General features: G+C 40.9%; 1 protein-coding gene across 1 annotated transcript; it reads left to right on the top strand.

Moving 5' to 3' along the window:
- The first annotated feature begins 30,635 nt into the window (after nt 1-30,635).
- Nucleotides 30,636-121,428, top strand: ths (thisbe). The gene is made up of 6 exons (XM_072301529.1): nt 30,636-30,993; nt 40,013-40,472; nt 96,516-96,561; nt 100,243-100,384; nt 114,654-114,825; nt 118,038-121,428. Exons 2-6 carry the CDS (start codon nt 40,453-40,455, stop codon nt 118,381-118,383), a joined length of 726 nt encoding a protein of 241 aa, XP_072157630.1. The 5' UTR covers nt 30,636-30,993; nt 40,013-40,452; the 3' UTR covers nt 118,384-121,428.
- Nucleotides 121,429-144,179: the final 22,751 nt, after the last annotated feature.

Here is a 144,179-nt window from a genome sequence, read left to right as displayed (position 1 = left end):
CTTACGGCGTTCCTCCTTAACGCTGTCCGAACTCAACGCCGCGTCGCCGTACTGTCATGCTAAGGAAGAACGCCGTATGAACCTTCAGACGTTGCCAAGTTTCCTCCGATAAAAATCGAATCTACACAGAAAGTTGCGAATATTATTTTCCAAAATTTTCAGACAATTTTGTACGCAATTTAATCTAAAATATCTGAAAATTCCAAGGAAAAATATGCATAAATCTTGTCAAAAATACGCCTTTTAACAAGGGAAATTTGGCAACTCTCGAATGTTCATACGGCGTTCTTCCTTAGCACGGCAGCGTAGCGCGCGCCACCCACACGCAGTCGGTCGCCGAGCCACGTGAGGACGTAAGCCCACTTCGAGACCGGTCTCACCGCGCGTGAAACTCTACGCTTTCCACGGGTCATCCAAAGATGTAGATACGCTGTTTTGCCGTAGGAGCGTTGACGTATCCGCGGTGACCTTAATTTCGTCGGCGATTATTCATAGGCTGCCTCGGAAGTGGCCGGCGAGCGCGGAAACCGAACACCGGGAGATCCGTCGACCGTCGAGGGTCGAGGATGAGTTTTCAGTGAATCACGCTGATATCCTTATCTCTTGGCATTCGACCAATTTTAGGGGCAGATCCGACGATGCCGTTCGCTCCGACATGTTGACACGAGTTACATATGGGAAATGTAGAGGTTTGGCACGGTTTGGTAACTCGGGAAACTTGTCACTTCTTCTCAGAAACTGCCCGCAATCAGGAGCTCGCCCACTGGTCTTCGGTCCGGTGACAGTGACACCGAACGGCTTCGGTGCGCTGATTCCTGGTGCTTCTGAAGGGCGCGCCCGAGGATCGCAATTCCGCGATGATTCACTTAGGGACCCCGCACTGCTAAAAGCTCTTCACATATTGTAAAAGCTACTTTTGGAAGTCAACGTTCAGCTTCGCTCCACATGCCACGCCACTGGTTCTAACCTTATAGACCATCTGGTCAATTTTACTTGATTTTTCGCTCCGCATGTTGCTCAAACAAGTTTTGGATTGGGTCCCGACCAACCACCTGGGAAGAGGCGACGGGTACGTCCCGTAAAGAAGTGGCGGCAGGGCGTTGACGAAGAGATGTTGAGGTGTCAGTTACTCGATGACCTCTGAGAGGATAGGCATATGTGGCGTTCGGGTGTCGCAGAACGCCAGAGTGCGTTGTAGGAGCGACTTTACATATATATTGCTCGTTAAGTATCATTCGGTAAAAAATAGCATTAACCACTGGATTTAACTTTTACGTCACTTGATTACACACTGATGAAAATCTAAGAATGCAATTTGGTGCCTGAGTTCATATAGCATCCAAAAACCGCGAGTAATACGGATGCAAAGTGCGAAATCAGCACCATACAAGCGTAAATCGTATGACACTCCGCAAAAGAGTAGATTCTGCTCTGTGCAAGTGTAAGTCACTCCGCAAAAAGCTGTTTTTCGCTCCGCATTCATATGACTCGGGATTTTTTTAGCGCTGTATTGACTTTGGCACAGAATTTCACTTCAAAAGTTTTAACGGTGCACTTCTTACAGATTGTTAATGCAGACTAGGTATGGAGTTAAAAAGAAAAAAAAACAATAGGGAGCATAAAATTTTGCAAATGAGTCATCTGTTTTTGCAGTTTCGCCGTCAAAATGTGCTTTTTCAAAGCACCCAATGTCAGTATGATTTGATTGCTTGATTCTATTCAATTATACAAAGCCTCGGGTCCAAAACGCGACGGTGAGGCGAGGGTGAAGCGACACGCGCGATGGCTCACTCTTACGGCTTACATTTAAATTCGTCGGACAAAATCATCAGCAGCTGATTCATGGCCGTTGTCGGAGCTTAATAAGCCCTGTATAGTAACCACTCGGTGAGGTAATCCTCTCTGGTGTCAAAATAAACAATTAAACAGTGGATTTAGCCCGGTTATTCTGTGCTGGCTCCCGGAGTCGTGGGGCGGGGGGCGAAAAGTAGACGGAATCCCGAGGAGATTAAGTGAGATTTGTTCGGGAGCCGGAATAATCGGTATCATCGAAATAATCGGGGCTGTCATAGGAGAGGCGAAATCTCACCGAGGTGGTGACAACCACCGCCGTGGACGCTGCGTGCGGTCAACACTCATCATCCACGAGTCGCACCGGTGTTGCCGTCGGAGACATTATGTGTATATCGTCACCTTAAGCGAATTTTATTTAAAGTTCTGAACCTCTGGCCAAATCTCTGTCCCGATTTGTCTCTTCAGTCACCAACACCAGTGGACACCGTTGTTACCAGATTCGACCAATCAGATCCGTTGGTTTTCGATAGGTCGAACCTTTTTTAGAACCACCTCGCGAGGTGGTACCAAAATCACGTACCAACGTTGCGATTCGTTAGTCATCGATTCGGAAGTTCCGAACTCGAATAGAATGGCAGCTCGGAGGTTCGGGCAAAAAAGTAGTACCGAACCTCTAAATAAAATTCGCTTCTTCCGGCCAAAGTATCACAAGCGCCATGCGACGTTCCAATATTTCCGGTAGATGCCCCCTTGACGCTACTTCTTTCAGACAACGTTTTTTGGGATCAGAAGTTATTATTGTATCGGAGCAATTCTCTCGCACTGCGTTGTTGTAATTTTCATGAAAGTATAGAAAAATTTACACATATTGCGGTCTAAATTGTGGCAAGGGTAAAAATGTCGAACAAATTTAGATACGTGATTTAAAGATAGCTCAATTTTTCCAGTCATTCTACTTTCTACCTTTTTTCATGATTTTCTGTTCAAATCCACCGCGAAAATAATTTGCTGACACCCCGAGAAACTTACGAGAGCAAGAATGTGCCATGTAAGAGTGTGGGAGTTCATTTCTTGGAACCAGGTACGCTTTCAAGACGGCTTTAATTTGACGAACGTTTGATTAATAGACGATGAATTGATTGTGGATGTTCTTTCCGTGTTGAATATTGCGTAGGTTATAGAGACCATTACGTATTTTCACAACGAAGTTTTTATTCTATCGAGCTTTATTTTTGACACCTGTTTGTAACTCCGAATATTGAACTCTCTGAAACGAAATTCTGAGAACTTAACACGTATGATCATTATTCCTGTCTCTAAACGGCTCGAAAAGATAAGAGATGACAGGCTATCAAAATGATTGAAGCCAAGTCCTCTCATCGTAATGTTTTTACTTCTTAGTTTTGTATTTTAAATTCAGAACTTTCTGCTTTTTCTGTTGTTTAATTTAGTAGGTGGGTGAATACATAGCCTGAATGGATGGTAATACCCTTAGGGAAGCTTTCACCCAAAAAAATTCGTTCTACAATCGCAATTTTTTTCATTCGCTAAAATCACGACGCTCCTGGCCTCAATTCTGTTTCAAATGACCCAAGAATGAGAAATCTATTCCGCATTTCTCTTCAAAATCTTTTGCATTACATGGTCAGGTCAAAATTTGGAGATCGTTATTCACGCACCTTCTGACCAGATGATTGGACACGTCTCCGGATCGGATTGCTCATATTGGCTACATTATTTAAAAAACTCACTTTAATTAAATTGTTTTCTTTCAATACTATGTCATTCTTAAAATTCAAATCGCCAAAACTCCAGATAGGTTTGAAATTTTGAATAATATTTTACGAGGCAAAGCTGCACAATTAAAGTAGTAAAGTAATAAACTTACTTTTCTTATTACAAGAGGAAGATACTTCCAAAAGCCTTGCTCCTCTAGATAATCTTCATTATCATCATCACCATATGAGCTTCCAATTCTGACCCCCTAAATTTTCACTTTTCGTCACAGTTCGTTCTACCGTTCTATACCGGGCCAATCTTCATGATTTTTGCGGCTATCTACAAGTGACAGTCCCTATCATTTAGGGACTGTCACTTGTAGGACACTCATTTCCTTCTATTCAGTTTTTGGAACTAGGACCCAGGTTTTTCTATTGTATTTCACGTAATGAAGTCTTTGATTCTCGCGTAGCGGCCAGATGACATAGCCTAATTTTACTTTAACTCATGTTTAATTGGTGTCGATGGATGGAGATGCATATTCTGCCGTACTAAGGAAGAACGCCGTATGAACATTCGAGAGTTGCCAAATTTCCCTCGATGAAACGATTAATTTTGAGAAAAGCTGTTAAAGCTTCCCCGTAATTTTCAGGAAATTTAGGTGAAATTACGAGCAAAATGTACCAAAAAACTGGAACAGAAATATTCATAAGTTCACCGAGAAATACGTATTTTATCAAAATAAACTAGGCAACACCTGAAAGCTTATACGGCGTTTTTTCTTAGCACGGCAGTATTCTTGTAGGTGCTACAACGTTTTAAATCCATTTTTTTCCCGGAAAATAGAGATAGACAAATGCGGCAACGTCTGGCGACTGCGGTAGATTGGATTAGCCGGGAATCATGACAGGTTGTCTGTTTAAGAAAAACATAGGAAACCCTTTTCTACCTTCCGCACTGACACCCAGGATCCCATCAGAGAGTAGCCCCTCCACCGACCCGACAATCCGACATCGGGAGCGATTGAAATATTTTTCGCTAATCGCAGCCGCGTTGACACTGCCCGTGGCTTTCGGTCCAACTGACCGGAGCACGTTCACGCATCTGGCCCCGGCTGGATTGGCATCTGGTCGGCGCGAGCATCGACCATCGATATTTCCCTATTTGAAACTATGGTAAAGAATCGACTATCGAGATATTCCTAGATAATCGATCTTTTTCCACAGTCTTAAAGGGCAGAATAATCGATTCATCGCGAAAGACGACGCATCAAAAATCCGCTTCAGTCCTCCTGTCCTACACCAGGTGGGAACAAATTAATGTGGCTAATTCTACGCAAATTAGGATGCGTCACGGTCGCCGATGGCATTTTTCACGCTTTTCGCATTCCTGACTCTTCTTTTTCACCTGTGTCGCAGCGATTCGCGCTCTTCCCGTCTTTGCGAGAATTGTTAACGCACACCATGAGGCGGGGGAGCGGAGGGGCTCTCATTCACGGGAAGTGAAGGTGGTTCCATTCATAGGAAACGGAGACAAAACACTGCGCCGTAACTTACCTACGCGAAATTTTAATTTTGCATTTTTCGATTCATTTTTCCGAAAATCTTCCTCTTTTACAGAAGCGGATGCACTTAAATGCCGATTTCCGGTTTAGTGTATTTATTTGCCCCTGAATTTTGCAGGTGATGACTTCTTTCTTCTTCTTCTTCTTCCTTCTTCTTCTTCTTTCCTTTCCTTTTCTTCTCCTTTTCTTCTTCTTCTTCTTCTTCTTCTTCTTCTTCTTTCCTTTTCTTCTTCTTCTTCTTTCCTTTTCTTCTTCTTCTTTCCTTTTCTTCTTCTTCTTCTTTCCTTTTCTTCTTCTTCTTCTTCTTCTTCTTTTCTTCTTCTTCTTCTTCTTCTTTCCTTTTCTTCATCTTCTTCTTCTTCATCTTCTTTCCTTTTCCTCTTCTTCTTCTCCTTCTTCTTCTTTCCTTTTCCTCGTCTTCCTCTCCTTCTTCTCCTTCTTCCTTTCTCACAGGATTTTAATTTTTGAAGTGATGAGATTAAAGAATACAAATTAAATTTCCGACATTGGCCAAAAACCATATTGTCTTTGTCGAAATTCACCCCTGCTTGTTCACATTTGATTTTTATTTTAATTTTTTCCACAATTCTAATCGAATCTCTCTGTTCGAAAATGGCCCACCTAGGAAAAACGACATTTTTCAGGAGACGATAAAAACTGCGTAACATCCAGGAAAGGAGTGTTTCGAGCAAAAAAATGAACATCGTGAAAATCCGAGTTGGGTCGTTTTCGAACAGAGATTCAATTTAACTCACGCACTTCTAAATCGGTGAGTATGCAAAGATATTGAAAGTGTTTTGCGTCACAGTAAATTTGACGCGTTGAAATGAAAGATAAAGTCTCGCTATTCTTTCGCCTTAACACTTTCACACAATTCTTGTATTTTTCTAAGGGCTCCCTGTATTAGATTCAAACCGATCTTTCATATATTGCTGAAAACATACCGTAAAGAGGAACGATGTTCTGTTTCGGTGGTGCGATACGTGCTAAGGGGGAAACAATTTATGAATGGACTTTCGCTATTATTGCGCACATTCGTCGTAAAGATATCAAGAGTATAAGTGCATGCAAAAATAAAATGTCAGAGTCGTGCGGTTTTCTTTATATCGAGTGAATGACACTAGTAATATCTTATACAAAACGGCCACAAACTTTATTCTCGTGCAAACATATAAAACTGAAAGTTACACGCTATTCCGTAAATAAAAAAGCTTGATCCTAACGTATTCGGAAATTTTGCAGCCGAGAAACTGACAGAACATTTTACTTGTTTACTGTCTCAAGGGCTTAAGAAACGTAAAGTTCAAGCTTTGCCCTTTTAACATGCAATGCAACGGTGGACGGCAAATGGAATGGTATCGATTGGATACACCGTAGAATGAAATTTGATCAACTCCAAAGACCCCAAAATTGCGTATCTGCAATTTGAAGGCACTCTGTGTAACTGGCCATGATACGAGTTTAATTTTGCTGTGACTCTCTTCAAGAGCCCGAAAGTATCAAACATAAGCGATGAATATTTGATTTGCAATAAATGTGATTTTTCCAAACTGAAGATTTTACCTTGATCACGAGGAGTGGCTTAGGCCCCCATTTTTCCCAAAAGGAGAGGTCCAGGTCTCTCCAGTTTAAAGGGCAGCTAATAACAGGGCGCCTCTACCGTAAAATTTTGGGAAAATTGACCGCCTCATACATTTAGGCTATTCTCGCGAAATGTTGACTGCATGGAAAATTAAGATTCAACTTCAACAATAATCCTACTTCCATATTTTCAATTGTGCAGATTTTTTTCGGGGAAAGGAGGGGGCAGATTGGACTATTTTCAAATTTAGGAGGTGGTAAGCAAAGAGGAGCTACACTCGAGACCCGCTCTCAGCCTTCACACTGAAAAAAATTTACGGGCTATATAGACAAGCCGTCCGTTCCGGGCTCAGAACCGAAACTTCCGGGTGCTGGAGCCGTACACGGAGAAAAAAACTTCGTGTATCGGACCCGAAGTTGAGGTCATATGGATCTCTGAAGTTTTCGGATCCCACATCCGAGAACTTGAGGTCCAACTACCAAAGTTCTGGTCAGACATCTGAAGTACTTAGTATGTACTGGAGCACTCCAGCTGTGCCACCCGAACTCTCCGAGTACTTCAGATGTCTGACCCGAACTTCGGCAGCTGGACCTCAAGTTTTCAGATGCGTGATCCGAAAACTTCAGAGATCCATATGACCTCAACTTCGCAGGTTCCGTGCATGAAGTTTTTTTCTTCGTGAACCTTCGATTGCTCCGGGTGCCACGCCCGGAACTTTCAGCCTCTGAGCCCGGAACGCGGAAAATTTGTGTATGTAGCCCGTAAGTACGGCTTCCATGGCCGGAGTTTTTTTTTTTTTTTTTTTTTTTCAGTGCAGGAACTTCAAGCTAGAAAATGCCAGCAAATCGGCAACAATGCCCGAAAAGTACCGTAGTACCGTAGTCGACACGGAGTTGATACATCTCCATCGAGTGCATTACCGACAAGCGTTGCAGTCATTATCCCCCAGGTCGGTGAAAAGTCCGGACAGGGACCCATCTCGCATTGAGTCATTGCTCGGGGCCGGGGCGGCGCTATTACATTCCACCCGTGTTTTGTTTTACTGTCAAAGTTTCCACACTATCTTTGGTCAGCCATGAATGGGCCCGGCTAAACGTTTTGTTTCTCGCGCTTTGTTTCACGCAACTTACTGAGTCATCGCTCAGCGCTCACCCTCTCAGAATTAGATGCACCCGACGTCAACCTAAGAGCGTTACTCAATACTTGAACTTGATTCCGGGGCCGCGCCGGATCGGACGAGATCTCGGCCGCGTGCATCGCGCGAGGAAAACGCCGTATCAACGTTCCCACGTTGTCAGTTTAGGGGCTCGGAGAAAAGTGGGACAAGTGCACACAGTAAAAAACAAGTCTCTTGGGTCCAGAGTCCAGACTCTTAAAAAACTTGACAGGAAAAAGATACTCTTGATTCAATCGGATTTTTGCTTAAATCTAGAGTCAAGCCTCTTAATTGGACGCATTTCTGCCAAACGGAACTTTGTGCATTATGACGTATATTCTTGTAAGTTTCAGGGCTCATGTCTTAATGCACATAATTCCGTTTGGCAGAAATACGTCCACTTAAAGCGGCTTTCTTTTAATTCAAGCAAAAATCTGATTGAAATCCGGATTTTTTTCTTGTCAAATATTTTAAGAGTCTGGAGTCAATTTTCTTTCTTAAAATTGAAAAATTGAGTTTACACCATTTCTAAGCGTTCCATTGGCACTTGAGTCCATTGAAAAATATTAAAAAAATCCACTAAATTTTCATTCAGTTGCATTTTACACATGAACTGTATAATGGTATTTTTCAGTTTTAAGTGTGTTTTAAGCCGGACTTATGAGCGGTTGAGACTCGCCCTCGGTATATTCCAGTTCGTTGGAAAGGACCGACATAATTCAGCCTCTGAAAAATTTTGAGACAAAATTTTCACAAGATTTTTCAAAATTAAATATTTCTCCGGGGAAATTCGGCAAGATGTGAATGTTCATAGGATGTTTTTCCCCACTAATGTAGATCTGGCTGGAGTTGCGGCTCCTCCCAGCGACTTTCAGCCGACACAGACTGGGACTGTGACGTATGAGTGACACCCGATACTTTACCACGTCGTGCTACGCTTCAGAGCTTTTGGATAGCGCTTGAGATGTCCCACCGCAAGTGTGCTGCAATTTAGGCCCGTAACCCGTGTCTCTGGCAAATCCGTTTTCCAGGCGGCTCTAGGGCTCTAACGTGCAGGAATGCATTCGAATCTCTGGTATACTTGAGGTGATGAATTCAATGGACCACTGGACAAGGTAATTTTTCAGCATTTTCATATAAATTTCCTCTTCAAAATTGCAGGCAGAGCACGATTTGAAATAATAGATATTAACTCCAAACCAAGATAAAAACGGCTTTATTTAGCATGGGCAGGGCCGGATTTACTTACTTGCCGCCCATGGGCCGCCTGTATTTTGCCGCCCCCTTCTCATTCGTTTTGAAACATCAATAAAAACCATCAAGTGAACGTGTCGCGGGGGAAGAGGCATATAAGACGAGTTCACTCGTGTTGGACACATTTTTTGCGAAAGCCCTGTCAACACTGCTAGCAAAAGTTCACGGAACTTGGCGCGAAAGTTAAGTTCCGTAAACCTATCTCTGTATGGACAAGGCCCTCCATTTATAAGAAATGAACCAAAAAATTATGAAAGAACAAACATAAATGTGGTTTAATAATTTTAACTTCCGCCGCCGCGCCGCGCTGACCGCACTGTGTTTGGCGAATGCGTGAAGTATTCCTACAGTCTTATATGCGCTATGCGTTTCGGGCCGACCGCTGCTGCACGCACTGTGTTTGACGCAATGCGTGAAGTATTCATGCAGTCTTGTAGGCGCTATGCGTTTCACCCTGCCCGCAGGACCACACTGTCTTTGGCGCAATGCGTGAAGTATTCATGCAGTCTTGTAGGCGCTTATATGTGTTACATGCCGACCGCCGCGCCAAGGGTTTCTCCTTTTCATCTCACGTTCTCGTCATCATTGCTCTCTGCGCCGCGCCGTTCCAGGCCAAATTCCGTGTTCGGTTTCTCTCTTAGTCTTAACTCGACTAATTAAAGGTGCTGCCTGTTGTATCACAGAAAGACGACAAAATTAGAGATATACGCTCAGGAAATGAGAGATTTGTCACCTTTTCTCGTTCGTAATTTTTTTTTCTGAATCCGATTTTTCTTTGTAGCTACATTTAAAAAAATTGCCAAATTTGCCGCCCCTAAATTTGCCGCCATGGGCCGCGGCCCATGTGGCCATCCCCTTAATCCGGCCCTGAGCATGGGTTATGAAGAATTTGCATTTCCAGCTCACAAGAAAAATAAGAGAGTCCAATTGCGCACTACAGCAGTTTTGACAATCTTCTCATTTGAGCTGTGTTCCTTCCCCAAACTGTGTTGTTCAAAGTGTAAATCACGTGCAATCGCTGTGTCAAAGCACCGATATTAAGGCTGTCAATTTTCCTACAGCAAAGACAGTCACGGTATAGCTGTTTAGTGTGCGATTTGAATAATGCGAGTAGAATAATGTTTTCTCTGTAGCGAGAAGTTCAAATTCGGGCGTCGAATTGCGTTATCTTTGTAAGGGAGTTCCTTCCAGTAATTTTGGTCGTTCAAATCTCAGACAACCCCATAAGCGTGGGATAATTTATCCACGACTCCTTTCATACGGTAATGGGAGACATTACGTCATCCATCAGCTTTCAAAAAAAAATAAAAAATCTTGACGCAAAAAATGGTGATTTGCGTGTGCCAGGGATTTGTGATTTAAGTACTTGTTATACAGTAAAATTTCGCGAAAAATACGATGTGCCACTGGATTTTTTTCTGAAATCAACTCCTAAGCTCAAAAAAAAAAAGCTCTTAAAGTCGAGGCCGTAATTAGGGGATATCCCACACTCCATTGAGACTCACCTGTATGTCCACTCAGACTCCCCGTGCACAGATAAGGAGCAAATACACCACCAGGGTTGCCATTTTGTTTGAGGACTCCAAAGTTAGAACAACGGCTAAATGCATATAAGCATTTAGCCGTCCTGCTAAATGTATTCATGCAATACATATGAATTGCCTATCTGTGAATAGAGTTTGACTGGACTTAAGGCCTAGATATACACTCTTTCCATCAATTTCCGATCAAACGGTGACTGGTGCGCATCATATACCATCAAATTTTTGCGGCCTGCAAAACTTTGTCCGCCATTTTTGTCATCATTTTCATCGGAAATTGACGGAATATTGAGCGTGTATCCAAGTCTATACAGGTACAGACGGACTCTCAACGTAGCGTAGCGTACCCCTACATTACAGCCACAACTTTGAGAGCTTTTTTTGAGCTCAGGAGTTGATTTCCGAAAAAACCAGTAGCACCATCAGTGTTTTTCGCGAAATTTTACGTAAGAGCTGGCACTAAATCTCAAATCCCTAACACATGCAAGAACTCCATTCTCCATTAATTTCTTACCAATCTAATAGATTCGCTCATAAAACACAATCTCTAAACACGCATGTCAGACCCGCTGGTGTTCCTGTCACCTCTTGGCCCTATTTTTATTCTAGTTGCATACAAGTGCGCCCACGACCCTGGAATTCGTGGAAGTTCAACTTACTCGGGCGATAAACAGTCTCATTCTTGCACCTGAGCCTCGGCGCCTCAGTCTCGTTTATCCTGGATCAGCTCAGTTCATGCCGATGTTTATCTGTTTCGACCAGTGGCGTGGCGTGAATGATCGATTATCGATATTTCCCCATCTGAATCCATGGTAAAGAATCGATTACTAAGGTGTTCGTTGCGAACAACCCGTTTATCGATCCTTTTCCATAGGTTTAAATGACAGATCAATCGATATATCGCAAAGAATGCCGATGTTTATCTGTTTCGACGAGGAGGCTCTTTGGATGGTCGCCACCATTTTTCCGTGAAAGTGGATCAGCTTCGATAAGCGGAGGGCAGAAAAAATGAGGAATGTACTCGGATGACAGGCGCTAGACAGTGACATGAAGGTGGGTGGCTGTCGGCTGATAAGACCATGTCTGTTGAGTTCGGTTTCGCCTCGGTGTTCGCTTCTCGATGCAATGCTTTTTTTTCTCGGTAAGTTCGTCGTTGTAAGTTCGCATTTCATTAATTGAGGCGTCATGGTTGATAATGGATGATTAAATACAAGAGGAGTATACCTGTATTTGGATCAAAAGTACAGAACAATACTTTTTTTACACCCATTGCCCCAATTAAGGCATCCCTAAAAGTTGACCTATCAGAGGTGACAGCGACCACTGATTAGCGGTAACAGTAAGCCGTGCTGCGGTCATGAGATAATTTTTTCAAACTTTCTGAAAACATTTTCTCGCCTACTTCATCGATGAAGAGAAAATATGAGTCCGTTGGGCGTTTCCAATAATCAGGTCTTCTTTAGAGCTTTCAGAGGTTCTTAATAAGCTCTGCTCTGCACGGAAACGGTTTAATGAGACAAATTGCATCGCCCAGATTTTGGATAGGTAAGCTACCACTAGCCCTACCCGCGCATGAACAGACACATATTCTACCAGTGCTCTAATATCTACCCAAAGTCTAGATGGTGTCATTCGACCTACCTCCTTAGGCATGAGCCTAAGCCATTTCTCTCCTGCGCTAATTCATCCTTTTCATAGTATCAAGAACTAACTTTCAAACTCAAAACTCTCCAAAAATTGTACGTCTTAATATGCACTAGATGAGGCTTGTGTAAGTTGATGCTGATATCAAAACTTAAAAACTTATACTCGTTTGAGACGCTGCAAAACTCTACCTTAATGTATTTAATAAATGTGTAGAAACTGTAACTCTAAAAATCTTCAGATACCATCTTCGCGTAAATAATATTCCGCACAAAGTCCAACCAATTAGATTGGTTCTTCTATACTAGCAGAATGTAAATAGGGGCGGGAACTTTGAAATATCGCATAAAGGAACGTGTTCCTCCCATTTCATCATAAGTATGCGATCCGCCATTTAAATTACTTTCGGCGGCATTTGTGTGATGGACGTGAAGGGGGCTCCTCTAAAATTCCCTAAAACGGAGAGAAGGAAGGATTCCGTCAAAGCTAATTGGTCGCCGCGGAAGTTGTTGATGAGAGCGTGTGACCGCGTGCCAGAATAGTGTCAAAATTTCTCGACAAACAGTCAAACAGATTTGAAGAGGAACGCCATTGTGTGGATAGTTGGCGAGGAGACCGAACCGAACCACGAGGAAGAGGAACTTATGAATATGCAGCAGTAGTGTTCTCTCCGTCTGCGCGGAGCTTTGTCTCTCTCGAGCGCGTTTTGAGTGGCCAGAGAACGGGTAAGATCTCATTAACACCAAGGACCGAGTTAAAGAGTTATGCTCTGTGGCCGCACAGTGGATCGAGTCAATCACAGAGTTCGGACATCAAACTATTTACTAAAACTGCGAATTTTGATGTTTCCCTCGTCATATTTTAAGTTTTGAGGGGTGATACGGAAAGAAAATTTCACGAGGAAATCGATAAAACCACTTTTAGAACCTCAAAATTTTGTATAAACGGAGTTCATAGCTTTAAAAGTTGCCAAAGTTTGTCCGACCTCTCGCATCGACTCGATCCACTGTGGGGCGGGGCAGGGGGCAGACACACCGCACACCACACACTGTTGAGGCTGCGCACGGTGGAAGGTGGAAACTGGAAGGTGCTTGATTACAAGGCAATAACATTGCATTTTCTCAACACCAGCGCGCACACACGCGCGCGGCGACTCACACACACGCTCGCTCGGCTAGTTAATAGGAGCATAGCTCTATTAACCACTAATTATCCGGTGTCTTAAGTTCTCCAAAGAGCGAGCGACCAGTAAATCAAAGTCACTGCAAATTGTTAATTTGCCGATCAACTTTTCGATTGCCAACAATCAACTTTAGGGCGCTGCACTCGTTTCGCGACCGAGCTTCTTTAAATAATAATTAATCGCGGAATGGATTCGTTCCTCCTGCCCCGACGACTTCCTCTTGAGCCAATCTTTATTATTTGTAATATTTTTCTCGTGACGATACTTCGGAAGACCCTCCCGCCTTCTGCCGCACAATGGATCGAGTCAATTGGAGAGGTCGGACACGAAAGTTTTGACTAAAACTGCAAATGTTGATGTTTATTTCGTCACATTTTAAATTTCAGGGGGTGCTTTAAGAAGAAAACTGCACGAGGAAACCCATGGAACCACTTTTAGAGTTTCAAAGTTTTGTATCAACGGAGTTATAAGCGTTTAAAGTTTCCAAATTTTGTCCGACCTCTCCCATTGACTCGATCGACTGTGTGCCGGTGCCCCCTTCGTGTCCTGCGCGCTGTCTTATCACCGTTCGCCATCTGTGAGCGCCGATATTACGTGCATACAGGGGTTTTGTTTTCATTGTGTTTCTTGCACCTCCCATGTGCATTGACGCCTCTCGTGGTCGCCACTCAGCGTCGATCGAGATCGGAGCCCACAGGAAGTGATGTGAAGAAAGGGCGTTCCCGATAGCCAATTTAGTTGGGGCCTAAATTGCCGCGATGGAAACCGCTAGCTCGCATGTTCCGCGAGGGCAATTGACTTTTTGATCGCTGTGAAAACGCGTTTCGATGCTGAGGCTATGAAAGCGCTTCGTTCAGTCGGTGACGTCGCATTCCTGCCACAGTAAATTCTTCATTTCTTGTGCGAAAGAACGTAACAACGTCTTGACAGTGGGAAACGAACCACAAATTTGCGCTTTTACCTAGGATTTGTTGTACTTTCGAACTAAAAATTGCACTGATTATTGTTGCAACCTGTACGTAAAACCCAGCAAAATTTTGGATAGAAATAGTTAAGTCATATTCCTGAAGAAAATCTAATTGTTTGAGTCAATTTTGCAACGTTGGAATAGAGTTTCATTCTTTAGTCTGGAAAATATCAAAACCTTTTCACAGGATAACTAATCTATTAACTATAGACAAAGTTATGACGATCACTACATTTTATGTGCCATTTAACTACGTCCACCAATGCGTAATAACCATTAATGTAACCCGTTAACCACCAATGAAACCACGTTCATTGAACATTGCATTATTGGACTACAATAAGCAGTGCACCGAATGCGCACTCATTCTAACCAGTTCGCCTTCAATACTAAGGCACGCAATGTCAGCGGCTCGGGAGCAGAAATAGTTGCTAGCAGTTATATGGCCACGTTGATTCATATCGAACCTTATAATTGGCGAAACTAATGTTTACTAACAGTCCTTGTTTCGCACTCATCCAGACCAGTTCAGACCCTTCAATACGCAGGTAGGCAATGTGAGCGGCTGTATACGTACCGATGGATGACCGCATCATTAATCTACTTTTAGTGGCATTACTTTAAGTTTAAACTATCATGTAGTAGGTATAAAATTGTGAATGTACAACTCTTCAAATTTTTAGGAAGATATTCTGATCGATCCTCGATAGTGAAACTGCTGAAATGTGTATTTCGGTTTGCGGCGTTGCAGACTTCCTGTCATACTTCATTTTCTATATGGACTACTACTGAACGTCATTCTTCAGAGAATGTAGGTGAGGTCCTCTCATAAAATAAAATAGGAGTGGAGAGTTCGAAATATCAAAACCAAGATGCAAGATATGCATTTTTGTAGTTTCATCAAAGACATAAAGACGGAGCACTAAAAGCAAAAAATGAAGCTTCTAAGCTTCTTTTCAATCACCTCTACTATTGGCCAGAGGATTGGCGGCGAAATCGGGACAAGTTTGAATTCAAATGTAGGGCGGGAACTAATAAATAAAATTGCGGAAACAAAGTATTTTAGGTTGATTTTTGCCCAAATTCAGGTACACACTCATTTTTTTAACTTTAGGTTAGTTTCAGTCCGTCGTCGACCGATTAATTTCATTTGGGAGTAACGTTGATCTAGAACTGTAACGGCCTGTTTGAACCTGCAGAACCACCATGAGCAGAAGAAAAACTAACTTTATCTAAGATTACTGCCTGTTACCGAGCAAAAGTAGGTGTATTATATTAGGACGCAGACCGAACTTTCTTAGTATATTCGTTTTAGGAATTTAAAATACGTTTCAAAGAAGAAATGTGCAAAAATCAAGAGGACAAGTTCAAATCAAATTTCCGTTTGCCGCCATGGATTCCCGCGCTCATTTACACACTCACACAAGCGCGCAGCGCCGAACCTAGCTTCACTTTTTCCCCGTGCTTTCAGATACGAGCGCTCCGTCTTTATGTCTTTGAGTTTCATCGTCGATATGCTACCGAAGAATGACGTTTTATTTGACGGTTAGGTATCGATGAATAACGTTTCACTTGTCGTTGAAATTTTGAAACGAAAAATTTTCTTCGTTGGAATTATAAGGTAAATCCTACAATAAGTGGCCCGGTTTAAAATATAAAAAAAAACTCGGTTCCTCACTGTTCAACCCGATCCAATTTGAACCCTGTTGGCGCTTATGAGTAACATTGAATTCCAAACGCTCCAGTTTGGTGTTATTATTACTCAATTTAAATTCACTCGAGCGGCGCTACGGGATTAATTTAGTCGCATTAATTGATCAGCGAGTAAGAGCACGATCTCTTTTCGAAAATGATTGATACCCTTATTGGGTGGTCCAAATTAGACCCTCACTCAACACAGCAACGCATCACATCACTCTTGTTCGTATCAAAACTGACCCATCGTCACACAGTGGAACGAATCAATTAGAGAGGCAGGATGTGAAATTTTTTATTAAAACTGCAAATGTTGGTGTTTATTTTGTCACATTTTACATTCCGAACGGTGCTCTCTGAGAAAGTTTCACAAGGAAACCAATGGAGTTGCTTTCAGAACCTAAAAGTTTTCTATAAACGGAGTTATGAGCTTTGAAGTTTCCAAATTTTGTCCGGCATCCCCCATTGACTCGATCCACTGTGTGTTGGCCGGCAACTGGACGTGCGTTGCACTATTTTAATCCTGATTAAGCTTTCATCAGGCTCTTGTTTAAATATATGCTATTAAAAACGATAACTTCATTTTTTGGGCATTTTTTGATTGTTTTCGTTTAATAACAATGCTCAGCAGGCTGAAGCAGAGGATGGCCTTCCTGAATTATACCAAGGTCTTTCTTGACTGTTCAATATTTAAAATTCGGATAGAGCACCAGGGGCATTGTCAACTTGACAAGCTATATAAATGCATCATATTGAGGGTATTTTTTATTGGATTTTTGTGTGGAAAGTGCGAACTGAAAAGAGATGCATGATGCTGATTGTCAATTAAACGAAAATTTGATTGAATAAAAGCATGATAATATTTGCCCGAATTTCGTTGACAGGTTGTTAACATACAGATGGATGCATATGATTTTTTGAAGAAATCAAAGCTAACAAGATACGAAACTTAAGTTGAAGGTTGAAACCAACACAAATAAAGCATTATAAAAAGTAGATAGGTAAACTATTTAAATTTGTACGAATTTCAAGTAGGAAGACCAATTCCTTGAAGGAAGATCACAAAACCACATTGAATAAGAATTGGGATTATATTTTGTAACAAGGAACCCTACCTAGGACCCTCCCATAAAATTACGTATCTGCCTGCACAAGTAAGCCAATGAAATGCATGTTGTTTCTGAAATGAGCCAGAAATAGTTAAAAACAGTAAAATAGTTAGGAATAGTTTAGGAAAACTTAATTTCTCGAACATTTTCTTGATTTTCCTTTTCTATCGGCAGAATATTCCGTATGAATTTCAAGCTCTACAGTCGGCTTGTTTCTCTTCGGAAAATGAAATAGGAGCAGAGATTTTGAGATGCTGCATTGGAGATGCGTAGTTTCGCACCCTAGCGATGGAATAATAAGTGAGATGTTGCATGTGTGAGGAATTTGCGATTAGACTGATGATTCTTGTGTAAAAGTTCGCGAGAAACACGACGGTGCCACTGGTTTTCTCTGAAATCAACTTCCAAGCTCAAAAAAAGCTCTCAAGTTGAGGCCAAAATGGAGGAGATATCCCACACTATCCTGAGAGTCCACTTCTACATCAAGACAAACTCTCCATGCAAAGATAGGGAGTAAATACATTAGCAGGGTTGCCGTGTTTTCAATTTTAGAGTCCCCAAATAAAGTGGCAGCCCTGCCAATGTATTTGCTCCCTATCTTTGCATGGAGAGTTTGTCTTGATGTAGAGGTGGACTCTCAGGATAACTTGGGGTGTCTCCTCCATTTTGGCCTCAACTTGAGAGCTTTTTTTGAGCTTGGGAGTTAATTTCAGAGAAAACCAGTGGCACCATCATGTTTCTCAAGAACTTTTACAAAAAAATTAACAGTCAAATCGCAAATTCCTCACACACGCAACATCTCCATTGGATTACATATCGCAATATAGAACCGCTACCTTTAGCTCTCCCATAAAAGCACGTGTCTGCACAGGGAAATCAACGGCATGTACGTTGTTTCTAAAATGAGCTAAAAATAGTGGTTCCATACCTCAAAATGTAATCCAATTGTTCTCGGTGGTTAGATGTCAGAGAGAGGGAAAAAATCCGGGGACTCGGAAGTAAACGGCGGTGCCGGAAACTGGGAGGAGCTCGAGAAGTGGCGCTTGGCGTCGGCGTCTTACCTTCGCGAGACGCGGGCGCGCCACCGTCCTCCGGGAGACAGCCGTAAGTGCAATGCTACGTGCGCCGCCGTCAGCGCGCATCCTTACGCACTCGGAAGCCCGACCCGGAATGCACTTACTGCTGTTTCCCGTAGGACGCGGCGCACCCGTTCGTCCCGTCGAGAGGAGCCCGAGCCGGCGAACTACGCATTGGCTCGAGCGAGCAGAACGATTGACATTAACAGACAAATAGAGGCATGGCTTTTATGTAAAATTACCAGCGAACGCCGCACAGTGGTTCGAGTCAATTAAAGAGGTTGGACCAAATTTGAAAACTTTAAAAGCTTATAACTCCGTTTATACTAAACTTTCAGCTTCTAAAAGTGGTTCCATTGGCTTCCTCGTAAAATTTTCTTCTGAAAGCACCCCTTATAACTTGAAATGTGACGAAATGAACATAAAAATTTGCAGTTTTAGTCGAAAATTCCATGTCCGACCTCTCTAATTGACTCGATCCACTGTGTGCTGGGTCGGGATACATTCCTCTCGCGGCCGGGCACCCGCTTGCGTACCTCTTCGCTGCCAAATCGTCATCCCGTGTGTTTCTTCCTCGTTTATGGTGCCGTTTTATCGAAGGGAGCAGCGGGCTGATTCTTGAAAGTGATAGACAAAGCAATAGACAAATAAGACAAAAGGGATATGGAGGAATCTTATTGGTGGGAGCAGGTGGTTGCAATGAACGAAGATGGTAAAAAATAGACTAACTATAACGGCTACCCACGAGAGACCCCATAGTTGGATTGCATTTTGCAAAAAAGAAACAAGAGCATTCCAATGTTGGATTGGGCAACTCACATTTTTAGCAAAAAATTACTGAAACCATGAAAACAGTTAAATTTACAAAGGTAATTTTTGTTTGGAATTACTTTTTTATTGGGAGTTAAGATGAAATTTGTTCAGATGATCCGTCTATATTTGCAAGGTGGAAAAAGTTGAACAATCTTCGCGACATTGAAATGCTCCTGGTTCTTTTTTGCCAAATGAAATCCAGTTAGTCCCATCATTTTCTTCCTTAGTCTATAGGATCCACCCATTTCAACCAATAGGATCGCTCCATACTCTTTGTGTCTTCTTTGTCTAGCGTTATGTCTATCAATTTCAACAATAAGCCGCCGTGGCTTTTTTTTTTTTTCCTTCTTCAGGGACATTCCCCATCTGACTTTATTCAGTTTTAATGTGATACAAAATAAATGAGTGTGCATATAATAATTGTTTACATGGTGTTGATAAAATTATTTACATTTGAATAGGACGGAAATTATCGGTAGATATCTCTATCGCCCTTGTTAGATTTATATATGATAATTATAGTCTCTAAGAATAAGGAGTACATGAGAAATAATATCTTAAGTCTATATTATGAGGGACCAGGGGAAGATGCCCCGGGACCATCTGTAGTTATTACATCGGGGGAATGTGGATTATTTACATGTAAGTTATTTTCTATTTCCTTAAAGTATTTAATTTTAAGTTCTAAGATTGTTTTAATATATATATATATATAGCCTTTGTGCCAGTTGTCCTTATTACTAATCATAGTTTCTAATAAATTATTTTTATTTACAATAATTCTTAGTTCTTTACTTAAATTAGTTATTTATCCTTAATCAAAGTACAGCTAAAAAAAGTGTGTTCTGGCGCCGTGGCTTTGGAACTGAGGTTTTCAGAAAATGGACGGATTATTGAAATTAATACATAGATATAGCGACACAGTGTTAAAAATCGAGGAGTGAAATTCAGTGCATGGAGTCTATATGTATAGCACCCAAAAGTCCCGAAGGGTATGAATGCGAAGTGAAATTTATTAGCACCATAAAAGCGTATGACACTCCGCAAAAAGAGTAGATTTTGCTCCATAATAGTTTAAGTCATTCCGTAAGGAGAATAATTCGGAATTTTAGGGTGTTTTATAGACTCCGGCACAGAACTTCACTCCAGCATTTTTAACAGTGTTGACAAAAAAGACAAAGAGAAAATGGAACAATTTCCTTGGTCGAAACAGGGAGTTGTTACAGATTGAGGCGGAAAAATGATTGACAAACTGTCGGAGTGTAGGGTCCCTCGTGAGTTGTTGTCAGCGAGTCCATTACTTGCCTTCTTATCCATTGCAGTCACCTGTAGGAAATTTCCTCTCCAAGAAAGAATATTCTCGTCTATGAATGAATAGTATTTACACTATCAACGTCTCTTTACTATACGCACGATGAACCCACGAATTGACAATGATTAGTCATGTGAACAAGGCAATGAGCGTTAATGATTATTGATGAGCACCCTCGCGACGAAGTGTGACAAACTTGTTGGACAAACAGCTCAATATAATAATCTTCATCAATCATTTCTAGTAGGCACCTGGGTGCCGAGATGATGTCGATTCCCAGAATAGTTGTATGCGATTGGCACGCTTCTTTGGATTCGTCGCCCTCCTGACAAAAGGACGTAACTACTTTTGGCGATGAGCTCCTTAGTCCATATAACTCAATGTTATCCGTGGCTCATCTCAAAGTGTTAGTTACGCCTTTATGTCATGCCAAGCGACGGATTTGGTTTGCTCGTGATGAGAGTTCAAAGCCTCTTTGACGAAATCCCTACAGATCAAATTCATATCAATCGGTTATCCACTACTGTCGTGTTAAGGAAGAACGCCGTATAAACCTTTAGGCGTTGCCAAATATTCTTTGGTAAAATAACGAATTTTCGAGAAAATTTGTAAATATATTTTCTTCCAATTTTTCAGATAATTTATTTTGCAATTTTACCTAAATTTCTTGAAAATTTATCGAAAAAATATTCATAACTTTCCTCAAAAATAAACATTTTATCGAAGAAAATTTGGCAACTCTCGAATGTTCATACTTTAGCACGGCAGACTACCTGTTCCGACTTCCACATTTTATTCCGCGGGAAATTTTTAAAAACGCAATAATTCGCCTCTTCTGAAATGGTGAGGTTGATGCTTATGACCAGGGTGTCGGCAAACTTAAATTTTCGATCATGGTGACTCTAAATTTGTTTGCACCATTCACCGTCACCAAAATTCAGAATATAGCGCACGGCTACCTTGCTTACCACGAAAAATAGGCCTATTTTATAGTTGAGGTGATTCTAAGTAATCCAGGGAAAAGATCCGGCGATACGTTATGCTGCCACACAGTATGTGTCTTTGAGAGGCTATAATTATCGTAATCTGATACGACGGCATTAATACAGAGTCAGAAACCTACAGAATATCAACAACTTAGGCGCAAAGATTGTTTGAAATGAATAAATTGATTCGCAAACAAATCATTCGACCAAAAACATAATCGTAGAAATTGATTCTATCGTGGGAAAATCAACATCCCTCATGCGAGCGGTAGGGCCGCGGCCGACTCTGTGGGCTTGCTGTCGGCACCTCCGATGAGAACTTGGATAGCTTCGCGATCTGTACTGTAAAAGGAACATATCTTCTTTTTCCAGGCAAAGGAACATGTCTCCGTTGCGAGATTGCTAAACCAACCCAAGCACTCCATTTTTCTACAAGAATAAAACCGCACAAAATGGGTGCAAAATTTTACTGATTTTTGCTCGTAATAAAAGGAAAATCAGTGTAACTTACCGCTAAAAATGCCCAACTGTTTGCTGGGGGAGAAAGAAATTGCGAGTGGGAATATAACAATGCTGAAATGTAGTTAGTCTCTTTTGTCTGGGAAAAGACGGTATCTGCTCTCTGGTGTTTGTTTGAGGATCAAAACATTGCGTCTTACTGGTTATGATTACCTACCTGTTTTGCCGGGTCGTAAACGCAAAGTTCCGACGCCGCGCCGCGTGCATCTTCATAACCGCGAGAAAAATAACGAATCCGCATACGGGCTTCAGATGGCACCGGGAGGTAGTGTTGAAAGGTTCGCGACGTCCACGTCTGTCCGACCGACGCCGCAACGGGTCGTCTTCACCTCGGACCGTGAACTACGGTGCCAGACTGTATGATCCAGAATTTTGGTAACGTGTACAGAGAAACAAAGTTCGGATGAACCGTAGTACAATGCTCTAGACACCTGTAAAAAGGGAGAAATCGAAATTTCGAGCATTCGTACAAAAAAAAGTCGAGTCAAAAACAAAAAATTCAAGGGGAAACGTGAGCTACGGTGCCAGACTGTATTATCCAAAATGTTGGTAACGTGCACATCAGAGAAACTAAGTTCGGATGAACCTTAGCACGGTGCTTTAGATACCTGAAACAATGAAGATATCGAAATTTCCAGCATTCCTACGAAAAAAAGTCGAGTCAAAAACAAAAAATTCAAGGGGAGCCGTGAGCTACGGTGCCAGACTGTATAATCCAGAATTTTGGTAACGTGTACAGAGAAACGAAGTTCGGATGAACCGTAGTACAATGCTCTGGACACCTGAAAAAAGGAAGAAATCGAAATTTCCAGCATTCCTACAATAATGGTCGAGTCAAAAACAAAACATTTATGGGAGGCCTCGTATGATCCGGACGCAATGAAGTTGAACGTAATGCCAGATGCAACTATTCGCGCTTGAGGGATGTCCGCGTTGCCTGCGTAAAATTTGAAGGCGCACTGGGTTTATCAATGTCAAAGCTTCTATTCTGAACGACAAATATCCGTGATAAATGTGCAAATGATGAGGGTGGTTCAGTTTTCTTGGGAGAAATATTCCACCTCGATGGTTGCTTGTGTTAAAAATGTAAGGAAATGAAAACACTCACACTGGGAAAAAAAAAACATTGGATCTAGAGTCCAGATTCTTGAAGACATTGACAAGAAAAAATACTCTTGTTCAATCAGATTTTTGCTTAAATCAAAAGGAAATGTGCTCAAATTAAGAGGCTTGGTTCTTGATTTAAGCAAAAATCCGATTGAAGCAAGAGTATTTTTTCTTGTCGATGATTTTAAGAGTCTGGACTCTAGATCCAATGTGTTTTTTTTTTCCCAGTGCATTCTTCCTGAGAGGCCCCCCTGGTAGCTACGCATCCTGATCGCGGCGAGCGCTCCGCAATGAGTATTACTTCGTAATTGGACGATGGTGAGGTAATCCAGAAGTATTATCTGCGCATTACCGGAAAGTCACAAGAACCGGCCGGTAGATGTGAAAATGTAACGAAGAATTAAAATAAAAGATTCAACAGCTTTTTAAAGGAATGTATTCGGATGGCGCAGATGGCACAGAGCTATCTTCCTAATTTCGCGATTTGATTAAAAAAAAAATTAATGCCCTAACCTAACTCTTCATTATTAATCAGCTCAAATTGAAGTAGTAAAATCTGGCAACGTCGCTTAAAACGCGCGCTAAAAAGTTGGAGCAGTAAAACACACAACGCAACGCAAAACACAAAGGAACTCCCTTCATCGGTAATCACTTGATACCTGCCTCTCCCCCCTCATCCCCCACCGGCCACCCCGATGAGCCGAAGCGTTGGATTGCCGGTGACCCTTAAAAACAGTTAAATAGCGACGCCCTCCGACGCGCGCGACGCGCTGCCGCACAGTGGGATGCACTTTTCGAAAAGGTCGCACGTGGAATTTTTGATTAAAATTGAAAATTTTAATCTTGATTCCGCCACATTATAAAGCTAAGAGGGATTATTGATGAAATTTTACGAGAAAATCAATGAAACCAGTTTTAAACCGCAACGTTTTATATATTAACGAAAATATAAGTAAGGAAAAACAGACGCTAAAAATGCAACCCCAATAGTGTTACAGGATGGTAGAATAGTCCCACGTCCCCTAAGTGTTGCACTGAAACACATTAGAATTTATTTTCGTGACTCTAATTCTAATATTTGTATTATCTGGCCTTATCAGAATAGTGGACCCAGTACTTTCCTTTACAATCATGTTACTCGATGATACTATGACGGTGAAACTGCAAAAATGTGGTGTTTCAAACTTTCTGGCGCGAAAGTCAAGTTCCGTAAACCTATCTCTGTGTGGACAAGGCCTTCCATTTATAAGAAACGAACGAAAAAATTATGAAAGAACAAACATAAATGTGGTTTAATAATTTTAACTTCCACCGCCGCGCCGCGATGATCGCGCTATGTTTGACGCAATGCGTGAAGTATTCCTTCAGTCTTGTAGGCGATATGCGTTACTTGCTGACCGCACTGTGTTTGACGCTATGCGTGAAGTATGCATGCAGTCTTATAGGCGCTAATATGTGTTGCATGCCGACCGCCGCGCCGCGCCGAGGGCTTCCCGTTTTCATCTCAAGTCTTCGTCCTCTTTGCTCTTTCCAGGTCAAATTGCTTGTTTGGTTTCTCTCATAACTCAACTAATTAAAAGTGCTGTCTCTTGTATCACCGCAAGACGACAAAATTAGAAATTAGTATACTCTCAGGAAATGAAAGATTTTGTCGCCTTTCCTCGTTTGTAATTTTTTTTCTTTAAACCTACATTTAAGCAAAATTGGAAAATTTACCGCTCCCTCAATTTGCCGCCATGGACCGCGGCCCATGTGGCCACCCCCTTAATCCGGCCCTGTGCATCACCATGAATGGATTGTTTTACTTACCTTTAAATAGAGGAAAGAAAGTGTCGCCAACTTTGAAGATTGGCCACTGATTATGTCCGACATCCCCCGATGGCTCGTTCACTGTGCGACGCGCTGCCGTTAACATGCGACTGTCGGGACGGAGTCATCCGATAACATCCTTTCGGGCAATTGGAAATCATGAAAAATGAAACGCTTTGCGGACGATCCGGAAATGCATATTTTTATGGTTTCCCCAGACCGCGACCCTTCTTTTTAATCGCCCGCTCCGGTTCCGCACCGAAATTGCGACCCCCGAAGCTAACTTCACGTCCGATTACACTTTCCGTTTTCGCTTTTTGCGGATGCGCATGGTCACTGTGTCGCTGCCAAAATCGTGTTCTGCGAGCTGATTATTGAAATTGATCGACAAAGCAATAGACAAAGCCGACAAACTGAAAATAAAGTGATCCTAGTGGTGGAAGCCGGTGGTTGCAATGGACAAAAGAGGTTAGTAATAGACTGACTAATGGCAACCCGCGAGCGACCCTATAGTTAGTCCATCATTTTCCCCTTTAATCTATGTCAATTACTCTTTCCAACCAATATGATTGCTCCATGTTCCCTATATCTTCTTCTTCTATAGCTTCATCTATCAATTTCAATAAACAGCTTTTATGTTTAATACAGAAAGGTTCAGGGGTAATTTTGGCCATCCTCAATGTCCGTCGAAATAAAATTACACCAACGGGGGCTGACACTTAATTTTAGCTGCAATTCATACGCCAATCGACAAAAATGTCGCTGTCGTCATCTAACAGGAGCAGTAGCAATTTTGCAAGTTGGCAACACATTTTTACTCCATTTAATTGTATTAAAAAAATCGATTCATGGTGAGGCAGCTTGTCTCACCTAAAATCGATATTTTTAGTGCATTTAAATGGAGAAAAAACAGTGTTGGCAACTTGCAAAATCGCCACTGCTCCTGTTAGGAGCCGACGACAGCAAGTGAAATGCCGAGGCCGGCTCTCGGTGTAGCCTCGCCCCGGACTTGTTCAAATAAGCGCTGTCCACCGCACTGAAGCTTCTTCCTCCCTCTTGAACGTAATTTTATTCCTTCGGGAGGGTTTTTTCCGGGAGACCGCGGAGTAAAGCCGTCTTCCCTGACCCCGTTCCTGTGTCGCGCCGTCACGGCTCCTAAGTGGCGAGCCATGTCCATTTCCTGCATGGACGAAATTCGCCGAGCCAAAGTCCCGATCGTAATGTAATTCGAATTTCCTTTGCATGAAATTTCCCAGGCTACTTTTCCAGACGCTGTCTCCTATTTTTCCTCCCACTGTCAAGCCCGTTTCGTGGGATGGGTCATTAGAGTTCTCTCAACCGTACCGTGCTAAGGAAAAACGCCGTATGCAAGTTCGAATGTCACCAAATTTCTCCCCGTAATATGTTTATTTTGAAATGTTGTGTCCTTGAAATATTCGAATACCTTAGATGATAATCGTGCATCAATCTCTCCGAATATTGGGAGAATAATTCCCCAAAAGTTTTCCAAAAGTTGGTGGTTTATCGAAATAAATGTGCTATGTCCGGCGACTTATACAGCGTTTTGCCTTGAAGGCATTACCTAGGGATCGATGTCATACGAGCTTTTGGACGTTGCCTTCTTTGATACACGAGTGTTCTCGGAAACTCGCGAATATTTCTCTTTCAACCTTGAGGAAAATTTTACCAGCGATTTGATTTAGGAAGTCTAATTATTTTTTGAAAAAGTATTCATATCTTTTCGAAAGAAATAATTTTCAACGGATGGGAGTTTTTCAAAATTTAAATATTCTAAGTGTAACGACTTCTAAATGTTTGTCACAGCTGCGGTGTGGTTGACTTACCTTGTCATACCCATTTATCGGTGCGTATTTTCCTTCTTTTTTATCTATAAATTCAAAAGTATTCTGTGAAAAAGATCTATTTTGTTCATGAAAACACGACCGCAACTGACCCTTTCGAAAAATCAGCACATACGCCGTCCGAAAAGAGAAGGTGAACGAACGAAGCTCCGAGCTAATGAGGCGGAAAGGGGCTCCCGGCGCGAGGAACCCTGGGCCGAATGTGGCCTCCGACCAGGCCCGCCACATCCCATCTCGGGCCCTGGTACCAATTTTCTGGCCCGGGCCCCTAGCACAGGGGGGGGGGGGGGGGGGTCCGGGGGGCCTCCCCCGGGAAATTTTTGAAATTTTAAATCTATTTGGACGCATTATGAAGCTCTTATGATGGAGATTTTCCATCAATTTCTGCAGAATAATTACGCCTTTTTGTTTACTTTCAGCACCAAAAACTTTCGAATTGTTGCATTCAAAACATCTATAAATTTTTTTTTGAGGGGGCAGATGATAATTTTCAATTCTATGGGGAGCCGGGCCCCCCTGGACTCCCCTTTCGTACGTCTATGGCAAGGGAGTTAAGCCATTGAAGTCGAGGATGCCCAGAAAGGAGCCTCTTAGCATCCGACAACGGAAGAAAATGAAACACAGTTACTAAAAATATCATTCTACATATACTCAAAATCTTGAAAATCTCTAAAAAAGTAAGAAAAATTTTATAGTGCCACTAGCGTGTTTTTGAAACTTTATTCACCTTTTGCGGAATTTTTAGGGTAATTTTTTCACTTTTCCCTACGAGACAAGGGTTACACATGAATTCGTAGTGGTTTGTCACCTGCGTCACGGGCCCCTCCAGGGCCCGGGCCCCGGTACCAAGGACCCAGTATCCCCCCCCCCCCTTGTGGCGGGCCTGCCTCCGACACTTTGGGAAGGGACAGGACAGGGCCCAGGGCCGCCGTTTTTGTTCCCCGCGGACTCAATTACCTGTCGTAATTAAAAGTCTGCAGACGGCAGAGCCGCAGACAGCAGACGCCGATGCGGTCGTCCGGGGAGGAATATGACGCAATCCGAGGGCACTCGAAGGGGGAGCCGCGTAAGCCACGGCTCACAGTGGAAAGACCCTTTGGTAGAAATCGAACATCCTGCAAGTGCGGATGTTTATTTCGTCACATATAAAGTATGAAAGTTTTGCGCCCCTGATCGCTACACAGCTCAGCGTGCTGATTATTGAATTAATAGACGAAGCGATAGACATCGGAGACAAAGGAAAAATGAAGCTATCCTATTAGTTAAAATGTGGATGGATTAGACAAAGGAGTTAAGTAATAGACTAACTAACGGCAACCCACGAGAGACCCGACAGCTAGTCCGTCATTTCCCTCCTAAGTCTACGAGAAGCACCCGTCTCAACCAATAGGGTCGCTCCATATCTCTATGCTTCTTTGTATATCGTTTTGTCTATCAATTTCAATAATCAGCCCGCAGGCCCGCTGTGCAGACCCCCGTGGATTAATCTATAAATAGAGTGGGCTCATCCAGAGAATATCTCTTATCGATGGCCGCAAAATTATGAAAAACGGTTCGATAGATGTATAGATGGAACTATGATGAAAAATAAAAATAAAACTGTAATGCAGTTAATTTATTAAAGCCAGGTACTTAGTATTACATTAGTTTACTTATTTAGTTTCCTTTAGTTTATACTTTAATTTAGTTCACTATGAGGATTGTAATTCGATGACTCTTTTCACTGCGTGTTTCTTATTCTGTCGAGTTCGCCTTCAACTAGCGAGATGGCAATTTGTGTGACTTTGGAGCACGAATAGTCGCATGCAGTAGGTTCGCTACCTTTCCTCATTCCTGGCGAGGAACATACGTCGATTACTCTTTTTACTGCGTGCCTCTCATTCTGTCGAGTCTCGCCCTCAAGAGGCGAGGTGGCAATTTGTGCGGCTTTGGAGCACAACTTGTCGCATGCAGTCGGTTTACTACTTTTGCTTGGTTCCGGCGAGGAACACATGTCGGAAACTCTTTTTTAATGCGTGTTTCTCATGCTGTCAAGTTCGCCTTTAATAAATCTAGTAAACTAATAATTTTTTAAATTCTTGTTTAAATAGAAAAATTACAACTTTATCACGTAATGTACATGAGCCTGGAAATAAGACGAAAATTTGAATAAAACAGGCTCATTCGGGGACCATCACCAGTCGATAGGTGCAAATATCATGGAAATCGGTCCAGTAGAGCGGTAGAATAAACTGTGACAAAAAATAAGAATCCATGGGCGCAGAAAGCTGTAGAACTTTACGGGGGAGTTCTCTAAAAGAAATCTACCGAGAGAAGGGATTAAGACTTTTTTAAATCTCTACGTTTCATATTAAAAAGTACATATTTAAGTTTGTAAAGTGTCTACATCATGTCCGACCCATCTCGTCATCACTAGCCCCACTGTGCGGCTCCGAGATCAGGGGATGAAACGCCGATTGCTCAACTTCCATTGAATAAATCAGACGAGGTCAACCGCGACCCCTGTTGCGAAATTTTCGCCTAAAATCTTGTTTCGTACTTTCTACTTATTTGTTTGATATCGTGAAGTTTTGAGATTGAAAGTCTCCAGAGAGATCTGTCACCGAGGTTTGAGTTTTACTTCATGAGAGGTTTCAGTGATTGTTGTGCTTCACCATAATACACGGTCGGATTTCAAGATCGAAGCATGTCGCGGCAAGGAGGGACGTGCATTGTATCCTACGTCCATAAGTACAAATTTCTAGGAGCTTCCTTGCTAAAAATGACCACGACGGCGAGAAAAATATGGCGGTGCGGCAATGCGTTAGTGACGTTGATGTTAACACCGCGCCAGCATGTCATCAATGAGGTACCGTACCATTCTTACATCAGTATGAGACCACAATGTGACCAACACGGTAGTATTGGTTTCTTAGTGGTATTTTTGACCGAATTAATAACATGTTGCTACCATGACTTCGACTTATTGTTACCAATATGGTCGGTTTAAGTAGGGTTACCATACAACTTCACTGAAGAAATCTGATTTAATACTTGTAAAAGACAATTATTGTTTCCTTGAGTTTCTCGTTGCGACAGGAAAACGACTTTCAGTACATCAAGTAGCCATTTATCATGAGTTTTGTCCGGTGACCGTCTCCGATTTTCAGAAAAAAACTATTCCCAAACATCGGGGGCTGTGGTCCCAACTGGGGGCTATTTTGAAAAAAAAAAAAAAAAAAAAAAAAAAATGTGTAAAGGAAAAAAAAACATCATTTTGATTCGCAGTCTTGCCGTTTAACCCTGGGAAACCCTGTATTATTGTCCACTAAAGGATGGACCATACGTAGAGCTGAAAACGTCATAAGAGAGTATCTAAGTTTTGGTACCTGTGTCCAGAGGGGTGTTTTACAAACATTTTGACGAAAAAAAGGTCTCTTTGGTTAAGGCGGATTAAAGTTAGCAGTTCAAAGAAAAAGTTTTCCGATAGACCTTTCCTTGAGAAGATTTTTTCATAGTTACGGCTTGAACATTTCTAATTACAATGCATCTTTAAGCCTTGTTTTGACTTGAGACAGAACTTGACTGCTCGCAATATGAATACTGATGAACGTGTTTGCCGTCACAAGTTCCACTTCCAATTTTTCTGTATTATGATTTCCTAAAAATCGCTCTCTTCGAGAATGTCACTTGAGGCTGCTTTGCACAGACTGCCACATAATCCGTCGAAAATCTCTTGAAAATCAGGAACTTGATCAGCTTGTCGAGCCCGGGACACCCTGTGCACCCAGGAAACCGTGAAGTGTGGAGCATTTTGGAAAATATGAGAGACGGAGGGCATCCACATGGAGAAGCGGGTTGCTGTCCCCAGCAAGAACATCGTATCTGCATGTGGTTTCCAATTGGAGATAGGCGGTTTTTGCCGCGCAGGGCAGCGTAGTACGAGAGTCTACCCTCTCGTTTGCAGGAAGCTCTGCAGGTATCGGTGGTCGAGCGCGGGCCGCGCTTCGGCGGGTCGAGTAGTCAGTCTCAGTAGTCGCCCAACTCCCAGCCCGTGCAGAGCGCCCAGTGTCCCGGTGCAGTGTTCGTGCTCTTGCAGCTTCTTCTCGCAGAATCGCTCCCTGTGTTTACGTTCGAGTGTGTTTCTTGTGCGTCTTGCTCGCGCTTTTAAAATTTTCGGGTCCTCGTGCACCCTGGATTATGTTGTGATTGTGAAAGACCGGTTTTTTTGGATTTTTTGGATTTTGGATTTTGGACCCGAGCGGGTTTCGGACGTTTGTTGAAAGCCGCTGAAGGATATTTTGCCGAACGAGCGAGTTAAGGTAATTGGAGCTGTCTCGTGTTTTTATCTGTCGGTGTTGGGTTTTTTGAAATTTTGAGTTCGGGTCCTTGTTTAATCTGGATTATGTTGTGATTTTGAAAGACGGATTTTTTGGATTTTTGGATTTTCGACCCGAGCGGGTTTTGGACGTTTGTTGAAAGCCGCTGAGGGATATTTTGCCGCGCGAGCGAGTTAAGGTAATAGGAGCTGTCTAATGGTTTTTATTTGTCAGTGTTTTTTGAGATTTTGAGTTTCGGTACTTTACCTACAATATCTAGGGGTTTTTTTTCGTGATTGGAAGGGAGTTATGATTAAATTTTTTTACTTCCTGAAACGAAACGGTGCGAAATATTTCGATGAATTTTCATCAAATTTCTTTGGAGAAACCCTCTAGAAAAGGTTTTCTTGAGTTGTAAGACTGCAGGTTTTTTTACGGTTTTTTTTTTGGTATTTTACATTTTTTTCGAAACTCCCTTCTTCAAAGAAGTAAAATTTCGAAGCGATAGCAGCTAACCATGGTTCAAAGTAGAATTACGAAGATATCGTAAATACGTGAATTGGAGGCAAACAGACAGAAACACGAAGGATAATTTGTCAATTCAAAACGTTTACCATCTAGAGGAGAAGAATAATATTGAAGTTATGACACGTTCAAGCCGGCGTTTCTCGTTTTCTTGCATGTGCACAATTAACACACACACACAAAAAAAAAAAAAAAAAAAAAAAAAAAAAAAATGCCACAGGAATAAACTTAAAAAAAAAAAAAACTTCAGCAAGTTGAATTAAACCGAAAGTTTGTATCTATCTAATTGTGATGGCATATTTTGATTGATGTGCTTCAGTTGGATCGTACAATTGAAAGTACTTGATCAGTCGTTAGCGTGACACGAAACACTTAACGCATGACCAGAATAAAATGATTCAGCCTTAAAAACGTGATTCGCTTCAGCCTCTTTATCGAACGATTGCAAAACATTTTCAAGATGAACATAATTATTTTAGACTTCATCAGAATTTACTTTCCTCTAAAATCAAGTACAAAATTTTGTCGTTCAGATTAACTAAAAACAGTTCCGCCTTCGTACTATCATACGTTGCTAGTTCTCTTCACAAGAGGTGAATATTTTGTAACATTGAGCTATGATGCACATTTAGCTCAATATGTACCTATTGGATAATTTTCTGACCGCCGCGTTTCAAGAGTGTCGAATCCCCTTCATAACTTCGTGATGCAACCAGTGCTAAATCCCTCTAACGTATTCTGGCTTCGCAGAAAGGGCCGCTTCTAGCATGTCTCGAATGCGTAATCTCGTGAGGTCGTGGTTTTCGAACCCTCAACTCATATTTCTCCAATTTTAATTTTAAAAAATCATAACGTATTGTTTTTTAGGAAGTCGATTTTAGCTTAAATATATGTATTAAGATTCGAGTTGAATGTGCAAGATAACCTCCGTATAATCCATGATTATTCACTGATCAGTGGGCACACGCAAGTATTGCTATGTATAAACATTGAACATTCCTTCTGATGGTTTTTGAAGACGAGTTCTGGATGAGCAATAGTCTCCCCTCCCCAGAAAAAAAAATGTTTGTTACATTTTCTGTTCACTTTTTCTTTAATTATTTGCTTTTTTTCTACCATATTTGTCGCGTAGTTTTTACCTTTTTGGAGATCAGTAACGTTGATGAGGGAGCTCTGTAAAGAAGTGAGATCCGAAGATAAGTTTTTCTTAGCTCTCTCTTTCCAACACATATATCATATTTTTTTCAAAATAGTGATGATGAAGTTACGTTACGTTATATTTAAAGCGTTTAATTGTTACTTTACCCAAATAAATTAAGCGACTTTGATTTTCTTTAAAATTGGTGATTTATATTGAATTTTTTTATTTTTATTTTAAAAAAGTAGATCAGGATGCTGAAAGACATTTTTTTAATTTGAGGGATTTGAAATGATTTATTTCGGTGTGTCTAGTTTACCCTATAAGAACCTTTCATTTATTGGTGCCTATAGCTCTGTCATTTGCTTTACAAGTTGACGTTTTGAAGAGGAGCTACGTCAGCAAGATTAGTTCGAAATCTAAGAGGATTAAAGACTTTTTATTATAATAGAAATTATTGAAAATGGAAAACAATTCTCCGAACAAGTTTACGGAGCAAAACAGATAACTATACATCCGCAAATATGCAATCAAACTATTGAAATCGTAGCGTTGCACCTTTCGGTTTCATATAATAGGTCTGGCGCTACATTTTATTTGCTTCCTGCTCGCTCTAAAAAAAATATATTCACGTCCTAGATGTATCACACTAAATAATGCACTGATGATGCACTAAATTGTACCATCGCGGCATCTCACTTGTGATGAAGAAAAAACTTGAAATTTATTGAACAACATGAAGAAATATATTGATGAATGAAAGCAGTAAACTCCTTGGAATTTTCTCAACGAATGTAATTTTAAACTTCTCATCTTAAGTTTAGTATTTAGATTTTATATCAGGAGTATAGAAATCGCCACTTCATTCAAAATTTGTCCGCAAAATATGTGAGGATCATGTTACAATGGAATATCTTTTAGTCGGCTTCATAGAAATAATCGTAAAATAATATGCACTACTTGAATTCTTCGTCGGAGAAAAAGTGTGAATGTCACACAGATCATCCAGAATGTTTGACAATGTTGAAGACGACTCTCCAAAATCGACAGAATCAACGAACTAGAAGTCCCTGATGTACCATTCAACAGCATACCACTTAATTAACTCCGGTGTCGTGAATTGGTATAATCGAATAATTGAAGGCGCGCCACTCGGAAAAAGTCCGAGGCTGCTCCTCGATCTGCCGCGCTCAGATTCCCACGTTCCACGTCCAGCTCATTTTTTTGGCTTCAGTTAACATCATTTTCTACTTCTCCTCGATAATTGACGATCAATTTTGCTGTGTTTTTCCTGTTATATCGTTTGCAAGTGGGAGTGACAAATACATACACTGAATTTAGGAGGAAAGAGCTAAGTTTCCGCGTATCATCCGGAACCACTTATCACATTCAAAACGGTCCATTGCCGACTAGTAGTTTTAAAATGTTCCGAAAAACTTCATTCCTTTTTATGTTGACGGGGAATTTCAACGCGTGTAATAGTCGCATATTGTTTCCCAAGAAGTATGCTTTTCTAGGATCCGAAATCATTAATTTACCTCGTCGCTATTGAAGAGAAAAATGTTACTCTCGACAAGACAATTATTATTTCCGTATTTTCCGGAGAGAATAGACTATTGTATTTTTTTGATATTGAGTTTTAACCATCAATATATCACAGGATTTTTAAACTGAGAAAAGGAAAAAGATTAATGCGGTTGCTGTGGGGTGGGTGTGGGTTTGTGTTGAAAATAAATAAACTGACAAAATGAGCATGATCACTTGCGATAATTTGAACGATTCTCGTAATATCGACGAGTTACCTTTTTTCAAGAGTCACAAATTCAGTCACAAATCCAAAAAACATTATTAGAGCGCAATTTTCCTGGTCGCTTAGTTTTCAGCGTTCAATTGGAATTTTCACCTCTTTGCAGCATGCATAAGTTTTCTCTTTCAAGTTCCCTTCGTAGCACGGCCTTCAGCGCTAAACTATATGTTCTACAATGAATCAAACAATAAAAGGAGGAAGTCGAGAGATTAGCGTAAATAGTGGCTGAAGGTTAGCATGATATGTGTTAGAATCCTTGCATGCTTCAACCTATCCGATTATTAATAATATTTTTCTGATCGATTGATCTTTTATACGACCGTATTGCACCTCCGTGTCCATGTTTTATTCAATCGTTGAGCTCCAGAAGTGAGAACGTCTGATTGTGTCTGTAATCGTATTAATTTGCAGGATGACAGTTAAATTTTTTAAATGAGTATACTGCGGTCTGTTAGTTTTATGATAACACAATTCCATTGCATAAATTTTACTTTTAACACTTAATTTAGTATAATTAAGTCAACGGATACTGTTATTTTTGCATTGGTGTGAAAAATTTCACAGTTCATTTTAAAATGTTCTATTGCTTTCTTCTCCAGCGCGTTGTCATGATGAAAGTTTAGCATCTACATCCCATAATCTGAATTTAAATTCTTTGAAGGTATTCATTCATCACTAATTACTGTTTCTAAATGTTTGAAATATTTTAATAAAAGATAAAGAGATAAAAAATTCAGGTTGAAGTCGATTCAGCCAACACTGATTCCACACGCAGATTTGGTCAATGTAGCCAAGAAAAAAATCAACCGTTAAATGGGCTGCATTTTGCAATGAGGACCTATAATGTCTGGCTCATGTATAAAAAACACCTATCTTCGCAAGGAAACCAATGGCACGTGTGTTGTTTCTAAAATGAGCCAGAAATTGTAGTTCCTAATTGCAATATGTAGTCCAAAAATGTTTGGGGCCCAATGTTGTTTTGTAACCGCACGTTTGGGTTACTATGCGTCCTATTCCCCCCATTAACGCAAAACGTAGGTTGGTTTTTCGAACTACGTAGTTCCTATTAGCATAAATAAGTCAGTCTCAATTGAAAAGGGGGAGAAATTTGCACAGTCTGAGCAACAGAGCAATGCACTAATTGTGTTTTTCCTCCACGACCGAGGGTCCCGCATGTTCCGAAAACCGGTCAGCGATGCTTGTTTGAATGAGCGCGGATTTACCTAACTGCAGAGTTAATAACCTGCAGGCCGAGGCTCCTAAAAGCAACGCACCGGCTCCCATCCGCACCGCAATCCTCCACTCGGTGAAAAACGCACCAGGAAGAATCTCCTTACTCCAATAAAAATCTCCGCGGAGATCTGTTATTTTTCCTCACTCGGGAGCACCGCGATCGGCGGAGGACGTGGATTTCCCGCCACAGTTTATTAGTGATCGTAAAGTTGCCGATACTGATACACCTCTCGTCAACGTCATAATCCGCCGTGCCGAGGAAAAACGTCGCACGTACCTCCCCACGTTGCCAAATTTACCCCAATTAAATACGAATTTTGAGGGAAACTCTTGAATATTCGTCTCCAAATTTTCCAGGGACTTCTATCCTCCATTTTACCTAAAAAATCCACCAATTTCAAGAGAGGATATTCGTGACTTCTCTAAAAAATGAACGATTTAGTGGAGGAAATTTGGCAACGTTCGAGAGTTCTTGCGTCGTTTTCCCCTAGCGCGGCAGTAATGTTGTCGATTTCACATCGAGCGCGCCTCAACTCACGATTATATTTTTTCTTCTCCGCGACCTCTCGAGCGCAATATTATTAAATGGATTTACTCTCTAATTAATTCCTCTCTTGTTTTCTTTTCCAATGGGGCTCGTATAAATTTAATGTCCCAGTTATGGCGCGCTCCGGCAGGGAAATCGCCTAAGAGTGACAGCCATGAACCGACCACAATAGCCGTCTTTCCGATACGAATGATTGGTTTTGAATAAATTCTGATAACTCGGAGTTAGGAGGGACAATCTCAACCGGAGGTTTGAGGTCAATCGAGTGCGCGGAGCCAATTAAGTCGTAGCTTAAGTCGCCGAGAGAGGGGGGTGAGGAGGGAAAATTTCAGCTCATAACTGGAATAGCTGCAATCATAATTTGAGGAAGGAGATAAGGACGAAGGCACTAAACTTTACGGGCGAAGCATACTTACCGCATAATTTTTCAGTGCCCTCTTATTCGGAACGCTTTTAGCAGAAAGAACCTCATTAGCTATTGCTAAATTTAAAAGGGCGATTTAGTTTTTTTTGGAAATTGTTGTGCGTATTTTTGTGCAAATTTTAGTGAATTTTCAGCATAGTGCGAAGCGAATTCCTTCAGATTTTCAAAGAAATCTTCCCATATGTTCTCTTGTATAAAATTAAATTGCCCAGTCAAATTTGGAAATTTCGGATGTGGCTTGGTTCCTTTCTGCAGGACGAGGTCCATTTTTAGTTGTTTCTTGTATTTACCATTGGTAATGCGAGAGAAGAGGTAAAGGAACATTGACGTTAGTCCATGATATTTCACACCTTCCACATCCAGAGAAGTTAAATTACGGTAATTTCAGGGGTTTTTGAGCCCTCTTCACCAAGATGCGCAACGAATTGTCCCCATAAATTGCGTAACTCTTGTTAGAACTTAGTTACACAATTTTCTCTAGTTTTTTTGACAAATTCTTTGTCCAAAAAATGCAGTTTGTTCATTTGAACATTACGTAACGCTGAAATTAGCTCTCGCGTCACGTCATAATTGAACAGTCCGTCATTAAAATAATAAGCGGAACTGAGTGTCATGGCACTGATTTGATTCCCTAAACAAAGATTAGTTGCGCTTGCGATCAGTTATGGTATGTCTACCTGGTTGTTAGTTAAGGTTCTTTGCATTACGTTGTTGTTCAGTGAAGGTTTGACGATTTGATTGAACTCGAAGCCAAAATCTCATAAAAGAAACCCAAATCTCCGTTCTTTAAACTTATACTTCACGTTTTAATTTTGACGACTGATATTAATTTGAACGGGCTAAAACCTCTAAGAGAATTATTTTCAATTAGTCACATTACTAGTCGAATTTAAGCGACACAGACTTTTCTAAATTGAATTTTTTTGGCAGAAAAGTCTTAGTTGCTGAGCTTGTTCAATGTTACTATTAATTAATGAATATCGAGGCTCGTATGCTTTATTTCAACCTCAGTATTGTAGACTCGTACCGTACTAGAACGGCCTCAAGGTTGTCTAGTTGTGTTTGTTTGGTAGGAAAATATTTTTGATTGTGGAAACTAGTGGTACATACGTCGTTTCAAAACTGAGCCAGAAATTGTAGTTCCTAATTGCAATATTAAACCCAATTGATTGATCGACCATAGAATCTATCTCCAAAGTGGTGAAGAACCATTTTAAAAATAAACGACGGATTAATATATTTTGCTAATCTTCAAATCTCAAGGATCCAAACGCGAGCTCACGAATATTCCTGACCCATTAATTCTTCTCTATAGAAGAGCATCGCGGTTTTTGATTACATTCCAACCGCATTTGACCAAAATAAACGTTCACGTGAGTCCGGCCCGTGATTCTAATACAACGTTTATTGCGACAATGCGGCCTATACGCGTTCGCATTGTTCCGTGACCACACTCAATAGTGATGTCAGGGAGGCAGGAGGTATATGGTACGGGCACACGACTGTTTTTGGTTCGTGAGACCGCGGCTCGACCCGAGTGACAGATGACAGAATGAAGAATGACGTAGACGGCAATAAAAAGCAACGACAGGAGACATGCATGAGATTATTTAAAATATGCACCGAACATAAAAACCACACAATAATCGAATCGGAATGCTCAGTGCACGCCTGCAACTGTTACTGCCTCCTGATAACTCTTTTTCGACTATAAATCCTCCTCTATCGTTCCTGGTTCCCTCCTCGGTCGAAACCCAACGAGAGCGTTTTGGGATGAGCCCCGAAACGCGTGTCATCTCACGTGTTCCAGGGTTCATCCTGAAACTGGTGCCGGCGCTGACACGCTCCAAGTTCAAGTGTCTGAACCCGATTGTAAAACAAGGTGTGGAAACCCGTACACACGCACTTGGTGCCTCTCGGACTCCGCACAACAACCGATTCGACACAATTGAATTATCCAAATCGTGCAGCGAGCACCAACAGCCGATATTTATTTGGTCAACCTCGTGTAACATCGGTCGAGGAAAAAAAGAAGACCCCTTCAAACTCAATCAAGCTCAGTGAAGTTTGCTTGTTGGATGTTCGGCGATTCCTAATCGGAACATTTATAGCATGGCTCATTTGGACGTGTTTTTGCTAAAAGGAACTATATCACACGCAAACCCTATGCACATAGCTCCTTTTAGCGTGAATACGTCCATTGACTCTGATTCCGAACGATTATATCTCAAGACAATCGAACGATAATTAATTGCACGTGTCGCAGTAAAAAGGGTGCGATGTTTTTGTGTTCGGGGACTGGTCCGTAACTCGGAGAATCAATCCTAAAAAGTTGGTGTCGCGCCATTAATTCGTTCCTCAAAACCAAGGCGAAATACGTACACGCCTCTCCTGCCGTGCTAAGGGAAAACGCCGTATGAACTTCCAGATGTTGCCAAATTTATCTTGACAAATCAAGAAATTTCTGGAGAATTTGTAAATATTTATCTTCCGATTTTTCAGACAAATTTCTTCGTAATTTGATATAAAGTGTCTGAAAATTTCAAGGGAAAATATTCATAACTTTCTTCAAAAATACGTATTTTCTGAGAGGAAATTTTGCAAAGTTTGAATACTCGTATGACATTTTTCCTTAGCACGGCAGTTTTTCCGACCGCATTTTATTCCTTCGAGGAGATGAACAAGGTTTTCAATGCTAGCGACAAATTCCTTCCCCACTACTCTGACCAACACTGTCCAAAGGTGATTTTTCAGGCACTGATCTAAGTCAGAACTTGTTCAAACAGTGGGGTTTGAATGATTTTCTACAGAATTCATAGGAACCTAAACTTTTGAGTAGTAACGTGGTGGTAAAATATTGCTGGGTCCACACTTTTTTGCGGAGAAAACAAGACCAAAAAGTTCACAAATTCCAATCGGATCCATCAATTTTGAACTTTTTGGCCTGTTTTTCCTCGCCAAATAGTGTGGGCCTAGTTCTATTTTACCACCCTGTTACTCATGTACCGGTACGCATTAGAGCTCAACATTTTTTTACTCAAATTGAAATTTTTTGCCTTGTTTCCCCCGCAAAATAGTGTGAACCCAGCACCATTTTACCACCTTGTTACTCTCGTACTTGTACTCATTAGAGCTCAAAATGTTTGACTCAAATTGAATTTTTTAAAACTTTTTAGCCTTATTTTCCCCGCCAAATGGTGTGGACCCAGCACAGTTTTACCACCTTATTACATACAGTTCGGACCATGTTTCTTAGTGTTTTTTTCTCGTTTTGAATATTCACATAAGATTTTAATCATCAGGATCGCCAGACTGATCTAAATGTGTTTCTTTGTTTTTATTTTTCAGACTGGGCTGGACCCATCCAAAGGCTCTCAACGAAAGCTCAACTGGACCTGTACGACGGGCGTACAGTTTGGATCCACCGGTAAATGCCTCGCACACTCAAGTTGAACTGCTGTCTGTGGAATGTGATTTGCTTGTTCTTCTCCGGGGACTGAGTAACCGTAGTGGCGGATACCGTGAGATGTGCGCGAATTGAAGGAACCCTTCGGAGTCGAGTCGCCGCGGTGGTGTTGTGTTGGGGTAGGTGAACTTTTTTCGCGATTCATTGCCCGGAAGCGAGGAAGATAAATGCGGACAAATCCTCGGGTTCCCGCTTGGAGTGCGAGTGTTCGGGGGTGTCGGGTTGGCAGCGGTCGGCTGCGCGGTAGGATTGATGTGGCCGGGTGAAGTGTGCTGTGGTCGGATGGGCCCTCTGTGCCTGTCTCGCACCTAAGCCCCCCTGGATGCGGCTAATTTTGAACACGTAAGTTTCCTCACACTATGTTTTTGTAACCTACACTGAAAAAAAAAGCTTTTAAATTTGCCACCAAGAAATATTTTTTCTTGAATTAGGGATGATAATTCGATGGCTAAGGGACAGCAACGCCGATCTGCAAACTGACAATTTTGCAGGTCAAAGCAGAAACCTTGCCATTTTTGTAATTTTGAGACTTGATTTGCAATTTTTTGAACATCGAAGCGTCTTTACAGCGCTCCCATGCGGAATTGGAATAAACTCTACACTGAAAAAAAAAGTAGCTTGGATCAAGCATGATAATTCTTGAATTTGCCGCCAAGAATTTTCTTTATCTTGCTTTAAGCTAACTTTTTTCTTGATTCAAGAAAAATAATGCTTGGGTTAAGCAAAAAAGTAGCTTATATTAACCAGCAAAATTCTTGATTTAAGAAGAAATACTTCTTGGCGGCAAATTTAAGATTGAGTTTTTAATTCCGAAGAATGCGGCATAGTTACTAACTCATTTTCGCCATAATTGTCAGGTAGGCGTTACTGTTCCTTAGTCCTCATAGTAAAGCTACTATTTTGCTTAATCCCAGTGGCTTAGCTATAATACCTGCCCCCCCCCTTCCTGGTGTGAGGGGGGCATGAGGGGTGCAAAAATTGAAGGGAGAAAAGACGAAAGGCGCCGGGCCTCAAATAGGGGTGAAGGGAGCAAAGAGCCCTAGTTACGCCACTGCTTAACCCAAGCATTTTTTTTCTTGTTCCTGGACAAATGAGATCGAATTAAGTTTTAAAAAAACTCTTGGTGGTCAATTTTAAATATTTTGCATGCGCGCACTGTAATCTTCGTACGGTTTTACCAGTTAAAACTCTCCTCAGTCAGTCGAGCTTTTGTGCAACAGACCCATTCCCTCCGATAAAAATGAAACTGCATTTATTTTGAGCTTCACCATAAAACACTTTTAAATTTTCCCTCTGGTGCTTCAACTCCAGGGCTACACGCTCTAAAACGTTTTGTCACCGAGGGGCAATTGAAATGAGCGGAAGGGTGGCGGGAGGGTCAAGCTAAATTTTGTTAGCGAGGTTAAGTCGGGCACAGAACTCCATCGACACGGATTTATCAAAGAGCACACCTGGTGCAGAGTGAGAACCCGAGCCGTCAAACGCAGATTCGCCGACCGTATTGTCTCGTTACAGAAAAACCGCGTAAGAACCTTCGCACGTTGCCAGATCCTCTCGATAAAAAATCCTGTTTCCGAGGAGGGTTATGATTGTTTTCCTTTGAAATTTTCAGATACTTCGGATTTAATTGAAAATAAAATTCTCCGAAAAATCGGAAGGGAAAGATGAAAAAACTAACCAGGAAATCCGTGTTTTACCGAAGGAAATTCGGCAACGTTTGAGGGTTTATAAGTTGTTTTTTCTTAGCGAGGTAGCGTAGGGGTCGCAGCGGTGAGAGGCGTGAAAAAACAAAACCGAGAGGCGCTTGAAAAACACGCTGGGTGGCTAAGAGTGGCCTCTGGAGGTGCAGAACCGCACTCGCCCAAACGGAAGTTTCGTTAATTAACGGTGCCAATCGAATAATATAAATATTTGACGAGGAAGAGGAAGAATAGGCTCGGCCGCCGAGGGAGGGGGAGGGGCAGAAGGCAGCTGGTACTGCACTTGAGTCGCGGGTGGCGGGAGGGCAAATGAACTCGTGTTTTTACAAAAGGGAACATGTCATTCATTCGTTGAGCCGCGGAGTTCATAAGGACACATGTATTTCAGGGCTCGACAGAAAGAAGGCGTGTTTTGTTTGTGAAAATATGGGCTCGAATGCGGATTAACGAGCGGTGATTGTGTGACCCGCGATCGCATCTGTCGAGAGTGTTATCAATACGAAAACACCTTGCAGAGTGCACAGAGCGCTGCACAGTGCGTAGCTCCCGTCTCATTGGTTGACTCATGGCTCTGCCACCAGACTCCCCGCAGCGTTGAAAAACTCGCCTACTCCACTACATGCCCTACGGGTAAACTAGGCGAATTTTCTGCAAAAAACGGCAGGGCTGTTGGATGTTGTCCCGGCGGCGCTGTAAAAATTCGCCTTCCGTATGGGGGTTTTTTATGGGGGATTCGGCAGATCGGCGGCACCGCGAAACGCACCCACTTTGCACTGGTTCCGATCCTAATCGTCTGAAATCACGACATTCCTCGCCCTGACTGCCGATTTATCGTCGCTTGTGAATGGCGAAATTCCGTCGGCATTTATCACGGGCCTAAGTGGTCGAGGAAAGCGAGCGTGGGACATGCCTGATATCGGGGGATCCATCAATATCGATCGGTATCGAGGCGGGTCCCGAGACTTGGCCGATCGATCGTCCGTCGTCAAGTCGTTCGGATGTCCACCAAGTCGGCCGGGTATCGGACATCTAGTTCGCAGGGGACGATACATCGCAGAGATTCAAAGTCGAATTACCACGTGACAGGATTGCAATCAGAGACGATTTCAGGATTGCCGGCGGTCTGGAAACCTGGGAAGTAAAGGAATTGGAAGATAAAGAAATTATGGCAACCCTGCAATTTAGAGACTTTCACAAAATAAAGCTTAATTAACCTGATTAATTGCAAATTTGGAATTACTGCATTCCGAGCGATTCGTGCAAGAGGAAACATCGCACCTTCATTTAAATCTATACAAAAAAAAAATCGATTTTAGATGAGGCAATCTGCAGCAGCTTCATTTAAAGTCGATTCTTCTATACACATTTAAAGGCGGAAAAACAAAGTACCCATCTTACAAGACTCGCTTTGACTGCAGTCATTTTTTGCGATAAATTGGATAAAATCGGCCAATTAGGCTGTTTTTGATACCTAACAGTCCGTCCTCGCCACCTAGTCAAAAATTTCATTTTGGTTTTCAAGGATTAAAACATGACAGGAGGTTTTCTTTTCTTGAGCAACGATTATGCACTCTGCAAGCAATACGTATCATGGAACTCGTGGAGCGATTCAACTTTAAAATCCGAGAACTGTCAAAGGCTTTTATTCAGCGTGAGATCAATGATTTAAGTTGAACTTTTTCTCACACTTTGAATGACGGTTGGAGTTACCAGTCGTGTTTATAATTCCCGGAGCCATGCCGTCTGCCGCACGCATACGCATACACGGTGCATTCCGTGCATTGCACTCGGATCACCTTCACTCGGACGTGCTCATGCTAAAAGGAACTATATGCATAGGACTTGCATGGAACATAGGTGCTTTTAGCATAAATACGTCTACTTATGAAAATTTAGAGTGGAAACGCGCGTAAAAGTTGCACGAGGAAACCCGCGACCAAGTCCACTCTTGAGCGATATCTATTTCATTTACCCACAGTTTCGGTTTTCATGTCAAATTGTGTGAAATATTCGCGCAGACTTTTTTAAGTTGATCTCAGCTAATTTCGAAAATGATGTTGGCATAGCTTACGCGGCACTTCACCGTCAGCAGTATTTTTTGCAGGCCCCCCTGATTCCCCTCTGAAATTGCCATTGTTTCAGCTGATGGAACGGTTCACACACACATGCATTTTCGTGGTCAAATTTTGTCTGGGCTACCGGGTTTCAATTTTATTTCTCGAGGTGGGGGGTATTTGCATTTGAGATGAGCTATGCATACAGTGAAATGCATGAGCGTGTCGGCAGGTATTCAAGTTCACCGATTAAAGATGATGGATAGTTAGCTCGGGCTCTGAAGCAATGGCGTGGCGTGAATTGCGATGTATCAATTGATATGCCATTTAAATCTATGGTAAAGAATCGATTATTAAGGTGTTCTCTGCGAACACCCTGCCTATCGATCCTTTTCCATAGGTTTAAATGGCATGGCAATCGATATATCGCAAAGCACGCCACGCCACTGCTCTAAAGTGTATCGGCCAATTTTGATTAACATAGCTGCATTGTTCCAAAAGCAGAACTTTGTGCAAACTCAAAATTAGCCTCCATTTCGATCATCTACATTGGCAGATCCAGCAAATTGGCAACATTTTCTTTTATCCATTTAAATCCATTACAATGTATCGATTGTTGGAGGGGCCCGGTGCTCCGATAAGGATCGATCCATTTAGCATAGGTTTAAATGGAGGAAATCCAGTTTTGCCAAATTGCTTGATCCGCCTCTGACAATGTATATTTTTGCGTTTTGTAGAGGTTGGTACCGCATGCACTACACTGGAAAAAAGTATTTCTGGTCCAGAGTCCAAACTTTTAAGAAATTTGACGAAAAAATATTCTTGATTCAATTGAATTTTTGCCACAATCAACAGGAAATCCGCTTAAATTAAGAGACTTGGACTTCGATCTAAGCAAAAAAATAAAGAGTATCCTTCCTTGTCAAATATTTTAAGAGGAAGGCCTCTAGATCCAAGAGAATTTTTTCTTCCAGTGACCATACTTTTTCTGGAATGGGAACGGAGCTATACATTCAGTCAGCTCATGAAATACTTAACGCTTTGTGCTGCCGTGCTGAGTAAAAACGCCTTATGAGCCTTCAGGTGTTGCCAAATTTCCTTTGAAAAAACACAAATTTCCTGAGAAACTTATGAATATTTTCAACCCAATTTTGCAAATACTTTTGCTCGCAATTTCACTTGAAGTTCCTGAAAATTTCAAGGAAAACTATTCATAACTTTCCTCAAAAATGAACATTTTATCGAAGGAAATTAGGCAACTCTCGAATGTTCATACGTCGCTCTTCCTTAACACAGCAGTATGGAGCGGGAGAGGGGGTGGAAGAGAGCGTTACGTCATTTTGTTTTCACGTTACGTATCTTACAAACAGTCCCTGAGGATGAGTGCATACTCCCTCCACCTCGTTTTCGTGATGATCTACGTCGAACAAAAACGACGCTCGGCGGGTTCAAATCTGGCCGAAATAATTAATTAAAAGTTTAATGAAACGTACTCACGTCGGGTGCCGGCGAGAGGGAGCGTTTGAATGACGACCAGGAAGGCGCGAGGGTTTGTTTTTCCGGTTCGACCGCGGCGCGTCGCTGCGTCGAACGGCAGTTAAACAGCGATTTGCTCGCGCCGATGACGATAAATTATCCGAGAGTCGCGCTCGTGCTATGCGCGGGGAGAAAGTGGCAGTAATTTGCGGTCTCCTGGCGTACGCCCGAAAGCCGCAACCCCTTCGAGAAAGCACCCTAAAATTCTTCGAGATGAGTGGTAGCTTTCCGGCTCGGGGTGGGAGCGGCCCGTGTCTGCGGTCTCGGCCTCTGCCTCTACCTCCAGCATCGTTGACAGATCGTGCACCGAGGAAAAATCGTTTTTTACGTAGACTGATCTTCACTGGAAAAAAAATTCGGTCGTGTGAATTAAATATTCGGTGCTCCATATCATCCTAAATATTCGGTTTGTCAAACTGAGCTTTCGGTTTGTGTAACCAAGCGTTCGGCATATATGCCCAAAATTAGTTCGTCAGTTCACTTTACTGTGCAAACTCGGCTACACGAACCAAAAGTTCGATTTGACCAACCGAAAGTTCAATTGACAAACCGATAGTTCGATTTGATAAACCGAAAATTCAGTTGAACTAACCGAATGAGTTGGGATTATATGGAAAACCAAACTTTGGTACATACGACCGAACTTTTTATTTCAGTGATTCGGTTCTTACATGGAGCATCAAATTTTTCGGTCAGAGTAATCGCAATTTTGGGCTATAGAGACCGAGCTTTCCGGCTATAGTGTCAAGTAATGTGTACGAGCACATGGTTTTTCCAAAATTTGATCTGGTTGCACTCTTCGATCGACCGATCGATTGTTTTTTGACGTGCTGTAGAATCACCGCAAATAATCGTAATTTGCAAGATGTGGAAAACCTCTTTTAGACATTTGTGACGGTTGTGTCTGCCCGGGTTTGAAAGAAAATGTAAAGTTTCGACACAACGTCGTTGTTGGAGTTGTTGCTAACAAAGCCAACAGAGGGGAAGAGATACAGCTATTTTTCGACATAAATCCATTATATTGGAGCTGAAACAGTTGTATCAATTCTCCAAAAACTTCACCCTCTTGGGACTCATCTTGAAGTTCTAACGTCATACGAACACGCAGTTGAGTGTTCAAACACTTCCAAGATAGAATAAGAATAAGTATGTTGGAAGCTGGAGGACATTCTAGAAGCGTCTTGAAACGGCTGCACACCTATTTAGCATTATTAAATGCACGAAATGCCTACATTCTTTTGCATGTGATAGGAATTTGTTTTTTAAAATAACTTTAACGAGGCCAAGGTTTTGCGTCAGGTTGAGTGTCATAATGCGTCAGTTACAGATGTCATAGACGTGAATTTTATAGATTAAATCTAATCTATAATAGTAGAGCGTATCAAAATCGGTCCAAACGCCAAGTCTCAACGTCCAATTTTGACACAGATGCCGAATTTATAAAAACAAACTTGATTGATGACGTCATTCACTGCGTTTCAAAATCATCGATTTTATTTAATTATTGATTAGAAAAATGACCAAAAAACCTCTTTTTTTACCGAGGAAAGAATATTTTACGGCATTGCCGAGGAAAATTGTTTTGTTTTCTTATTCAAAAACACAACAAGAGCGGTAATTTGAAACGCCACAAGCATAGAGGCACGCATTTTCTTTTAATAGCCATCGATTCATGAGACATTTAAGTACCAAGACCATCACAAACTTTTACGTAAAAACGTGCGTGTCAACATTTTCTGCACAATTATGCAACATCGGTGGAAGAGCTGATTCCCCGAGCTTTAATGCAAGTAAGCCAAGAGAAGGATGACACAGCGATACGCTGAAGGGGGATGATCTTGAACTTCCCACCCACGCTACGCAACGCCATCGAGATATGGTCCACCACGCATTTAACCAGTAATGGGATAAAAATTGCGGTTGCAGCTATCGGGCTGGGCGTGAATTTTTGTGGTCAAGTTCGGCTACCACAATTTCATCCATGCATGCTTTTAAAACCACGTGGGCGCAAATACACACCCAAGAGAGGAACCATGAATATTTTAATACAAGGATCATTATTTAACAATTTCGATTTATTGATTATATGTTTCATCGTCCGACTGTAAAATCGATTGCGGTTAAAGAAATTACAATCTATATTGAAGACGGATTTCCGCGGTTAACAACGGAAGCAGCTTTATTGAAACAATGACAAGGGAAATAGGTATAGACCTGAAATCTATTTCGATCGCGAGCACTGTTCGAGCCACGACTCTTATTTTTGTGCTTGCTGTTGGTAAGGAGCATGTATGTAATATCGAGAAAACTTGTTTGGAGTTGAGACATTTTATGTTTGCACTGAAAAAAACGTATGGTAACATCTACTATAAGTCTACTTGATTTCTTACGTGGTGAAATTATTTAGGAGAAAGAACCATAATTATAGCAGTATTTCAGAACTCTGGTGATACTTACCATAGTATGGTAAATGCTACCACAGAGTCTGGTGTTCATTACCATACTCGGATCACTGTGTCAAATTTTGGTTAAATCTACCATTTTTTTCAGTGTTGGAAAAACTTTCAACAGTAAAAATGATGGAGACATGCCATCTTTGTTTTGTACTCAAAATTTACGAGTTTCCATGTTTCCCCCAAGAAATAAATATATGAAAAAATAAAAACCCTCGCAATCGCCCTGCACTGAGAAAAAACTATGGTTTATAAACCTATTAGAGGTAAATATGGAACACCTATAATAGTCGTAAATAAACTAATGATTCACGGTCTGTGAACCATACTAAGGTCTCTGTACCTAATTAAGGTACCCCGTACCATAACTAAGGTATATGTGCTATTATTATATGTAGAGGTACTACTATTAGTGGTGTTCCATATTTACCTCTAATAGGTTTATAAGCCATAGTTTTTTCTCAGTGTGAAACTCCATATCCACCAACCAACCCTTCATATTTCACCCATAACACAGAAGTCGATACACCGCGGGAGTTGTTCTTTAAGTTTATTTTAAAATCGGCAACAGTGCACATACCAAAGTTTTAGCGCTATTGACTCTTGCTTTCGACTGAGAGGAGTAGTAATGGAGTCTGCGTCAGAGGAGTAAAATTTGTCACATAAATTTTTGCGCCGCGCCGTCGCACGGGAGTTATTCAGCGTGAGGCAATGCTTGAAGAGCTAATGGTGTCATTAGTAAATGCGGTAGCGAAAACCATAAAATTGCTGGAAATTCCAACGCGACAAATTCTCGATACCTCACTCATATCTTATTTGACCACTCTCGTGCATTGTTTCCTCGAGTTCGTTCGCAAGTAGCTGCACCCACATCACAAGTATTTTAAGAGATCATCTAAATGCTCCGTTCTCGGGGGAAGTTGAAAAATTTCTCGGAATTATTGGTTTAGTGCAGTTGTGTACATAAAAAATACTTCATATAATTTTACTCTAAAAAAAGCGTAAAATAGGGTCACCAATACTGCCGTGCTAAGGAGAAACACCGTATGAGCCTTCAGGCGTTGCCAAATTTCCCCTGGAAAATCACTAATTTTCAGGAAAATTTTTGAATATTCGCCTACCAATTTCTCAGATAATTTTGTTTGTAATTTGATCTAAAACGACTGAAAATTTCAAGGAAAAATATTCATCTTTAAAAATAAACATTTTATCGCAGGAAATTTGGCAGCTCTCGAATGTTCATACGACGTTCTTCCTTACACGGTAGAATAGCAATATAATTAAATTATGAATAATTTCTTAATTTCACTCAAACACGCTTCAGCCTGAGAGTCGTCATTATAGGCTAACCGTTTGATTTCACGGTTCAGTATTTGGAACTCCGACTTTTAAGCGCTTCTATACCTTAAGTGAACAAAACGTCTATCTAGCCTTTCAGACCTTAAGCTTTTCTTTCTCAATGAAAAATTGCATTTTTTTGATCCGTAACTCTAAGCACGAGAACTAAAATATTTTTCCTTTACAAGGCAGATATTTGCTTATGGTGAAAAAAAAAATTGTGTGCGCATTTTCTTTAGACCCACTGAAATTTCTCAGTCCACCCTCCAGAAGCGATAATAGAAGTGTCGCAGGTAGGCTTTATATCCCGTCATGAAAGGAAAAAGCAGAAAAGTGCAGTTTCAGCCTTTTGAAGTTGCATCAAATCCATAATCTCTTGAGATGAAACTATCTCTCAGCTTGACCGGATGCGGGAAAAAGAAAAAAATGTGACTCTCAGAGCTGAGAGCCGCATTAGAGGAAACCTAGGTGCTACTGGACCGGGATGCTTGAGCCAAAGTCACGTTCGTAAATGGGTCAGTTGGTCATGATTGTCACGAAAACGGGGCTTGACGCCTTCTCAAGACGAGCTCCAGCGAATAACATCGATCCTGATGCAGCAAGGACATCAAGTGTTTGGCCTGTCGTCAGTAGAGCACCTGAACTGACATAATAATTGGTCACTTGGAATTATCTCATCGGGGAGAATAGAGCACCTGTAAACGGGAGAGTATTGCCATCTCTGTGCCGCTTTCTGATTGGTTCATCAGTTTACGGCTATCATTAGAGCTCCAAAGTTGGACCAATGTAAACAAACTCGACTCAGACGAAGACGGATTATCTGCTAAGAAATGAATTACAATCACACTCAAAAATTAATTTTCAGCAAAAATATTCATCGAAGTTCGATCCGAATTCAATTCAGAAGTTGGATTTAAAAAATTTCAATCACACTCAAAAACACGTCTAGAACTTTGTAAAACTTGGCGCCATCTTGTTTGTTTACATTGGGCCAAACTAGGAGCGGAGGAACTGGGGTTCGTTTACATTGGTCCAACTTTGGGGCTCCATGATAGCCGACCAATCAGAGAGTGGCACACTTTTCTGTAGTAAAAGGATTGAGATGGCGATACTCTCCCGTATACAGGTACTTGGTTTTGATTGGTCTCCCGTCAGCTATGACGTCAACATGAATCTTACGTATGGATTCATTGGAATAACAGACATTATCATACTCTACAACTATGCGTACGTTACGTACTCGTATGGACACCTACTCGCACAAAGCTGATGGTGAGTGAGAAGTTGCACTTGCAATGCTGCCGTCAACTCTCTGACTGAGGCTACAGTATAAATCCCTTTTTTTTCAACTACTCCAAGTAAGAGATGCGGCCTAAAAAGGCACTAGAAATACGAACAATCAGGCAATACGATGAGTTCGAGATACGAGTTCCTATTTTGTGTAAACACCTCACTCTTTCTGCCTCTCATTAGATTACCGCCGTGTTTGCGACGAAGCCTAAGGTGCAAGTGCGCGCAATGTTTGTATCCCGAACAATGATCGCTTGTTCCTCGAGCAAATAGTGCATAACTACGAAGTTCCAACGCGCAAAACCGGAGAAACCTCAGCCCGCCACTATACATCGAGCAACCTCTAAAAAATGTTTACACTGTCGCAGAATCACTCTACAGCTTCAGATCCTCTATTTACTATCAATATCAATGCATGTATATTGCTGTCATTGTCGACTGAAGTGGGGCTGAAGTCCTCAAAATATGTAACTTTCCAGAACAGAATCTGAGGTGTACAGGGTGATTGTGAGAGCAATCTCTCCGCAACCGCGTGCTCAGATTCTGGTAAAAATAAAAAAAAAAGAGTCTCATAATCAAAGAAAGAAAACTCGTTCACGCAGAGTTTGTCTAGTAATTTTCGCATAAACTGTAATATAACCGAATCAATAAAAATTGTAGGTGTACCTACTATATCCGTCATGATGTGTGTGTCAAATATACCCTCTGTTCATTTACGATGAAATGCGTTAGTTGGAAAAGAATAAGTCGATAATCGTTAGTCATCTACATCCTAATTTTTGATCATACACCAACTTAAATGTGAACTAATCGGAAGTTGAGCCTCACAGAACAAAAAAAAGACATGTCTATTCAGTATTCAATTTAATAATTCTTTGTGGGAAAACTGCATTTTCAAATTCTGAAGTAAGATTATGACCGTCACAACTCATGAACTTTGCCGCAGACCTTGATATAAACGTAAACTCTCCGCAAGTTGGAGATTCACTCCAGAGGAAGCGTCGCACAGTGAATCGAGTCAATTAGAGAGGTCGGACATAAAATTTTTGACTAAAACTGCTAATTTTGATGTTTAAGTCGCCACTTTTTAACTTTAGGGGGGGGGCGAGAGGAAAATTTCACGAGGAAACCAATGGAACCACTTTTAAAACCTCATAGTCTTGTATGAACGGAGTTATGAGCTTTTAAAGTTTCCAAATTTTGTCCGACCTCCCCCATCGACTCGATCCATTGTGCGTCGGGGCGACCCAAGCTCGGCTTGATAATGACATCAGGAAAAAATCTCGTTGCCCATCAATTCTCGATACTGTATCCGTACATTTTGTTTCCGAATGGTGCAGCAAGGCGAGTAAATAATTCAAGTGGTTCGATATTTCCCAGGCATTGAGTAATTCTACCTCGAACGTCTCCGAAATCTCGACACATACTTGTAGACTTCTTACTTTCCACCCTCGTTAAATATACCCCCACCCTGAGTCTGCCTCTCCACGAACAATGTGAGCACCGAACAAGCTTCCCAATTTAAATATTGCCCACGAGGTGACTGGCCCTTGGCCCTGCGTATTGAAATTAATGACATCAGTAACCGCGGGCGGAGGAGAGGGGGGTTGAGGGGTGAGAGGCTCGCGCCTCCAGAAGGGTGAGCAAAGAAAAAATATCCTTTCCATACAAAAAATGTTTGATTGCATAATTCATTGTGCATGGTTTCTCGGTTCAAAGGGGAGATGTTATGATAAAGAGCTGTGCGCGGACCATGATTCCGACGAGGAGGCTGATGACGAGGAAAAAAACCAACAACAACAACAAAAACAACCGACCGGGCTAACGATAGCAACGAATGGGACCACCTTTCCGGCACAGATCATTTGTCTTAACTTGTAATTAATTATGGTCTCAACGTAAGCGCAATACTCTCATCCTAAATGTTTCATGTCCTTATGTGAAGAGGTCATTTACCTTTGTTGCCAAATTTATATTTCCGGGTATTATCTGAACGGATTTAACCAGAATCAACCTAATTGAATTTCGCGTTGCCTACTTCCATTCACGATTTATTTTTATACGAAAAAACTGAACAACTTAATGACTTGAAATCGTTTGGTGTGCGGTAAAACAGATAGCTTTCTGTACCAAAAAAACTAAATTTGAAACTCTGATGACAAAATATTCTTATGATGCGGCTCTGATTCATCCGTGTAACCAACCTTGACAATCTTGACGAACACTGGAAAAAAACACATTGGATCTAGGGTCCAGACTCTTGAAAACATTGACAAGAAAAAATACTCTTGATTCAATCAGATTTAAGCTTAAATCAAAAGGAAATCCGCTCAAATTAAGAGGCTGGGTTCTTATTTTAAGCTAAAATCCGATTGAATCAAGAGTATTTTTCCTTGTCGATGTTTTTAAGAAGTCTGGACTCTAGATCCAATGTATTTTTTCTCCAGTGTAGATGAAAATTTGGGGGTCTGACAAGGAGGATCTCCCAATTAAGTTTTCCCTCTGCAAGTTTTTCAAACTTTTACCTTGTTCATTGACTATCGTCTTTACTCGAGATTTTCAGCTATAATGAAATTATTTGAGGATTTGCCTAATTTTCTGTGGAAAAAAAGAGAAGAAAATAATTACGTGTTGTGAATGAATTAGTGCCGTCCACTACTCCACTAGCTCATGAACGTTTACAAGATTTAAATTCAAGTCACGAATTTTCCTCGTCATTAGTTGTTTTTACCTTTATATTCTTATTTATTTTTTATTTTCTGGTGGAAAAAATCGACGTGTAGGTTTTGAAAGTTACCCATCAGAAACCGCGTCTCAGTAGATGCGGGTTTTTTTCTTCCTTTCTTTCAAATTTAGTAAAACATTTTCTTTTCCATCCTCGCACAGAACCTTGAAACCTGAAATTTTTTGTCTCGTTTTATTTCTTATTTTTTAAAGTTACGTGTAAAGTGATTTTAGGGCTTTTCCAGTTTCTTCCCCAAAGCGCTCTATCGTAACGGCATTGAGTCTCCAACCAATGCCGACGCGGTAATTTATTTTTAATAATCAATATCCGATCTGAATACGAATGAAGAAAGGCTCGGATTGGACGAAATGAACCAAGCTAGCGAATAATTGAACGTATTCATGCTAAAAGGGACTATGTCTCACAGAAACCCTATGCACATGCACTGAAAAAAAATCTCGGTGTATTTACTAAGAAAAGAGTAAAATTACCAAGAATTCAGGGTTCTATTTGATCCCAGTTTTTTCTTGGTAAAATTACCATTTATGGGATTGGTAATTTTACCGAGAAATCTCGGTAAAATTATTGAACTTTCTCGGTAATTTTACTGGACCTTGGTGAAAACGCCAATATTTTTTATCGACTGTGGTAGAATTACCGAGATAAAATGGCAAAGTTACCGGGAATTGATTACCAATAAAAGTGGGATTCTTACCTAAAAAAAGCAGTAAAAATACCGGTTTTTAGGTAAGCTTACCAGTCTGTCTTGGTAAAATGACCAATAATCGGTAAAAAAAAGTGAGATGGTAAAGGCACCAACGGACCGTGGTAAAAACGCCGAGAATTTTTTTTCAGTGTGCACATAGTTCCTTTTAGCATAAATACGTTCAATCATAATAAGCGAGTAACGATAAAATGAGCCGAAGCCAGGTACTCTGATTTGGGTCGAGCTACTCCGAGAGGCCAAAAACCTACGCTCCGACGGCACATGTGGGAATGTTCCATAAATACCACTTGAAGTCTCTTATTCACTCGGATCACATGATTATTGAGATCAAGAACTCGAGGCCTCTCTACTTTTCGATCATCAAAATTAAATCGGGAGAAAATGAAAAGCACTCGAGATACGCCGTATCGATGACAATCCTCGCCTGGCTGAGTACTATAAACGAACTATCAGCCATTCCGTCGTCTGGCGACGAAGTTACTGAAACAACAATGAAGACTACGGGATAGGAGGGGGAAGATAACGATACGTTCCAGACTCTTCAACATTCAAATTTCATTATTCTTCATCGGGGATTTCTTGGGATTCTACGGCTATGTGTAAAACTTTGCTGCGCTAAAAGTGTTATTTGTTTTGGGTTGTCTTCCTCTGAACTTTATCGAATCTCTAAGCTTTTCTCTCACCCCATTATGCGCATCTTAAGCGCAGTATCTCCCGGCTGTTCCTCGGCTGACAGTCAGAATAATGGCTGACATAACCCGCCGCAGACATTTTCACGTGATTTTGAGAATCGATTCGGCTTTAAAGCCTCACTAAAAATTTGCATGTACGCAATGGCTTTCAATTGTATTTGAATGCAATTTTTCAATATACATGTTCCTAGATTTCGAGCGCCTTTTTCCTGCAGCACTGAAAATAATCGAGCTACCCGAAATCACTACTTCGCAAGTTTTGACAATCTTCATGCTTCGCGAGTTGGTATACCTCTAGATTTCCAGGCTGTAAGGTCTTTTAATATAGTCATAGTGGGTTATCCTGTAGCTTTCTGTGGTAGGTGAGCTATAGGTAGCATACGCAGCGTAAGGAAGTTCAACATGGATCCGAATTGTGTGATCCCCATAAAAAGTTCAAAAGTGACCACGAGAGGCTCTGCGAGGTTTCTTGCAGAAGGCCAAAAAGGGCCTCCGATTTTACTTCATAGGGCCCTTTCGAGGATTTACTAAATTTGCTCCCAGGCATAATGGATCCGTTCTTCTCCAAAACTGTATAATGTGAAACCAGAAATTTTAGCAAAATTCGGTAACTTGCTGTTCGCTCATTTCTTAAAGGATCCACCTCATAGTTTGCTGCAGTCTTCGTATGAAGATGATGATGAAGAAGAAGGAAAAGTAGAAGAAGAAAGAAGTAGAACCAGAAAGAAAAGAAGTAGACCAAGAAGAAGTAGAAGAGGTAGACGGCGAAGAAGTGGAGGAGGTTGACGACGGAGAAAAAGTAGAGAAGTAGACAAAGTATACGAAGGGAAGGATTAGAAGAAGGAAAGAAGAAGAACAAGAAAAAGAAAAAGAGGAGGAGAAAGAACGAGACGAAGACGAAGTAAAAGAAGAAGAGAAAGTCGACCAAGTAGAAGAAGAAGAAGAGAAAGAAGAAAAGGAAGTAGACCAAGTAGAAGAAGAAAAAGAAGAAGAAAAAATAGACGAATTAGGAGAAGAAGAGGAAAAAGAAGAGGAAGAAATGGAAGGAGAGGAGGAAGTAGACGAAATAGAAGAAGAAGAGAAAGAAGAAAAGGAAGTAGATGAAGAGAAATAAAATGAGGAAGCAGACGAATAAGGAGAAGGAGAGGAAGAAGAAGTGGAGAAGCAGAGGAAGAAAAGATAGAAGAATAGGAAGTAGACGAAATACAAGAAGAAGAATCAAGAACGATGAAATGAGCAAAAACCATAATTTGGATCGAACTTTTATTTGAGTCCAGGCTAAGTTCTAACCGGAGGAAAGCTCATGAGATTTGGTGAGGTTGGCAAGCGTGGTTACAGATGCCGGCTCCGAAGGCGGACGCGTGGAGGAGAATAGGCGGACCGTTACGGCGGCGCCGGTCGTGGCGATGCACAAGGTGCATGTAGAATGTAGTAGAGTGCAGAGCGGAGACTGCAGCCGTGTAATAACTCGAGTGTATTTCGTATTTAAAACGGAGCCGAGTTATCAGCCACCTGATAATTCGTCAATACCTCTCCAGGTTGCCGTTCTATCGCATCGCTTCATGTCGCCGTCTTCCCCGCCGATAAAGCGCCCCGGCCACGACTCCAAGCCAGAGCTCGTAACCGTATTCTGCCTCCCTAAGAAGAAACCACCCATAGGCAACCCACTGTTGCCGATTATCTCTCATTTTAATCATATCCAAATTGCAGCCTCAACTAACATGCGCTCTGGTTTAAAACCTGAAAAAATTGTCATTTTCAACTTCTATATCAGCGTTTCCTGAAAAATATCTTACCTCGAGGATTCGGTGAGAATCCGAATGAAGTTTGATAAATTATCGTTTCTTAGATGGAAGAAAGTAACTATACTTCAACGATGCAAAATTCCCACCTGCATATTGTGTTTCCACTCAGAAACTGCCGGACATTTTGGAGGCCTTGTCTTTACGGGACGTTCCATGGGATTTGTCCCAAGTTCGAATCGCAAGCATGAAACTTTTGGGATTTTTCCCCGTTAAACAAAGCTACAAAATGTCTTCTTCTTCTCTCTGAGTCGCTCCTAGGACTCCACAAAGAGTCTATTTGGTACTGTAATTAGTATCGACTAGTTTAATATTTTCCCCTTCTTCGCAAGTAAAATTTTTTCCTGGGTCGAATCCCTTGAAACGCCCCGCGGAGACAAGCCCTTACTGAAAATTCACCGATTTGTCCTCTAATCACACGCACTAATCAGCACAATTTTGGACTGACACTGATTGCTCGGATTGTATTACAATTTGCGAAACAATTTTGAAACGTTGGAATTAAGTTACGTTCCGTAGCCTCGGAAACGACGATTTATCTGATTAAATATGGCAACGGCTGCATGCTCATACAACGTTTAAGCTCTGTATTCTAATCTGAGCTTTGTCGTGTGCATGTCTCCATGCGTTTCGGATGCATGTGAAACGCATCGGTTCGCCGTGCACTCCTTTTCCCGGGGAACACGACTCCCAACTGTTGCGCCCGGCTCCTCCAGACGAGGACCTTTCAAACACTCTAATCTCCCGGTTTTATGGTTGTTTAAATACTCATACTCACTCACGTATCCCACTGGGAAAGCTAACAATGCTCCGCTCCGAAAACAGGCTCCTTGTTTGTGCCTTGCTGCGACGTGAGACGCCAGTCTCTCGCTCTTTTCTTGGCGGATGCGGCTCCAGAGTCGCGTGTAGTGACTTCGGTGCTACGCTAGATTTCACCTTTCCGAAATTATGGTCGAATTGAGTATTTTTCACTGAAGATGTCAAGGTCTGAGTTCTAGAATTTTTCCCATTTTCAATCGTTGGGATTTAACATCGCGGCCGCGACAGTTAGTCGCTACAATGGAGATGTTGCATGTGTGAGGAATTTGCGATTTGACTGTTGATTCTTGTGTGAAAGTTCGCGAGAAACACGATGGTGCCATTGGTTTTCTCTGAAATCAACTTCCAAGCTCAAAAAAAGCTCTCAAGTCGAGGCCGAAATGGAGGGGATATCCCACGCCATCCTGAAAGTCCACCTCTACATCAAGACAATCTCTCCATGCAAAGATAGGGAGAAAATACATTAACAGGGCTGCCACTTTATTCGGGGACTCGAAAACTGAAAACACGGCAACCTTGCTAATGTATTTGCTCCCTATCTTTGCATGGAGATTTCTTTTTGATGTAGAGGTGGACTCTCAGGATACCGTGGGATGTCCCCTCCATTTTGGCATCAACTTGAGAGCTTTTTTTTTTAGCTTGGGAGTTGATTTCAGAGAAAACCGGTGGCACCATCGTGTTTCTTGCGAACTTTTATTTAAGAATCAATAGTCAAATCACAAATTCCTCACACATACAACATTCCATTTAGCGATGACAATTATCAGTTGTCATTAATTTGACCAAAACCATATCGGACGTTACATTGGACGTGTTGCGCTCAATATGCAAAACTTCAAGAGGGAAATATACACTGTTTACTACATTTTTCATTGAGAATTTGAATTGCGGTAGTCAATTTCTAAAGATGTGGCTTTTTCAATATGAGGGCGAATCGTGCTTGCGGTCCAAAAATTGCACATCAAGATTTTATGAAGTGCGTCAATAGCGTGCGTGGGGAATCTCTGAGGATGCGACTAAACGAAAGCGTAGGATCTATTTTTGCCTACTCCCTCAAATGAAGGCGAATCACGCGTTGTGATACACGAGTGTTCACTTTAAGGATTTCGTTTCAAGTCGATCAATTTTTGAGGATGCGACTATTTTAACTCTTAGGAAACGTTTTTGCCTACTCACTCAAATGAAGGCGAATCACGCGTTGTGATACACGAGTGTTCACTTTAAGATTTCGTTTCAAGTCGATCAATTTTTGAGGATGCGACTGTTTTAACTCTCAGGAAACGTTTTTGCCTAATCGCTCATATGAAGGAAAATGCGTTTTGTAATTTTGTCAATATTTTGGAGTACGCCCACGAAACGTAGTTGTAGGGCTTTCGGAATGAATACTTAGTATCCGAAATGAACCAAAGTTTTTTTTTTCTGTGATAGTTTAATAATGCAAATTCTATAATCGAGCACTATAAACGATAGTATTACTATTGGGCGAAAATCGAGAGTGCGCTGTCAATTACGCACCTAGCGGAGCTGCGATGACGGGGCGCTGAGACGCCGTTGACCTGAAAAGGCACGCATCCGCGCGGCACTGCACCGCACAGTGGAGTGAGTCCATGGGAGAGATCGGACATGATGTGGAAACTTTAAAAGCTTATTTCCTCATGAATACAAAATGTAGCAGTTTAAAAGAGTTTCATGGGTTTCCTCGTGACAGGAGGGGTATTGAGGAGGGCCGTTTTTGGACCCACCCTACCTGAATTTTCTCAAATCTAGTACGATTTGTTGCTCATTGAAAGTCTAAATTTTCAGGAATACAGCATGATTTGGTATTTGTCAGTCTCTTTCTAGATCTACAACTGGCCTGAGCATGGATCTGTAGGCTGATTTTGGCGAAAAAGTGGATTCTGCGGGGTCGAATGTCGAAAAACCCGAAATTCTCGTCAAAATCGGCCTCCAGACCTAAGCTTAGTCTCAGATCTGGAAAGAGAACGAAAATGACCAAATCATAATTAATTCCGTAAAATATAGATCTCAATGAACAACAAACCGTACAGTTTGGGAAATTCAGCTGGGCATGGCGGATGGGCTCAAAAACGGCCCTTATCGGTATTTCTTGTTTTCTGCAAATATCACTCGGATTGCAAATATCAATTTATCATGTGACGAAATGAACTTAATTTGCAGTTTCAGTAAAAAAAATTCTTATGCGACGTCTCTGCGAAATCTGGTGCCACTGTGCGACGTGGCGCGGTGCAGGAGGGCTGCGCTTTCATGCCGGTCTGCTCCGTCATTACTTTTCCGCGCTTTAAGCGGCATTACGGCCGCGGCCTATTCGAGACCGCGTTGGTGTCCGAGCGGACGGCTACGGCGGCGGGTGCGGGATGCTGGTGTGGATATGAGTCGAAATCGATTAAATATCTAAAGGTGATCACACCGATCTTGATCGAGCCGCGCCTCCGTCCACACTCCTTGTCGGCTGTCGCTCACCCAGCCCTAACAAGACGCCACGGCCGCCGAGCCCGGCCACAGTGCTCTGCGCTCAGTCGCCCCATTTCCACCTTTTTTGGCCCAAGGCTCGTATCCATAGACCCGCAAACAGTCCTTTTCCTTAGGGGGCCCTACATGGTTTAAATTGTTATCAATGGAAGTTTAGGGAGATTCGTAACATATTCTAGGGTTGCCAACGGTCTGGAAAACCTTGAAACTCAGGAAATTCGCGGTGAACAGGAAAAGTCAGGGGATTCGGCGGGAAGTTCAAGGACATTTCCGGCGAAAATGTTTCACAGAAGTGAGTGTGACTTACACGGGAAAAAATCAAACACGGAGAAAAAAACTTCGTGCATGGGACCCGAACTTGAGGTCTTATGGATCTCTGAAGTTTTCGGATCACGCATCCAAAAACTTGAGGTCCAACTGCCGAAGTTCGGGTCAGACATCTGAAGTACTTTAGGTATGTACCGGATACTTCAGATGTGTGACCCGAACCCTTCGGTGTGTACCTAAGTACTTCAGATGTCTGACCCGAACTTCGGCAGCTGGACCTCAAGTTCTCGGATGCGAGATCCAAAAACTTGAGAGATCCATATGATCTCAACTTCGGGTCCCATGCGCAAAGTTTTTTTCTCCGTGTAGAAGGTTTTATTAAAATGTCAAGGAATGTTAGGGAACCCGAAAATTTTTAAGTCAGGGAAAAGTCAGGAAATTCGGAGATGAAGAAATTACGGCAACCCCTCATCCTAAACACGCCCAACCGCCACATACTTGCATCCTCCCTAAGCCCTTTTAGAAGTTGGAACTTCCTTATTTCTGGCAGGAGAAAGATATTCATCCCAGGAGAAAGCAAATGAGATACATTTTTTTAGCAGCTTTTATTATGTTATCCTGGCATATGACCATACCAGAAAGGCTGTTCAGTCATGCCGTCCATTACTTTTTCATCTTTAACTTTCGTGATCTGAAGTACTCTATCATTACAGAAATACAGAGCGATCCCTGAAGAATATACTCTTTGTATGTACGTCGTCGGCAAAATTGGAAAATGTTGAGAATGTTTTGGTTGTTCCAAGGCTCTTTACCGATGCATTGAAATGAATTGCTGTATATCAGTTCAGGAACCCATATCAAAACGTTTTTATAATATTCATGCATTCGTCCCATTTCAACTCCTGTGGAACCCCCCCTAAAAATCGAAATATTGAATTTAGATAAGTTCAGCTTAAACCGTAGATTGGGTAATTTTGGATATTGCATGCTCCTCCTATCTACATTCGGCACAATCGTTAGTGGAGCGTGTGCCTGCTTATTTCATGCAAATGGAATTGAGTCAATTTTTCTTAGTGCGCCAGCATCTTTTAATCGGAGTTCCACTGAACGCCGTTGGGGCGCAAACTCATCTTCCCGAGGTGCGAGAAGTGTTCGATGTTTGATGCTCATCGCCCATCAATTCGCGGCACGTTCCTGTTGTCGCTCTCTCCATTACGCTAGCCCCCCCCCCCCCCCCCCACACACCCCGGGCCCTCATATGCGTTTTCTCCCTGCTTTACCCATTTCTACTTTCCTATAGTTCCCACTACTCAATGTTCTTTGCACCCTTCATCGTATTCCTACTTCTCCTCGATGGATCTCCTATAACTACTCATCCTTACTCATTATTTTAACCATGCTACTAGCAACAATTATCTATACTGGAAAAAACAACACATTGGATCTAGAGTCCAGACTCTTAAAGACATCGACAAGAAAAAATACTCTTGATTCAATCGGATGTAAGCTTAAATCAAGAACCAAGCCTCTTAATTTGAGCGAATTTCCTTTTGATTTAAGCTTTAATCTGCTTGAATCAAGAGTCCTTTCTCTTGTCAATGTTTTCAAGAGTCTGAACTCTAGATCCAATGTGTTTTTTTTTTCCAGTGTATGATTGAACTATTTTAAATTAATACTTAACTGCCGCGACACATGAGTAAGCATTTTCACGCACGAAAAAAAGATGGGGTTGTAATGTGAATATTCACCATATTTATTTAAAAACATTTTTCTCGAGTTAAAAAAAGTCTGCAAAAATATTTCTTTATGAGGTCGACGGAAGTCGATTTGAATTGAACGAAAAACAACCAGCTCCAATGCTCCAGAAAACAAGTCATGAAGAAATTTTAAACGATTTAATTACAATCGATAATTTAATAAAGAATCATAATTAGTCTTCATTATTTACGTGAAATTTTTCATCTGCGAAAGCCTTAATGGAAGTTTTTTTGTATTTTTCCCATAGCTTAAGAAACCTGCCCTTGAGCGGTACCAAGAAGTTTTTATTTCAAGTGATCAATACTGATGGTATCGATTGATTCTATCGTGCGGAATCATCGACACCAGGTTTCATCGAAATAAAGTTTCAGTATTTCATGATGCGTAATAGTGTTTAAGTCACGTAAAAAATGACGAAAAAAAGTGTGGATTAATAAATACTGAGTGAAATCCATGAAAACATACTCTAGTTGATGATTTTCTGAGTATGACAGTATCTAAATAGGATTAAAGGATTATATCGTGATTCAGAGGAGTGAAGTGCCGAAACGTACAATCGTCTTGCTTTCCATGAGTAATTTGTTTTAAAACACTGTTCTCGCGCGAGAAAAAAAAGGATTCAAAACTCAGAGATTTGGTTTATCACGAACAAAAGACTTAAACTCCCGATATGTATTTGGGGGAAACCCCAAGTTATGGGACACACTTTAAAACCAGTATTTTAATGGAAACAGAAGTAAATCAAAATTTAGCCCTGGCCAGGTTCGACGTCTCCAATTCGAAAGAACGAATCCTCATTTCGAGGTTGCAAAATTGACTTAAATAAATACTTTTTCAACAGAATATGACCGAGCAAAATGTGCCGTCGATTTCACAGACTTCTTCCTTTGATTAGAGAAAAATTATTAAAATTTTCAGGTTAAATTGTCAAATTGTTTCCGTGTGGGAAAAAAATCGCGAGGGGAAATTTTGCATCGTTGGTTTGTAGTTAGGTGTTTTCGTCCGGGGAACGACGGGTTGTGTGGGCCGATGGTCATCTTTTTAGGAGACACGAGAGCCGTTTTGACCTTTTTGTGCACAGAAACCCGCGGCTGACGGCCAATACAGACGGAATAATCAGCATTAATGAAAATATATCTTCCGTTAACGACTTAAAAGTAGGCGCCGGTAAAAGCGGGGTGTCAATGAAATTAGATAATTTATGACCGCCATTTAGATTAGCGCCGATTAAGACTACCGAACCGTCGAGTTTATTTGTACTCTTTGCGTTTTATTCTCTCGTTTTTTTCTCTCTAATCCCTCCGATTTTTTCTGTCTCCTCTGGAGGTACGTGAGTGTAATTTTATGCAGCACATTGTCACGGGGGAGGCCACTCGTGTGCATTTTTATTTTGTATAAAATATATAAATGGACATAAGATGGGACTTAAATTGCGTTTTTCCCTTCAAAAATCCAAACGAAAGATCTTAACTCTATTCCAATATTGCAAAATTTACTCTATCATTTAAAATTCCAATTGATTATTCATTTAAGATTTGCAAGAATCTGATTAATTTTGGCCATACAATGAACGAAATGCATCTCTTAAATTGTGTTTTTTCGTTCAAAAGTCCAGACGGAAGAACTTAACTCTATTCCGATGTTGCAAAGTTGACTTGATAGACCAAAATTCCAATTTATTATTCATTTTATAGATTTGCAGGGATTTGATTGATTTGGACCATAAAATTAACGTCATGTATTTAATAAATTGCGTTGTTTTGATCAAAAATCCAGACAGAAGAACATAACTTTATTCCGATGTTGCAAAATTTACTTGATCGACCAAAATTCCAATTGATTATTCATTTTATAGTTTTGCAGCGATTTGATTGATTTGGACCATGAAATTAACGTAATTTATTTAGTAAATTGCGTTTTTTCGTTCAAAAATTCAGACGAAATAACTTTCCCCTCAATGGCTTGAATTAATTTTGGATCTCAGATTCTGGGGGACTCTAATCTATTTTGTAGCTTAATGAAAAACATAGAATACCAATTTTTTTTTAAAATTCTAAATTTTCGGGAATCAGTTGTTCAAAAAAGGAAAAAAACCAAATAAAAATTTGCAAAATCACGCCACAGAGGAAAGATTTAATTTTTAAAAAATCCAAAAAATACGTCGTTGATTCGTAACGCTATGCCATAGAGGGTTAACTTTTTTCCGATGTTGCAAAATTTACTCGACCGATCAAAATTCCAGTTGATTAGGTATTCATTTAAGATTTGCAGGGATTTGATTGATTTGGGCCGTAAAATGAACGAAATGCAGTTATTTATTGAGCCTACGTAAAACCCGAGGGTTCGATGTCCGGTAATTAAAAGGAGGTGAAAAATTAAGAAGGAAGAACCGACAGGCATTAGTTAATGTGCTCAGCGCGGCACGAGCTGATTGGATGTTTTGAAGCGGGCGCACTCAATCGATTTTAGTTAGCGCTGCATCGCTCATTGTTGTCAATTTCAGGGAAATTTTGTGTATTTTTCGCTGTCTTAATCGAAAAAGACCACATTAATTCGGAAGTTTACAACGATGGTACCGTTACAAAGCGAGTTGGGCGATTGGATTTTTAGTTATCAAACTTATCTGGTCGTGTATCGCTTAAAATTATGGGTCTTTTGGGGCTAAATCATCCGATTTGAGGTTCCTCATGACCGCAGGTACGTAAGACGGTTTTGGTAAAATTGTATCCATTTATTTTTGTTCATTGACCCTTCCAATTAAAAGAAATTAGGTAATTGGTTTTATGAAATGTATATTTTATTTTATTTTAAACATTGCAATTTTTTCTCCGAAATTAAAACCTATGAAAAAACGCGTGAGAAGATCAATGTGACGTCTGAAGAGAGATTTTTGTCGGAACCAAGTTATACCTCAGTTTATATCCTGGAAGACTGTATTAAAAATGTCCCATCGTTAACTGTTTAAACCTGGGGTACTTTGCCTTTTCATGAAATGGAGCGAAAAGGTCCAGCTAGGGAAATTCTCGTGTGGACCCGTTTGAATGATCCCAGTTGTCATCTTGTTCAAGCCTATCAAAGGCCTTCCCTCATTCAAACGTTGGGATTTAAGGATTTAGGGACACTGTACTTCTTCACTCTCCTGTTACTTTTTCTGGAATCTGCTAGTAAAGGATCTTGTGGACGTATTTCTGCCAAACGGAACTATGTGCAATATGACGTGAGCCCTATCATGCATATATACTTATGGGTCTCAGGGCTCACGTCTCAATGCACATAGTTCCGTTTGGCATAAATACGTCCATGTCAGCGGCTGCCATATGACAGAGGAGCAGCTCAGCATGATTCAGCGACAGAATCCAAAACATCCTTTCCGCGATCAATTCACGTCAAGAAGGCTAGGGTTTGTTTTTAAGGGCATGTAAGCTTGAGATAAATATGCGTCCTAAATAAAAGCCTCATCATTTTTGAATGTCTCTCTTTGAAAAAGAAAGTTGTCCAACATGGAAAATAATGGCATAGCGTTACGACTTCGTAACGAAGTATTTTTGGGGTCTTTGAAAATTGAATCTTTCCTCTGTGGCATAAGTTTGCAAGTTTTCATTAGTTTTTCTCTTTTTTTGAATAACTAATTCCCAAAAATTTAAAATTTTGAAAATGAAAATTGGCACTCCATGTTTTCTATGCAAGCTCAAAATAGATAAGTATACCTCAGTCTCAGATCCAAAATTAAGTTATACCGTAGAGGGTTAAAAAGGTTTCGTTTGTTTAAAAAATTACTCAAATTCAATGTTTAAAATTATTTCAATTGCCTCATTCAAAGACTGGAAGTTTTATATTTTTGACTATGGATCTTTGGGTGGAAACTAAATGTCATGCGACAATAACATTTTAGAGGATTTTTCTCGAGTCGGACGCTGTACAAAACAAGCTGCTCATTACGAGTATGCTTGATGTTTTTACTCTCACGGGAAATGATGAAGTCACGCAGGACTCAACATGACATTTTTATTAGGATAAAAACCAGTCGAATACGAGTGAGTAAATGGAGGAGCAACGGAAATGAACGGAATCGAACAAATTTTTTGTCGCTTAATTTTATCCTCATCCATGCGTCTAACACATTAGATCTTTGAGTACAGGAATTTTGACCGCGGCTCGGCGGCCTTTAAAACAAATGGAAGTGAGAGATAAAAGAGAAATTAGTGTCGAATACTTCCGTTTCCGTTATGAAGAATATAAAAAACCAATAGTCTCCTCTAGGACCAATGGACCAATTCCGATGATACTTGGAGCTCAATGATTCACAAAACGCTGTTGGATCATTTGGATGTTGCCAAATATCCCCCTATAAAATATGCATTTCTGAGAAAGATTATGAATATTTTTATTTGAAATTTTTGAATACTCGTGATCAAATTGCAAATGAAAACATCTGAAAAATTGGAAGAAAACTTTTTTCAAATTTCTCAGAAAAGCCGTGTTTTATCAAAGGGAATTTTGTCACGTCAGGGGGCTCATATGGAGTTCTTCCTCGACACGACAGAGCAGGTGATGAGTCCGTAATAATTAATTCATCGCCCTCCTACGTAGCTAACACTTAGCGATGAACCCTATCATTCATATGGCTCAATTCGTTTCCAGGCTCATCTTTAAGTGTAGATACGCTCTTTTTCTCAGCCAAGCATCGGATGGATCCGAGGACTATCAACCACGATGTATAGTCGGTCGGAGTACAACCTGATACCTCTTTCTGTGATAATGGACCTAGTGGTCCTCTCATTCAACCAGTGGCGTGGTGAGCTTTACGATATATCGATTGGTCTGCCATTTAAACTTACGAAAAAGGATCGATAAACAGGATGTAAGCTATGAACACCTTCATTATCGATCTTTTCCCATAGCTTCAAATGAGGAAATATTGATAATGGATCATTCACTGCATTCAACCGAGCCTGATGGACCTGCTACAGGATCGCCTGCAGCGGATTCGGGTTGAAACCATTAATAACAGATTAGTGACCACGGACCCCGGGTAGGGGTCAGATGTCAAGTGATATTAGATTTTAATGTGTTTGTGTTTGATCCCGGTATTAAAACATGTGTAGCCGATGGGTGGGCAATAGGGCATGCTTATAGAAAGGGTATCGCGTTTCAGCGCTCATCGATGCAGTTATGTTTATGCGTCGAATGAGTCCGTTCTTTCAGAGTTGCGACAATAATTGATAGAGACCTTTGATCCCCACTTCATTTTTTTTTATTCATGTCGGTATCATTTAAATGCACAAAATTGAATGTTTAAAAAGTACGAATACAGAATAACATGCGAGTTCTATTCGTTTTCAGAGTTCAAATAGATCAAGGAAGTATGTTATTTGCGCCCATTAGAAGAGATAATCACCCGAAGAAAAACCGACTGCAGTCCAAAAGCGCAAGCGTCCAAAAGCGCAAAATCCCAAAGCGCACAATCCAAAAGCGCACAATCCAAAAGTGCACAGTTCAAAAGCGCACAATCCAAAAGTGCACAATCCAAAGACGCACAAAAATGTGTACTTTCGAACACAGTCCAAATGGGGCTGTTGTGCGTTTCACAACCTACATGGGGATTAATATGATGAGGAAATTAGAAAATCTTACTTCATGACATGATTTTTTGAAAATAGTTCTTCCTGCATCAAAAAGGTTTCATACAAAAAATAAAATTGCTTCAAATTTTGAATTCACATAATTCGACACATCGGAAAAGCACTTTTTTGGGTCCAAACTTATTTAAACTATACCTTATTTCAATAATCAGGAAATGGTCCAAAGGTGATTAATTTTATCGATGTAGGAACTCCGTAAATAAAAGTACTTACTAGATCTCCTTTGGTGGACCATTTCACTGTCATGCTAAGGTAGAACGCCGTATGAGCACTTGAGAGTTGCCAAATTTCCCAAATAAACCCGAATAAAAATGTTCCGACAATTTTGAATAAAAATATTCACTATGTTTTATGTAAATTCGTTTTTGATCGTAGGAAACATGGAAACGTCTGAAGGCTCATACGCCGTTCCTCCTGTAGCACGGCAGTATACTATATACACAAATTTTCTTTAAAACGCACATACAGAGAGGAATTTTAGTCTTGTATCCGTGGAATCTGTAGAATTATGATTACATGGAGGTAAACATGAAATATATTGATAAGAAATTTTTAATAATTAGAGACGTTTCGGCAACGGATGCTGTGAGAGGATGAATATTTTATCTCAAGATCAATAACATATTCTTTTACGTACAACATAAATATAACGACAAGAACACTTTCGTCTTTTATGAATGAACGTAATCCCTTTCAGAGCTAGACAACGCGCATTTCGTTTTCATTATGAGCCCATCTTACGACGGAATCTTTTTTGATGTCCGGATAAGTCAGATTTCGTCCTCGTCCCACTGCATTTTCGAATTTATGCGCCGGTATTTGTTTCCAATTTGTTCGCATTTTCAGGAGTCAGAAGTTGTTTATGATCCAGTTAAATCGCTCTGAACAAACAAGCCCCTCTCCTGTCCGTCCGGTGAAATACGCGTTTTGCATCCGATATGATACTAATCGACCGCAAACGAGTTTACAGTACCTATGAAAAAAAAAACACCGTAAGACTTTGAAAGTTGCCAAATTTCTCCTGATTGAATGCGAATTTTCTTGGAAACTTGTGAAACTCTTTTCTTGGGGCTGTTTTTGAAATTTTTCTCGCAATCGTATTCGATACATCAAACAGATAAGAATGTATGGATGTGGATTGGTTCAATATGTAAACATAGCCTTAAAACTCAATTTAGAAATCTAAGGTAATGGGTCTTTTGTGATCGAATTTTTATTCTTTCGAGTATCAAATGGCAAGGAAAATTGAAATTATCAGGAATTTTCTCATTTTCAGCTTTTCCAAATTAAATCCTAAAATTGTTTAAGGTTGAATTGTTTTGAGCCAAACGATACATCGAACCACTATCGAATACGATTTATTAAGCTGATTGCCACTAAACATTTTAGACATGGTGTTTAAGACCTTGACGGACCGGGAAATAACGGAATTGGCCAGGGTATGAAAATTATCTGGGAAAATCAAGAAATTTTCCAGGAGATTGGTGCTAAAAGCCGACAATTTTTAAATCTTTGTTACGAGATCGAAATATTCTTAAAATCATCGGCCCGAGTTAACTTTGGCTATAAAGAGCCAGACAAAATATTTTGCCTCAAAATTTCGAGACAATTATTATTTTTAATCTTAGAAAATCTACAGAAGAATAAGAGGAAACTCAAATTTTCATGAAGGTATTTATTTGTTGTAGTCCCAACAGCCAGATGCATAAAAAAACCAAGGATTCTAGACACCATGGTTTCGAGGAAAAATATCTACGAATTTTCTCTAAAATTAATATTTTATAGGGGGAAATTTGGCATCATCCGAATACTCATACGGTGTTTTTCCTCCCACAGCGGCAGAATACACCCCCGCACCCCACCCCCACCCCCGGATAAAAATCCATGCTCGCAGACGTTCGTGTGTGTTTTCCTTCGTGTTGATACAACCCCATGCGGTCTTTTATGAATAATTCCATGTTATCAAAATTTGTGAGACAGCATCGGTTCATAAATCATCGAGGCACCTTCTCCTCGCGGCCAGGGGGTGGGAGGGAGGGATTCCTAACCCCTAGCGCTTCTAATAATTTAAAATTGATATTTTGACTTCTAGTCTAGCAGATTGGGCTCGGCGGATCGGGGTTTGAATGATAGTCCGTCGACATGCGATCGGATATCCTCGCTCCTATGACAAAACATCGTATCTCAATGTCCACGTGAGCCTTCTTCCCCGTATGACTCTATATAATCCGGGGTTCATGTGGACATTGAGATACGCTCTTTTGTCACAAGTGCGAGGATATTTGCTAGACTGGGCGAGAAAAGATCGGATAACTCTTCCTTGTTTAGCATTAACGAGCAAAAATCGCATAAGACCCATAGAATATCGGTGCGTTTAGGCTGTTTTTACTTAGCGCAATGAAGTAATTCCGGATAAAATAGGAATTTTTCTCTGCTTTAACATGTGTAGTTCTCTTATGCCGTTTTGTCGCACTTTTCTCGACGTGTAGATCATGCCCGCAGGTGATAAGTTGTATTCACCTCTTGTTTTACCCCCTTCTTCTTGCCGCCAAGTGGGATCAGTCTTTAAATAATTACCGTCCAATCAATTAATACGGTTGAACCTTTATTAAGATTGCAAATATAGCGAATTAAAATGTTGAGTTTGTAATTATTATGTTCTTCTCCGGACGTTTCCGTAAAATACACCTCAACGCCGATTACCACTGTTGAAAATACCAGAGTGGAACTTGAGGGGCCGTCCCTAAATTACGTAACACTCTAGGGAGAGAGGGGTCGAGGAAGCGTTACGCCATTTTGTTTTTACGTATGAAAGTACAGGGATTGATTCCTGAAATCTGTAAATGTAAATTCGGCTTCCAGCAAGTAAATAGTATGAGATGGAATTGGAAAACAAAAATAAATTTAGATATTACATTCACAAGGCATGCGCTTGTGCATTGTGCATGTTTCTTTTTAAGCTGCATGTATTTTTTCCATCTGGATCGCGAGGAGACCAGAGGATTCATAACACGGCCTTGGACTGCAGCCCATAAACGTTGAGCGTTCACCCATTAACATTACAAAGGTGCTAATGGAGTCTTAATTTATACATAATTCGAGAATCTATATATTTATGAGTGGACTATGAGCCGTGTGTTGAAATGCACGTAACTGCCAGGGATTCACACGAAGTTGGTAGGGAAAAGAGCGCCAGATTGCCGATAAAAAAGGAGGAGAAATGTTTTGAGCAGCGTTATTGAAAGCTATTTAAAAAGTGCGTGATGAGACGAAAGATTTTACATCTTTGCGGAGAATCATCAATCGCCTTCTGATTTAGGTCGAGTGATTTTATTTTCTTACTGTTGGGAGGAATTGCCGAAAGTAAGCACGCTTGCCGACGTGGATTTTTTTAAGCTTCATCTATTCAGATTGGACTCACTGAAATGAGATTGTTGTCAGAAAAGCTTCCCGTTCATTTGTAGTATGGTGCTCGTAATTTCTTGGCGCACAAATTCAAAACAAGCAAACTAAAATACACGGAAAATCTTGTCTAACAACTTGTATGTTTACGATTGAAGAAGTAATTAGGATTAGATTTTACGTAAAATGCCTATGTGTATGTTTTACTTTTATTTAAACTAGCACAACTGTACCGCGATTTTGCTACAATAAATTTAACTATGAAATCTATTGACCGCAGATTTTACCGATGGAATCGCGTTAGCATTGGCAAACAACTAGTGTGCTGGTATTTTTACTTTGAATTCCCTTTTCTAACAGGAGCTCCACCAGAAAAAAGTCTGTTGATCCGGAGTCCAGACTCCTAAAGAACGTGACAAGAAAAAGTACTCTTGACTCCATGTGATTTTTGCTTGAATCAAAAGGAAATCTGCTTTTCCTAGATTCAAGAGGCTTTTTCCCAGTGTCGATATTTTTTAAGATTCTGAACTCAAGATCCAAGAGGCTTTTTCCCAGTGTCGATTTGAAATTAAAAGAGAGTATTTTGCAAAATTGCTGATATATTCTGCGTGGACTTCGAAGATTATTCCAATATTGTCAAGGTTTCCATTGAATGGGGACAGTGATGCAGTTAACTGAAATTTGAATTAAATGAAAATTTCGTGGAAAAACTTTGATGTACCTACTACTATTGAGTATTTCATCACAGAGAGATAATATGGATGGTTGCTGATGAGAACATTTCTTTTTTGAGGCAACATGGCAACACAGGTATGTGCGAAGTGTGAATAAATGCCCGCATTGCTCCCGGCGACGGCTCTGACTCAATTATTCATCGGCGTGGTTCACTCAACTGAGATACTCATGCAAAATATTACTCCCTCTTATGTTTACAACCGCCGCCTTCACCTCAAGATATCGGAGAAGTTATTAGCTTGTGATTGGGGAAGGTTATTGGCGACTCCGGGCTCGGCCAAAGGAGAAAATGAACTGGAAGGGAAGCGAGGCCCGAGCCAAATTAAGTCGTTAGCCGAGCTGAATTTACAAGGAATAGTTTCAAAGTTCCCTGCAAATGGAATTCGAGGGGTCTCGATAATTTCCCCTTTTACGACTGAATTACTTCTGCATACGTGCATTCTTTGTAAATAGAGACACTAGACTACTACGTCCCAGTTGTTCGGTTTTCAAATTTATATATGCACAATTTTTTTTTTAAAAAAAGACGGCGTTAAAATTTAATGTATAATAAAGTATCGAAATTTTACGTGAAATATTTCACGAAATTTCAGACATTTTTGAGAGATATTGAAAAATACCGGTTCCTTTTCATGTTTCGCGCAATGTAAAAAATTGTGACTTTCTTCTATTTTTGTGTGTTTGAGTGCGGTTTGTATACTAGCCCCTGAAAGTATGAAATATTTCAGAGCCATGAAAAATTCCATGAAATATTCACTGAAATTTCCTTTCTTTCATTTCTTTCTTTCGTTTCATGCCACCCTGAAAAAAGCGTATATCGAGATACGCCCCTCACCCGGTATGGTATAGTATCCAGTGGTCACTCTATATCTCCTTCTACCCCTTCCCCATTCCTTACTCTCTGTCTCTGTTTTATATTGATTCCTACAAGACGTGTGAGTACAGGTATAAAATGTTGAAGTTTCGGCGTTAACCCTTTGATAGCGTCTAAAAACTTTGAAAATTTTGTCGAATCTCAACTATATGTACAATTTTCGGAGAGTCACTTTCTTGTCCGAGTTTTCTTTTGTACTGATCGATCTATGCTCGTCTGCGATGGTTTTTATTTCAATGCCAATAACTTGGGATGGGTGACCATAAAACTTTTATGGGTGATTAATCCCAAGAAAGTGTTAAGTATTTACTCAATTTACGATCTTCGAAGACGGATGGTCACTGGTCATCTTGGTTACCGTTTTATACCCCGGACCGCGCCAAGTACCCCAGGATAACAAGAATTGTGCACTTATCGATGCTTAGTCGACCGTTTTCTTTCAATGCATCTTCAAGATTTGAATTCGTAAAATCGATAAATTTGATTACATCATAATGCAGACTCATTTAATGACGGTGGAATATTGAGAACGGCCATGTTCGCCACTGCAAAAGCGGTTTACAAATAAGTTTACGCTGCCAGAGTTTTTTATTCGCGTCTTGATCTCAGATTTGATTGTCCAATTATTGTTCGTCAGCGTTGTCATTGTATACGTTTTTAAAAAGCTTTTAAGTTATTTTGAGGTCCTTGTCCTTGAAAAATAACCATGCAAAAAATATAAAAAAAGCAAAACGACGTAATCTTAATTGGGCGTAACAACCATGTGGATTTCATCCTTAAATGCTCCACGCAATTCTTTTGAAGTCATTACATGTATAAAATTCAGGAACGTTTTTGGTTGATTGATACTTCAGCAATGAAATTTTGGAAATGAAAATTCAATAATAAACTGTAGTTACGGATTTTTCTTTTCCAACGGACTTTATTCCTGGTTTCGCAGATCCTCACGCCGAGATCAGACAGCAAATCATCTGATGGAATCTCAACGATGTGGAATTCTTACATGAATAGTTCAAGTTTAATTGCCAACAAATTATATAACCACGCGTCTCATTGCTCATCTTCAGCTTTTCACCATTCTCTACAACAAATTGGACGTATTTATATCATAAGGAACTGTATCCATTCTGACATGAGCCCTGAAATCCATAGGAATGCATGCATGATAGGGCTCAAGTCACAATGGAAATAGTTCCTTTTGATTTAAACACGTCCAATTGATCGCGGTTGACAATATTCCTTTTGATTAATGACATTCCATGAATCGAACAAGATTATGCATAGGCATTCAGTTGCTGTTGATAATGCATAACCTCTACCAGCATGTGTTCCAAGTCATATATGTCCTCTAATTTAGATACACAGTGTGTTTGTTGAGCGTTTCAAAATTTCTAAAATTTGTAAGAGTATGTGATTTTTTTTTTAAGACTGACCAATTACAGGTCACAATTGATTGGTCAAATTAAAATAATCTGTTCATCTTCATTCTTCAGCCACCGCGGTCTCCTAATCGAAAGCACGTAGTTCTCTTTAAACATAGCAAAAATGGATAGGATCCAAAATGAAATTGACATTCGGTGTCAGAAATTCTACAACGAGCAGACCCCTTCTTTTCCAAAAATCTTGGCTCTGTTCTGCTGAATCAGTGGCGAATCTCGGAAGTTGGCAATACGCTGTTTTCCCTCCATTTAAATGTATGTACTTAAACAATCGATTCTTGGTGAAGCAGCTTGACTTACCTAAAATCGATATTTTCAATGCATTTAGACGGAGGAAAAAAGAGTAAGTATTGCCAACTTACGAACTCGATCCATTTGATGACGTACTCCATTGGAGATAATTTATTTTAGAGATCTCACACTGCACTGAGACCTTCTCTGCAAATAGTGTAAAAATTACTTTCAGGAGTCAGCGCTCAGATTCGCCCAATGGTGACTCATGACCGTAGAGTTAAATAATCGATTTAGCAATCCTCACCTAATTTGCAAAACCTCCAACACTCATCAGTTATCATGAGGCGAATTTTAACTATTTTATCGCTTAACGAGTTGCTCCATCAACCATCATCCGGTTGACATCGTGTTGACTTCCGAATATAACTTTTGGCCTCTTTTGATTAAATTCTTAGATCATTATTGTGGGGTCTCTAAAATATGTATCGCTGGAATCCCTCACGTGGAATTCGATCCAATTATGTCAGAGAACGATGGATGGAATTAAGTTTACGACTTTGAGGGCCCCGAATATTATTTTCCAAGAGTCACCTGGCTGCTTTACATTTACACGAGACTATTCATCTAAGATAACAACAAAACTTACCCCATCTCGAAAAGAGCCCGGTAAATCATAATTACCGCGTGAAGTGTGCGTATACCAGATACGCATCTCCCGAATTTCCGTGTCCGTGCTCGCGCCCATTCATACAATCGATCTATCGAAGCGACTAAGAATCGACGGAGGAGTGCGCCCTCCTGTCTCCTAGAGTCTCCCATGAAGTAGTCGCTAATTAGGGCCATTTCATAAATCTGGTAATAGGCTGATTTACGGCCGGTGTCGTAATGGAAACATCAAACGGCCACTCGGTGGGCTAATTTATGGGGAAGAGGGTCTCATTAGACGCGCATTTTGGGGAGGCCATAGACTACCGGGTACCCTCCGACAACACCTGGTGTCCACCGCCACCGATCGATTAATTTATCTCCTCATCATCGGGAGGACCCCGAGATCCGAGTCGGACCCTCGCGCGTGTACCTCGTTAGCAGTATCGTTTTATTCTTTGCGACACATCGATTGATCTGCCATTTAAAACTATGAAAAAGGATCGATTACCAAGGTGTTTGCAACGAACACATAAATAATCGATTCTTTACCCCAGCTTCAAATGGGGAAATATCGATAATCGATCGTTCACGTCTCGCGACTGCTAGTTAGTATTCAAGCGACGCGATGGACTTTTTCACCGCAGCGGGCTTCTTCCCACGAGGGGCCGAATTAAAGGTGATGCCACCAAATTTTGAATTTTCAGGAGGAGTCGGTTTTTTTTCGAATGTGCTTTTTCTGTAAAACATGCACACGATGGACTGTTCATCGGGAAGCATCAATAGAGGATTTCCCTAAAATCACGCCTGCGTTATGCTTCCATAGCAAGTAAATGAAACGAAAAAGTGCATTGAACAGAGAATAAGAGAACTAAATTCATCATACTTTACCCCACTGAACGTTGTCAACCATCTACAATTATTGATTCTTGCAGAAACAGCAATGGGTATTGTGGCTGAAAAGCTCGACTATCAACATCTAAAACGTCTATGTATGTGTAACTTTCTCGCTTAAATCAGTTAAATTGATTTTTTTTTAAAATTCATTCTCTGTTAGCGTAAAGTGACACTCTCTTTAAAACGCCACATATTTTTTAATAGACCCATAGCTCAACTTGGAAGAATAAGAGATCTGTTTCGGTAGTTTTATGATGCGTCAATATTAAGTGGGCGTATTTAAATCAAAAGGGACCTTATAAATGTTGGCATGAGCCCTACTATTCATGTATTCTTATAAATCTCAAGGCTCATGTTACAACATAGTTCCCTCTTCAAATACGTCCAAATAGACGGTAAGAACGCAACTAAGTGATAATAAGTCTGAATAATTCTTCATCACGAGAGAGTGGGGTGATAACATGACAGCGAAGAACTCTGCGGTTAATGAAATGAGTGTTTTTAGCGGTAATTACTAGCCGGTACTTGCATTTTATCCGTTTAATTTATAACCGCAGGAAACTCATAACATACGACACGATGTTCAGCTCCGGAGCAAGTCTGGCGATCCTTGTTGTAGCCTCACAGCATGGTGTAGATTCGCTCCCTCTCGAAACTTGTATTGTTTAGGATTCGAAATTTGTAGTGGAAATTGGTCACGGGTTTGATGGATCTCCGACCCACGTACTTACCCATCAATTTTCAAAAGAACTCAAGTTGCAGAAAGCCTCGAGCCGTTTTTTTCCTTGGCCTCTAGAACTTCCAAGGTGCATGAGTTTTCTACACTTGAGAGTTTTTGAAAGTGAGCGCTTCAAGTGAGGTCGCTCCTCAGCGGTGAAGAATAAATTATGGTGGCGTAAAATGCGTAATGTAATCCGGCTTGTACAGTCGCATGGGGGGCATAAATAAAGAGAGGGGCGAATTAAAAGCGTTTCGAAGTTTGTGAGTGATTAATAAGCGAATAAATAGTAATTTACTTGCACCTAAAATGACAACCCCGCGTCTGTCGGTAACGCTGAGCGTTAAGTGGACCATGGCTAAACGGTTTGTCAAATAGGCTGTAGATTGTGTTTATTGAGTATCGATTCCTAAGAAAATCAAGTGCAGGAGGCCATTCAGACTCCTATGAACGTTGCCGGCTTTTTAGAAGCTCAGAGTTTATCTAATGTGCGTAAGTCGCGTACGATATCTCCTTGATTTTCATCGAGCGTATGTATAAAGTAAGAGTTAAATTAAAGGAAATTAATATTTTTAAAGGAATTTTTTAAAGGAATCTTTAATTTGTCTTTAACTTCTATTCACCCTTTGAAAAAAAGTATCTTGGATTCTGAGTCTAAATAGACTCTTAAAAAAATTGACGAGAAAAAGTATTCTTGAATCAATTGGATTTTTGCTTAAATCAAGAGGAATTCTGCTTACATTGAGAGGCTTGGCTCTCGATTCAAGGAAAAATCTGATTGAATCAAGAGTACTTTTTCTTGTCAATTTTTTGAAGAGTCTGAACTCTGGATCCATAAGACCTTTTTTCCAGTGTTGACACCATTCAAACTATACCGGTCCTAAGTGAATTTTGGGCATTACATCTCTCGAATATATCCAGTATGAATCTCATCGAGGAGTGAAAAAATCACGAGACCCGATTTTGGACGTCCACTACCCAAGAAAATCCAAATCAAGAACTTTTTACTGTCTGAACATTTTTTAAATCACCTTTTTTTTCTAATTTTCAGCAATTGTTTCTCGTTGTGCTTTCATATAATTAGGTATAGCCCTTAAAAAATGAAGGAACGTAGAGTGTAATATTTGTCGGCTCCGATTTTAAATTAATGCAGATTTTTTTTCTGATCCATATTTATGACCTTAGAAAGGCGCATCATAGAATGTTTTGTTTGCATGCGTTCATTTATACATCGCAGCAGGTCTTCCCAGCGAAAGGATAAGGAATTACCCTAAGATATCCGTGTCATCAAGTTCAATGGTATTTTTTTAAATTTTTCATGATATCAATTTATATTAACATAATAAAAATAAATAGAGGCAATTAACTGTCATGACAGAATGCAAAGTCGGAGGGTAAACACGTACTAGAACGCTCCGACATGCAAAGCATTAGGAAGAATGCCTGTATTGGCTAAACTTATTTGAAAAGGGATAATCTTTGTCGATTTTGTATTGTGACTGGATGAAGCACAGATGCTTGCACCATCTAAGGGAAAGTGACTCTTTCTTCAAATTTCTTTAAATTTTCGTATCATAATTAAAATTTGGACATTGAGTCATATTATGTTTGACTCGAAAATGTAATTTGACGTTTTCAGGTTGATCCTCTGAACGAGTGACTGTATAATACAATGCAGAATTTTAGTTAAACGCATCTTTATATTTTACCAGCCGGGGGTGGTTACAGTGTCATGAAGTTACACTAGCATTCCATAAATTAAGTAACGCAAATTTGATTTTTGACCCCCTTCTTTTCGCAACGCCTTTTTTAATGATTCTGTGATGGGACGTAACGCACATCGTGACGCATCATTCAATTTGTCCCAAGTCAACATTCTAACAAAAAATCCTTTCTAATTTCTAAAAAAAATTTCTTTATAGTACTTTCCTTTCTCTCAAACAATTTTCTACGATCTGACGTATCAATACACAAACCAAGACGAAGAGAGAATACCCACGGCCTTCCATACATTTGGCTAGTTTTATCCACTCTGTTTTACCCACAATCCGATCCTCATGAAAATTCCGATCTTATTTACTATGCAACCGCGTTGAAACGTTCATTAAATGGACGTGATGTTAAAAAACTTCACGTGCAAATTAACCTAATCAAAAGGAACTATGTACACAGGATTCGTGTGCCCCATAGTTCCTTTCGCTTCTATTCATTTGCACATGGGTCTTTCTTGAATAAAGGTGTTCGAATGAGCTTCGTCTCGTCAAGCGGGAGTGCAGAAAGGTGTCAAAGCGAATGAACCCAGCAATAAAATAGAGAGTTTGCCGTTCTCTCGGGCTTGTGGCAGCTCTGCCGTGCTAAGGAAGAACGCCGTATGAGCCTTCAGGCGTTGCAAAATTATCTTCGATAAAACATGAATTTTCAGGGAAATCTTTGAATATTTTTCCTCCAATTTTTCAGAGCATTTTATTCACCATCAGACGTGAATTATCTGAAAATTTCAAGAGAAAATTTTAATGACTTTCTTCAAAATTAAACATTTTATTGGAGGAAATTTGGCAACTCTCGAATGCTCATACAAAGTTCTTCCTTAGCACGGCAGAGCTGGGTTTGGCTCTTCCTCGGTAGTCCAGGCAATAGAGCTCAAAATAGGAGGTTTGAGGGAAAGTTTAGTCGAACTAGCAATTATGGGCTAACTTTATGTTTTTTGGGTCGTAGAATCCGAATTTCGACTTGCCTGACAGATCCGACCCTCCCCCCGGCCGCCATTTTGAAAAAACGACTAAAATTTACGGTTTTTCCCCATTTTTCGCTCATAACTTTTTTTCTGTTCAAAATATCGAAAATCTCGTCACTTCTGTGGAAAGACGATTAAATTTGCAAGAGATTGGTCTATACATATGTACACTTAACGTGAAAATCGTGAGAATGGGAGCGCGACGAAGGCAGCGGGAGATATCGATTTTGCGCCATTAGATACTTAACACCCTGCATCCCTGCAACGTTTTACGTGTAAGTCATATTAAACAAGCGGTTATTTCAATGTATTATTTTATTAATCCCATTACATAAATGACTGGTTAAGGATTTAGACAAAATCAAAAATATTTTCAAAATGTGGACATCTTTGATAAGTAGGTGAGTTAGTCCAATCGTGGGCGTTTGGCAGCTCGGCGCAACGAAGTTCTAACTTTTGGTGACGGACAGGTGGATGGGCCTGGTTCTCCTCAATAGACATCACGGCTGGCGTTGATCTCCGACTCTATAACAGTATCCAGAATATGAAGCTAGAAGTCAGACGAAAAAAAAGAAAAGAAAAGAAAAGGGGGAAAAAAGGAACCTAAATTGAAGGAAGATTAAAATTTTCGCATCACTAATCCCAAATAGAAAAAGCATTCTGGTTTACTGTATCAAGCAGTCTGGTGTTCATAAATGGTGTGTATTTCTGATAATCCTGCAAGTGCAAAACGAGTTGTCGAGGCGCGTGCGGTTGCAGGAAATGTGGGCTTAAATGCTCAGCATTGTGCATCAACTGCAGTGATACATGCGAAAACATGCCTGAAATTGCTTTAGCGGACTCTGAGGACGAGGATGATGTTGAAGCTTATGACTTTTTCGACGAGCCAAGTACAGAGGAAGATTTTGAAGCTGTCATGACTGAAGTTCAAGACCTTCCAGAAAGCCCACATTCAGAAATAAACAATGAACCTAAAGGTTTGTTATTTCTTTTACACTGCTCGCTTGTTATCAAAAACTTCTTGCATAGAAAAAATACCATGACAAGCTTTATTAAACAATCAGGTGTTCGTTAGTGACATGTATTCCTGATAATCATTACCAAAAATTTCGGTTAGGATTATCAGAAATACACACCATATATGAACACCAGACTGCTAGATACAGTAAACCAGAATGCTTTTTCTGTTTGGGATAAGTGATGCAAAAATTTTAATCTTCCATCAATTTAGGTTCCTTTTTTTCCCATTTTATTTTCTTTTTTTTGTCCGACTTCTAGCTTCATATTCTGGATACTGTGTTAGAGTCGGAGATCAACGCCGGCCGTGATGTCTATGGAGGAGAACCAGGCCCATCCACCTGTCCGCCACCAAAAGTTGGAACTTCGTTGCACCGAGCTGCCAAACGCCCACGATTGGACTAACTCACTTACTTATCAAACATGTCCACATTTTGAAAATATTTTTGATTTTGTCTACATCCGTAACCAGTCATTTATGTAATGGGATTAATAAAATAATACATTGAAATAACCGCTTGTTTACTATGACTTACACGTAAAGGGTCGCAGGGATAAAGGGTGTTAAGTACCCATCCAAAAAGTAAGGTTCCCCACCTTGTATCTTCCGAGCGAAACGAGATAAATCAAATCGGTAAAAAAGCACATATCAGGCATACTCTAAGCTTTAAAACAAGCTCAAGTTTTTGAAAATCGGTCAAAGGATTCGCGAGTAAACTTAATTTTACAGAGACAACCTCCTGTCGCCGCGTGCCCACCTCCGGGGTCAGGATGCGCGGAGAGTCGATTATTGAAGACTCGGGTTATCGCCTCTATACATCACATCAACAAGGAATTTTAAAGTTTTCATTGAGTAGGCCTTACCTTACTTTTTGACGTAGTCTCCACATCTTTTTTGACATTTCTGGTATCATTACAGCAGCTTCTTGATGCCCTCCGCGTATAGAAGCTTTCGCCCTGACTCTGAAACCAGTCATTGACAGCTATCTGTACCTCTGAATCGGTTGAAAATCGCTTCCATCGTGGAAGTTTTTCCGCTCGGGAACAAATGAAAGTCACATGAAGCTAAAGTAAGAGAGTTTGAAGGATTGGGGGAAAATTTCCCTACGCAAAGCAACTGATTTGGAAGTGCAGATCGCTGTCAATGACTGGTTTTGGAGTCAAGGCGAAAGCTTCTACGCGGAAGGCATCAAGAAGCTGCTGTAATGATACCAGAAATGTCAAAAAAGATGTGGAGACTACGTCAAAAAGTAAGGTAAGGCCTACTCAATGAAAACTTTAAAATTCCTTGTTGATGTGATGTATAGAGGCGATAACCCGAGTCTTCAATAATCGACTTCTCCGTGCATCCTGACCCCGGAGGTGGGCACGCGGCGACAGGAGGTTGTCTCTAGTAAAATTAAGTTTACTCGCGAATCCTTTGACCGATTTTCAAAAACTTGAGCTTGTTTTAAAGCTTAGAGTATGCCTGATATGTGCTTTTTTACCGATTTGATTTATCTCTTTTCGCTCGGAAGATACAAGGTAGGGAACCTTACTTTTTGGATGACCCTCGTATCTAATGGCGCAAGATCGATATCTCCCGCTGCCTTCGTCGCGCTCCCATTCTCACGATTTTCACGTTAAGTGTACATATGTATATACCAATCTCTTGCAAATTTAATCGTCTTTCCACAGAAGTGACGAGATTTTCGATATTTTGAACAGAAAAAAAGTTATGAGCAAAAAATGGGGAAAAACCGTAAATTTTAGTCGTTTTTTTCAAAATGGCGGCGGGGGGAGGGTCGGATCTGTCAGGCAAGTCGAAATTCGGATTCTACGACCCAAAAAACATAAAGTTAGCCCATAATTGCTAGTTCGACTAAACTTTCCCTGTGTGGAAACCTCATGAGCGGCGTTGGAAAAGATGCCCTCGGGTCAGGTTGGCAACAGGAGCCAGCGGAGCATCAAAGATCAGACTCAGCAGTCAACAAGGTCTCCGTCTGGCCAAGTTGTCTGTTGAGCTCCGATGCCTTAGACACTTCGTGACATTCGGCTGTGGAAAAGAGCGGTAAGGGCATTTTGGGATGGGCCTCGAGATCCATAAGAGAACCTGTTAACCGCGGTTCACTAAGAAATACATTCATTGCAGTCTTAAGTAACATGGCAGCATTGTCTGCCGTCACACCCTCGATCTGTGTGACCTACCCTGTCGTGCTAAGGGAAAACGCCCCGTAAGTATTTAGACGCTGCCGTTCAGATCGAATACGGATTTTCCGAAGTGCCAATTAATTTTTTCGTCTTCTTTTTTAGGAGCATTTTGCGCGTATAATCCAATCACTTGCGGGCTGCACGAAAAAAAAAAAATTGCTGATTCAACAATTCAATTGCTAAAAACAGTGAAAACAATGTTTCGACGCAGATTTTACAACATAAAAATGCTACTTTAACCACAATGTAAACTAATTTAACCACGGGGGTGGTTAAAGTAGCATTTTTATGCTGTAAAATTTGCGTTGAAACATTGCACTCACTGTTTTTAGCAATTGAATTGTTGAATCAGCAATTTTTTTTCCGTGTGGTTATTGAAATACACAGACAAATATAGAGACAAAGTAGGTGACTGGAAAATGGAGTGGTCTCATCGGTTGACACGGCTAGTTCTTATAGACTAGGGAGGAAAATGATGGACTAACTAAAGGGTCTCTCGTGGGCTGGAGAATATCTATGCAAGGAAAGGAAGGACATGGGACATGTCGATGATTTTGAGGTCAGGTAATGGAGCCCTTAGGGCTGAAAAGCCCTACCTAGGGTTGGCCCTAGCCTGGAGCCTAGGGCCAACCTATGAATTCAAATTATCCAGAGTGAGTTATTATTACGATTATTACGCCCCGACGTCCCAAAGCAAGTATTTCACTTAATGTTTGTATGACTTCACTCATTTTTGTAGAAGGACGTTCATTTGTGAACATCCTAGGCTTAGTTTGATATTGGAATCTGAAGATGAGGACTGGTAGCGAAGTTTTTCTAGAGTTTTTCGTGTTAGATGGTTGGCTGCCCTATTTGGGCCCTAAAAGCTCCAAATTTTAACGTGCCCGCACTCTTGTCACATAGTTACTTTAGTCAGTCTTATTGCTTGCCTCCTGTGCCCACCGCAACCACCCGCTTCCACCGATTTGGTCGCTTCATTTTCCCTTTATTTTCTTTGTCTATCGTTTTGTCTATAGATCCAATAATCAGCCCGCTAAAAATTTCCAGACAAAAAAATCATAAGTTACCTAAAAAGTGAATACTTTTTCGAGAGAAATTGGGCCGCATTTGTATGCTTAAACTGCGGGGTGGACGGGTGAAAACTCGACAACGCAGCCGCGAGCTTAAGGCGAGACTTACGAATTTCCTGAGCAAACTAGATGTTTTCCCTTTATGATCCTGCACCTTACAAGAGCCCGCAACGCCTGCGCCGAGCACGAAAGGACTTCACCTGGCCCCGCGGCCGAGGCCACCCAAGAAGCATTAAACAGTATTTATGAACCTTTCGTCAGAAACACCCACCGTTTAATCATGGGTTGATTAACACGTTTCCCAGTTTAAGGAGATGGCCCATCAGCACCAGCCATCAGCCCTAGCCATCAATGGTCCTAGACCTAGTTGTCGGATCGTCTCAAACTCGCCACTTTTGAATTCTCCGAGTATAAGACAGCGACTGATTTCGGAGACGTTCGTGCAAATGATCCAAGAAAATAATAGCCTATAAGCTTCTGGAATTTCCGGAAAGTTGGAAAGTTTCATGAAATACGTCAAGCTTTGGAATTTGAGACTTATCCCAGGAAACGGTAATGGCATTTCTTGCAAGTTGACAATACTGGGTTGTATTCATTTAAATGCAATCGGAAAAATCGATACTTACCAATGCACTCTGCTTCGCTTCGAATCGATTATTTATAATGGGTTTAAATGGAGAAAGGGCAGTCTCACCAGCTTGCAAGCATTGGTCACCAGGAAATGAGCAGGTTTTACCCTTATACGTCACAGGGTGCCCTTACACGTTCACTTTAGGAGTATGTACATTCTAATGAATTACGGTCCAGATAGCTGCCGTGCTAAGCGAAAACGCCGTAAAAGCATCCGAATTTTGCCAAATTTCTTCTTTAAAAACATTTATTTTTGAAAAAATTTATGAGCATTTTTGCTCGAAATTTTCAGACATTGTATATCAAACTACGATCGAAGAAAATTCGTTCAAAGTAGAAATACTCACAAATCTTCGTATTTTGTGGAAGGAAATTTGGCAATGTCTGATGTCTTATACGGCGCTCTTACTTAGCATGGCAGATCTGTTGTTTCTACTCGGCCCGTTCTGTCCTCAGTCAGAATACGTATGTATTTTTCTCCAGCCTGTAGGAAAAAATGCCGTAGACTGAAATATGAGCGTAAGAGCACCCTAAATGGCATATCTCATCGACTGAGATTCAAAAATTCCACAGAGAAAAGAAAAGAAAAGAAAAATATATATGTACATTCAGAATTCAACTCTAACAACAGGGAAAACTGTTTTTATGGAGAAGATTTGAGTTGAGGGCTTAGGTGCATTTATAAAGTCAAGAATTCGTCAGACCACGTAAACGGTTCGTTACGACATCTCATATCTGCTCTTCAAAACTGACTTTAATTTTTTAATCATAAAGATGGGTGCGTTCGTAGAAACGAGTATGACTTTGACGATGAAATATTTTTCCACTGATAAGAATATTTTTTAGAATCCTGGTCACGCATTTATTCAAAGTTACGTATACAAACGTACCTTTTGATAGGTTGATGTTGACATCACAGTATTATGTATCAGTTGGCTCTTTTAAATAAAAAAATCTGATTGGCTCACGCTGAAATTAAGCCACTCAAGATACTTAAAGTGAATTAACTCAGAATGTGTGTTCACAAGTGAACCACTTGAACCCATCAATTATGACATCATTCGTAAAATTAGCACTGAATAAGGGATACAAATCAACCGCACGGACGCACCCACCAGGGATTAGGCTACTATATACTGGAGTTTCTTCACATTGCACACTGCATAGTTGGATGATAGGATGAATTTCTGATCAACCAGGAAAAAAGGGTAAGCTGCTTTTTATGGAGTATGTATAGTGAACTTTAAACGGACCACCGCAGGCACTCAGGCAGGGTATACGAAATTACGAACCACAATAAATGATTCCTTTTCTAAATTTTCTGGGGATTACGATAGACTCCAACTTTCCAATTTCAACTTATAGTTTAAAAAATAACGGATTTCGTCCGTGCGTTAATTCACATTTGCCCACTCGTAGAAATACCACAGTCTCTTCTAGGCAAATAATCCTCTTTCGTGGCACTTTTTTGATATATTTTACGGCTTGAGAATTTTCCTGAATATTACTTTTTTTTAAAGAAAATTACAAAAATAAATGTATCAGAAGAGGAAGGTGTAAGTGAAACTACAGAACTTTCTAATCTAATTCTTTCTATTAGAACTTTCTAATCTAGTTATTTGCCTAACGTGTGAGTTGATTTCTACGCCTAATTTGACCCCTCTGATTTTGGCTTTTTTGCGAGCGAGAAGTTTTAATGTATATACTCTTTACAACGTTGATTGCAAAAATTGAAGTCTCATTGTTAAGTTCTTAAGTTTTCAATACCTCCAACATGTCCGGGGTGAAATTTTGTGGGACAAACAAGTGCTGTAGTGCTTATTTTCTCATCCTGTCCAGCGGTCCACCACAAACGAGGAAAACACACGGTAGAAACTTTTGCGATGATGAAGTAATAGACGCGTGCTTGACTGTTACCTGCCTTTGAAGGGCGTTGGTTACTCCGAGCAGTGGCGTGGCGTGCTTTGCGATATATCGATTGTTATGCCATTTAAACCTACGGAAAAGGATCGATAAACAAGGCGTTCGCAGCGAAAACCTTAGTAATCGATTCTTTACCCTAGGTTTAAATGGCATAACAATCGATACATCGCAATTCACGCCACGCTACTGACTCCGAGACGCATCGCAAATAAGGCACGCGCCTAGATTTTGTTTTGAAAAGTGTTTAAACGCCTGGCGGCGTGTTTGAATCAAATTCCCGTGCCTCTCAATCTGGAAGCACCGTCAATTATTGAATCGGTTTCTGTTAAGTCCAAAAAATGATGAGCCCTAGCGTCCTGCGTAATAAATGAAAACCAGGGCTCATGAGTTTTTGGAATTGCGCCCGTCAAACAGAGACCGATTCAATTGCGACGAGCATCTGGAATTCAGACGACTGGGAACTCCATTAGCGTGCGTGTATTCTAGATTCAATATTGATTCAATGTTGAAACTCGACAGTGACGCGTGAACCATTGCATGTCAATATTTCTCCATTTGAAGCTATGGTGAAGAATCGACTATTGAAGTTTGCCTTGATAATCGATCCTTTTTCATAGGTTTAAATGGCAGATCGATCGATTCATCGCAAATCACGACACGCTACTGAGACTTTAGACCCGCGGGGACAACTTAATACCTGTTGTTCGATCCGATAATTGGACCCTTCGCGCCTTTGGTATTCATTTAGTCAGAGTCCACGCTTCTTTCGACGGCCAGCGCGGTCCTTCGATGGATTTCTCTCTGATTTTTCGCATTGACGCAAGCGAAAAAGTTCGCTCCGTTCCTAGTAGATGTGATCGCGATAAGATGCGATTTGATCGGAGAACGTATCGCAATTTTATCGACGTCGATTTGTTGCAATACTATCGGATAATAAATTGCGATTTTATTGCATACATTTTCAATAAAATCGCGATTTTATCGCATACATTTTCAATAAAATCGCGATTTTATCAACGGCGATTTATCGCAATATTATCGAACCAAAAATCGTGATAAATTTAGATCAAATTTTGAAATTATCAAACGCGATTTTACATCGCGCAGATGTTGATGATCCCAGCGATGTTGTCGCCGAAAAATCGTAAAAAAATCGCAACTTACCTTCAAAATATTGCATATTTTTGCTTGACAAATGCTACTTGGGGTAACTCTGCTATCCAAGCAAGAACGTAGTACGCACAGCGTACACGCAATGGAAGAGTATATGGTCATGTCGGTAATTTGGAATTTTGGTTTGATCAGGTCATAGGCCTCTTAGGGCCCAAAATGGCCGTCAAACCATGAACTCAAATTATCCAGGATTCTTTATTATTAAAATCGATACTACCAATGGTTTCAAAAATTAATATGCCACCTATTAGGTTTTGTTTCTCGCATACATTTTCTCGATTCTGCGGAAAGACGTTCATTTATATACATTCTTGGTCATTTCATCGGGGCAATAACTGGACGGAGTTACGACGTTCTTGCTGTGGACGGCGCACAGTGGATCAAGTCAATCAGAGAGTCCGGACATGAATTTTTTGCCTAAAACTACAATTTTTGATGTTTATTTCGTCAGATTTCAAACTTCGAGGGGTGCTTCTAGCAGAAAATTTCACGAGGAAACCAAAGGAACCACTTTAAAAATCTCAAAGTTTTGTATTAACGAAGTTATAAGCTTGCAAAGTTACCAAAATTTGTCCGACCTCTCCTATTAACTCGATCCATTGTGCGGTGGGTCGATTCGTAGTAGTCTTAAAGAAGGGGAGACCGCAGCCCCAATTTCACTAAGTCGAGCATATACTCAGTTGCAAACAAGTGCGGAATAAATTACCCGTTTATTTGAAGAAAGGCATATCCGGGCTAAATTTTTCACAGCACTCGTGTCCTTTTTCGGACGAGCCGTTCAAACAGCGACGCTTCTCTCACTTGTCGTGCGGCGCAATTTGTTGGGTTTGGACCTGTTTGGATGCGCCACGGGCATGGGCCATGTTTTACATATCTTGCATCTCTATTGACGAAACTCTTCAAGGAAGGAATTCGAATTCCATTTACGGTCCACCCACCCGCAGAATATGCGGGCTTTTTCTCTAGATGGTATTTCACGAGACCCGAACCGGCCAATCAGGCGCTAGACATACGCGGATTAGAGCAAACACTCGGCGAAAGTTTATTCGGCGCTAACGATTTCTAACATCGAATAACCAGCGCTATACTTCCATCGGACGAGTATTAGTAGTGACATTTTCCGCTCGAGTGAATTTGCGCGATTTTTACATGGAAATAAATTGGTCGAACTAACGAATAGAGAGGTTTTAAGAAATACGGGTTCGAGCTTTTGCACGGAATGCGAACTTCTATTTTATTGGCTCATGAATTTTGGCTCTCTATCAGATACTATGAGACTCCTTTCTTGGACCGATGGAAATAATATAGTGGACGACAGGAACAAGTGTAGCTTGCTGAGAGCTCATGCTTAAGTGAAAGGTCAGATACAGATGTATATCACCATCTAAGAGAGGCGCACATCTCGATGGCATGCTCATTACTGAGGTTATGAAGCTGAAACGTCGAGCAGCCATCAAGAAAAAACCAGGAGTTTAGACAAAAAGATCCATTGAAGGTACAGGGGAACTTTGAATACTTGAAAAAGCGATGGTATTCAATTTATCTGTACAACTTGTTATATTTAGTAAATTATCTCTCAGACCAAAATAAATAATAACAAGTTTTCACTCGGAGTTATTTTATTTTTCCAAAAATTTTCTGAGGCATTTATTCATATTACTCTATTCTTACCGCATGCAGTACTGTCAATTCGGACTGAAATGTAAGACGGAAATGATTTCCATTGGAGTTATCATGCTAGACTGAGTTTTAACCCCCTAAACTGAGTTTTATCCCTGTGTAAAATATTCGTGTAAAAAGATGATGAGGAATAGGTGAAGAGCTCGAGTATTCCTTTGAAATCAAACATTTTTTATCCGGAAAACTTTGTAGGATCAGTGAATGTTAAATTCAGAAAAAAATCAGTCTATAGGAGATTGTTTACCGAAACAATAGAACTGAAACTAATCATTTCGGAAAATAGAACGGAAAATTGCGAAGGTCGAATCGTGAAGCAATTCAACAAATAATGCGCGTGCATTCTAGTTGAAAAACAATTATCGAAACCCCATACTTATTTGTTAGAATTTTGCTCTTGTAATCATTTTCAAATGCCTATCGATTACCACCTTCGTCTTCCTTGTGATGAGTTTTCTTGTGTCTTGATTGGAAAAAAAAAAAACCACCTCTAAGAAAATATTGTTTCAGAAGAACTGGAGAACAATCATCGAGAGATGTGTGTAGATCGACACCTGTCTATCGCGGAAGACTCCGTTATCGTGTCTCTGCAAGCTCGGCAAAAGTCTGATGGCGGCGGCAGGCGGGGCACACGCCGGGGCCTTTGGCGTCGGAGGGCGCGCCGGGAGCAAGAAGGGACAAGGGAAGGGGGGACGTCGATGATCCGAGAATCGCGCGTATTATGTGACATAAATTTACCCAGTAAGCGATAACTCCTTCGCGGCCGCCACCGCCGCTGCAGTTAGTGCAATTAGTACAACGCAGGGCGGTCGCCGCGCGCCGCTCAACTGGGCGCCGCCTGCTTGTTCCACAGTGGGCACAATCTCCAATTTTCGAAACTTGCAATGCGCACGTCTAAAAAATGTAGTCAAACGGACTGAATGTAACAGAATCGAATCAAATCAAACTGTGGGGGCAAATGAGTCAGGAGTGGTTCTGGGTTTACTACCCGCGTGTTTTCTCATATTGAAATTGCAAAGTCGAGAAAAATTATGAATAAAATAAACTATCAGGAACTCGCACACAAACCTTCGTCAAAATTTTTAAATGTTTTGCGAAAAAATATGTTGAATAAGAGTCTAAGTAAGAGTAAAAGTTCCAACCTCAAGTTTTTAGTTTGATTTCAATGTGACAAGGTGGTAAAAATAGTGCTGGGGGTTTCGGTTTATTCTTTTATAATGAGTCAAAAATAGTTCTTCATTGCAAAATGTAGTCCATTAATGTGGGGTCAAATCATCTCAAAAATCCTCGATTGACAATCAGATAACTGCCCAGATATTGAAGTAGTGTTAATGCACGGAACTACTCGCCCTGGTTTATAATACGAGGTTTTTTTTTAAAAATCTGATTTTTTCTGCCCACGTTGCGCCGAGCCTAAGCGAAGAAGGTGCAGCGACAAGAGCAGAATCGAAAGAACGTTACTCATTTGATCCGTGACCCCATGCACAGAGACAATCAGAGCTTCGACCAGATTAGCTAATTACAAATAGATTCGATTACTGTTTTCATCGGTCATTCTTTTTGAAGAATAAAAGCACCCGCTTCTTAAACGTTCTTAATCTCTTAACCCACGTGGGAGGTTGAGTTATGACCTTGAAAATACCTGGAATGTCCAACCTGTGCTAAGAGCTAACCACAGGAGCACCCCGCAATGCAATCTCGCGAAATGCAGTCGCAACATGCAAATGATGTGCTGCTTGCTGACTTTCAGCTTTCCATTTCTTTGAGATCAAACGATGGATTAATCGTGATCTTGACAATTTTTCATGGATTTATGTTTTTTGCGAGACTTGAGCTTGCAATATCAGAATTCGACGTAAGAAGAACCTACAGTAAAGGTTCTCCAATTAAACGCGAGACAGCATGCTCCATGAATGTTCAAAAAGCGGACTATTCTGCACGACAATTTATGATACAAATATTTTAACTCCGGTGTGGGCTGTGAAGTATCAGGCAAAACTGAAGGCGTTTTCGACTGATGACAACTGTTTGCGTGGTGACACAACAACGCGTGCCACGTAAAGGGATAAAATAAACTCGCATGCCCGTCATTTTTTTGTAGACAAGTCAGGATCCACCAAGATACAACATATTTGAAAGACCTTTTGTAATACGCAAATGAATTAAATGAAAAGGAACTGTGTAGCATGTAACCCGTCAGTACCTAATTTCTTTTTGGTTTAATTAAGCTCACCCATTTTCTTTCAGCATAGATACGACCAATTTGCACTTTCAAAAATTAAAGGGATGCATGAGTTTTGTAGTTCTCTTAGCGAGTTTTCTGATTGTAGAGAGAGAGAGTTACGCGAATCGTTGCAATCGATATATACGTTTTTAAACTTTAGATATAGATTTTATAGAACATTTTTAAACTTTAGATATAGATTTTATAGATTTATTCTCACCATTAGAATCGAAGGAGGTCATGTCTATGTTATAGTTTGGATCGCCAATATGCAGTCTGCAGGGTGATTATTAAAGTGGATCGACAAAGCGATAGACAAAGAAGACAAAGGGAAAATTGAGCGGCCCGATTGGTCGAAACGGGTGGTTGCAATGGACAAAGAGGGCGAGGAATAGATTAACCAACGGCAATCCACGAGGGACCCTAGTTAGTCAATTGTTTTCTCCCTTATAATCTATAACGACCACCCATTTCAACCCACAAGATCGCTCCAAGTCCTCTTCGTCTCCTTTGTCCAACGCTTTGTCTACCAATTTCAACAGCAGCCTGTCGATGACGTCACGAATGAAATCTTCTGCCCCGGCCGTTTCGTCTCCATTCCCTCTCACGCACTCGCACAAAGCTCGACCCGGTTCGCGTAATCCTCGAAGACACGAAGAAAAGTGAAAGAAAAGACCAACCTCGCGGCAACAGCAGGGAATAATTTGTAGGTGGCATAAGCTCCGGAGCTGCACCACGTCGTGAAGGAGGGGGGAGGGGGTGAGAATTATGAAAACCCTGGATGCTCCTTCGTCTCGGAGCGTGCAGGGCGCGTCTCGGTTGCACGCAATAAGATATAGTGTTACACTTTTAGAGATAGTTGCACCTGTTGCACGGTTCCGAGACACCGCGCACAAATCGTCGCTCCCCCGATTCAAACGCGTATCTGTTCCTCGAGATGAGCCCTAGGGTCCGTATAACTCCGTGCTGTCCAGGGTGCGAGTTAAAAAGGGGTTGGGTTGTTTTGACCGAGGGAGGGCGAAATGCTTAGCGGTGCTTCACCACGTGTAGCTACTCCAGCACGTGCGACGCGACACCCCGCGCCTACCTTGACGGGCTCCGCGATATATTGGATTTCTGCATTCCGCACCATTCGGCGAAATGGGAGAATGCTCCTTCTTTCGCGCCGAGCCTCTCTTGAGCGCGAGAAAACAACCAGGTTCGATGGATGTCTCGTAACGGTCGTATGATCAGTATGGACTAGATCTCATCAATACTTGCACCCGTCTAATTAGAAAAATCAAAGTTGCTTGTTAACAGAATACCTTTTGAGCTATGTTAATATGGCACTGGTGTGTTGCAATCTTTTGCCAGAGCGAAATTGTACTTTTACCAGGCAAATCTTTCAGTCTTTCTAACGGAAAATTTTACTGAATTTTCTTGAGATCACGCTGAAAAATCTGCAACATTTTTTTTTAAACCCCCGCAGTCGCACTCTTGCGGGCTATTCAAATTGATAGACAAAGAAAACTAAGGGAAAATGGAGCGATCCTATTGGTGATTGTAATGCTGGAGATAAGTGATGGACCAACTAACGGAAACCGACACAGGATACTCTATAGTTACCCCATCATTAATTGCTCCCTTAGGCTATGAAAAGTGAACCACTCAGAAGTAAACCAAAAGTTTCCTTTTGTCTTATTTGTCTATAGCTTCGTCTATCAATTTCACTAATCAGCCCGTTGGAAAACATTGTATAGTTAGAGTCAATTTTGCAATATTTGAATGGAATTACGTTCCTTCTCCAGAGAATCAACAAAGTAACTTCTCTTTTCGCTCTTGGATCTGGAGTCCAGACTCTTAAAAAAGTTGACAAGAATGAATACTCTTGATTCAAACGGATTTTCACCCGAATCGCAAGAAAACTAGCTGAAGTTAAAGTGCTTGGCTCTCGATTCAAGCAAAAATCCAATTGAATCAAGATTATTTTTCCTTGTCAAATTTGTATAAGAGTCTGGACTCTGGATCCAAGAGACGTTTTTTCCAGTGCAGGAAAAGTTTGCATCAGTCCATTTCTCCTTTTTACAACTCCACTAATGCGCACATCCATGCCCTCACTCGACGAACCAATTAACAAAATTCAAAGCATCATCCTCCGCTTTTAATAATCCGAGCTCCCACGCGCCTGCGCAGAGAGGACACCGAAACACCCGCCTCGCCGCGCCACCGCAGCGCAACCGCAGCGCAGACAAACAGTAGGGAGACGAGGAGAATTAAAGCGCGTAATTCGATTCCCTTGAATCCTCGCCGATTTCAAAAGGAACGAGGAGAGGCGTTGAAAGGGCCCGAGGAATTAAGGGATGAGGGAAAGGATCACCTCCGTGCCCGTAAAACCGAGCGTCATCGCGTTCGAGCACCTTGAAAACGCCGGGATGCGCTCAAGTGCACTCATCAAAAACCACATAGCTCCAATGTAAAACGCAGGGTAGATACGCGGTTTTGTCACGTGATAGTTATTACCGCCCAGGTTGTGCGAAAATATGGATATTTTTATGGGTTTTACATGAGAGGATGCTGTTTTTAAGTACTATTTGGCAACGATGGTTGCGCCGATGAGGGTCCGGTCCTACTCAGCCTCCCGCATTGTTTCCGGGGTAGCAACAATGATATTTTTCGCTAATTGCGCGCCGCCGTCAGGATCGGGGCCAGGGCCAAGATTTACGGCGAGGAGAAAATGAGGTGTTGTAAACGGGATATGCTCCATTTCGGATGAGCTTTAGAGTCCGTTAGATCGCTTGTGTTTCGCGGCTCATCCGATGGTGGGCATGGGTGGTTTTGATGGCTACCGATTCAATTTTGATGCTGGGCTGAGGCTGAGGCGTGGGGTTGAAACCAATCAAACGGCTCAAAATGCTCCTAGCACTGTTGCCTCTCTTTGGAGCGTCACGTCGAAAATGGAAATCGTCAGTATGTAAGTTAAGCACATTTACATCAAAAGGAACTAACTATATCCATTGTGACAAGATCCCTGTCATACTTATGTATTTTTATGGATCTGAGGGCTCATGTCAGAATAGACACAGTTCCTTTTGATTTAAATACGTCCAGTTTAGAGTTGAAAACGAGTAAAATTACACGGACTGCGTTTAAATAATAAAGTACCAAGTCGGAACAAGTTTGAATCTAGAGGAATACGTTTGAAGTTTTATTCCTTCGTAGGAGTCATTTTTAAGAACACAGTTTAAAAGCTATATTCATGCTAAAATTATTCTTTCTCCACTTTGAATTTTTGTCATTTATGCAATCCATCCCTTTAGCAGATATCCTTTTAAGGAGAAGAGCTCCCTGAGAGGTCTTTTTTGGTCTTAAAATGGACGTATTTCTGCCAAACGGAACTATGTGCGTTTTGTCGTGAGCCCTGCTATGCATATATTCTGATGGGTCTCAGGGATCATGTCTTAATGCACATAGTTCCGTTCTGCAGATACGTCGAAATGAAGTGCGCAAGAATGGCGCAATTATGGTACCACATAATGAAAGTATTATTGGATTTTCTCCTGTTTTGCCCTTCAACAGTTGATAATAGCTAATCTTTCAGTTCACTTGATACAATTCTACATTTGCACAAAGTTCCTTGTTTTTCCCTCTGAAATCTATACTATATATGCTATTGACGAATGTTGCCAGGATTAGAGTACCTATATAGCGAGAGTATGGACAGATCGCTTCATGGAGGGCTTAGGGCCCAAAAGTGAAGCCACCTTTCTAACCAACTTCTAACGCACAAAATTTCACTGCCAGTCTGCAGATTCCAATTCTAATCAAGATGGCTAAGAATGTACATACATGAGCGTTCTTCCGCAAAAATGAGTAAATTTATGCAAAAACTAAGTCAAATACGTGCTTTATAAACGATGGTTCGTAACAATTGTATTAGTAAAGCGCTCTGGATAATTAAAATTCATAGGTTGGCTGCATTTCTGGGCCCTAGCTTTATTCGCGGAGACATCGGTGACGGCCTGATGGATTTTTGGAGTTTCACATCTGTGTATACTCTCGCTATACAGGTACTCTAGCCAGGATGGTATTCAATTAGTTAATCAAAACTTGAGTTTCAAAGTCATTAAACATCATGGATTCATGGCACCATCGCGCAACCAATGTACTCTTTAAAATTGGAGAAGAAAAATTAATGCACGAGGTGCGAAATCCACTCATTTCCAGCAACATCACTTGAATGTTTTGAACCATAATTTTTCGCAGAGGACGTGCCCTCCGCCGACACAACAAGTATGCAACGCGTGCGACCTTTTCAGACGCGTTAGCAAGCCACACTCACTCCAAAGCCCGGAATAGTAATGAAATGGCCCATACCTGCGCGAGATCCATTTTGATAAATGAACGCCGTATTTATCCTAAAAAGTACTATGCGCATAGAGTTTCCGTGCAGCATAGTTCCTTTTAGCAGAAATACGCTCAAGTGTCGCACTCCTGAGCCCTGAACTGCCGTGCTAAGGAAAAACGCCGTATGAACATTCGAGAGTTGCCAAATTTTCACCAATAAAATGTTTGTTTTGGAGGAAAATTGTCCACATTTTCCCTCAAAATTTTCAGACTTTTTAGGTCAAATTGCAAGCAAAATTACCTGAAAAATTGGGAGAAAAATATTCACAAATTTTCTTGAAAATTATTGATTCGTCAAAGGAAATTTGGCAACGCCTGAAGGCTTATACGGCGTTCTTCCTTAGCATGGCAGTGAAGGACCGAAGAGAGCGGAGAGAACACTCGGTCGTAGCCGGATCGAATCGCCGTGTCAGCCGCACGGATGAAACCCTCGATCTGACAGAAACAGCATCAGTCCAGGAATTATTGCAACGGACCCCCTCATTTTCAGCTCCTTATCGTTAGACTTTCAGGCCGTTTCCAGCTCTGACTTTTGTCTGTCCCTCGAGTGCAAACATTTTGATAGCGCACTACAAAGACGACCATTGTGGCAGAACTAGGCATTTGCGGTCTGCCCTTGCCTTGCATTCTGCTATTTGGTCAATTTATAATATTTATGATTGTGGACGGATACTTGAAAGAGTGTGTAAGATGTGACGGTTTGATCGGTCTTTCGACTCTTTGTTCGAGACATCGTCCAGCCGAAGGGTATATTTGTTCCTTTTATTCTCCTCTACTCTGAAACACTCATGCAGCAATCCAGTATATTAGTAGTAAGAGTATAAGCCAAAATGACTGGACATTGGACATAGAAGCAACGTAATCACGAAACGTAACATACTCAATCATTACCTTTTCGAAACTCTTTTCTATTTTTTTCGTTTTATTCCTCTACGGATGTATAATTTTCCCCTATTTTATACAATAGTTGAATGGATGTAAATTATTAGGACTCTGCCAACGTATGCATTCGCATCTTGTCTACTGATTTTTGTGAGATTTTGCGGAAAAACACGACGTAGTTGTAGAGTTTAAAGTTATACTTTTTTAACTTTGTAGTAATTTATTATTCTTTTTTTGTGTTTCAGGTTATATAAGCTTGCTGTCTCTGCGAACTTAATCTGCTTGTTGATGGTGAGTGAAGTATCTTTATTTTTATAATAATTGTTAAAGGAAGGACATTTTCTTATGCACCCAAATCACGCGGTTCAAATATTGCATCCAAAATTTCAGTTTCTTGTTCCACGGTGTTCTTTTTACTAACATCATTTTGAAGGATAACAGTTTAAAAACGTTGGTTAATTGCAAGTATATGATCCAAATTTTTTACATTTAGTACGATAGACAAAATTCACTGTGATTAAGCGTTAGAATTCGGACAGTACTCTGTATAATGCAGAATTATGGAAGCCGCAGCTTGCGACAGAAAAAGCGCCTTCAATCTCCAGCATGCCATTTCACGACGAGCGTGCTGATATAGTTGTATCCTCAACTGGGACATTTTCTGAGGAGATGCTCCTACTATATTTCTGTATACGTCTTCCTCTCCACGGTTTGACGAGGTAGGAAAAGAGAAATGAGTACATGAGAAATAACGAAAAATAGTATCTCTTTTAAATACAGGAAAGATCTTAGTATTTTCGAAACCGCTCAGCATATTCTAAAGAAACAATAAACCCTCAGTGGTTAAAAAATTCATGTGAGTTTTCAACACATTGACGGTTTAGAATGGCATAGCGAATCGTGTTTGATTTAATTTAACTTATCTTTAGGACGTTAAAACTGAAATAATCTGTATTCCGGCTTACGACGTTACACATTCTTTGTAACTAGACCGAGTTTTCCGTAATTTCGCATCCTCGATTCTTCATGGAATGTATGCGTGTGCGTATGAACTTCTTCAGTGGGTGAGGTCCACCTCTCTGAAAGAGGTGGCTCCATTCGAATGCCGTTGCACCTGAATTTAATTCTGAGGGATAGAAAGGTGCATAAATTGGAAACTCCTGAGGCGCTAATGCAGACTCTTTATTGCGCTTACATCATGAAGGAACATAATTACCACCTGTGAATCTTTGAGAACGAGTGTGAAAAAGAGCTAGACACCGTGACTTCGACCCCGAACACCCAAATCGCGCGCCACCGTTTATGGCTCTAATAAAACTCTACATGCAATAAATGTCCTCGGATAACATCATTATAATTAAGTAATTACTGAGATAAATTAGCTAATACTATCAATTCCTTTTTATACAGCTGTAAACACGCATTTTGTACACGCATTAATTGCTGCGGTGAAGCTCTTTTGTCGGTCCTTCCAGAATTGCGCGATTGTTGAAAACCTATATCAGGCGAAGGCGGTCTTAATCTCACCTTTTTGCCTCCTACATAATTCATAGACTAGTTAAGGAATTATGGTATCAATTAAGAGAATAGATACACGTTTTCTATCGATTCTATCCGTTTTCTTATTCATACTGAAAATTGTGTCGAAAAATTTGTATCAGCATTTTCTTACAGGATCATTCGGTTCTAAACTAATAGACATTTCCGTTCGTTGATATCTATGAAATTCGTTGATGACTTGGTCATACTTGTATTCGGTAATAAAATGTATGCAGAGGTCTCGTAACTCGTACTTTTTCCGTATTTAAGTTAATGAATCTGAAATAACTACTCCCCCCCCACCCCCCCCCCAATGACCCCTCCTCTTTTTCCGTCTATCAGCAATTCACCACTCATCTTAAGGGTTTGTAAATACAAACCGGGTGGAATTCATGCTAACTCAAAAAGAATTTCAATGAAGATTCGATTTTCTTTTAAAAAAATAAATAAATAAAATTTGGCTCTATCAGACTCTGCTGGGCTCAATTGAAAGTACTCATGAACTGCAGATTCTTATGCATGACTTATTAAGCAGACATTTTTCTGAAAACATAGGCTTTCCTTGCGGCCTGAGGAGCATTGTACCGACATGCTTTGGACCTTTTGCTGGGCGAGAACCATATTCATCAGTATAGACAGGATAGAGGAATATCCAACAATATAATTTACCAAATAATAACAATTCTTTACGATGAAAATATCAACCTCTAATATGAAAGCCTCTACAATTCAAATGGTGCGTTTTAAGTTCATCATCACCGCGCAACCAAGTCATTGAAAAACACGCTCTTTCGCGAAGGAAATATATCGCTATCTTTCAATTTTATTCCTGCATCCATTTACATTCTGGTTTTCAGCGAACATGCCGTCTGGCAGAACATATGCAGCTCCATCAAACCGAGGTTCCGCATGGATGGTCGCGGGGGTGGAAGGGTGCGGGGGTGTGTGATATTCAACTATTCCGAAGGGAGGCTTTATCGAGATGAATTGCGGGCTGCGTTAAGCGAAAAAATCCCACCCCAGATTCAACATGAGCCTGCATTCGTACCGGAATCCACTATAAAAAAGGCTCATTCAGATATTTTGGATTGATTCCTTCCGCTTGACGATGTCCAATTTCCCGTTTCTTGCGGAAGTTACGCATGCATATTGGCGACCGCAAAGATCTTTTGAGCGGCTTATTTTTGGCTTTCATTCAAATGTCACCCGACGGAGCCAAGAGCCCTCTTATCAGGCTTTCGGGCTCGAGTGTGGACGTTTTCCCGAAAAGCCGGAGAAAAAAGGAGGCGAGACTCGGGAACATGTTCCGGTTTATGAACGGGGCATTTGGCAGGAGATCCCGGCTTGAAGATACATCAATTGTTGCGGGGGATGTATTTGTATCGCGGAATTGTGTACGCGCCGGAAGTCGGCGAAAAATAAGGCTTAACTAAATTATCTCGCTGCGAGTTATGACAGCCGAAATCCAAAAATATTCCGCGCGAGTCGCCGGCTGCTTCTGGATATTGAAACTCTACCAGCGAGAGCTATGCGATTGATTTATATAATAGTTCATCTCAATTGCTTTTTCAAAAGTATTTTTTTATTGATTCTGAATTATTGCGAACATGGAGTGATACATGCAAGTCCGTCTGGGGCTTGATCGTGCATTGCTACGCCCTTTGCTAGCCCTCTGAGTGTATAATATTGGAAAATACGAAAAAATTGATGGGCTATAAATTGTGCGTCTTTAATCGCAGCATAAAATGACTTTTCTTTCAGATGTGTTTTCATTTCGCCTCTTCTGGCGGTCCAGACACGAATGGGACTACAATTCTTACAAAATAAAAACCAACAAATTAAATTAATAATTTTAATAACAGCGAGTGTGTAGTTCCGCAGAAAAGTAGCCTCAAATCCGTTATGGTTTTTTAATCATTGGGCTTGATTCTACTTTTTCTCCGAGGTGCCTATATAATATTTAGTTTTTTAGCCTTTTCGCCCAAAATGTTTAAGACAAACAAATCATTATCAATGTTCTTTAAAGATGAATGAGGGTTGAGATTAGGGGCAGCGCACGGTGGATCGAGTTTGTAGGAGAAGTCGGACAAAATTTGGAAACTTTCAACGCTTATCACTCCGTTTATACAAAATTTTCAGGTTCTAAAAGTGGTTTTCCCGTGAAATTTTCTTCTCGAAGCACCTACTGAAATTTAAAACGTGACGAAATAAACATCAAAATTTGCAGTTTCAGTCAAAAATTTCATGTCCGACCTCTCTAATTGACTCGATTCACCATGCGGCGTGCGAACTTAAACTAAAGGGAGGGAAACGAAATTTGGAAAAAAGATAGAGGGGCGCAGGGGGATTTCCTGCGTTCGGGAGCGGAGTGCCATAGGTTCAAGGCACCCCTTGAAAGGAAAAGTCTTGACATTTTGAAAATTTTGTTTTCAGGTTTTGAGCTGTGGCGCTGAGCCCCGATCGGTGCGTCTGTATAGTGAATGCAGCAGTAATTTCATTAGGGTAGACATGAGAGGTCGGGTCGTAGCAGAGGAAGCGTCATCCATATTGGAACTACCACAGCTAGAGAAATTTCGTAAGTACATTTCTCCCTTTATTCCCAAAACTCCAACAAGAAGAAAGGTAACTAAGCGGAGTTATGCATGTCAAACCCTGAGCGCACGACTATTTCCACGCATCGAGATAGGTTGGCCAGTTTTTTCGCCTTCATTTCGATGACTAGGCAAAATCAGCTCCCATGAGTTCGAATAGTCGCATCCTCCGATATTGAAGTGTGCATGCATGTGGTAAGCGTATTAGCTGAAGCACAACTAATGTCTCTCTTTTGTTTAGACTTTAGAGTAAAGGCGGATCCAGACGCTTAGAACGGGGGAGGGAAGGGGGCGCTAAGGGAGTTCCGGAAGATTTCCACAGAAATCCCCCCCCCGGTCTCCCAGAAATTTCCGAAATTTTAAAGCATCTAACCGAATACAACTTCCTTCCTTTTTTCCCCCGTTACTTCCTTCTTCCTTTTTTTCCCTTTTTCGTTTACCCATTTTTCGAGCGAACGGGCTCCCCACACCACTACCCCCCCCCCCCCCCCCCTTGAATCCGCCTGTGGCTCAGAGAGGAAAGAGGGCAGGGGTGATGTTAAGTAATAATTTGCGAGAAAAAAAGAGTGTCCCCGGTTTGGAGGTCAATTTTTAATAAAACAGACACCACCATGCTTTTTGCAAAAGTGTTCTCCAAGAATCCTTGTCTCTCGCAGGAATTCCAGCGAGAGATAGCCACAGGAAAACTGTCGGAGGGAAAGACTTGGCGCCGAAACTCTTTCCGGTAGAGGAAAACCGTCAGTGCGGGGGCGTGTATCGAATTTTCCCGCAGCGGTAGACACTTTAACAATTTTGCCGGGTCCGCTCTGTCGCGTCGCGATACGGATTTGTCCTCATTCGCAGACGGGGGAGCGATTAAAGGTCAAAGCTGTTATAAACGCAATAAAAGAAATGGACTTCGGTGCGTATAATCATTCCCTCGTTCAAAATTGCGCGTGCCCGGCGAGATAGAATTATTTACGATCATTTTAACTTTTTTTTCAAACTAGAATGAGCACGGCCTTATCTCGGATTAATAAACGGCGATTTTTGTTTCGTTTTTGTCTTCCTTTTTTTTCTGTTTTCCGGCAGTTTAACTCACGCACTGGCGCTTCATAATTGTCGCCGTCTGTGCTTTTGTCGTGCGTTCTCTTTGGGACGAGTGAAAACGAAAAGTTCCAATGAAAGGGTCGAATGATCATAATTAAGATATCCAAAAACCGACAAGTTACTGTGTCAATGATTCTCAAGTTTCGACATCAATTTTTTGGCGCGTATACGTAGTATACCGCCTTTGCGATCGTTTCGAACCCTGCTCGATACAATAACCGAGTCCCTTAGTTCCTTACCGAAAAGTGACTACCGCGAACTTTTGAGATTTTCCAAAGCGTGTAAAAAGTTTATTTATCCATCAATAATTATGATTTAAAGTTGTTTCTCATTCTGGGGGTCGCTAGTTTATGTGCAGTGAATACCAAGAGTCTACGTTACTTGGTTTTTTTAAAAAAAGCCTAAGAATGCGACGCGCTGATTTAAAATATGCATATATAAGCAGAATCAAGCGAATTGATTCGAGGATGGCTGAGCAGGTCGGCACTCTCGGAATGAGAATCTAACTCCTCCGTTTTGTTCAAAACGTTGCTTTGACAGATCTGTAACCTCGGTTATACTGTTCAAAAGTTGGTACCCGTGCTCTGAAAAACCCAAATAAGCCAAGTTCGTGTAACTATGGTGTCATTGCCTCGACCGGGCTGTGCTGTGTTGCCAATTGTTGGAGGATAGGTTACTTGCCCGGTGGTGGCTACCGCCACTCATGATAGTGCAATCTGTGTAAGTGCAATCTGTGATGAGCCTCGAGACTCATTAGACCATTAGCTAAACGTGGCTCATACAGGAATCCACTTACCCCTCTCTTCCCCACGCTCCTGATCACTGCGTCGGCGTCTCGACGAACAATACGAAAAACAACAGAAAAAGCAACTAAATTTGAGCTCAACTTAAGTAAGCTAAAATTCAATGGTATCTAAATAATATGGAATAATTCTAAGATAAAATTTGTTAAACTCAATTTATGTTTTAATTTTTGCATCTATATATAATACTCACCTTATATATAAATATCAAAGATTAAAATGCAAAAATGATAATAGACAACCATTTTTTCCATTTAGTAAAATATAGTCCATGACCTCTTTTAATCGCATTAAACTTACAAAGACTTGGCTAATGACGGTCGCCAAGCGAGGCCGGGATCCTCAGCCCCTCGCCCAATTACTTACGCTTCATTAACCATTTCACCGTCACGCTAGGATTCGTCCAATTTAAAAAAAAAAATTGTTTCGCGAGTTTTTAGCAATTTTTTCCTTACTTTCCGTTAAAACACGAATTAAAAGAGGTCTCATTCATAAAAATCGGCCAATTAGAAGAGAAGTTACAGTATTCGAAATCCGAAGAAATCAACAAAACTTCTCCAAACAAAAAATAAAATGAAGGGGGAAAAAAGAAATGTATAAATTACAATTTAATATGATTGACCTCAGAATTTGACAAGCAATTCAATTATAAAAAGGAGAAAAAATTGAGTGAAATTACAAAAAATTAGCCTCTTGCAAGGGGCTTTCTTGTATGAGTTTTGACCTGAAGACAAGTAAATCCCGTTATATTATTAAAACGAAATTGACTCCATAGTTTAATGCCTTAGTTTCTTGAATACGATTATTTTAAGCACTCGAAAATTTATACCAGCAATTTTACCCATGGAGTGATTTCCTGAGAGCTGATAATATCACGAATTTCTCATAGAGCCCTTCAAAAATGGCTTGCTTTTTGGGCAGCCGATTCGGCCATCAAACCGGGGTTTAAATGGAAGCTGATAATAACACAAAGCTCTGAGAAAAATTTTGAGATGAGTATAGGAACGGTTTGTAAATTACGAGGAGAGGCGGGCATTCTGTTCAGCATATCGATACATAAGTATTTTCACACGTAGAATTTAATTTTCACGTCAGGGAGTCGACATATTTTGATTTTTTTTATTTTATACGGAAAATTTATGGTTTTTCGGGATTGAAATTACTTACAATTGTTTCATGAAAAATGAATGCACCCAAAATGACTATAGCATTTTGACTTTCACATACGTGCACTCACTAAATTGATTGGTAAATTCAAAGAGTGGGTACATCGACCTGGTATATCAAGTTTCTGCGATTTTTTACGGCAAATCGGTAGATTTTCGGGATGTGGATTGCTTACTTTCAATTCATGAATGAATAAAGCATGGGCATGGTTGAGCTTCTTTGCATGAAAAGACGTTTAAAATAACAAAATCAAGACATATTTAAGACAATGGACCACTAGACAAGGTACGATTTTAGGCATTCTGATACATGTTTCTTGACCAGAATTTCACGTAAAACACGATTCGCGCAACGAAAATTACCGAAATCAACTCCCAAAATAAGCCCCAAAATACCTTTAAATCGACTTTATCTTCTAGGAGTTCGACAGAATTTTTCCTTTCTTCGCTTAAATTTTTCCGTAGCACTTTTCTTCAAGAATCTGAAAAGATTTTGCTTGAGGCAGATCAAAAAACTTAAATTTGTTCGAATAGCTTTCTAGATTCACAATACACGGTCTCGTGAAGGTGCGTCGTTGACCTTGCAGTGTTGGATCGTGAATTCTCTTGTTGTGCTGCTTGCCTTTTTTGAAATCTCTGTAAATGAAAACTAAAGGGGTTGATATGTGCGAGTTAATGACGCGCCTTATCAACACATTGTGTTGGAGTTCACTGCTTGTTTTCTTTTACACCTCGCCCAACGGAAAAAAAATCCGAAGCATTTAAAGAGTAATGAATAATTCTGTTGGTTAAGTAGTTGGAAGTCATAATTGGACTACATTTTGCAATATGGAACTATAAATTCTAGCCCGGTTTAAAAACAACGTATGTGTCATTAATTTCCCTATGCATATAAGTGTTTTTCCAGAAGAAGCCAGAATTTATAGTTCCAAATTGCAAAATGCAGTCCGATTATTATACATACATACATAAAAGTCGCTTTACAGCACTCCCTCGCGCTCTACGACTCCTAACCTCCACTGCTCTCTTTCAAACCACAAATCTTGGGGGATTGAGCACCTTAACATTTCCGCTTCAATCCCTTCCCTCCAACCTTTCATTGGGCGCCCTCTGCGTCTTCTCCCAGGAGGAACCCAGTCAAGGACCTTCTTCGGCAACCTGTCTCCTGCCATTCTCTGGACATGACCATACCAGATGAGTTGTTTCGTCATAATGTCATGCACGATGGTCTGCTTGGCATCCATGATTTCCCGTACCGTCTCATTCCTGACGCGATCCTTTCTGGAAATACCAGCGGATCTACGCCAGAAGTCCATCTCCGTTGCCTCTAAAACCTCCCGGGTCCGCTGTTTCATCGGCCATACTTCACACCCGTAGGTTACTATGCTCTTGACAATCGCGTTGTAGATCCTTCTTTTGTTCTCTTTGGAGATCCTTTGATCCCAAAGGACTCCATTTAACATAGCGATTGCCCTCCTACCCTGCATATTCCTCTTCTTGATGGCCTGGTCCAATCTTCCATCCTGGGTTAGAAACACTCCTAGATATTTGTAAATATCGCAGCTTCCAATTTGCCGCCCATCCTCTAATTCTATACTTTGCTGATTCCCGCCAACGGTCAACTTCTCGGTTTTGCTGACATTCACCTCGAGGCCCCATTTCCGATACTCAGCCACCAACTTTCGAGTCATGTACTCAGCATCATCCTGATCTTGGGCGATAAGTACTTGGTCATCAGCAAAGCATAACGTGTAAAGAGTTTCTTCATCATTCAGAGGGACACCCATTCCGGAACATTTTTTCTTCCATTCACGCAGTACATGTTCTAAGTATATTTTAAACAAGGTGGGGGAGAGGCAACACCCTTGCTTTAGCCCCTTTGTTACATAAAAACCCCCCGACAAGCCCCCTTTACATTTAATTCTTGCGAAAGTCCCTTGATAAAAAAGCTTAATTGCATTAATTAGTCCACGAGTAAAATCAGATTATTCCGATTATTATTACTTACAGTAAATCCGATTATTATTACTTTACGAAAAAACCAATCAGAAATCAATAACTGTGTGGAAGAAGAGGTTTTTTTTTTTCCTAAAAAGGATCCTGCTTTCATTTCTCTGCGTTTTTCAATTTTTTGGTTTAGAATGGTTCTCTAGACTCATACGTTGTTCTTTATTGGCCAAAAAAATTCTAAATCAGCCGAGATTTTTCTCATAGTCGATGCCATATATCGCACGCCAGTCCGACCGCGCCAGTAACCATGACGAATCACCCTAACTCCCGAATGTAACTTTTACACCGTAGGGAGAATAGCAAAATGAGGGGTTTTGAAATATGTTCTGTATCTCTGATCGTAACCAGTGGCGTGGCGTGGATTGCGATATATCGATTGTTATGCCATTTAAACCCATGATAAAGAATCGATTATTAAGGTGTTCGCTTCGAACACCCTGTTAATCGATCCTTTTCCGTAGGTTTATATAGCATAAACATCGATATATCGCAATTCACGCCACGCCACTGATCGTAACCCGTGGCGTGGCGTGCTTTGCGATCCACCGATGTTTCCCCACTTGAAGCTGTGGTAAATAATCGAACATTCTGTTTATCGATACTTATCCATAGGTTTAATTGGTCGATCAATCGATATATCGCAAATCACGCCACGCCACTGATCGTAACCTCTACATAAATTGGGTTTTCCTCGGCAGTAACGACACCGCTGTTCCGGGCTCCACGCTTTTCAGGGCGAACGAAAAAACCAGTTTGGCCATCACTGAAGCGCGGCGGGCCAGCCCGGGTTTTCGAGTGGGTGGCTTATGACACTTCAGAAAGCGATAAGCGAACAAATTGATGCTTGGAAAAGAAAAAATCCCGTCTCGTTTTTTCTTCTTTTTTTTCGTGAGAGGTCGCGGGGAGGAGAAAAGTTTTCGAAAGGACCATTAATGAAGATGGTGGATCTCCTTCTCGTCGGAGCCATTAACGACGCGATCCGCTAGGAGCGTGCGTCGCCGCACACTGGTCCAAAGCTATAGGAGAGGTCGGACGAAATTTGGAAACTTTAAACGCTTATAACTCCGTTTATACAAAATTTTGAGGTTCTAAAAGTGGCTCCATTGGTTTCCTCGTAAAATTCGCCTTCAAAAGCACCCCTTGAAGTTTAAAATGTAGCGAAATAAACATGAAAATGTGCAGTTTTAGTCAAAAATTCCATGTCCGACCCCTCCAATTGATTCGATCCACTGTGCGCCGCACAGAGGATCGAGTCAATCAGAAAGCTCGTATATGAATTTTTTTTACCCAAACTGCAAATTTCGATGTTTATTTCGCCACATTTTAAACTTCAAGGGGTGCTTTTGAAAGAGAATTTTACGAGGAAACCAATAGAACCACTTTTAGAACCTCAAACTTTCGTATAAACGGAGTTATAAGCGTTTAAAGTTTCCAAATTTTGTCCGACCTCTCCTATAGCTTGGACCAATATGCAGTTTGAGTGAAAAAATTTCATGTCTGAGCTTTGTGATTGACTCAATCCCCTGTGCGGCGTCGCGCGCTTGAAGTGGCGTCGCGGCGCCCGACGACTGCGAGCCCACGCTCGTCTGGGCTCGAGGCCTCAATCTGCGCGTCGCATCGGACGCGTCTCTCCGCGCTGGCTCCGGTTAATGCCCGGCTCGGGCTCAACCAGGAACGAATTATCCGCCAAAGAATGGGGTCTCTGCAAGTGCAGACCATTCGCGATCCAACCACCTGCCCTTTGGTATTTTGCGTGGAACTTGAGTCAATCGAGGTTTTGTCAAAAATCAATATTCGCGAGTAACTCTTACAGTTCGTCGCTCCTTGCACGTAAGGGCCCATCTCGGTTTCAACATGAGCCCCAGAAAGCATGGTTTTATATGTAAAATAAGACTCATAGAAATTGGGACACGTCCTTTCGTCGCGACAGAAGAGCGAAGAGCTAAGGTCGTTCTGCGGGCAGATTATTGTAATGGATAGACACAGCGATGGACAAAAAAGGAACAAAGGGAAAATGGAACAATTCTATCGATTGAAATGATTGTAATGGACTAAGGAGGTAAGTAATAGACTAGCAGCAAACCATACGAGAAACGTTATAGTGAGTCCATCTTTTCGCCCCGTGGTCTACAAGAACCACCCGTTTCAACTAATCGGATCGCTCCAGTTTCCTTTTGCCCTCTTTGTCTGTGGCTTTTCCTATCAATTTCAATCATTTGCAACTTCGCAGTGACGGGAGCGTAGCCAAAAATGTCTCAACCGGGGGGGGGGGGGGGGGGCTTGAGGTATTAAATGGTCCAGAACTCAAAAAACTACCGTTTATTGGGCAAAAATGTCATCTTCTTTCCTGTTCCTCGTGTAAGTCCAGGCGCCTGGTAGCTAAAAATGAGGCTACCTGGAATTTTGGGTACACAGCGATATTTTGGCTTACTTTATGTTTTTTGGGTCGCTGAATCCGAATCTGAAGTTTCCTACCGCGTATCTGGTGAGTCTTTTCCGCCATTTTGAAAAAATGGCCTAAAAAGGCATTTTTTTGCGGTTTTTTTTATGTAGCGGCTACGCACGAGAAAAAAATCCCGGATTTAGCTAATGTTTTGAATAGCTGACAAAATTTGGAAGAAAATGGTATATGAATATGCTAGGTTTGCTCAAAAATTGAGGAACCTCGGATCTCGGAACTTTGGAACGCTTCGGAACTTAGCTGACCGCGGCGAGCCGGATCACGCGTTAACGGGTGCGCCGCGAAAACGTGAATGGGTGCGATGTTCACGATGCTGTATCTTCCTCAATTTTTAAGCAAACCTAGCATATGTATACACCATTTTCTTCCAAATTTTGTCAGCTATTCAAAACATTAGCTAAATCCGGGACTTTTTCTCATGCGTAGCCGCTATATAAAAAAAACCGCAAAAAAGGCCTTTTTAGGCCATTTTTTCAAAATGGCGGAAAATTCTCACCAGTTACGCGGTAGGAAACTTCAGATTCGGATTCAGCAACCCAAAAAACATGAAGTAAGCCCAAAAAATCGCTGTGTACCCAAAATTCCAGGTAGACTTACCAGGCGCCTGGACTAGTGGGCGGTATTAGTTCTTAAAGTTCGCAAATCTATCAGGTGAACCATTAATGCAGGATCCAGTGCATTGTGCAACTATCCTATTTTTCCCCCACTCGCAGCCAAGCTTTAAAGCTTTCCTGAATGCCGCTCAGAGCATCGCCGAGCATCGTCGAAGCCAGGCTCACGCACTATTCTCATGAACGCCATTCATCTGAGGCTGGTGGCAGGTGAGACAATGACATTACGGCGTGGCTGGGTGCACCCTAGACTCGCTTGTCAGCGGTTCGGTTCCGAGGTGGCGATCAACATGCATCAGCTACGCCCCCCGCCCACCCGGGCGCTCGGGGTCGCCTCACCTTGACGCGCCGCGGCCGCGGTGGACGCTGCAGAACGGCCATTCTGCCGTGCTAAGGAAGAACGCCGCATGAGCATTCGAGAGTTGCCAAATTTCCTTCGATAAAATGTTAATTTTTTAGGAAAGTTATAAATATCTTTCCTTTAAATTTTCAGAATCTTTGGATAAAATTGCGAACTAAAGTATCTGAAAAATTGGGAGGAAAATATTCATAAATTGACCAGGAAATTCACGTTTTATCCAAGGAAATTTGGCAAAGCCGAATGGCTCATACGACGTTTTTCCTTAGCACGGCAGCACTCGGATCCCACTTCCCAGCTTGACCCACTAGGCCGGGCGCTTGCTGGGAGACAACGAATAACCGATGATTTATGCTACCTCCCAAGATTTGTTCCCAACGAAACGCAACGCGACAGTCGTTCGGAATAGAGGTGTCACTTGCCTCGTGCCTTGCGTGCCCGTTCTGGGCTCCGTCTCGCGTTGCCATATCTGCCAGGGTCCCTCTAGAGTCCCTCTGTACTGGGAGTAAAGACAATACGAAGCCATTTCTGATTGGTTCCCGTATTTTAGGCCTCAGCAGTGTCACGCACGGGAGCAAAGATTACATTTTCACCAATTTATAGATTATAAACTGGGATGGGCCCGGGAATTGGGGTGCGGCAAAGAACAAACGGAATGAGGGCCAGGAACGAAGACAGGCATTGTGGATAGAGTCCCTTTATACACAGAGTTAAGACAACTCACTTTTGGTTGGGCTGAAAGTGGCTAAAAAAAATCCAATTCTGATTGGTTCTCGCTCATGGAGGCCGAAACGATGCAGCCAAGATGGCGGTACCTCGAATGTGAACAAGAATAATGAAAATATTACCTAATTGTGGTTATCAAGAGAAATTGTATTTCATGGTCCAAATGAAATAGATTAAGAAATTATTACAACCAATCTCATTTTCTTTTAATTGATCAATTGTTGATGTTGATGTTTTTGTGTGACAGACATCGCAGGATTCTGATCCGTATCCCTCAATATCGTTCGTTGGGTGCACTCGTTTCGGCCTCCATGGCCAGCCAAGGCCGGCTGCCAGTCAGCTGATAATCGAGTTGTCTTAACTCTGGGTATAAAGGGACTCTAATTGTGGAATGAGTTCATCAAAGATTACGAAAAACGTCAGTTTCTGTGATCGATATTCCCGTTTGTGACATCATCGCCACGTTGTCCTAATTGGACCACGTTTAACAGAAAGGAACCAAGCCACATCAGCTATTGCCAAATTTAACTAGGCGATTTAATTTTTTACGAGAGAACGCTCCTGTGGATTCCTTTGAAAACTTTAAGGAATTTGCTCCGTACAATGGAGGAAATTCGCTGAAATTCGCATGAAAATCCGCACAACCGTTTTCATGTCAAAAATTGAAGTGCCACATTAAATTTGGCAATAGCTGATGTGGCTTGGTTCCTTTCTGTTTAACGCATGTCCAATTCTCTCTATGAAAGGGACCCTAGGTCCTTCGAGAATAGATGCGTTGCTAAAGTCTCCAGAAAGCTCTCCAGCATCACCCGGAGACAAGGACAAACCGTTTTTGGACTCCGGAGGAAGTAGCCGAAGACTTGCTACGTCAGTCTCCGGACCGCTCTCCAACTCTCCGATCAGTCGAGGTCAAAGACTATACAGAGAGTGACGTAGGAGTGAGGGTTGGTTTTACTTCCTCTCTATACTTCGCGTCTTTTTTTCAGCACGGGAGAAAGAGGTAGGGGTTAAGACCCTTAGGCGGCTCTATCTGAACCCACAAGCGGAATTGAAGGGTGGCATCAAAAGTGCAAAACTGTTAAAACTTAATTTGATCGCATTGAATTGTTAACTATTTATTTACATTAGTTCAGCAGGACGCTTTCTTCATCATTAATTGTCCGAGAGTAACCAAGAGTTTCGGTAGATCTAACCTAAAATTTGATCAACATTTTGTAGCCAAAAATTTTGGATCGTCCAAGAAATTTTAACCAGGTTCTTTTCGGTTGATCCGACCGAAGAAATAGTAACTTAAATCGACCCGAATTAAAGATAAAAACGGAAATTTTGAACTATGTACCAGCTCTTGGATCCTCCGTAGGCAACCGCCAGCAGATTCCCCAGAAGGGTCCCCTGCATTTTTCCGCCAGGCGCCTATTGATGTCGGGACATGGGACTAATAATTTTATTTTCGTTGTTGGAGTTGTACGTGGTCCACCCACGCGTAGCTCCTCGGTCGGCGAGTAGAACACACCTAGCCCCCTGTTGCCAGATCCGCCAAATAACTCAAAAATAACCCGTAAACCTCCGATGGATCCCGGGCGATCCGGCACAGGACTCGACGTCGGGTCGACGCCGGCGCCCAGCGTGTCAGTCGTCGTAATTGCTCCGCAAATTTTCAGTCAATCAAACGAACGTTTTTATGCCAAAAGGAACTATGTCCCACACAAACTTTATGCACATAGTTCTTTGTAGCATATAAATACCCTCAAATTGATTTCTACTGCCGGCGATTAATAGTCACACGGTCCGGTCATTAATTAAAGGTCCGAGGGGGGATCCGAGTTTGGCGTCACTCTGGAACCAGTGGCGTGGCGTGAATTGCGATATATCGATTGTTAGGCCATTTAAACCTATGAAAAAGGATCGATAAACAGGGAACACCTTAATAATCGATTCTTCACCATAGGTTTAAATGGCATAACAATCGATATATCACAATTCACGCCACGCCACTGACGGATACACGATCGACGTTTATCCCCAAATTCTTCAACGTCCGACCGTGACGGCGGCGCGCGTAAAAGTTGAATTATGTCCAGGCGAGCGAGTGTCTCCATTGTGGCGCGAGCGTGGGTCGTGGGTGCTGGCGGGTTCCGCGAGACGCGCTGCGCCAAGAGATGTTTCAAGGACCCCACACCAATTCCGCCGAGCTGAGGAAGAACGCCGTATGAGCCTTCAGGCATTGCCGAATTTCCCTCGATAGAATGGAGATGTTGTATGTGTGAGGAATTGGCGATTTGATTATCGATTCATGTGTAAAAGTTCGCGAGAAACACGATGGTGCCACTGGTTTTCTCTGAAATCATCTCCCAAGCTCAAAAAAAGCTCTCAAGTTGAGCCCAAAATGGAGGGGATATCCCACGGTATCCTGAGAGTCCACCTCTGACATCAAAACAATCTCTCCATGCAAAAGATAGGGAGCAAATACATTAGCAGGGTGCCAGCGTTTCAGTTTGGAGTCTCCAAACGAAAGCAGGCAGCCCTGTCAATGAATTTGCTCCCTATCTTTGCATGGAGAGTTTGTCTTGATGAAGACGTGGACCCTCAGGGTGGGGTGTGATATCCCTTCCATTTTTGCCTCAACTTGAGAGTGTTTTTTGAGCTCAGGAGTTGATTTCAGAGAAAACCAGTGGCACCATCGTGTTTCTCGCAAACTTTTACGTAAGAATCAACAGTCAATTCAACTAAAATGGGGGTGTTGCATATGTGAGGGATTTGCGATTGGACTGTTGTTTCTTATGTAAAAGTTCGCGAGAAACACGATGGTGCCACTGGTTTTCTCTGAAATCATCTCCCAAGCTCAAAAAAAGCTCTCAAGTTGAGCCCAAAATGGAGGGGATATCCCGCCCTACCCTGAGAGTCCACCTCTGCATCAAAACAAACTCTCCATGCAAAGATAGGGAGCAAATACATTAGCAGGGTTGCCGCGTTTTCAGTTTTGGAGTCCCTAAAAAAAGTGGCAACCCTGCTAATGTATTTGCTCCCTATCTTTGCATGGAGAGTTTGTTTTGATGTAGAGGTGGACTCTCAGGATAGCGTGGGATATCCCCTCCAGTTAGACCTCCACTTGAGAGCTTTTTTTGAGATTGGGAGTTGATTTCAGAGAAAACCGGTGGCACCATCGTGTTTCTCGTGAACTTTAACGTAAGAATCAACAGTCAAATCGCAAATTCCTCACACATGCAACATTTCCATTCGCATTTCCACACGGAGAAAAAAACTTCGTGCGTGGGACCCGAAGTTGAGGTCATATGGATCTCTGAAGTTTTCGGATCACGTATCTAAAAATTTGAGGTCCAGCTGCCGAAGTTCGGGTCAGACATCTGACTGCGATGTGTACCGAAGGGTTCGGGTCAGACATCTGAAGTACTCCGGTACATACCGAAGTGCCTCGATGTCGGACCCGAACTTCGGCAGCTCGACCTCAAGTTTTCGGATGCGGGATCAGGAAACTTCAGAGATCCTTATGATCTCAACTTCAGGTTCCATGCACGAAGTTTTTTTCTCCGTGCAGGAAAATTTATGAAAAATTTCCTTCCAATTTTTCAGAGGATTTTATTCGCAATTTAACTGAAAATTTCAAGGGAAGATACTCATAAATTTCTTCTAAAAGAAATATTTCATGACGAGAAATCTGGCAACCTTCTAATATTCATAAGAAGTTTTTCCTTAGCACGGCAAAATTCGTCTCTCCTATAGCATGAGGGCGTATCCCGAATTCCACGTGAGCCGTGTTCTCGCTATAACTCAATGCTTTTCGGGGTTCATGCGGAAATAGAGATACGCCCTTACGCCAAGGAGTGCCGAATTCTTCCGTGCTCAGGAAAACTAGGTATGAACCGTTAGTTGTTGTCACATTTCCGTCGATAAAATACGAATTTACTAGGAAAATTCTGAATATTTGTCTTCTAATTATTCAACCCGTAAATTGAAGAGCTTGGAGGACAAGGCGCGTAAGTGCAGTTTTTGAACAATTTGAGATATCAATGATTTCAAACAGTCAATTCAAGTCTTAATGCATATTCTGTGAAAAATTCGCTCCCAAATTCCAATTTTCAATAATCAAAAAGTCAGTTTGCACTTTCCACCATGAGGATCCATGTAATTTCGAAATTTCGAACACGCGTATTTCTCGAAATAGCAAAAATTGCCCTTATGTGCCTTGTCCTCCAAGCCCCCTCATTCAAATTATCCACAGTGATTTATTTTTACAATTTTTATGCAGCGTCGTTTTTAAAGCATGTGTTTGACAGAGCTTTTTTGTAACATACTGGTGGACATTCCCAAAACTTTAGTCGATTTTAAAGTTTCTCAGAATTCTGATCATTCGAATAGAGGCATGAAATTGCACCAACAATGCTACGGATCACAACTGAGTCGTTCTATAAAGAAGCTCAAGGCAAAACGTCGCTGAATCAAAGCTAGAAGTATAATTTGATCAAATAAAATCCGTAATAAATCGTAAATCAAGGCGTTCTTGACCGACACACTGCTGTGATTTTTATTCTAAACGAGAAATGCTGTTCATGCACTTCTCTCTCAAAAGGTGCCACATCAAGTGGCATATTGCCAAGCAAGCACGGATCGAACTTGTGATATTGAATAGTTAGCCTCATAACCGTGCGTGTTTATTTGGTGCGTTAACACTGGAATAGCGTGTGCAATATGAAGGGAAGGAAGAATAATAAAAAGGAAGATAACATTATACATTAAAAATGGCGATAAACGAATATTTAGCAAGCCACCCGCATTTAAAGATGCAAAACTCACCTAGTGAGGAGGTGCACATGATAATTGGGGAATCTCCTGTAATAGGATTCTTAATTCAATGGTCGGCTCTCCGTGTGGTGTCGGTCACTTTTAGAAACAGATGATGTAGAGTTTATCGTCATAGAAATAGTCTGGGTTTAATATTTTTACGATCAAAGTCAAAACTCCGTCATGAGCATGTAGAAAAAATAAAGTTTGTATTCTTTTTTTGTTCCAGAAAATCTGACATTTCAAACCAAAGATCGAGGTCTCGAACTTACAATATTTGCAGAAGAAGCCAAAAGATATTTATGTTTCAATTCAAAATGGAGAATAATAGGATCGGTAAGTGATCATTCATCAGAATCTTTTTCTATAACAGAGCATCCACGTATTTCTACTAAGTACTCGTATTAGAAGGAAAACGCCCCAATCCACAGAAGGGAGGGAAGAGGATTGTGGAAGTTGATAATGTTACTACGCTGAAAGTCCATAAAATTTTTGAAAAAGGTAAATAGAACAAGCGGGAAAGCTCTTTTACGTTCGTACTAGAGAAGGGCTCAGCTGCTCTCATATGTAGGCGTGTTTCCAAGTTCCCCGAAGAAGATACGCATCGTTGAGATGGAAGAATTCTCTCATCAAAAGTTTAATTGTCACATTTGAGAAAAATTACAATACCGCTAAAAAAATAAATTATAGAAAAACGATGATCGTCCTCTATGCTTTGACATCAGAAGCATTAAATGAAGGTATCTCAGATTAATCTATTTTGAACGTGTTAGGCCCCCCTCCGCGCCGCCATCTTGTTTTTGAACTAGTGCTCTATTTGAGCCAAGGTCCAGGTAAACGATCAAATTGAGCCATCAAACTGGGCCTCTCATTGGTCGCATCCTGAATGCGGCGACCAGTGAGAGGGTCTAGCTGTCGAGGTTCGGATCACACATCTGAAACTTCAGTTCTTACATTTGAAGTCTTCAGGTGTGAGAACCGAAGTTTTTCGGATGTGAGAACCGAAATTTTCGGATGTGAAAACCGAAGTTAAAAGTTTCGTAGATCGTAAAAAGAAGAAGTAGATCGTTAAAAGTATCGTGCTCTATGGTAGTGAAGTGTGGCCTTTGACGAAAAGAACGCAAGAAATGTTGAGGGCAACTGAAATGGATTTTTGGCGGCGATCTGCCGGCATTTCGAGACGGACCGTGTCCGTAATGAGAGAATTCGCCAGGTGATGAAGGTTGAGAAAGATATCGTGCACGACGTCATGTCCAGGCAGTTATGCTGGTATGGACATGTGCAAAGAATGTCGGAGGAGAGGTTGCCCAAACAAGTTTTGGATTGGGTACCACCTGGGAAGAGGCGGCGGGGACGTCCCGTAAAGGGTTGGCGGCAGGGCGTTGAAGAAGAGATGTTGCGGTGTCAGTTGCCCGATAACCTCTGGGAAGAACAGGCATATGTGGCGTTTGGGGGTCGTAGAACGCCAGAGTGCGTTATAAAGCGACTTTATATATATAAAACCGAAGTACTTCAGATGTAAGAACTGAAGTTTCAGATGTGTTAACCAAACCTCAGCAGCTGGACCTAAAGTGTTCAGATGCTCAATCCGAAACTTCAGAGATCCATATGACCTAAACTTCGGGTCCCACGCACGAAGTTTTTTTTCTCCGTGCATGTAGGTAAATCAACAGTAGAATGCTGAAGTCCCGAAAATAAAAGCTTCCACCGTGGCCAAGATAGTGGAGGGTCTCCTGTCTCTGGAGGTCCAGTTACACGATCAAATTGAGCCATCAAATTGGGCCTCTCATTGGTCGCATCCTGAATGCGGCGACCAGTGAGAGGCCCAATTTGATGGCTCAATTTGATCGTGTAACTGGACCTCCAGAGACAGGAGACCCTCCACTATCTTGGCCACGGTGGAAGCTTTTATTTTCGGGACTTCAGCATTCTACTGTTGATTTACCTACATGCACGGAGAAAAAAACTTCGTGCGTGGGACCCGAGGTTTAGGTCATATGGATCTCTGAAGTTTTCGGATTGAGCATCTGAACACTTTAGGTCCAGCTGCTGAGGTTTGGTTCACACATCTGAAACTTCAGTTCTTACATCTGAAGTACTTCGGTTTTATATATATAAAGTCGCTTTATAACGCACTCTGGCGTTCTACGACCCCCAAACGCCACATATGCCTGTCTTCCCAGAGGTTATCGGGCAACTGACACCGCAACATCTCTTCTTCAACGCCCTGCCGCCAACCCTTTACGGGACGTCCCCGCCGCCTCTTCCCAGGTGGTACCCAATCCAAAACTTGTTTGGGCAACCTCTCCTCCGACATTCTTTGCACATGTCCATACCAGCATAACTGCCTGGACATGACGTCGTGCACGATATCTTTCTCAACCTTCATCACCTGGCGAATTCTCTCATTACGGACACGGTCCCGTCTCGAAATGCCGGCAGATCGCCGCCAAAAATCCATTTCAGTTGCCCTCAACATTTCTTGCGTTCTTTTCGTCAAAGGCCACACTTCACTACCATAGAGCACGATACTTTTAACGATCTACTTCTTCTTTTTACGATCTACGATACTTTTAACTTCGGTTTTCACATCCGAAAATTTCGGTTCTCACATCCGAAAAACTTCGGTTCTCACACCTGAAGACTTCAAATGTAAGAACTGAAGTTTCAGATGTGTGATCCGAACCTCGACAGCTAGACCTAAAGTGTTCAGATGCTCAATCCGAAAACTTCAGAGATCCATATGACCTAAACTTCGGGTCCCACGCACGAGTTTTTTTTCTCCGTGTGGTTGATGTTCAATAACGTGTTGGCAGTTTCGTTTTACAAACACGCCGAAAATGGCCGAAGTTTGGGAAACTTGTTTGACTCATGACGTCACCCGAAGCTCATCATCCACCATGTAGATAGGCCAATAGCCAAAATTAGGGTGATGACTGTTGCTCCCTTATAATGGAGATGTTGCATGTGTGAGGAATTTGCGATTTGACTGTTGATTCTTTTGTAAAAGTTCGCGAGAAACACGATGGTGTCACTGGTTTTCTCTGAAATCAACTCTCAAGCTCAAAAAAAGCTCTCAAGTTGAGGCCAAAATGGAGGGGATATCCCACTCTACCCTGAGAGTCCACCTCTACATCAAAACAAACTCTCCATGCAAAGATAGGGAGCGAATACATTAGCAGGGTTGCCGTGTTTTCGTTTTGGAGTCCCCAAATGAAGTGGCAGCCCTGTCAATGTATTTGCTCCCTATCTTTTCATGGAGAGATTGTTTTGATGTAGAGGTGGACCCTCAGGGTAGGGTGAGATATCCCTCCATTTTGGCCTCAACTTGAGAGCTTTTTTTGAGCTCGGGAGTTGATCTCAGAGAAAACCAGTGGCACCATCGTGTTTCTCGCCAACTTTCACACAATAATCAATAGTCAAATCGCAAATTCCTCACACATGCAACATCTCCATTGTCCATAAGGAACTGCTGAATCCCCGAAAATAAAAAGCTTCCACCTGTCGCCAAGAGGCCAGTGGAGGGTTTCTTGTCTCTGATTTGAACGCATCGCCACTGGTTGCAAATGAATTATGAATCGATGAGTTTGCATTTTTGAAATTTTGAATGTTCCTCTGTTGCAGAAAAAAATCGAGGGCCGATGTGTTTGTTCCGAGAAAGTATGAGTAAGCTAATACAGGGCTACTTCCAATACAGATCTGTGGCTGATCCAACGAAGATGCTCAGCTTCAACAACCGGGGACGACCGATCAAAAGCCCTCAAAACAAGTCCTATCAGAAATGTAGCAATTTCCTCAAAGATGACACCTCCTTCAACGTACCAGAACATAATAAGAAGATCCAAAAAACCCAAAAATCCAATAAACCCAAATACCCAAATACCCAAAATACCCAAACACCCATCAGGCATAGTCATCACCGGTCTCGAAACTCCATCACTATACCTAGTTCAGCTTAGCTTAGTCCTGTACATGAATAGGCGCTTGTTTTGCTTATACTACACATGTAGTCTTCGTTCGTTGTCAGCATGATGCTTGACATCAACACAATTTTCCGTCTAGGAAACGGAAAAATTGATGGTTGAATTGTTGAATGAGTCTCTCGGTGTAGTTTCCTTTTTTTTGTTTGTTCTGACAACATGTCATTCCATAGCACGTGACATTTTGAGGTGTTTATGATGCATGTGAACATCTCGACATCTCAAGACGTGAACATCTTATGATGCTCTCCTCAAGAGGAACATACAATCAGATGTTGTCAAAATCACCAAAATGATGTTCAGCATTAGCAGATTTGAAGTGTTTCCAGATCGACGGCGTGGAAACTCAATGTTTTTCTTTTCCTTTCATTTCTTCTTTTCCAAACGTCAATTTTTTTTATTTTTCTCGATGTAGACGTAACGCAAACACTTTTCTCATATAGCAAGTCAGCTTCCTCTCACAGCTCGTTTCTCAAATATTTTTGAACATTATCACATTCCTCAAGAAAAACATAAAAACCTGAGAAATAAGCAAAGGTAAATAAATCATAGTTAGGTTTTTAGTACAAATTAAAATAATTTGATTTATCGGTAAGCTTCTAGTCGTTTTAAAATTTACTTTGAGAAAAATTTCTTCATTGACTGATTTTATAATTAAACTGCTTTGATAAATAGTTAGGCTTGTGAAAAGAAGCAAGTTCCTGATATACAGTTCGTTTTAAACCCATTTTTATTTATCATTTTTTAGTTTTTCTCATTCTGTTTTGTTTATATCCCGGTCAAATCATCGTACGTGATTTACGTGAATGTCTTTTTTCATACTTTTATTCAATTCATGATTTGAGAAGAACTGCTTTATTCATTGATTTTTAATATGAATTTTTGGACAATGGGCTCACAGAGAGGTCAAAGTGTTTAAATTGATTCAGTCAGCGTAAGGGGACAAAAAAAAATCGACCCAATTTTTGTTCTGAACAGAATTGGTGTAACATTGTTACCTCTTATCTACCTCCCTTTTACTAATGTGAAACAAAATTAATGAGAGACAAGACTCTTTTAAGTTGCTAAAATGACTAGATGTGTACTTAAAGAATGAGGAAACAAATTGAAAACTAGTGCACTCGTCTGAAAGTATCATAGAGCATAGTTTTGGGGCTATTTTCCCCCCTTATTTTTCCAAATCTTGGCAATGTTACATTTTCAAGAGCCATCGATTCTAAAACATCCATTTTTTAAAATGTTCAATTACTTGTGAAATGTTTTGCTCGGTCATTCAGGTTTTTTAAAATATACGAAATTATTTTGAATAGCTTTGCAATCACAATTTCAATTTAAAGCATTATAATCCCCTGGAAACTGTATCTCGCATTAGTTTTTAAAATGATATGGTTTAGCTCAGAAATTTTGTTTGGAAATTCATCGAGATCGAAACATGTTTTACATAATTTAAGTTTGACGGACCAAGTACGTATAAAACTTATATAGTGTGTTTCCTTCGGAAAATATACCAAAACTTGTACTTATCTGGCACATTATCTTTCTCAGGGTCCGAAAAATCCCAACGTCTACTAAATGAACCGTATCAGAGAGAATAATTCCCCATGAGGCTTGAGAAATGTTTTGCACCTTATAATGTTCTGTTCTCTAGAATATTGAGAATCCTAAAATGAGATTCTTTCAAAAAGGTTTTTCTTTATTATTTTTATATTTCTGAATAGTTTTCTCCTTTTTGTTATTTTATATTGTGAACAAGTTTTCATGCCTGAAACTCGGTGTTTTTATTATTATTATCTTTTTTTAAAACTTCGATCCAGTAATTCACATTCCTTTCTCATGAATCTATTTGACTGTTCATTCGATTCGCACCATTAGATTTTGTGAGCTCATACCAAAAAAGAAAAAATATGAAGATCAAGCTAAATTCCCTCAAAATTGTTTTCATCCCGAAACTTTTTTCGGGCATCTCTTTCGGAAGTTCTTAAAATTGGCAGTCTGAGTTTGAACTTTAGTAGTTCTTTTTTTAAGGTAGGTATAAGTAATCACACCTCACCTTTTTATCTCTTCGACGTGTTCAACGATGATCTGTTGCCAATAAATGTTTTTCAAAATATCCCTCATTCGTATGATTAGATATTCCTTTGGTTTCGCTTTAAAGTATAGTATATCTGAAAAAACTCATAATTTCCGAACAATTTCTTAGTTAAAACGGAATTATGATGTTTGCACGAATCAAAATTTCATATTAATAACACTGATAATACTGATATTTCAGATACCTACTCTACATCAATCATAGCTCAAGGTCAAGCAGCAGTTAAGAAAACAATTTTTATTTAAACCTTGAAAGGAATTTTGCTCGGTTTTTTGTGGTTCCTTCTCTTTTGACATGATTTTATGTATTCGTCATTTGTACAGAGAGAAACATCACGAGGAATGAAGAATTTATATAGAATCTCCTTGCCTTTAGGTATGTAAGCTTTCATGTACTTATTAACAAATCAAGATTTATGAATATGTTCGTAATATTTGTGTTCCAGAGAAAAACCAAGTTAGGAAAAAAAATAGTTACTTGACGGCTGCTTGTACCGGTAAAGTTTCCGGAAAAATGAAAGTTCCTGCCGCCTGATTGTTGAAAATTTGCCAGCAAGAAAAGACAATACATAGCCCTATCTGTGCCGTGTAATATATCGGTTTTCGATGTCTTGTCATGCTGACATACATTTCAACTATGAGGCCGCCGGTTGTTTTTGCTGTAATTCAATCTCCGGATCGAACCAAAGAATTTAGTTTGATCTTATTATTATCAGTGGGATGTAAAACCAGTTAGGGCTGTTTAGAGTCCATAAATATGTATAAATTAGATGTTTTTATGTACATGTTTTTAATAATAAATCATTTTATATTACTTCTCAGTATTACTAAAAAATAGATGCCTAACGAAAGTATTTTAAATTAAAATACTAATGAACTGTACACTATCTTTGTAAATTATTAAAATATTTTCTATTGGACGTGTAAAGAAAACGTGTTTATTTTTCTGAACTGATAAAACGGGGGGGGGGGGGGGTAGAGATACCCTATCACAAGCAATTAGTACACTTTAACAAACGTGTAATGATAAAAGTAGCGATTCCATTAAAAATGAGGAATCAGAAAGAAATATTTAATACCGCTCATAAACCGACAAGGGTCAACATTTCACGTATTCCTCAGAGGAATAAAACTCTCCTTTTTTGTAGGTGAAACATAAGCAACTCTCTACATGTTGAAATATAGGCACAGCCTATTGTAGATAAATATTCATCATTTGTTTTTCATTCAGAACAAAAATTCATTAATTAAATTCAATTAGATCAATCGACAAAAAAAGGATATTCCTCTGAAAATAGTTTTGTCAAAATACTATGATCTTCGGTGATGGTTTTGTAAAATATACCATCCTCGTCGATTAGATACCACCATTATCTCTCGCCGGAACTCGTTTTGCTTACAATGCCAAACGAAGGCGAATCCATCGATTCCCTCCTGAACCGGCAACGAATTTCCTGGTCAAGATTTTACAATGACTGATTCTCCGCCATAGATGCAAATCAGCTTTTTGAACAATTGGTCCCGAAAGCTTTGTCTTCATGGCACACACTGGAAAAAAAAACACATTGGATCTAGAGTCCAGACTCTTGAAAACATTGACCAGAAAAAGGACCCTTGATTCAATCAGATTTAAGCTTAAATCAAAAGGAAATCCGCTCAAATTAAGAGGCTTGGTTCTTGATTGAAGCTTAAATCTGATTGAATCAAGAGTATTCTTTCTTTTCGATGTTTTTAAGAGTCTGGACTCTAGATCCAATGTGTTTTTTTCTTCTTCTTCAGTGCACTGTAGATCGAGTTAGTAGGAGAGGTCGGACAAAATTTGGAACTTTAAAAGCTTATAACTCCGGTTATACCAAATTTCGAGCAACTGAAAGTGGCTCCATTGGTTTTCTCGGAAATTCTCTGCTGAAAACACCCTTTAAATTCAAAATGTGACGAAATAAACATAAAAATTTGCGATTTTAGTCAAAAATCTTACGTCCGACCTCTTTAATTGATCCGATCTATTGCGCGGCACGGTTCAAGGGATTTGCCCCGTTTGCGAAGTAGAAAAATATTGTTTTCGTCAATACTAATCAGAGTGCCAAGCAGAGTCCTTGTGGAGCGACTCACATCACTCAGAGAGAAGAAGAATAAGAAGAATGTTGTTTTGTTTTGTTCAACATGAAAAAAGCCCAGAAGTTTCATTCCTGCGAATTCCTACGATTTGAACTTGGGACCAATCCCATGGATCGTCACGCAGAAACAAGGTCTGAGAAATTTTCGATGCATTCCAAAACGGGTGTGTCTATCCCTTCTGTGCTGTGCCGTCCACTCAAAAGCGCAGTGTTGAAAAATACAAGTACAATATGAGGTTCTTTCCCTCAGCGCGGTTCAGGTGCCTGCGGGCTGATTGCTGAAATTGATAGACAAAGCTATAGACAAAGACGATAAACAGAATATGGAGAGTTCCTATTGGTGGAGATGGGATATGTCTTCTTTGTCTATCGCTTTGTCTATCAATTTCAACAATCTGTCCGCTGAGGTTCATCTCATCAATGGAGCGAGCCGAAGGTTAAATAAAATTGATATCTGAGAATTGACTTTCAAAACGTGCCCGCCATCAGGAGTTGTTAAGGTTGAGCATGGTGCATGTTCCTCGCTGTGAAAGATACTTACATAAGGGTCCATGTAATTTCGAAACTTTAAACATGTATCTCTCGAAATAGCAAAACTGCACTTATGCGCCTTGTCCTCCAAGCCCTTCAAAAGACGTACCTAGCAGCTGCATCAATTCTTCGGACGGATCGAATACTACCTGTTTTTGTGTTAAATTCGTAGGGCCACGTGTACGGAGGAGCTCTTAAGCCGAATAGTATAGTGAAAGTCAGAGGTTTGGAAAGGAAAAGAAGAATAAACCTTATTGCAGCATCTATTTTACACCGAGTTGGCATACGCAAGCAGTTTTGCTTTTTTGTCTACTTTTTTTTTATTCCATATATTTTTTGCTGGTGCTAAGGGTATCATATGAACTCGAATAAAGAATATAATATACTGGTATGGTTATGTAGATTAAGGAGCGAAGAGTTAAGTGACAGCAATTTGAAAACGAAAACCGAAACTGGAAACGCGATAGGCTGCCCGTTAGGAGCACCCATTTGACCCCACACGGAGTGGATGACACGAGGATGAGAGCTAGACGTCGCATCATCGTTTGAAAAAAAAAAAAAAAAATTCGAGATGATGCAGACGCCATCGGGTGTCGCACGGTGGATCGAGTCAATCAGAGAGGTCAAACATAAAATTTTTGACTAAATCTGCCAATTTTGATGGTTAATTTGTCACATTTTAAATTTTAAGGGGTGCTGCTAGAGGAAAATTTCTCGAGAAAACCAGTGAAACCACTTTTAAAACCTCGAAATTTTGTGTGAACAGAGTTATAAGCGTTTAAAGTTTCCGAATTTTGTCCGTCCTCTCCTGTTGACTCGACCCACTGTGCGTCGGACGTCGGCGCAGAAAAAGCAAAGCGCTTAGTCGCCAGGGTCGGTTTCACAGAAGAAGTGTTTTAGAAACCGCGAACTAATACATAAAAAAGTCCTTTTTGGGCATCATCTGTGCTCTTGCCGTTTGATGACTCACAATAAAATTTATGTGTTCAGCGGTCTTTTCTGAAAATAAGACCCAATTTGACAAACTATCTAACTTTGCAAATTGTACAATGCCCTCAGAATTGGAAATTCTCAACGAGTCCTTAAAAACTTTTTGTCGCCACGCGAAGTCGCCAGGGTCGGATTTACAGAAAAAGTGTTTCAGAAACCTAGAACTAATACATGAAAAAGTCCTTTTTGGGTATCATCTGTATTCTTGCCGTTTGATGACTCACAATAAAATTGACGTGTTAAGCAATCTGTTTCACAAATCTGGCCCAGTTTGACATAAACTATCTGATTCTCCAAACTCCCCAATGCCTTCAGAAATGGGAATTTGTATCGAGTTTTTAAAAATTTTCTGGAATGCATTCAGGGGGCAAAGAAACGCATAAAAAGATTGCCATTTCGGTCCCCAAGGTTTTATGCGCGCGAAAATAAGCCCCGCCCCCACAACACAAAACAACTCCGAACAAAATGCGATTGTTGCTTGTTTTCACAACATAGCCTGTGTCACACTATCAAAATACTCAATCAAAATGTCTAGGTCAAGTGCTGTGATTGGCTCAAGTCATCGAATAAGCCAATCACAATCCCTGACCTTGTTAATTTGATGGCCAGCTTTGATGGTGTGACAGGCTCATGTTGCGAGTGTTGCCTCCGAACATAATACGACTTTTTACTCACGCCTTGTCAAATAAAAGTGAGCCGCTGCCATTTCAAATTTCATTTCTGCATAACAGTATGCGTTTCACCTATTTTTTTTCTACGGCCCCTCATTAAAGTTAAGCATTATCAGGTGGGAATCATACTCATCACAAATGAAAAATAAGCAAATAAGTCATTGAGCTAATTTTGAGAGCACAGTGATTAATGAAATGTTAGATTATGGAATACTCGCTTTGAATCCGTTTCCAAGAAAGTCTCTTGTGAACCGAGCTGGGGCCCTTCAAGCAACCCATTTCATGCTCGATGTACTTTGGAGTAAAAAGTTGTATTCAAGTGAGGAATGTGTCGAGTGTGTTGGATGCTTGGATTCCGTCGAGCCGATGCAAGGGCGTAAGTGCTCCTTGAGATGGGCTCTGTGGTACATTCAACCCTAAGCTCCTCAGGGCTCACGATAGAATCAAGATATGTACTTAGGCTACCTGATCAACGATTCGACAGAGCCACACCTGTCTACACACGCTCTTAACGCGTGATAGTGACCGACTGTTTTCGTCCGTTGTTTTACAAAGTTTAATTCTCCCTTCCATAAGTCTTACGGACTGGGATTTAAGAACAAGCTTGTAGTCTCCTAGCAATTTTTTTTTTTTTTTTTTAGAAAAAATTGTAAAAAACACATTATAAAAAGTTGCAATTAAAGTGTCCTCGAAAAATTTGAAAATAAGTTCAAAATTACGGATTTAACTGGAACAAGCGTAGCGATACACCTGACGTTTCTTAATTTTCCCTGATGTCTAATTTTTTAAACGTAAAACCAGACAACCCTAAATTTTGAAACTTTGTGATCATATTTTTCATTATCCGGGGTAAATTCACAGACAATTTGAAATGTTTGAGTCGTTCTGCGTTGAAAATATAAAGCGCATGTCAAAAGTAGATGACGTCAAATGCAGCTGGGATACTTCCGATTCAAATTCGTCCAAATGTTTCGTCTTCACGGTAAGTCATTGGTAAGCGTGCACTTCGCAAAGAGTGGAAAGTATATGCAGCATATTTCTGGGGTAAGGCCAGCCCTTACTACCACTAGAGGGGTGGTTCCTTGTACAAGAGACAGTGCTAGGAGTTTTCCCTGGAATATTCTGTATTACTAACCCTTCTTGGACTCAACTTGCGGCTGTCCTGGGTCTGGCGTAACATGCGGCAGTAAGCATGCCTCAAACTGCACTCCAGCGACAAGCCTTGAAAAATATCTCAAAATTACACCAGTGGCGTGGCGTGACTTGCGATGTATCGATTGTTCTGCCATTTAAACCTATGGTAAAAAATCGATTATTAAGGTGTTCGCTGCGAACGCCCTGTTTATCGATACTTTTCCATAGGTTTAAATGGCATGACAATCGACATATCGCAAAGCACGCCACGCCACTGAATTACACCTGTTTCTCATCTCACGATCGAGAGCAACCAGACGTTGCCGTTTCGAATTTAAGAGGGGAGGGGAATCAGGCAGGCTCTGATCCCTTCCAAACAAGACCCTGACTGCGATGAAAATTTAATAAAAAATTGGGAATGGAAACATTATTTTCTATGGTCAGTGAAATTAATTTTTTGAAAATCCAGGTTTCGTGAGATGGTAACACACTGAAAACTAAATCTCGGTGTATTTACTTGAAAAGGGTAAAATTACTAAGAATTTAGGGTTCTATTTGATCCTAGTTTTTTCTTGGTAAAATTACCATTTATGGAATTGGTAATTTTACCGAGAAATCTCGGTAAAAGTATTGAACTTTCTCGGTAATTTTACTGGACCTTGGTAAAAACGCCAATATTTTTTATCGACTGTAAGTAATAGAATTACCGAGATAAAATGGCAAAGTTACCGGGAATTGATTACCAATAAAAGTGGTGTTCTTACCTGAAAAAAAAAACTGTAAAAATACCGGTTTATAGGTAAGCTTACCAGACTGTTTTGGTAAAATTACCAATAATTGGTAAAAAAAAGTGAGATGGTAAAGGTACCAATGGACCTTGGTAAAAACGCCGAGAATTTTTTTTCAGTACAGAGATGATAACAGTGAAAAGTCTTCCTAGACACAGAGGAATCAAATAACACGGCAATAGGTTGCTCCGCAAACGGTTCACTCTAATATGATCAAAACTGGACAATATGAAAAACCTCGAAATCAATATCGAAGATTCGTGGCAGAACTTCTCAAAGAAGAGAGAGCCGAAAAAATTGAGACATCATCTGGACATGAAGCAAATGAAGCAATAAATTACACGCGTAAAACTGTAAGACCTCCCTTCTCGGACGACAATGAAAGGGTCCAAGCCCAGGTAAACACGATACAAATTTCGAACGCCTTACCTGACGGAGTCAAAGTCAGAAAAGGCGAGGGAATCAAAAAATAAACAGAACATATACCGGTTGCTCAACCGGAGGCCCAAGGGGTCTAAGTCATGAGCCTCGTTGAGGATACAATCCCATACAAATGAGGGCTCATGCCAAAGGTCGAGTAGACTTTTTTGCTCAACGCTCTTCGGTTGAGTAAGATTTCACGGACAAAAGATGAGGCCTGACCAGTGTAGGAAGCGCATGTTGTCCACTGGACAAGGGCGATTCCCATTGAAAATTGGCGGCCACCCTGACTCTTTCAAGCACAACGGTCGATCTGACAAAGGGAGGGGGGAGTAACGGGCTCGTGGGGGGAGGAAAGGGGAGTTATGGACCTGAGGGTGAACTAAACCTCTGAGGAAGGTATTTCTCCCCCTCGTGGCCACGGATCTCTGGTTTGATACGATTGGGAGAAATGATACCGCAGATTAATCAACTCTCCAGATTGATCGCCCTCTAGTTTCGAAATATCTTGTAATGCGAAGGCTACTTTGAAAGAACTTTCGCGATTGGATCGTGGACATCATTTAGGGTGGATTTTCAATATATCCGTGATGATTGCCGTGCTAAGGAAGAACGTCGTATGAACCTTCGAGAGTTGCCAAATTTCTCTAAATAAAACATGTATTTTGAGGAGAGTAATGCATTTTTTTTCTTGAGATTTTCATATATTATAGATTAAATTGCGAATAGAACTGTCGGGAAAACTTTGAAGAAAATGTCAATAATTTTCCCATTAAATTCGTTTTTACCGAATGAAATCTGGCAATTTACGGAGGTTCATACGGCGTTTTTCCTTAGCACGTGAGAATACTGATCAAGTTCAATTTGCATGCATACTGCTTGGATATAAATTAGTTTTGGGAGCTTGCAGTATCGATCTGAAATCAATAAGACACCGAGGAATTTTTGTGAATGACATCATCTTCCAAAAAGCTGAGGATAAATTCAACCTGTTAGCAACAAGTCAGACGCATTGTGCGTGAAGTATTAAGCTACTACAGCTATGAATAAGCGGAGTGAACACTACTGAAATGGTAAGGGCTACTATTACTGCTCAAAAACCGCTCACATTGCCTGTCGAGATATTGAAGGCGAAATAGTCGGAACAAGTTTGAAACAGTTTGAGTGAGGTATTCCTCTTGAAATTAGTTAGTTATGGAATCTCTTCTAACGCGAGAAGCCAGAAAGTGTCCATGGTTAACATGACCATTAACAGGCCCCGTATTTCCAATAAAATTGGCTAAAGTAGCCTGATACTCAATATCGGTACATCCACAAATGATTCGACTCTCGATATCTGTTACCGGGTTTATGATTGGCTGTATCCTTTCCGCCCGGGCCATTCGAGAAGGTCAGATGATACTGGAAACGCTCCGTGTTGACAATGTTGTTACAAAATGATCGTTGTAAAGGTGCGTGTTTGTATTATTGACACTAAAACCAAATCCTGTTTGACAAGCAGAGCGCACGGAATGCCCGCTGAAGGGCCGCGGAGGCGCGCACTACGGATGCGCCTCGCCGCACAATGGACCAAAAAGTCGGGCATGAAATTTTTGACAAAAATTGCCAATTTTTAAGTTAATTTCGTCGCTTTGTAAATTTTAAGGAGTGTTTCTTGAAGGGAATTTTGCGAGAAAACCAATGGAGCCACTTTCAAACTTCCACGTTTTGATTTCACGAATTTAGGAGCTTTTAAAGTTTCCAAATTTTGTCCAACTTTTAGGATGGACTTGCTCTCCCGTGCGCCGCCGCGATGGATGCACCGAGCGGAGATGAGAGCCCGGGCAAAGAAAACACGAACGCGCGCGGCCGCGCACCAAGAAGGCACACACGTCCACATTTCGACCGCATATTAAGTAAATAGAAAATCTACGTCTCTTCCTCGAAAGCCGTGCGTTCGGACCGGGCCAGTCGGTTAACGGACTCCGGACAAGAGTTGGGAAACAAAGTTTGTCTGCCGTCCTGTTTGTTTGTTCGCTCTGTTTGTTTAGCACTAAAAATTCCTGCCCAGAAAATGATGAAACGCCTCGTTTTTCGCATAAAGCCTTCGCTCCTTTTCGGTGCGAGCCGCGGCTCCGATGCGTGCGTGGTGGACTGCTTTGCGATATATCGATCGATCTGCCCTTTGAACCTATGGCAAGGCATCGATGAGGAGGGTACACCTTTATAATCGATTTCTTACGACAGCTTCCAATGGAGATATATCGATAATCGATCGTTCACTGATGCGTGGCTCGGAATCCGAGCAGAGATATGATTTTTGGAGGCTCCGCCGCACAGTGGACTGAGTCAATAGGAGAGGTCGGACAAAATTTGGAAACTTTCAACGCTTATAACTCCGTCAAATCAAAACTTGGAGATTCCGAAAATGATTCTATTGGTTTCAATGTGAAATTTTCCCTTAGAAGCACCCCTTAAAATTTGAAATTTGACGAATTAAACATCAAAATTTGCAGTTTCAGTCAACAAATTAATGTCCAACCTCTCTTGTTGACTCGATCCACTGGGCGCTGGTTAGTTATCTAACCGATGACAACGAGAGATGCTAATGGAGCCCTCCCTAAACCTGGATCAAAAGGACCCCTTTTGGTAAACTTTCACACAAAAAAGAGCACGGACTTGATGGATGATATGGACATTCCCAATTAATTGTGGTAGTACCCCAATAAATTAGGTTATTGACTAAAATATTGCAGTACCACCACAAATTAATTGGAAATGTCCATATCATCCAACAAATATCGAGTTAAATGACACATTAAATGAATGTCATATTATTAGGGTAAGATTTTTAAAAATAGTATGCATACTTTAAAAAAATGTACGCTTTATAGTATGGTATTTGTTAAATATATGCTACCGAATTATTGTATATTGAAAGTACGCTTGATATTTCAGTTCACTAACAGCATGCCAAAGTGCAGAACGGTAAGGATGTACGTGTACGTGTTTGTTTTATTTTTAGTCGCTGCACTGCGGTGCCTTAAATAGAATGAAAATAATTGATAGATATTTTGCAGATAGATGAAACAGCGCGCTCCTATTTTCTTGAGAACTTCTCATGACTAGGAGAGACCCTGAAAAATCTGTCAGCCAGACATTCCATGCCGTAAGTACTTATGTGGAATTATGCCCATTGCATACATCAGTTCAAACTCACTAGAGTAAGATATCCGCCTGTAAACAAACAAATGTATTTCAGACGAGTCATGGTGGGTTCCGAGACTAGTTTTGACGAAGAAAAAGTTGTTGAGTCGATCGAGGCGTATGAGGGTCAAAATATTTTTAATCGCTCCCCAGCTAATTTATGGCCTTTTGTAGAAGTGCCTACCTTCGGAGATGCCAATTTTTCATATTCCCTCCGTTATTGAAAAACGTTCGCGAAGCTCGTCTTGTTTCCCGCCAATCCATTCGCACAGAGTATTTGCTTAGAAGCACTTGAACTCACAAAAGCCTCAAAAAATGTTATCAGGGCGGATGTTTGATAACTGTAAAAATAATGAGAGTCCATAAGTAGGCACTTCTGGTCATAAGTGTCACACCAGGGCTATCTGCTATCTATAATTATCATTGAATTTTTTACATTCTTTACCTCAGAAGCGTGCGATATCTGTCTGAAATTGTCAATTATAGAAAATCCAGAGGGTGCTTCAAGTCTCTGGAGCATCGGATAACGGAGAAAAATAAAGTTGTTCTCGCCACTCCCCCAATCCTCCTAAGCCGGCAAATAGTTCACGAATGATGCATGATATGTTTGAATTAAGATACCAATTTTTACCGACTATTACATAAATCGCCCCTCTTTCATGAGACGTTATTTTGTGTAACATTGTCTCCTTTGTAGACGTATTGAACGCACGGTTTATGCAACGTGTTTGCTTGAGATGCGTGGATTTAGCAGTTGGAATTGAGCATGGTAGAGCAAAAGAGGGACTTGGAGGACATGGCACATGGCTCATAAGCGTAGTTTTTGAAAAAATTGAGGTATCAATGATTTCAAGTAAAATTTATCTCAATGCATATTCTGTGAAAAATTCGCTCTCCGAAATCCAATTTTTAAGCATCAAAAGGTCAGTTTGAAATATCTTCCCGCTCTAAGGAAATTTTGAAACTTTAAATAAATTTTGAAATTTTGTTTCCGTTTCTTTTAACTTCGTCTTCCGAAAAATGTCTGACGTTAAGACTACTGACGAGATCTCGAATGCACTCTGCAAAAAAAGTTATATTATATACACATGTCGTCGCTCCTCTGGCGTAAAGGCATGTCTGAATTTCTACGTGAGCCCTGTTTTACGTATAAATCCATGCTTTCTAAGGCTCATGCGAAACTCCAGATACGCCCTTACATCAAAGGAGTGACGATATACGGGACCCGGAGCAAAGTCGCTCTCGGATCGGAAAAATGGTCCCTAACCTCTCAGAAACATCTTGACCTGAAAATCCAGTCTATATACAAGCGGTATCTGGGAAAATCATAAAAAGTTAATTTTTGCAAGTTTTAATTCACGAGATATTTAAAGAAAAATTGAATCTGCTCTTGGTTGGTAGAAAAATCACGATTAAACGATTTTCGCAGGTTATCATGCTAGAGACGTTCTTGGCACTATACGGAAAAAAGTCGAAACGGGATACAAAGAAAAATAACAAAAAAATCACTCATACAGCTAATAAGTGGCCTGATTTTTGGCATACCCTCTCGAAAAACACATCATGCAATGGTCTACATGCAATACCCGGGAAAATTATAAAAATTTCATTTTTGCAAGTTTTAATTCATGAGCTTTAGAAACTTAGATCTACTCTTGGTAAGTAGAAAAATGATGGTCAATCGATTTTGTTCGAAGTTTCCATGCTAGAGACGTTCTTGACACTACGAAAAAAAAATCCCTTACAGAACACAAATAAAAATAACAAAAAATCACTCATAAAGCGAATAAGTGGCCTGATTTTTCGCATACCCCCTCGAAAAACACCTAGATTTGAAAATCGAAAATTATTAAAATTTAATTTTTGCAACTTTTAATTCGAGAAATTTAAAAAATTAAATCTACTCTTGGTTAGCAGCAAAATGATGATAAATCAAAATTTGCAAGTTTTCATACCAGAGACGTCTTTGGCACTCCGGAAAAAAGAAGAATACACACACAGGTCATGAAAAAAAATAGCAAAAAATCACTCATAGAGCGGGTAAGTGGCCTGATTTTCGCATACCCCCTCGAAAAACACCTAGGTTTGAAAATCGAAAAGTATTAAAATTTAATTTTTGCAAGTTTTAATTCGAGAAATTTATAAAATCAAATCTACTCTTGCTTAGTAGCAAATTGATGATAAATCAAAATTTGCAACACTGGAAAAAAAACACATTGGATCTAGAGTCCAGACTCTTGAAAACATTGACAAGAAAAAATACTCTTGATTCAATCAGACTTTTGCTTTCATCAAAAGGAAATCCGCTCAAATTAAGAGGTTTGGTTCTTTATTTAAGCAAAAATCCGATTGAATCAAGAGTATTTTTTCTTGTCGATGTTTTTAAGAGTCTGGACTCTAGATCCAATGTGTATTTTTTTTTTTTTCCAGTGAAGTTTTCATACCAGAGACGTCTTTGGCGCTCCGGAAAAAAGAAGAATACACAGGCCATGAAGAAAAATAGCAAAAAATCACTCATAGAGCGGGCAAGTGGCCTGATTTTTGCAAACCCCCTCGAAAAATACCTCGGCCTGAAAATCGTGGTCTCGGTTCCAGAACAGTGGCGTGGCGTACTTTGCGATATATCGATTGTTATACCATTTAAACCTATGGTGAAGAATCGATTATTAAGGTGTTCGCTGCGAACGACCCTGTTCATCGATCCTGTTCCACAGGTTTAAATGACAGATCAATCGATATATCGCAATTCACGCCACGCCACTGGTTCCAGAGTGACGCAGCGGGAGGCAGTGCGCATGCGGCGGGCACGGAGCACGGAGCACAGAGCGGTGCAGTGGACGAGTGCATGAGAAACAATGCTGCTTTTAATCAAGCTAAACGGGCGGCTATTAACCGTACAGAACCCCCAATTACCGAGGCTGATTACCGCTTCGGCTTTGAGCAGCTTGATTAATAGCATCCCCTTTTTTCGATGCCTCGCTCTCCACTCTCCACTCTCTCGTCGGGATTCTGGTCCCATCACCTTCCCTCCGCTAGGCCGCCACCCGCCACCCGCCCGACATCACCGATCCTGGCTCCGCTCTCTTGTTTGTTTTACCAGCTTCGTTAACAGGTCACTTCGCCCGGTGATTGCTAAATCCCTCCTCGTCGGATTCGCACGCCGGGATAGTATTCCATTCAGTTTTTTAGGTTAAGAAGGTGGAGAAATGGTGCTGGGTCCACACCATTTCGTGGGGAAAACAAGGCCAAGAAATTCCAAAAATTAAAATTAGAGCAAAATTAAATTTTTTGAACTCTAATGCGTACCTGAATGAAACTGAGGGGGGGGGGAGAGAGGTGTGAATGGAAACACCACGAAATGGTGTGGACCCAGCACCATTTCTCCACCGTACAATATACCATCAATACTGGATATATAACCTTAGTATTTTAATATTGCACCAATATTAGCAACATTAGAAATCCAAGGTCAGGTGGTGCTCGGTGATTCCAAGATTGTCACAATGTTGTCACAATATTGGTTATACAATATTGGTAAACTAATACTGTCGTAGAGTTATGTTTTCAATATTGCAGTAATATGTTAGTTTTAACATTGGCACATTATTAAAAAAAATACTGAACATAGGCTTCTGCTTATAATATTGACACAATATTGACACAATATTAGGAAAACAAAATTGCTAAAATAATATCGAGACGATGTTATCTCTGTGATACTGCGGTATTGTTATTATGTTAACATTCAATTAACGTTAGAACAACAAACATAACAGGCTTCTGTTCGTAATATTGTCATAATATTGACACAATATTGGATATCTAAAACTGCTGAATTGATATTATGCTAACATTATTTTTACAACATTGTGGTAATATTCGCACTTTAACATTGTCACAAGATTAAGAAAATAAACATTTTAGGCTTCTGTTTCTAATATTGTCATAAGATTAACACAATATTGTGCGCGGCGAGCACAATTCGACCGCGTTTGCTATTTCCGCCACCAGGGCGCGCTCGCCGCGGATCTGCCGTTGCGGTCCCTTTAAGGGCAAATTAAAGGGCAAAAACTGCGACCTTTCGCTTTTTGACGTAATAGGCACATGATCCATAGGCGTCTAACCCATCTTACCGATATTCTTAGGCCAAGGGCTCAAATGGAGCTTTTTGGCAACGGTCCGCGCGCGGCCGCCCCGTCAATGGGGCTGGTTCTCGTTTCGCCTGGGCAGTGCCCGTTACAAGTGGGATCCAAGTTGAATACTTCAGCCAGTGCAAGCAGCCAAGAAAGTAGCTGACTTAGGAAGGTTCCTCGGCACTCCAATGTTCCGTATGCCTACATTAGGCATTGCGACGCTATGAAATTTCTTCCGCGAGGACGGCAGGTAATTTCTTACATACAGTTCGGGCCACTTCTTAGTGTTTTTTTTTTTTCATTTTTAAGTGTGGGTCGTATCAGAGACAAATGGATGTTTTTGTGTAGAGTTAGTCAATCGAAATTTAAACACCCCAGTTGAAAAAATAAAATAAAATAACTTAAAATATTTGTGAAGCAATTGTCAATATCGCTGGCTAAAGTGCAAAACCACATATCTCCATTGCGGTATTCAAAATGTCCAGTTCTATTTCATTTTTTTGAAGAGAAAGAAGCTAACTTCATACCTTGAAATGGATACCGAATATTCTGATAATAGAAAAGAAAAAGTGAAACTGTCTTCAAGAAATTATGTTAAAAAGTTTTCTAGGAGAAAAGAAATTGATTGTACTAGGATGCTTCAGCACCCCTAAAAATTCTGACGGGTGGCCTTGGGAGGCCGTGGCAAGACTCTTGCTTACCTCAAAAATTGAAAAACCCACACAAAGGCGGACCTGTTAGTTAGGGGGCCCCACCCGAGAGAGGGGAAACCCCCAAAACTTATCAGCACCCCAAGAATTTTCGAGCCAAATCGACACTGGTTAAAAATAATAAGACTATTCAGTTCCTATATCGAGGATACAGTCGAGTCAATTCTAAAGCCAATTATAATCTATTAGAGTCATTCTAGAGTCAAATAGAGCCCATTAGTGTAATTTCAAGCTAACTGGTGTAAAATGAAACGTAATATAGTCAAATTTGACACGAAAGTAGAATAAAGTTGACTCGATCCTATCTTCCATGGAGGAACAGAATATTACTTTTTGACAGTGAAGTTAATCAGTCTTCAATTGACGAATGATCAAGCTTTCTCTCAGTGTGATTGTCACGTAGAGTATATACGGGTTCCGGAATGGACCTGGAAGATAGTTCACCAGCGCCATGACGGGGTCAGCAAGGCCACTGAGTGGCGCAGTGTTCTCGTCAATGCGGTCGGCTCAAAAGGTAGATCAAACACAGAGTGAACGTGTGCCTCATGGGACTTCTGCCTGTAGCTACATGTTATTGTCATGTTCATGGAAAAACATCCGTTTTCCCCATTCATCGTCTAATTTATCCTTTCGTTTTTCTGCATATTCTGGCAACAAAGAACGGTCCCAAGCCGGTCTCGATGAAGATGTTAGTGGTTCGGTCCCCTCATTTTTCACTCTCAAACTACAGATTTCAAGAAATCTTATTCATTACCTCAATTTCTTTATCCTTAACCTGTCAAAAACCAAGCTTATTTATAACTATTTAAACTGAGGGTCTCCGACGAGATGCAACGTAAAAGGGAAAGTGCAGTGCTTGAGGACATCTGCATCGTACCTGACCTAGCGCAACCCCCGCTGAAAGCCCTAGCCCCAATTAATTTCTAATTTTTCCGGACCAAATCATCCCCTCGCGGTGAATCGGGCAGGATTTTGGTGGTTAATTGTTTACTCACTGTGCGGGATTTTTGGTAGACTCATCTGTTTCGCTCGTTCCAGTTCAGGCCGTGAACTGTTTGTGCAAAGAGCCTGTAATTATAGGGCTATCCCTAGGCCGATTCCCTTGATGATTGCGCTATCATTTTCAATTTCTCCTCGCAGTCTGGGTGGTGAGTTAGGCTAATTGTGATTTATGCCTTTCTCTCTAAAGGAACTGTCATATTTAGTTTATTTTCTCGAACCTAAAAGTTCAGAACTCTTGAGAATTTTTGGAAAAATCGCGGAGTGAGGTCCGCTACTCTTTCAACTCTTTCAATTTGAGCAGAACTCTTTCCCACGGTAGAATATGTATGGAAGCACTAGACTTTTGTTCATTTTTTATCTATATTTTCATTTTTGAGGGCTCCTGTAACTAATGAGAGAGCTTCCTCAACATGGTATCATGATTTTTTTTGCGGGATTGTCTGTAGTCCATTGTGCGCTTTGCTTTTTCCAGGCCGTTAACAGTTTGTTCAAAGAGACTGTACGTATGAGAATTTTTTTGGCAAAATATAGGGGATTATTATAGAAAGAGTATCGCCTAGAGAAATTAGAACTAGTTTGAGAATTAGTTTGCGGTTATCACTGTCGTAGCAACTAGAGTTTAGAAAAAGTTGATAGTAAGGTTACGAAAAAATCCATCCCACTCTTTCAAAACAATCATAGAAGATTTGAATAGTGCTTTAAATTTGTTTTCATGAAAAAGCAGACACTGATATGGTCGGTATTGAGAGGTTTTTGTAGGGGGTGGAAAGAAGAGCGCCTAGTCAAGGGGAATTTGAGGGGGCAAAAAAATAAACATCACTGAAAGGGATCTAAAGGACTCCACTACTTGCAAAAAGCGATTTCGGGGTGACTTCCTCATAGCTCCAAGGAATTCGAGGGGGAAAATTTTGAAAAAAAGGCAAAAGGTCTCAACAAGCCAAAGGTTGCCAGCAATTTTGAGTTATTTTATCCAAAAAGTTGATTAAAATAAATTAATATCTAAGATAAAAGATATGGCACGCATAATTTAGCGAAATCTTCCTCATTTTCTGTAGGGAACAGGGTAGTTTTCTGGAGGTGGGGAGAAGAATCCTTAGTTTCTTCTTAGTTTCGCTAGTGGATGGTGGATCAGATACTTTGCAGCTGATGCAGTAACATTTTTCCTCGCTAGAATAAAGCACGGTCGCAGGTGTATAGTTCACCGAATACATGTATGAGGAGGGGTAGCAGGAGAGGTAAAAGGAGAGGAAAAAAGAAGTATGGGAAATGGAAACAAAACTAAACAATTATTCGACTAACGCCAGCCGAACATTGTTGGTTGAGCCATGTCGGTTGTTTTTACGACAAACCATATACGCCCTCTCCTGTGCGCGAGGAGGCGCCGCTAACTAACGCCAGAGTTTAATGGTCTACATATGCAAGAATTCTTAAATTAATTTTGACCACCCAACAAAAGCCTCGGACGCAATGACTTAAGAGAATATAATTTGCGCCGCTCTTACAACTCTATCATTGAAAGAAATTCGGTTGTAAATTACGTTGTTTCCTCCCCGATGTGGGGAATTACCTTGATAGGACTGAAAGCAGTTCAAAATGGGTTGTAAAAATAGTTAAAGATTTATGGTTTACACTTTCCTCACTCCCTTCCCCCGCACCCTTGTTCTCCAAGCTTCGCGATGAATAATTGCGATGATGTCTGCATTACAGATGTGGACGATTGGGTTCGAAACCTGTCTGTGTTCAACCCAAATGAAGCCATGAACCTCGATACGTGTCGATGATGTATATCATTTATACGTGTGAATTAATTATAATTGAAAATCTGGTGTTTGTAATGCCCTACAAAAAAAACTTCGCACTCACATAAATCGTCATCGGTCGTGTTTAGAAAGATGTGGCTACAGATTAGGTTAAAATTTTAAAAGAAAGTATCTTAACGGAATATCATTGTTCTTTTGAAAATTTCTCAATGAGAAAGCTCAGTAAAGTGTGAGTGAGCGTAAAGTAATCGAACGAATAGAATCGAAGAACACAAATTGATCGGCATGGAAAGAATGAAAAATTGGAAAAAAGTTGCATCGGATATTATTCATCCATAGTTTGAAGACGATACGTGCGGATAGCTGTTTGCATAGTGTTGCAAGGTTCATATGGACTAACGTACGTGTAAAATTTGGCATGGTTTTGGTCTGGCTGTCTAGAACATTTCAAGATGCAAGTTTACTACCTGAACTATACAAATTTTGAAATAGCTACTGCTTTTTCCTAAACACAGAGAAAGAAGATGATGATGGAACCAATTCATTTTTTTGGAGTTATTATTGTGAAAAAAAATCCAAGTTTCTATCAGCATAAGTATAAGCACTGGAGATTTTAAGGGATAACATCAATTTTGGTTTAAACTTTTGTCAAGCCCCATCATGGGTCGAAGATCCTGCTTTCAAACGTGTCTGAATAACGCGTCACATTTTAAAATTATTTCTATGTGTACGTTATCTCCTTGAGGAAAATCGTTACCACGCGTTTAGCAATTATTACGAAATCGACGAATTTTGCTACTTAATGGTACAGCCGGTTTACTTTAAATTAGATCGGATTGAATTTCAAAGGAAAGTCGATTTGGGAAATATAGAGCGTTACGGCGCTCCTCGGTAACACGACAATGGAGATATTGCGTGTGAGGATGCGATTTGACAATTGATTCTTATGTAAAAGTTCGCGAGAAACACGATGGTGCCACTGGTTTTCTCTGAGATCAACTTTCAAGCTCAAAAAAAGCTCTCAGGTTGAGGCCAAAATGGAGGGGACATCCCATACGCTATCCTGAGAGTCCACCTCTACATCAAGGCAAACTCCATGCAAAGATAGGGAGCAAATACATTAGCAGTGATGCCGTGTTTTCAGTTTTGGAGTCCCGAAAAAATGGCAGCCCTGTCAATGTATTTGCTCCCCTCCATTTTGGCCTCAATCTGAGAGCTTTTTTTTTGAGGTTGGGAGTTGATTTCAGAGAAAACCAGTGGCACCATCGTGTACCTCGCGAGCTTCTACATAAGAATCAAAAGTCAAATCGCAAATTCCTCACACATGCAACATCTCCATTTGATGGATTGAATTTCAAAGGAAAGTCGATTCAGGAAAAATGGAGCGTTACGGCACTCCTCGGTAAGACGACAATAGTGCGTGTTTTATTTTTTCGCCGAAGTCATAATACGACAGATTAAGTTTTGTCAACTTTAGCGGAAGAACGGAAGGAATATTGGGGTGAGCGATGAGGGGGAGGGCTGGAGGGGGCCGCGACGGCGACGGGGGTGGTCTAAACGAAAGACCTGTCTTGACGGGAGCAGTGCCGTGTGGCGAGCGATTGTTACCCGTTTCCGGGAGTATAGGTTCTGCGGATAGGGACCTCAAATCGCGGATCGCGTCGCGTCAAGTATTTATTGAAGGGTGCCTTCGCGGCTGAGTTGTCATCCCTTTAAAAAAATAGAAATTCACGCCATCCGTGCCTTGAATAGTATCGATGCAAAGTAAATTTAAATTTCGCACAAAACATGTAACGTTGAAAATAGGGTTTTTTGACTGCTCACTGTGTATCATACATACTAAGAAAAGTAACTAAAATCTTGTGTTAATGAGGGAAGTAAAACACAAAGCAACCCAAGCTCTTGGTTGATTTTTGTGCGCTAGTATTCCTTTGACAAATCGACCAATTCTTTGGGTTGAGGTGACCAAATCTTTGTGTTGAAAATCTGCGACCTCGTCAAAAAATAGTCACCTGCCACAAGGCTCGTACCTGGATCACGTCGCGGTAGTAATGCAATACGCTAACCACTGGCAAGTCGCAACCTCCGAGTATGAGGAGGAAAACAAGAGTGCATCAAGCTTGTCAGGAAACTGTCTTTATGATCCGATGTCTCAGAGTAACTCATGATTTAGGTCGATTTAACACAAAATTGTGATGAGCAATCAAGTCATTTGGGTTGATCTGAAAGAAATAACGTGGCGCAAAGTAAGGCTGAGGAATACCAAACACGGAATTTTTAACTGTGTACGGCAGAAGCCGAAAGAGGGAGGGCTACGGGTTCGTCACCCGTAACACTGGTCTTCGCACCCTTAGGAGAAAATGAATTAAAGTTTTTTCGAACACCCTTTCCTAGCGAAATCGGCGTTTTGGGATTAAAATCGCCACCTAGCATTGGAAGAGCGAAAGTGCCTTCAATTTTTGAATATGAACACGCACATCCGAGAACACGAATAGTTGCATCAAGGCGCCACATCAACTCTCGAGGAGAATGCATCTCGAAGAAGTTGAGAGCGAAAGTGCCTTCAATTTTTGAATATGTAACACGCACATCCGCAGAACACGAATAGTTGCATCAAGGCGCCACAGTCAACTCTCGAGGAGAATGCATCTCTGAAGAAGTTGGAAGAGCGAAAGTGCCTTCAATTTTAGAATATGCAACACGCACATCCGCAGAACACAAATAGTTGCATCAAGGCGCTGCAGTCAACTCAGTCTAGTCTTTGTAAAGCGGAAACGCCTCCAATTTCTAAAAGTGCAGTAAGCACATCCAATTCACGGAGGAAAATTTTAAAAAAAACTTATAAATTTGTATTCTAAAATTGGAGAGAGAGAGAGAGAGAGAGGCAAAAAAAATTGTTGTAAAAGTTATTTCATAATAATACAGATCGTTTTGATAATTTTAAGTTCCGCTCAAATGAACCAAAAAGGTTACGTTTTGTTTTACTTCCGATTTTAACATATAGTGTCGCTTACTTTTCCTCTCTATGTGTATTGATCCTATAGATTTTTTTTTATTTTGTTAGTTTTTCCAATTTTATTAGGATTTATAGTAATAATCAGTTATATCACAAGACACACGCCAGAAATGGAACTCAAATACACAACTTAGAAAAGTAAGAAACCTAGCATAGGAGTGATAAAAGATCTGAAGATGGGAAACTCTTCCAAAATCTTCATCGTTCAAAGGAGGACCAAAAACTGTGAGAAATGAGAGAAAAGGAACATTTTCAAAAAAATTAGAAATTTTTTACCGTGTATTTGGATTTTTGCGTGCTTCGCGGGAAAAATTAAGATAGCAAGGAGGCGATGAAATTGTTGAAAATATGACACGGCTGTAAAGCGAAGATCTTGACGGGCCGGTGGAATCTTTGAAGGGAGTCCTGCAAAGGTGAAGATAAGGGATGCGGTCGGTCGGCGGCATCCTGTTGGCCATGCGGGAGGATTGTCACAACAAAGGGTTCACGTGCGCGTTCCACGCTCCGAAAACGCGACACGCGAACCGCGCTCCTCGCTGCCACCGCACCACCGACTATCTCTTACGCTTCACTTCTACGCTTTACCTCCACTAAAATGTCACTTTCAGTGGAAAATCCACACTGCAGTTGAGGAAATAGCACTTATTCTAATAGTGAGTTCGATTGAATTTTTGCTGTTTCTGAAATGACCTCACGCTTCCTCTTTGCGTACACTGAGAAAAAATTATGGTTATAATTACCATATTAGTGGTGTTCAATATGAACTCTTAATTGGACGTATCTCTGTCAAACGGAACTAACAATAGCGCCATAGGGGGAGGAAGGTAGAGTGTGGCTTGGATTGACGGCGAAACCGGGCGTCGGGCTCATTCCGTCCTATACTCGCGATGCTTTTCCATGGCGCTTAGTGTGTCACAACCCCTGTGACACCTAGCATGATTATATTTTTCATTTATTGATGCAGTTATTCGTAAGCTATATTTATTTTCATTGTATAGAGTGTAACTTGTTCGGACAATGGGCAAGTCTGAAGGCTTATTTTTCACATACTAATCCTTAGATAAGGCCTACTTAAACTGTTCATAAAGGCGCCGCTTTGAATCATGTGGTCCAGTTAACTATTTGACAAAACACCTGATTTGACCACTGACATTGCACACATTTATTATAAAATGAAAAAAATATGATAAGTCAACGAATCCGTCGAACTCGCCACCGATCGAAACATTAGGTCATGACGGAAAAGGAATTACTAAGCGGCGCTTGGAGGAGGGCGTTACGACTCAATGCCCGAGGACACATTCCCGGTGAAATACGTTAAAAGCCGCTCACCCGCTCCACTTTACTCATGAAAAAACAGCGTATCTACACAGTGTTTCTAATGGAGATAGGCGAGGCTCCTCCTCAAGATTGCAACGCCAAGAATGTCAGTTGAACGTATTTTATTTAAAAAGACTTATCTCCATTCTGAATTGGGCCCTGAGACCCATAAGAATACATGCAATACAGAGTTTGTATCCCACTGTAGATAGTTCGATTTCAGTGAGGTGGCGTGCTTTACGATATATCGATTGATCTAACATTTAAACCTATGGAAAAGGATCGATAAACAGGGTCATCATAATAATCGATTCTTTACCAAAGCTTCAAATAGGGAAATATCGACTATCGATCACGCCTCAGCAGTGGTCGATTTAAATACGCCCAGTTGCAGTAGCCGCGACCATCTGGGCCGATAATCGCGGTGAAACTCGGTCGAAACCGTGGAAGCGCCACTAGAGGGGCGAGTACGGGCGGAGGCCAAGATCAAACATATCCACCAATAATTGCGCCCGGAATCAATGATTCATTCCCGAAAAGCATCGCCGGATCGGGTTCCTATAATTTTCGAATTACTGACCGGGCATCGGTGGCGCTGTCTCCACCGAGGGTTGTATTCGGCAATAATCACTGTTATTCTCTCCTGTTATCCAAGTGGTGGTCCGTCCACTTCGCAATAACCGCGTATCTCCAGTGTGAATCCAATGCATATACGTTGTTTCTCCCTTCGGCGGTCGAGCGCTCCATGCCGCCGGGGCCTCTTGACTAATGCCCGGGTGTAAAGTATTTCCCGGCCACCTCTGCGATTGACGAATCAATCCTCGAGATGCACATCGGATATGTTCTAATGGTATCTTCCGTCTGGCGCTCGCTCCTCTAAACTCTTCTGGAATTCCGGGTCCGATCCCCGAACTCCTCAGCATTTCGTAACGCGCCCCAATCACATCTTCAAGTAGGGCCACCGAGTCTTCTCAAGCTTACCCGATGATTATTGAGGAGTTTCGTACGGAATGGGCGATTCTTGGTTGCGATGTCTCAGAATCTCAGACGATTTGAACAAGTCTTTGTAAAACGACAAATAGACTTTGAAGTGACTACTTGTCGCACTGTGCAACTGCCTGAAGGTTCTAATGGAATTTTCACCCAAAAACTATCAAATTTCTAATTTTCAGTTTTCTTCAAAACGATTGGCATGTAAGTTAGCATGTTCGCTACAATATGTACAAAGTTGCAAAACCTGACCTTCACGACAAGGCTAATATGTTGTTTCTGCAAGGAATGCCTTGATCGTTGGTGGAGGATGAGTTGAAAAAGTTGAGTCAACGATGACCGGAGGCCATTGGTCACAAACAGTGGCGAGGCGTGAATGATCGATCATCGATATTTCTCCATTTGAAAGTATAGTGAAGAATCGAATATTAAGGTGTTCGTTGTGGACACCCTGTTAATCGATTCATTTCCATAGGCTTAAATGGCAGATCAATCGATATATCGCAAAGCACGCTACGCCACTGGTCACGAACACGCGGCCGCACGCACGAGATCAATGAAAGTTCCTCACAACTGCAAGGACCAAGGTCAATGGCAATTTTATATATGTATATTCCGGAGGCAGGGGCAGAACTGGTCGATTTTAAAATAGGAGCATTAATGCACTTACTAATCAATATCCCTTATTTCCTTTTACCGCTCACCGATAGCGCAACGACTCGACTCGGACCAAAGCTTCATTTGCATATAAAGTATGAACTCACAACTCACAGATGTAGGTAAACGTTGTCGCACTAAAGAAGAACGTCCTATGAGCATTCGAATGTTACTAAATTTTCTTAGTTAAAAAACCCTTTTTTAACTGAAGTTATGCGTATTTTCTCATGAAATGTTTGTATACCTACTTTAAGTAAAA

This window comes from Bemisia tabaci, chromosome 6 (genome assembly GCF_918797505.1).
Source record: "Bemisia tabaci chromosome 6, PGI_BMITA_v3".
NCBI classification, from domain to species: domain Eukaryota; kingdom Metazoa; phylum Arthropoda; class Insecta; order Hemiptera; family Aleyrodidae; genus Bemisia; species Bemisia tabaci.
This window is presented reverse-complemented; position numbering and strand designations above follow the sequence as displayed.

Bases quoted from the DNA above. Each gene is read 5' to 3' on its own strand.
- ths (XM_072301529.1), top strand. From the start codon at position 40,453: ATGCGGCTAATTTTGAACAC. The intron at 96,562-100,242 runs GTGAGTGAAGTA...TTTTGTTTTCAG, and splicing joins ACTTAATCTGCTTGTTGATG to GTTTTGAGCTGTGGCGCTGA. The intron at 100,385-114,653 runs GTAAGTACATTT...TTTTTGTTCCAG, and splicing joins ACCACAGCTAGAGAAATTTC to AAAATCTGACATTTCAAACC.